We start from the raw sequence: 132,804 nt of genomic DNA, 5'->3' as shown, positions 1-132,804 counted from the left end.
AATTACCTTTATATTTTTCTCATCCCTATAAGCTTGGGATCTGTACAATTGAGTGTATATATATGATTGATGTCAAATGAAATAGTTAGTAACATAGTTTTACCATTCTTGGTTCACCCTTCCATATGGTATCAAAGCAGTGATACCAAAAGAAAATTTTCTCTTTCCTTTGAACTTATCATCTCTCACTCTCCTTCACTATCCGCCATGACAATGAGCATAACACCCATAACACAAAATCCTAATGGTGAAGGAGATTCATCAATCATCTTGCCCTACTTCCTGAACCACTTAGATAATTCGGGTGTAGTCTTGGTGTCAGCCCCTTTGGATGCGATAATTATTGAACTTAGAGATGAGCAATGAAGATGGTGCTTAGTGCCAAGAATAAATATAGTTTCGTAGTTAGATCGATACCATGTCAAGGATCATCATCTCCTCAGTTGCATCAATGAAGCATGTGCAATGATATGATTTTGCCATTACTTTTTCAATGCTTTGACAAAAAATATAACAAACAATGTGATCTATGATAAAACAACTAGGGACATCTAGGTGGACTTTGGGGAGAGATTTTCTCAAGGTAATGCAACCCACATTTTCCATTTGAAAAGAGCATATACAAAAACAATTGTCCTTGGCCAATTATTTCATCGATCTCAAGGCTTTATGGGATAAATTGGGATCATATTCTATAATTCCCCAATCCACTTATGGATCATTCATAACAAAAAATAGTATATCAGTTCCTCATGGGACTGAATGAGACATGCACATCTATACGAAGCCAAATCTTGGCCATCGATCCTTTACCATCAATTAGTAAAGTAAATTTGATGGTCGACCAAAAGGAAAAGCAACGATTGCTACAACCTGTCAACAATCTCTCTGAATTTGCATCATTCTACGTGAAGGGAAATTCTAATCTCTCAAATAAATTTAATCCCAATAATAGTAATCTAAAGAAGAATTGAGGCAGACCCTAACATGACCATTGTGGCATTATAAAGCCAAATGTTGTGTAGTTGGTTATCCTTCCAACCATCCATTTAAAGGAGAAAATGTTAAAAGTTCTGCATGATCCAAATGGCGTCCATAGTGGTGACAAAAATTGAATTTGCTTAGAGGTGCGTACTATGTCGCTCTTAAAAGTGACAATTGCCCTTATGTGTAAAAATATGAGTGCAGAAGGGTGAACTGCAACTTTGCTTCTAGGATACAGCTAAGCCCTCACCTCTCATGCTCTTCTTGATCACCTTTCGCACTAAGATAACTGACTACCATGACACGATTACTCTAAGCAGCCCCATAGAAAAAAGAAAATTGCTTTTGATACGAGAGTGAAAATAAGAGGAGAAAGAAGAATGGAGGCTACATAAGCCAAGCGATGTTAGGTCACTATATAGACTAAGGGACCATCCAGGGTATATATAAACTTGGGTTAGACTTTTGGTCAACATGTACTCAGAGGTCTATTAACCACAACATTTAGCATGCCTCATAATGGCTCTTAAAGCCATGCATGTACCTACTAATGACTCTTAAAGTCCTGTATGCACCTACTAAAGTCCAGAATATTGGGTTAAGCAACTTTTGTAATGTGGACTTTTCCTCCAAAATTCATTTCCCAAAAAATTAGGCAAAGAGAGGGTTATTTGGCCAAAGTGCGTACTTCAAAAAACTATTAATTTTGAGTCAAATAATAGCAATCCCCCATATGGGTCAAAATTATAATAGAAAAACATGAAGTTGCTCATGAAAGTCATATGCATAAATGAAGGTACATTTTGGTTTGAACCTTCACTTAGTGTGTACGAGATTTTAGTCGTCTTAGAAATTAAGTAGCTAAACTTTGAACTTGGTCTCCATTATAAACATTCTAAGCCCATTTACACACACATTTCTTTCAAGTAACCATATACGTCATTAATATATATAGATGTTGCATATATTAAGGGTCCTATGCAGTATCTCATTTCATGAATGCTTTAGAGACAACTTAAATCTTATAAAAGGTGACCCACACCTTCGCACTCATATAGCTGAGTCCATCAAAAGTATAGACTTGTTTAAACCACTTTGGCTAAATTGGCATATAGATCTCACTAAGAGTCTTGGGATTTGTCATAGGTTTTTTAAGCACTTACATAGAATATGACATGAAGATACTCTTTAACTTTATATATATTATGGTGCTAATCCAACTACTCTAGTGACTTATTTTTTCTATTTAACCAAGAACTCATGCGACTCAAGTCACATGGTTGGGTTCCCATTACAAGTAATGTTTTTGATAGGTTTTAACTTCATTCTCTTAGATGTATTTTGGATAATCTTTTTGCAAAAGACCTTTCATATATTGATTTGCCTGGTTCTGGCATTATCTCTTACGATAAACAAAATTTACTTTATGCTTGAGTAATTATTCACATAATTGTGTTTTAGACTTTGTAAGTGTAGATTTCTCTGAGCTCATATTCTTCACCCTTATATAGTTACTTGATATTTGAGTTTCTATATAATATGTGGTTTTCATATACTAGCAAAGACTAGTATCATCATTTGTGTTCATAGAATCGAGTGGATTGTCATCATGTATTTCTATGCCCAAAATTCTTGAACATCTAGACATGCAAAAGTAAAATTCATCCACTCATCTTATTCAACAAAATTGGAATTAAAATTGTTATTCTCATCAATGTATTTTTAAGTACATCATGTCCCATAATCTTAAATTCTCAAGATTCTTCAAAGCATAAAATAAATAGTATTTACACTTCTCATTTCTCTGGATTATCAATCCTTTGGCTTACCTTACTTATTATATAATTGGTCTAATTCCAACTCATGGCATAGATAAAAATTACCAATGATATTCAAGGATTAAAATTTCTCTATTATAAAATAACACTAGGATCATACCATATATCAAGGATTAGAATTTCTCTAAAGTTTTCAATATGAATAGAGTGTGATGCACTTGCATGATAAAAAGGTTATAACACTGCTCATTAAAATAATCAATCTCATAATATGAAATTTGGTGAGAAGAAATATTGTAAACCATCCTGTTACTCATAATCAACATATCACCCACATGAAATGTATTAAAATTCAAGAGTAACACAAAAACTTTGTTTTTCAAAATGATATGTGATTGCTTGATAGGAACCATTCTCAAATTCATCACTATATAGATATAGTGAATATCTAATGATTATAATTTTTCAAGAGATAAAAAAATTAATAAATTATCTTCTTTCGATTTTAACAACTCATAATATGATTTTTGAAAGATTTTTCTTTCTAAAGAAAATATGCGCACTAAGATTCAGTTGTCCTCCATAAGAAGGTAAAGCAGAAGCAACTTTTTGATCTCCGTAGCTCGAAACTCACTGCCAAGAAAATCTAGATTTGTATGAGTTATGCAATAAAAACCAATTATGCATGAATATTTATGCAAAAAATAATGATTAAAAAAAAAATAAAAGCACACAAAAATCAAAGAGATCTTGACAAATCAACTTTTTCAGACTTTGGGGTCTGCTAATTCTTTTTTGCTCCCATTGGATCAAGCAACACCTTCACGTAGGTACAATAGTTTAGGGATCGAGTTGAGAGAATGTCATAGTTAAGGTAGGGCTAGGGTAGACGTTCTATCAAGAGCCAACACTTAGAAAGCAGATTTTCATGTGATCATGTTCTAGGGCTCAACTCATACTTATAAGAATTTTGGATGGGATACAGGTTAAAAGTTTTTTGAATTTTAATCCAACCAAAAATAATATGTGCTTATCTCAAAGAGGGGATAAAGCTCATCCATGAAGAGTTTTACTTGAAAAACATGTCTAGGTTAGAAAAGGCCGCTTTTGAAGCTTATCTTTATCCTCAATGGTATAAACAAAAAAGTAGATTGTCATCCCAATATTGGACAACAAACCTGGTTTATCATCTCGACAATAGATGACAAACCTTGTATGACGTCCCAAACTGGATGACATACTTGGTTTGTCGTCTCTCCATTGGACGACAATCTCTCCTAGATGACAAAACCATAAAATTAGAGAATTTATTTTATTTTGAGTATTATTTATATTTTGGTGACATTTTCCTATAATTTTAAGGATAATACCTAACTTTTTGGGTTTTTTTCTAAACTAGGGTAGAAAATGCTAGATTTTGGGACTTTTGCCATGCGAACCTTAGAAAGTGTTTTCCCAAGGATGTTATCATTTGGGCATTGTAAACAATTGAGTATTTGCATATGTCCTTTTTTGTCATTAATTGAATATAATTCGATTTATGATGAAGAAATAGACACCCCAAAATCTTATTGAATGAGGTTGGACTTACTTGAAAACCAACTGAATTGTATCTTGTTGAATGAAGTGGATTTTGAAAAAGAGAACTGAGTTGCCAAAACCATTTGGGTCTCACCAAACAAGGTCGGGCTAGTTTTGAAAGGGAACTGAATTACTGAGACTATATGAGTATTGTCTAACAAGGTCGAGCTAGTTTAAGGACAACTGGATCGCTGAGACCATTGGGGTCTTGTCGAATGAGGTTAGGTCAATTTAAAGACAACTCGGTTGTTGAGACCATTTGAGTTTTGTCAATGAGGTCTAGCAAGTTTAGGGATAACTGAGTTGTCGATACTGTTTGGGTCTCGTTGAACGAGGTCGGTCAGTTAATGAACAACTGGGTTGCCGAGACTGTTTGAGTCTCACTGAACAAGGTCATACCAGTTTAGGGACAACTGGGTTGTCGAGACCGTTTGTGTTTTATCAAATGAGGTTTGGCCAATTTAGGGACAACTGGGTTGCTAAGACTATTTGAGTTTTGTTAAACGAGGCCAGACTAGTATAAGGACGACTGGGTTGTCAAGACCGTTTTATTCTCACCAAATGAGGTCAAGCCAATTTAGAAACAACTAGATTGCTGAGATCGTTTATGCCTCGTTGAACGAGGACAGACCAGTTTATGGACAGTTGGGTTTTGCCGAACAAGGTCAAACCAGTTTAAGAACAATTGAGTTGCCAGAACTGTTTGGGTCTCATTGAACGAGGTCAATTCAGTTTAAAGACAACTAGATGACTAGTGATGAAAGCAACCAGTGGCTAAGATTCTGGACAAAGAGTGAAACCAAGTTTTTAAAATCCGAAGAGGATGGCAAATCCAATTTGATAAATGATAAAACATTTTGTTGTTCAAGACACATGAGACTTTTGCCTTACCATGAGACTGGTACAACAAAGATATTGTTGTTTGAGACAATCAAGATGACAAAGTACATTGTCATCCGGGACATAGGGATAAAGGGACGTCAAATAACTAGTCGGCCAAGACAAGGGGGATCGTGAACTTTTACCATCCGGGACAAGGAGGATAATCGAGATGATGAACGACATTGTCATCCTAGACAAGGAGGACAAACGGGGTGGCCAAGGACATTGCCTTTCAGGACATGGAGGACAAACAAGATGACACATGACACTGCCATTCAGAACAAGGGGACAACCAGGACAACAGACATTGCTGTCAGGGGCAAAGGGGACGACAATCCTACCCGTCAGGGACAAGTGGGGACTGTAGTCTTTGCCATCTGTGACACACTAGACGGTGGAGTTTTTGTCGTCTGAAACAGGGATGATAGAGTATTTGCCATCTGAGACATGTTGGACGACATAGTCTTTGTCGTTCGGATCGGGGACAACAATGTGTTTGCCATCCAAACATGTCAAATGGGATCTGCACAACTGAGTGTATATATAGTATCAATGTCAAATGAAATAGTGACACAGTTTTACCCTTGGTTCACTGTTCCATAGACCTTTTTGGGCCTAATACTGTTGTATCCTGATCCTCGTATCATACTGAACAACCTAGCTCTGGGCTTGTGAAAACTAGAACCAGGCCCAGAGCCACTGGATAGGAACTGTTTGTGGCCCTACAATTATGAGTCAGGATTTCATGTTGCTATAGATAACCAAATCAAGAATTCAAAACATCTGAAGGCATTTTTGCAAAGTGGAAAAAGCTAAAACTTGTCTTTTGGAACCTAAAAGAACCCTTATAGGTTAGGTAGAAACATAAAAAAATAGAAAAACCAATAACAAACAGGAGGATGTAATGGCAATGCTATTGTGGGAGGGCTTTAGTCTCAATTTCATCAGCAACATTGTTTGTGAGGACTGAACAAGGCAAAGCTTCTCTTTTTTATATTTTTTATCTTTTTTTTCTTGATAGGCAATCTTGGGGATAGCCTGAAGAAGCTAAAGTTGGCTGTAAGCAACGTCCTAAAGTTCTTTTTTTTTTATAAGGGGAGTGCCCTAAAGTTGTCTAAAGGAGATTACAAGACGTCCATCTGCTTGAACCATTGAGGGAATCCAATTCCCCAAGCATGCGAGCTAGTAGCAACATAGGATTTTGTGAAATACAAATATGTACATGGCCTTTTGCGTGTGTATGCAGGCATGTGTGTCAGTGTGGACGAGAAAGAGAGAGATTTGTTCTCCAATGCCTGAGGGCATCTCACCAATAGAACCTTATATATTTGTTCTTTATAATTTATTTAGTAAGAAAATATGCTTTACACGCAGACTTTATAATATATAAGCTTGTTTTTTGAAACATGAAAAATCAACAACTTACAATGCATTTAAAACTTTACAATACAAAGTTTTGTGGGTTGTTGTTTTTTAGCGTTTTCAAAAATACATCAAAACATCAAAATTCATAATTCTAAACATGTCGCTTACTAAATGAATGATAAAAATCTAATATGTAAAGTCTCATCGATAAAAACTCAATCGTTAGAGAAAAAAATGTCGTCAATTATCATTGGTTGTAAATTTTGGACCTTTCGGTTGGACGGTCTCCATATATATATATATATATATATATATATATATATATATATATATATATATATATATATATATATATATATATATTGGTATTTTTTTTTTCAAAATTCTGACCTTAAAGTTGTGTTCAACATGATTGATTTACTAAAAATTGACACTTAGATCATGCATTTTGAATGAAAAAAATGGTATTTGAAGCCTTAAAAATTTATGAAAATTGTAAACCATTGATTTTTGAACCTTATAAAAAACCTATTGATACATCGGAATCAAATGATCCAAGTGTCAATTTCTAGTGAATCAATCATGGTGAGTACATATGTAGGGTCAGAATTTCAAAAAAAATATCAAACATTAATGGTCTCAAACAATCAGGTACCATATGGTAGGGATGCAGTTGGATAGCTTCCCACTACCCATATAGAGAGATAAATAAAAACCTACCATATAGACCAACCCTACCCACTAAGATTTTTTTTTGTTTTTTTGAAATTATGACCTTATATTCAGCATGATTGATTTACTAAAACTTGACACTTGATCATACATTTTGAATTGGAAAAACAGTATTTGAAGCCTCAAAAATTTATAAAAATTGTAGACCATTGATTTTTTAACCTTTTAAGAAACTTATTCATGCATCTGAATCAAATGATACAAGGGTCAATTTCTAGTAAATCGATCATGCTGAACACATATGTAAGGTTTGAATTTTGAAAAAACACAAAAAATCAATGGTCCCAAACAATTGGGTACCGTATGGTAGGATGCAGCGAGGTAGCTTCCCACTACTCTCTCTCTCTCTCTCTCTCTCTCTCTATATATATATATATATATATATATATATAAAGAAAATGCTATTAAATGGGGTAGTAAATGCTATCCCTATATTGGGTAGTGTTTGCTACCCTCCTGGGTAGGGCTGGACAATGGGCGAGCCAGGCTGGCTCGACCTGGTTAGTGGATGGGCCTGATCAGGTTTTTGGGCTGGGCTTGGTCAAACCTGACCATTTGACCAACCGGGTTATAGCCGAGTCTAATATAAAGCCCACTGCCCCCTGTTTGACCCATGAGCCTAGTTTGGGCCAGGCCTGGTTGGGTTGCAAGTTATCTTATATTCACATATTCACATTCATTTCTTTTAATGCATAGGTTTTTTTGTAAAAAATTTAAAAATACTTAAAAGTCAAAATAAATCTATTTTTTAAAACACATACTTGAAGGTATAAGAAGCCCACCGGCTAGGCAAGCCCATTAGCCCGCTGGCTGGCCTAGCCTGGCCCAATATCTTGTTGGATTGAGTTTAAGCCAGGTTCAGGTTGTGCCTTCTTTAAAAAACTAAGTCCAAGCCTGACCCATTTGGGCTGGGCAACCCAAAGACCGTCCAGCCCATTCTCCAGCCCTATTCTTGGGTAACACTACAAGAAAAATGCTAATTAGCAACGAAAATTCATGACGGATTTTTTTCGTCGTAAATTCGAATGATTTGTGAAATTAGCGATGATTTTTTTTTTCATGAATCCATCGCTAATTAGCGACGGATTTGCGACGAAAAAATCATGTCTCAAACTCCGTTGCAACTTAGCAACGAAAAGTTTCCCATCGCGAATCCGTCTCTAATTTACGATAGATTAATGATGATATTTTTGTCACTAATTCTCAATACAAGAAAAACGTTAATTAGCGACGAAAATTTGTGGCGAAAAACTTCTATTGCAACTTTGCGACGGATGAGCGATAGAATTTTTTCGGCGCTAATTAGTGATGAAAAAATTTTGTCGCTAATTTCATCGCTAGTTAACGGCGAAAAAATTCTGTCGCTACTTTTTTATTTAAACTGACCCATCTAGAGCACAAAATTTTCCTTCTCTCCCCGTGCAAAATTTAAACCGACCCAAAAGTCGTTCGATTTAAACCAGTTAGTGGAAGGACGACCAAAGAAGAAGAGAGGATGACTTCTTCGTGGGGGGCCTCCTTGACTTCTAGAATGAGGATGACTTCATGACGGAGGAACGTGATGAAGAGGAGTTGGAGTCACCGGCGCTGGAGGACCAGGTCGGCCCGACCTCTCCGATCTGGAATGACTCTTCTTTCGTCGGTTTCGCCGACGTTCTTAACAGCAGTGAGCTTTTCGTCCCGGTAAGTGGTTTTCTTTTTCGAGCGTGGCTTTCCGTTCCTGACCTCTATTTTTTTGGCCTAACGATTCTATTGGGGTTCTAGTTTCAGGTCGACGGACAAGCGAAAGAACCAGATTAGGAGGGCGTCAGAGAGCACGTCGGTTCGGAGATGCAGCCATTGGCTTGTGTAGAAGACCCCGCAGTGGCAGGCTGGGACGGACAAGCGGGGAACCAGGTTGGGAGGGCGCCAGATAGTGCACCGGAAAGTGCATCGGTTCGGAGGTGTAGCCACTGCCTTATGCAGAAGACCCCGCAGTGGCGGGCATGGTCGAACAAGCAAGGAACCAGGTCGGAAGGGCATCGAAGAGCGCTCTGTTTCAGAGGTGCAGCCACTGCCTTATGCAGAAGACCTCGCAATGGCGGGTCGGTCCTCTCGGGTCTAAGACCCTATGCAATGCCTGTGGGGTGCGGTACAAGTCCGGCCTGTTGCTGCCGGGATATCGTCCGGCAGGGAGCATTTTTTTTTTAAATTTAGCGATGAATTAGAGACGAATATTATCCATCGCTAAATTAGTGATGGATATTTAGCGATGGATAATATTCATCGCTAAAATAGAGACGGAATTAGCGACAGATCATGTCCAGTGCAAAACCAAATATGTGCTTATTTAGCGACGAACTCGCGATGGATCATGTCCGTCGCTAATCTGTCGCAAATTAGCGACGGAAGTAGTGACAAATCAGTTATGCCGCTAATTACCAACCAAAAATTTGTGATGGACGCTATCCATCGCTAATCTGTTGCCAATCCATCGCTAAACAATTTAGCGATGGATAGCGTCCATCGCTAATCCACGCTTTTCTTATAGTGTAAGGAACCTCTAGTGAAAAAAATGTAATTTTTTATTTTTTATAATTTTTTTTGCATTAACCCTCCAAATGTAATCTACATTTAGCAAAAACTGACTTTTGGATCATGTTTTTCTGAAGTATATGTCAGATTTTACAATAGTTAAAAAATCAATGGCCTACAATGCACCAAATTTTCAAACATCAAAAAGATATATTTTTATATCAAAAAGTTATGTTCAAAGGGTTGATTTCTACTAGTTTTTTACTATGTTAGATACATCCATGAGGTCAGATTTTGTTAAAACAATTTTTTTTTTCACATTGACCCTCCAAATGTAATCTACATATTAAGTTTAGCAAAAACTGACTTTTGAATCATGTTTTTCTGAAGTATATGTCAGATTTTACAATGGTTAAAAAATCAACGGCCTACAATGCACCAAATTTTCAAAAATTAAAAAAAATATTTTTATATTGAAAAGTTATGTCCTAAGGGTTGATTTCTACTAATTTTTACTATGTTTGAACACATTTTAAAATAACATCTCCCTGTGAATTCCAACTAGAGGGCTTGTTAGCCATGAGGGTAGTAAACATTACCCGTATATGATAGCATTTGTGGGTAAAGAACCACTTAGTGAAAAAAGTAATATATTTTTTTTCAGTTTTTTTTATCCAACCCTCTAAATTTGATATACATATTAGCTTAATAGGAGATGACCTTTGGATCATGTTTCTTTGAAGTTTATGTCAGTCTTTATGAGAATTAAAAAATCAACTACTTAGGTCGTACCAAATTTTCAAACATCAAAAAAGTATTATTTTGACCCGATCCATGAGGTCAGATTTATTTAAGGTATCTTCTCTATGAGTTTCAATTAGGGTATACATATGTAGAGAGAGAAATGAAAACCTATCCACCACAATATTTTTGCAACTTTCGGCAAAGATTATGGCTAATTTTGATGGAATCCAGGCAAGCCAAGTACTTTTTGGCATACATGTCAATATCTTTCCAACGGTGGTCTCGGATTGACGATAGGAGATGCATCGCGATGCATGTGGGTAAGGAATCTCCTAGTGAAAAAAAGTAATATTTTTTTTCCAGTTTTTTATATTTCCAACCCACCAAATGTGATATACATATTAAGCTTAATAGGAACCGACCTTTGAATCATGTTTCTTTGAAGTATGTCAGATTTTACGAGGGTTAAAAAATCAACGACTGTACCAAATTTTCAAACATCAGAAAAACATATTTTTACATCCAAAGGCTATGTTTGATTTGAACACATCCATTAGGTCAGATTTATTCAAAATTGCCTCTCCTTATGAGTTTCAACTAGCGAGTTTGTTAAGCACGTGGTGGCATATATATATATATATATATATATATATATATATATATATATATATATATATATATATATATATATATATATATATATATATAGAGAGAGAGAGAGAGAGAGAGAAGATCAATATTACCACTCATGAAGATCAACAAAATGTTGAATTCATGAACCGAACAATATAGAAAACAAAACTAAAATATAAAGAAATAAAAAGCTAAAAAAAAAGAAACTACAGACAGATAGCAACAGACAACAAAGCCAAGCTCAATCAGGATCCGCTGGATTAGAAGAAACCATCGATGAGTGAATGTTGTTCAGAGGGAAGGAGAGGTCTCTAAGATGCATACGTAGAATCGCATATACATCAACCAGGATTTTATGGACAAGATTATTAAGGATGACCGGAATTTGATGGAAAGTAGCATAATTCCGTGCCATCCAAACAAACCACCAAATAGTAAACAAACATGTCTTCCAGATCAGTCTCCATCGCTTGCATCGCCTAATTCCAATAGGGCACATGAGCAGATCAAGCACAAAAGACTCCTCTTATTAAATAGGGCCACAAAGATTAGGCAGTACTAGAATAAATGAGAAGTAGTTTCTTCAGCAGCTTGACAAAGCACACACCAACTAGGTAACTGAAAGCCCAACTTCTTTAAATAACTGTCAATCTGAACCCTATCATGCAAAATTAACCAAGCCAAGACCCGAGATCTTGGGGAAGGGCCCTTAGCCCATAACACACACTCAGGTAACCAATCAGCCCCCGGGGAGAGCAACGATCTAATCATTTTATGGGTGTGGAACACACCATTTGGCGCAATCTCCCATTGCAACCATTGATCGTAATTTCCTGCATCCCCAATTTGATCTCTAAAGAACGATAAGGCTCTCAGCCACATGCTTCGCAAGTGCGAGATCGCCAACCCCCGGGTTCCATGACGAAAAAGAGATAAATCTGGAGCACCATATTTAGCATGAAGCAAACAAGCACATGAAGAACCTGGTTGATGAGTCATCCAACATTGCTTGGCCACAAGAGCAATACTCCTCTCTCTTGGAGCAAAAACACCTAAGCCAGCCATATGCCTAGGTAACACCATCGTTTGCCAACCAACCAAATGACGCTTACTCTAAAGTTGACACCCAGACCAAAGAAAATTCATCATTAAAGGACAAATATGCTTCTCCACACCCATGAGCATCATGAACATTGACATGAAGAATTCAGGAATAGAAGAAAGAACATGTCTGATTAAAGTCAGACGGCCAGCGATGGAGAGATAAGACGCCTGCCATGAAAAAGCTTGTTTTTCATTTTTTGAATAGTTAGAGCCCAAGCAGCGGAAGAGAGGCACTTCACTTGTAATGACAGACCCAAATACATCATCGACAACTCAGAGATTGCGCAATTAAAAATCCGTTGACTCGCTGCAAGCATAGAAGACTCAACATTGAACATAGTAAGAGAGCATTTGCTATCATTTAGGGAAAGCCCAAAATGAGAAAGAAAGAACTGGAGAATAAGCTTGAATCTAAGCATCTGTTGCACGTTTGCTCGCCCAAAAATAATCATATTATCAACATAAATAAGAATATGGTTCGAGAAATCTGGAACATCTAAAGGATCTATCAGGCACTTCTCCGTATCACGTTTGAGCAACACCACGAGACCCTCAACAATGACATTGAACAACAAAGGTGAGAGAGGGCAACCTTGCCTTAATCCACGCCCCAACTTGATCTGGTCACCTCTAATGTTGTTAATCTTAATCATGGTTTAAGCATTAGAGAGCAATTCCCTCACCCACCTAGAAAAATGATGACCAATGCTAAAATTGGATAACATTTGAAATAAGAAGAGCCAATACACAGAATCAAAGGCTTTATGAAAATCTAATTTAAGAGAAAAATAAAGCTGACCACTAAGATGTAAGGAGTGAATGACTTCAGAGGCCAAGATGAATGAGTGGTGAATCCTCTTATTTGAGGTGTCTGAGAATGGATGAGAAAAATTTAAGGTGTTTTACAGGAGCCTAAACCCACTGCAGAAGAGAAGGGGGAGAGAGATACACAACACTGATGGGGAGCTGCATCGGATTGCAGGAGGAAACCCAGTAGGATTGTTGTATTTTCTTGCTCTTAGGGGAAGACGCTAGAGATGACCCCACAACAGCAGGCTAACACGCTTAAGAGAGAGAGAGAGAGAGAGAGAGAGGACGTGGGACCTACGTTGGATTGCTGTAGAGAGAGAGAGATGAAAACCTACTAAAAAAACCCATGCCAAACCTATCCACAAACATTTTTACAACTTTTGGCAAAGATTTTGGCCAATTCTCACGAAATCTATGCGAGCCAAGTACTTTTTGGCATACTACACATCAAGATCTTTCCAACGGTGGTCTCTGATCAGAGATACTTCGCAATGCGACTCATTTTATCATAGTTACAGATGTGACCTGTTTTATATGTGTGCGGATTCGTACTTCATTGCTATCATTTTACATGTACAAAGGAAAAACCCCTACATCACCAACTTCACATTGGCAGACCTCTGGCTAGTAAAGCCTTTGAAGACTCTCTAACCATAGACTACACCTAGCTTTAACTTTCCACCAAGAGACACCACTCTCGGAGTTTTACTCTGACATGGATAAAGACCAAGTATGGCAGGCTTAGCCAGCACGGCTAAGTCTTGCCTGGAGCGGTTTCTCCGAGTTAAAAAAAAAAAAGACCACCATGGGTTTCTTATAATTGATTGAACCTAGGTTTGATACTAATATGTTGGTATGTTTATTATCTAAGTTCATTTAAGTGGTTTTTCCATGTCTATTAGGCCTTCCCTTATAGACAAAAACCAAGCAAAAGTCCCTTGCCTTCATTTGATTTCTCAAAGCGCCCTTGTTTTACAATGTTAGTCCTGTTGAAGCCACAAGAGTGGTTGGCGTAGTGGGGTGGCGCCTTGGCAGATAGACGGCAGTCAAGGTTCAATTTTCATGGGCGTCACCCCCCTCTGTTCCATCCAATCCTCAGCATATCAGGCAAGCTGGGGTTATAAGGCAGACCCCTACTAGTTATACAACTATACCATTGGGTTTTTGAACACGTGGACTTGCATATTCTACCAAGCTGAAGCCCCATTGGTGGCCATATCAGATCTTGATGACAGTAGAGCCAGCCAAATGACTTGGAGGGGTTCATGGTTCTGGTTAGTAACTTAATATGATTAGTTCTACTAAAAAAACTGACCTGGTTTCAATAAGAAAACTGGATCCAGATCCATGTTGGAATGGGGTCAAGTATAGAAAACTTTTTAGGGGTTTTCATGCCAAATTAGCCCTCCAATTGTTAGTTTTTTCCAACAAATTTTCCCTCAGCCACTTTTAAGTATGGTAGGCTTAGCCAGCGCAACTAGGTCTCTGATTCCGAGGGTGGTTTCATGGAAAAAAAAGTTACATATTTTAGGGCCAATATGACAGAAGGCTCAGGCTTCAAATCTCCTCATATTTATCAGAAAAAATAAAAAGAGATTTACTTATAAACACCCAACTTACGGCAAAATTATGTTTAACCACCTAATGTGTAAAACTTTTCATATAAACTCCTGCCTTTTCATGAAATTACTCATATAACCCGCCTTAAGTGACTTTTTTTCTCACTCCACTCTAAAATGACATTTTAGTCATTTTTTTTCTTTAAATGATTAAATGCTACTTTTTGTTGTCATGTAAAAAAGGCAAATAAATAACTTTAGCAAGAAATTGATTATTTAAGGGTCTGTTTGCCTATCTTCCGCCCTTTTCCTTTTCCTTTTAGCAGAAACAGAATCGGGCCACCCCCCACGAGAACCCTTTCTGCTGAAAGTGTGGGGTCCTGTGTTTTTTGAGCTCCTTTTCCTCCATTTTGTTTGGTTATGGAAGGGCCGCAAAAATACACTTTCCATGACAATCAACCAGGTCCTAAAATGACACTTTAGCCATTTCTTTGTTTTTAAGTGACTGAGGGTTACTTTGTGTAGTTTCCTTTTTTGGATTATCAAGCTGCAAGGATCATATTTGAGACTGAAGGAAACCAATCTGGTGGTTTATCCTTCCAAACACGATAGAACTCCAGGACTCATAAATTAACTTTGTTCCCTGAAACATAATTTGCTCTCTTTTGGAATCCAAAACACGTAATTCCTTACAATCCATCTAATTTTTAAACTTGAGTGGTTGCCAACTGAAAACCCAATCCTCCATTTCTTCTTTATAACACTCAAAGTTACTTTCACCCAACCATGATGAGGGGTCTTCATCTATTAGCATGAAGCCAATTGTCTTTAGCCAGCAGATTCAAAAACTCCTATACGATCAATATGAACTCACAGACTCCCTTTAACCATGAGGAGGGATACTTTGTGTAGTTGTCACACAGTTAAGGCCAAATAAGTAGTTTTAGCTAGAAAAGTGTCTAGCAATTTCTCGAAAACACAAGCGTTTTTGTGAAAAAAATTAATAAGTAGGTGGTTAAAAGTAAAGTCAGGCATTCCCAAAACAAAAACTGTTTGACAAAGTTCTTCCCATTTTGTAGATTTTGGAGAAGGCTCTTGCATTTCTGCAAGTCGCAGCCAAGACTGATCTTTTGGCTGAATAAAAGAAAGTTGTTTTAGGGGGGTGGGGAGTAGGGATGGCAGTGGAGGACCGGGGCGATTTCAACTTCTATCTCCGCCTTCATCCCCACATGGGTTTTGATTTTAACTTTCATCCCCGCCTTCATTCCCGTTTCATGTCCTTCATTCTCCGTCCAAACGGGGCGAGGAGGGGCGGAGCCTTGTTTTCCCTCGGTCTACTGCCATCTCTAAAAAGGAATTGGGGACGGGGCGGAGCAAGGCGGGGATGGATGGGGGAAAGCATAAGTCGCATCCCCGCCTCCATCCCTGTACGGGTTTTGATTTTAACCTCTATCCCCGCTTCAATCCCTGTTTCATATCCTTCATTCCCTGACCAAACGGGACAGGGCGTGTTTCCCTTCCATCCACCATCCCTAGTGGGGAGGGAAAAGGAGAGGAGAGAATTTATGGGAAATTGAGATAAAAGAGGAGTTAATCTGAGAATGGAGTAGATTCAAAGATTGCCTTTTTTATGGGCAATCGATGGTACAGACAATTTTTTCTTGTAGGCTTTTTCACTTTGTTTGTTATGAAAAGAATTATTTCAAAAATGATTCCATCTTGGTCAATATTTAATTGGGCATGAAGAACCCTTTTATTCCAACTTACATGCCCTCCCACCAAAATGAAGTCTTCTTTCACAACCATTTAGAATCTCTTACTTTGAACAAGAAAAAAACTCATACTTTCCACATGTAACGCTAGGAAGGGATCAATATCCCATGAAGGGACTGGCAGCTGCAAAGGTGGAGCAACCCTATTGCTTAGTTAAAACACTAAAGCCACCACTTTGCATGATGACCCCACACTTGGGGCATCCAAACAATGTGTTTTATTGGACCAGATGCTCAACCTTCAAAAAGAGGGAGGTGAGTGGTGGGGGCCCTTGTTGGGATCTTTTTTACTATAAGCCCTTAGGACCATAGTGGGCTATATATAAAAAGCAACACTTTCTTTAGGGGGGGCCTTAAGGTGACAGAAAAAAGCTTCATGAATTGAAGGTGTCATTTTATTCCTTTTAGCAACTATACAAGTCAAAAAATAGTTTCATATAAGAAAAGCAAAATAGCATGAAAAAAATTAACGGTGAGAGAGAGACCCAAATTCTGGAGGTGCATGTTTGCTTATGGGAAACCGTCAATTATAAAGCCCTTTTGGTGCCAAAATGGACAGGTGGTGACAACATTTGCCTGGATGGCTGGAAAAGTTGGTCTAATTCCAAAACTTTCCTCCAGTAATGAGGGAATTTAGGCTCTGTTTGGAATCTTCTGGTTGGTGGTGGTAGCTAAGGATGCAATTACGGAATCCCCAAAATTTGTGGGTTTAGCAAATTCACATGGTCGTTTGGGATAAGTGGAATGGTTCGGCTAAGGATTTACCATTTTCACTTGTGCAGCGGTGTGGAACAGGGTTACCGGAAGCGCCTAGCTAAAAGGGGAAGCGCGAAACGTCGCGCTTCCGAAGCATGGGGGGGAAGCGTCCCCCTTTTTTGGGAAGCGCGCTTCCCTTTAATGGGGGATGCGTTTCCCTTTAATGGGGGACATGCTTCCCTTTAATGGGAAGCGCGCTTCCCATCACGCTTCCCCCACGCTTCCCCTGTTTTTTTCAATTTTTTTGTATTTTTTATTTTTATTTTTTTCGCTTCCCCCTCGCTTCCGAGACACTTCCTAGGTCGCTTCCGAGACGCTTCCTAGGTCGCTTCCGAGACGCTTCCCGAATCGGTCCTAAGTGGTCCCACGCTTCCCCGCTTCCTAAAATTTTGAAAGTGCCTTGCTTCCCGCTCCCGCTTCCCGTATCGCTTCCCGCTCCCGCTTTCTCAACTGGCAACCATGGTTTGGAATGCAGCTAAAAAGTTGAAGTTATGATTGAAAGAGCATTGAGAAGGTCGTCAGAGTAGGCACCGGTGTGGGAACTGGGGTAGCATTTTGACAACTACCACCTCCAGTGGAGTAGCTAGGATTCATGTGAGGGGGGGGGCGGAAACAGGGGTGTAGGAAAAAAAATCGGTGTGATAGTCGGTGGTTCGGGGGCAGCGCCCCCGTTTTTTTTTTTTTGAGATAAAAAAAATGGCTACAATTATTAATAAAAATCTATTTCATATGGACAAATCAAACTATTTGCTGCAGTCAGAGCTGGGCTAGGACTGGGCTAAAAAAATGGATAAAAATCTATTTCATATGGAATCAGGGCTGGGTTAGGACTGGGCTTTAAAAAAAAAAAAATTTAACTGTTTCGGGAGGCATAACTGGGCAATAGCCCAGTCCTGCTCCCCCAGTTCCGCCTCTGACCACCTCATGTAGGAGGAAAGTGAAAATGTGAAACTGGAGGTATCAGATACCATCCCACAACTGCATCCATCCCAAACAATTTTGGCGATGGCCTAGATTCCAAATAGGGCCTTAAATGAATTCCCAATGTGATCCTCATCTGGTGTTTCACATACCATTTGTCATTGTTGGTTGTCAGTGGCACCATGCTCATCGATTTCTTACATTGCCAGTAAAAAATGTGCAACTTTTTGGATTCATTATATTGCAGAAATTATGTATTTTCAAAAACAGAAAATGATCATAGTATCCTTGAAATTTGATATGTTCTTCCAAATACCTACTCATTTGTCAAATTTCTCAGCCTATCCAAAAACATTGATTCTCTCCCACCATCACTGGTCACCATTATCCTTGAAATTTGATATGTTCTTCCAAATACCTACTCATTTGTCAAATTTCTCAGCCTATCCAAAAACATTGATTCTCTCCCATCACTGGTCACCATTATCCTTGAAATTTGACATGTCCTTCCAAATACCTACTAATTTGTCAAAATTCTCAGCCTATCCAAAAACATTGATTCTCTCCCATCACCTTTATTATGGTCACCGTTGCCACCACCACAATTATCATCATCATTGCTATCACTACCACCATCATCACCATTGCCACCAGACCACTGCCGATGCAGTATGTACCCAGTTGAACCAAACTGCATCTTTTCCTGTACTCCTAGCTGTCCTAGCCCACTTCCCTCACAGCACCTTCACCTTCCATATGCTCTTAGTATATAGGACTTTTGGTCCCCCAAAGCTCAGCCTAGCTTGAGCTAAGGTGACTGCCCTAGGTTTTGCCCCAAATTGCCCTGCCAATTAGTTATATCATCAAAACCATGGTTTGGTTGGTATTACTTTTTAGAGAGGAAACATGATGCATTCATATTGAGAAAGGGTGACTAATTTTTTTTTCTTTAATAAACTGAAATTCCTTAGCAAGGTTCAACATTCAACATTAAATCAATGTTCAATGACAAAGAATTAAACTAACAAATGTCTTTCCTGATCCAAATATAATTATAATTATTCAGAGGTGAGTCTACAACTCAGTAAAAAATATTTATAAACAATAAAAAGTTTTGACTTACAACTGCAGTGAGTTTATATCGCCAACAACCATTTTATATATATATATATATATATATATATATATATATATATATATATTGCAATCATTAGTGGCAGCCAACGGCTACCAATTTCCTTTCATCGACCACGCCAACAGCCATGATTGTCAGCCTTCTCAAAAAAATCCAAAAAAAAGACTAATTAAGGGGAGGGTGTTACCTACCGAAGATGATGACTCCCGGTGACACTTTATCTCTCCCATTTTCTCAAACCTTTTCTCCCACTCTTTGTTAACTCATGCTCTCTCTCGCCAGTGGGGTTGAGCAGCCACCATGAAGATTCTTATAGAGTTCTCACGACGGGTGAGGATAACCCTCAACTTTCAGCTGAATGGGAAAAGTGAGACTTATCCTCATCCCTTCTGCAACGAGAGGGGAAAGTAGTTCCTCTTTTTGAGGAATTGTTTCCCTTCTAGTGTTTCTTTTTCTCTTCTTATTTTATTTTTAAACTCGTCTTTCCCACCCAACACAGTCAGGTGGGTTTTACATATTGTCATGGAAATGGTGACAGTAAAGTAATGCAGATGATGTTAATGATAATGATGATGATAGCAATGGTGATGATAATAATGGTGGTGATGGTGACGGTGATAATAGTGATGGTGAAAATGTTGCGGTAAAGGTGGAGGTGGTGGTAGTGGTGTTCTTGCACTAAATTTGTGGTGATGGTGAAGCAAAAGTTGTCCTTCACCGAAGTGGTGATGGTGATGGTGATGGCAGAGATGCACACTGAATTTTCGCAAAAATCCCAACCTCGATAGGCCTCATAAAAATGTGAATCCAATATGCAGTATGGGGTCTTCGCAACATACTATTTGTGAATGTCGAAGATCCACATCTAATACCTGTAAAGGGTAAAATGGTCTATTAAAAAAGAGAATTGTTGTTTTTGGATAAGCTGAGAAATTTGGCAAATTATTAGGTATTTAAAAAAATGGCCAAATTTGGAAGATATTATGATCATTTATTTATTAAGGTGTTTTGACCATTTTAATTAGTTAAATGCAACTAATATTTATATCACTAATTTAATGTTAAATGAACTTGTCTCGGTGAATGTGTAGCTAGGGAATGAGCAGTCATTTTACATAGTTTATAATATCATTTGGACAGTTTATAATATTATTTGGACCATTGGATTTTAGATTCATTCCACAAGTTCCATTAAATTTTACAAGCCAAATTCCATAAATAATCATTATAAATAAGTTACTATGCATGAGGTAATTCACAAATAATATTAGTAACATGACGGATATTTATAAAGCTTTAAATATTAAAATTAAATCTAAATCATTGCATTGAATCTAATAGAAAGGTTCAAGACTGTCATTCTTAATCCAACTTTACAACAATAACAACTACGCCTTCATCCCAGAACAATTGGGGTCGGCGATATGAACCAACAAAGAAAATCATTCTGGGTATTCCACATGAATCCTTCTCCTCCAATCATTTCTATATAATGCCATGTCCTCGGTGAGGTTCAAAGCATTCATATCCTTTCGTATCATCTCCACCCAAGTCTTCCTAGGCCTACCTCAAACTCTTTTAACTAATATATTTTCCCATTTCTCCATCCTTCTAACTGGAGCACCATTAGGCATTCGCCAAATATGTCCAAACCACCGTAAATGATTCTCTCTCATCTTATTTTCAATAGGTGCAACGCCTACCTTCTTACGTATCTCCTCATTCTGAATCTTATATTTGATTGTATTTCTACACATCCATCTAAGCATACGCATCTCAGCTACACTCATTTTTTGAATATGATGTCTCTTGGCAGCCCAACATTCTGTACCATATAGTAAAGCGGGCCTAATAGTCATCCTATAAAACTTTTCCTTCAACCGCAATGGCATTCTACGATCGCACAACACTCCAGTTGCACTTTTCCATTTCATCCACCCAACCTTTATCCTATGATTTACATCTCCATCAATTTCTCCATACTTTTGAATGATAGATCCCAAATATTTGAAACAATCATCCACCGATATTTCTTGCTCACCAAGCTTCACTACACTCTCATCATTACTTCGTTGCTTACTAAATCGACATTCCATATATTTTGTCTTACTCTTACTCAACATGAGCAGTGTTCAACCAATTGAAATGGTCAAAATACCCTCAAAATCAATGGTGTTTTTTAGATAGGTACTTATCTTTAAGTATATACATCAAGTCTTTTATTTTGGAAAAAAGAAAAAAGAAAACAAGCATAAGTTTCAAAAAATAATAAAGGAAACTTGTAATTTAACTTGTGAGAATGTCCTCAAAAGTAACTATATATTTTAAAAAATGTTATGTGTATTTTAGTCATTTCAATTAGTTGAATGCTACAATATGTTAATAAAAAGTGTTTACAATTATATATATATATATATATATATACACCATGACTCAACAGTCGATTCCTAGCAAACGGACCACTTCAAATGCATCTACAGGGTTAAATTTGCAAAAAAACTACGAAAATCCCGATTCATATCAGCAAACATATATTTCAGTTTCCCTATATATATATATATATATATATATATATATATATATATATATATATATATATATATATATATATATATATATATATGAGAGAGAGAGAGAGAGAGAGAGAGATGTGCAACCATTATAATGACACACAAAAATGACAGTAGCTGGGGTCCTAGAAACAGCCATCCATTGTAAAGAGACGGCTAAAGGTTAAAACACAGCCATGATGTGAAGAATATTGATTTGCAAAAGTTGTTAGCATAAACTATTCCTCATTGGGATGAGGTATATATGAACTGCTATATTAACCCCCCTTAAGCTTTCTCCAAATTAAGTTGTGCTTGTAGTGAGTGTGGAAACACAAAAACAAAAGCTGCAGCAGCCTCGAAGCTAGTCTAAACTAGTGGAAGGTCGTCTGTGTACACACCAACCATGGCTCGCGGCAAGGTGCAACTGAGACGCATCGAGAACCAGGTGAACCGCCAAGTCACTTTCTGCAAGCGGCGAGCTGGGCTGCTGAAGAAGGCTAAGGAGCTCTCTGTACTGTGTGATGCTGATGTTGGCCTCATCATCTTCTCCACCCATGGGAAGCTTTATGAGCTTGCCACCAAGGGGTTAGTCAATGTTCATTAGTCTTTAACTAGTAAGATAAAATGTTTAGGTTGTAATTCATCAAGCACTTAGTATAGACCACATGTTTAGGAGTATGAAATATAACCAATTTTACCTTGTATTGTGATTCAAAATTCCTGTTTATACTAACAAGTTCTTGACATCATGAAAGCACTATGCAAGGACTGATTCAGAGGTACCTGAAGTCAACTAATGGGGCACATGGGGAGGAAGGTGAAGCAAATATTGCCCAGGTATGTCATACCAGTCATGCAAGTTGTTTTGATCAAATCCGACCCTATAGATGGATTCAGCATAGTTGAATCGACACACAAAGTTTTGTGTTTTGTCAACCGGTGGTTTTTGAATCGCCAAAATATCCTGCACACAAGTTGGATTTTGGCAAATTTTTTTCCATGAAGGACAGGGAAACCACCTTAGAGGGGTGTAAACCCAGGTGCACCCCTCGACCCCAGGGAGCTACCAGCTTCGGGTTACTACTGCAAGGGGAATAACGCCCATGGGAATCGAATCCCGACTGCCCGCATGACAGCCAAGGCCTGTTCCAACTACACTAACTCCTCGGTCTGGATTTTGGCGATTTAAATGTCAATAATCACTAAATAAATGATGCAATCACATCTGCAGAGTCTAATTGATCAAAAAACAACTTGCATCAATGAAATCCCAAGAAAGGGTATGAAGATAGGGATGACATAAGGGATGAGTGGAGCCTATCTGGTCGCCCACATGGTATTGGCTCATGGATAGGGATAACTTTCCCTACCCAAGTTTTGAGTCCTTGTATGTGCAGCCCCTTCTGCAAGGCAAAGTAGCAGGCTCACTGGGTGCCCATGGAGTCTTGCGCCCATCGAGACCGTGACCATAGGTATAGCAGGCTAAGACCAGTGCAGCCAGGTCTCTGAACCCAAGTGCAGTTTCTCCTTGTAATAAACAAAAGGGAAAAAAAGTACAATCAACATGAACATATAACATGTAAACATAGATACACATCTTTCAGCTTTCATTGTGTGTTGCTTTACATTATCTATTTCATGAGTGATTTTGGGCATTGGAGTCTTCTAAGGAGTGCTGTAGCCCACAGGAAAAATTTGTCGTTACACATGACCCAAGTTGAAAGCTCCTCACAAATTTTATTTGTGGAAGGATGAAAACAGTTGCCAATTATGCCATTGAACACCATTGCCATACTGTGGTTATTTTGGTTAACCAAGCATTTTGACAAGGATCACAATACTAGCTTAGCAATTGTATTTTAGAGCACAATTAAGCAATTGTTAATTAATTAAGATGATGGATATACCAATTAAATGAGAAGTAGGATCATGTCAAGTTCATCAAGCTCACAAAAATGGTGTCCATATAACCTGGTTTTTCCGAAAAGAGAAGTTCAGTTTTATCTTGTAGGTTACAAAATGTTGTCTAGTTAAAGAAAAATGGTGCTTATTATAAACATGTATGTTACCACAGGAGTCCCAGCAGGAGATATCAATGATGAAGCAAGAGATACAGTTATTGCAGAAGGGTCTCAGGTAAATTCCTGCAAAGATTGTCATTTCAAATATCTATATGCAAAATCAGTGCCATCTTCTATTGCAACCAACCCTTAAAAGACTCGTAATCAGGAGGTGTGGATGCCATCATCCTTACAATTGCACTTCTTTTTCTTTTTCCTGTCCTCAGTAAGACTGTATGTGTATTTTAATCACATCTGTGATTGTGATTCTCAGTTGTGATTCTTCAACCCGTGATTCCTGAACACAGTTTAATACTTGTGACCAATTTTCACAGGTTAGAAGGTGTATAGAATCACAGTTTGTGATTCCTCACTCTGAGGTTCAACAACTTTCACATGTTTGTGCTGCTCTGTGAAAGTTGTGCGGTTGTGATATATAATCACAACTTGAGAAAATCCCACTTTCACAGTGAGTGGAAGACGTGGCACGTTTGCAATGCCCCGTGAAAGTTGGATTTTCTGAAGATCCTGCCATTGCAAATCACAATCATAACACTTTCACTTTCTCAAGTTTCCGAAATATGGGAAAATGCAAGTTGTGATTATGTTTCTCACTTGAAAACGTTCCTCCCTGGGAAACTTGAGAAAGTTGGTCACAATACCGACTCTGTGACAAACAATCACAGCTTGGACTTTCTCAAGTATGATAGCTCATCACACTTGTGACCAAAACAGATGTATTCTTGATTAGTTTTTCTTTCGCCTAACAGCTGAATGTACTAGAATTGTTTTGCATTTAGGATAGGAAGTTTTCTTTTTGTGCGTGTAGAGAGAGAGAGGTATGTGGTCTCTTTTTTTTTCGGTTTAGTTACACCGACAAACCCAAAGCCTGGCAGCAAGTAGATCAAAGATCGATCCCCAGGGAGGAAAACTCCCTTGCTAGGACTCACACCCAGGGCAACCCCACCACGCCAACCCCCTTGGGGCTATGTGTTGTCTTTGAAGCTATGTTTATCAACAAATCAACATTTTTTACAGTTACATGTTCGGAGGAACAGGAAACATGACGCTTGACGAACTGCACTTGTTGGAAAGGAATCTCGAGCTATGGATTTGTCACATACGTTCGGCAAAGGTGAATAAGGCCTGCCTGAATGTTTATATAATTTAGCAAAGCATAGTCTGCAAATTTTATGTTCACTATCACTTTGTTTCTATTTCAGAATGACATCATGTTTCAAGAGATACAACTGCTAAAAAACAAGGTTTCCTCTGCTTATTCTTTTCCATCTATTTCTGACTTATAGTTTCTCAGATCCTTCAAAGCATCACCAATTTGCAATTAGTTTCACACTTCAATCGTATTAGAAACTGTCGCAACCACCAAATGATAACCTGCAACGTAGGTAGGTGGATGATGTAGTTTTAACAAAGAACCAATATAAAGAAAACAAGGGAAAGGAAAAAGAAAAAGGAGTCCCAGCATGATAATGAATTTGATAGTTGTGAATATGGCTCAAGTTACACCCGCCCGGGTTGCTGGTCGCGGGCCTCGGGAGAAGGTGCTGGCCCCTTCATCTCAGATTCGACTCACTGTGGGTGCCTTTAACTGGTGGACTGGGTAAAGGCTTGGGTATTGGTGACCCCACCCAGGGTTTACCTTGCAGGGGGCAAGCTCATTGACCTTATTCTCGGCGAGGGTTCCTCCTAAAAAAGAATATGGTCCAAGTTAAGTATATCTATAACACTGCAGAAGGCAGCTTACTAGGAAAAAAGTTCATATAGATAAAAAAAGAGAACCGTATCTGTCACCACCTTGGCTTTTGATCCTGCCTTTTATATTGTAATTTAGTGATAAAAGGAAGCCGAATGTAGGGTCAAAAGTTAAAGATGTACCTACAGCCATGTGATAAGGCTTTACATAACATAAAAGATGCAACCCTTGCACATACCAGATTAGGAAAAATGTAATATACTGTCACATTCTCCCAGGCACATGGTCAAAATTTCATGGAGTCCCAAATGTCTAAAATCTGCAAGTGTAACCTACCTGGAATTGGAATCCACCATGCTCAAGGTAAAGCCATAAACTCAAGAAAAGGAGGCTGTATTCCTCTACAAAAAAGAAGAAGAGGAGATTGTCTTCCCCATCTCAATAAGGGCATCACCCTACTTCCCACACATATGATGTCCTAATTGAGATGGGGAGCTTGACCTCCTATGAAGAGTGACACACACCTCCAGCACAAATACTCGGTCCAACCACTCCTTTAGATGGAAGTCACCAGTAGCTGGTTTCGCATGCCAAAACTAGAGATGTCTTTGAAAAATAAAGAGTTGTCTAAATTTCCTCAAACCTGATTGATTATGTCCCTGCTTTGATCGTTACTCTTGCTTCTGACTAGGCATTTGGCTATGCTGACCTGGATACCCCACCGCCTTTGTCCCAACGGCTTGCCTCTAAGCCCTCTTCTTCTTCTTTTTTAAAGGAGAGCTGGGGTTAGGCAGACTCCTACCAGTTATACAACTATATCATTGGGTTTTGAACCTGCAATGTCCCAACACAAGGTGATGTGCACTAGCTGCTCTTACCAGACAAGCGGAGCCTCCGTTGGTCCTCGGGAATCAACAGCTTAGGCAGACCAAGTGGCACGGGCCTTACCCAAGCATGGTTCCGTATTTGAATTCAATGATGGCCAATTAAAGAGGACTAAGGGGAGAGAGAGAGACCATGCACACGCACACACATACACATGGTGCAATAGTAGTGTACTTATCTTGTTGTTCCTTGTAATTTGTAACAACCAGGAGACGGCAACCAATTCAAATTCAAAGATTGTGAAAGTATTATGAATGTGTGCTAATAGCTTTTTCTTGTGACGGTTGCAATTTTTTACCCAATTTATCGTGTCATTTTATACCAATCTGCTGCATTAATAAGCAATGAAACGTGTCTTGGTTTTGAAGGAGGACATACTCAAGACCGCAAACGAGTTTCTCGAAGGGAAGGTACAATGTGCTCTCTGACTTCAACCTTGAACAGGCAGTGAGGAGTAGTTTTTTTTTAATGAAGATGGGGTTAGGCAGACCCCTACCTGTTCATTAAGTGGGAAAATTTAGTTGTCTTAACACTTTAGTCAGAGAAAAACTGACAAATCAGAATATTCCATCTTGCAGCTGGAGGAGCAAACTGGCTTCTACGATATGGCCCAAATGATGGAAGGCATTCCATATACTGACAATTCCTAACGAAATATTTCCAGTGTAATGATTTTAACTTAGGTTACCTGACTCTATTTTCTGTTTACTATATCCCGTATTAGCATGGTGTGGATTCATCATATTAATAGTTTGGCTATGTAATTTGTCCAGAAACTTGACATGATTCCATATGCATGTAATGCTCTCTCTCTCTCTCTCTCTCTCTCTGGTGCACATGTACAAGCATGTGCAGGTGCACACACAGCAAGTAGGGATATTCAAAACCAACATCCTTTGGTTGAGATGCTACAAACCATCCATATATCCATATTCAGCAAGGAACATCAAAGGAGATCAAGTGTCAGTACTATATACAACAATCTATATGGATTTGGTTTTATTGTCAAGGAAAAAGTCAAGAAAATGAAAAGTTTGGGTTGCCAATCTCCAAAAATGAAACAAACAACCAATGGAAGTAAGACTGGCATAGCCTCCTAAAACAGCCAGTAATCTTTCACACAGAGATGGCCAGCTTATTAGAACTGACTAAACTTGTATTTTGGCATCGGCCTCGGACAATCTTTGTTTCAGTACTCAAAATATTGGCCTTAAACCTTGGCCAAAGACTCAAGCAATTGAATGAATGATGGCCATGAAGATTGAAGACAATGCGTACCGGCTGTTCTTTCAAGAGGGAGGTGTCAGGCTCAAGGTACCCTGAACAGTAATCAGTCCAAGGTGCCACAGGGGTTGTTCACTCTAAACAAAATATGGCACCTGGTAATTTTAGGTGTTAGTGATGGTGGCTCACTTAAAAGTGCATGATAAAAAACTGTCAATTGAGGATGAATGGCATAGAGACACCTTGCGAAGACCGGGATGAATCGAAAAATAAGTCTTCATTTGTTCTGCCTTGTATTTTTTTATGAAGAGAATAGGCACAACCTATAGAGCCTGCAAGTTTTCAACCTTAACCTTTGATCAGATCTAGAGCTTTCAAAATCTACATTACAAGGAACTTATAGGGATCAGCTTCTCACCATGATGCACAACCAAGAACTAAGCTCCACCATTTACAGCGGACAAACACAGTGCTCTTAAGAGAGGGTGTTCATGATGATTTGGTAAAAGAGTTCATGATCAGAAGAGCTGATCAAGTAACCGCATTCTTGAACTTCCAAATCAAAGTAATCCCTTTAAAGATAAAATCCAGTTCCACCACCGATTCAATTCAAGACAGCATGTTTTTGCAATTTAACTGGGAGATAGATTCATCAAATACACTCAACCACGCAAGGTAACAGAGCAACTAGAAGCAGATGCTATTGTCTCCCTTCAGTTCAAAATCTCAGACAAAAAAATCTAGGCCAGAAAGTAATTAAGAAGCCCACCAAATTTCCATGATTCAAAACGAAGCATCATGTTTGTCATGGTCTCCTTTTCTGCTTTGTAAGAGAAATCAAGAAATCATCATAAATCAAAAATGAGATTGCTATATTTGGAATCAATAACTCTGCAAGTATTTTCTGTGAGCATTTTGCAAGGCCATTACAACTGCAAGCTAGCTTTGTGATTTATATGTTTCATAATTGTAGGAAAACCCAGTTACAGAATAGCTCACCAATCAGTATTGCAATGTCAAATTCAGCCTTTCCCTGCAAATATCAGCAAGAGAGGCTAGGTAGAACAGGAAGTTCGTTATCAAACGGTCAAGTCCGAAACATATACATTGAAAATTGGTCATTTCATTCCACAGAAAAGTGGAAAAATCAATAAAAGCTTCCATTCACAATAAGGAAACCCAGTAATTCAGCAGATTTTCTGAAAGAGCAGATGTTTTATTTGAACAAGGGAAACCGGAAACGTTTACCAGTCTCAAATTTTGCACGCTCGAGACTCACCTTCAGCTCTACTGTCCCATGAATCCAAGAATTTGAGTTTTGCAGCCACCTTGTCACATTTGTGGAGTTGCAACCAGTTAGTTGCCATATCCTCTGATCAAAGCCCATCCAAAATTGTTCTCCAACTCAAGAAGGTAACAGAACCTGCAAGAAACAGTCTGATAGTTGTTAAGTGCCTAACCAATACACCAAAAGGTCCTATGGTGAATAAGGTGTGTAAGGTCGGGCCATTAAGCTACCAGGATTCGAACAATCCACCATGATCTGCACCCAACATATTCAGCTGCCTACTCTAGGATGGCTCTTACTTTGGTCTTAACTCCACCTAGCCCTTTCTATATTAAGCGGCTCTCACTTTGGTCCAAACATCTCTTTTACTAGGTCGCCCCTTCTAAGAATCAAACTCAATGGTTACTCTGATTTCAAAAGTTAGGTGCCTAACCGATACATCAAAAGGCCCTAAGATGATTAAGGTAAAGCCCTTAAACCACCATGATTCTAACATAGTTCATGGAACCATTTGATCAGCATATTGGGGAGAAGATTTCTTGTGCATTTAACATATTGAACGCCATTTTTTTTCCACTACATAATCATAGAATCGACAAGATCCACTTGTTCATAACTTCACGGTTCCCTATTTCATTCCTTTTCTCCAAAAGAGGAGAAAAAAAAGAAACTCCGACCAAATCCTTGGTAGAATAGATATTTTTTTCTTTAAAGTGATTCATGTATACATCACACCCTTTATGCTAGATCACCAATCATAATGCACAGAAGCAGTTAATCTTCAATTCATGTTACTAAGCTTGGAAGTTACATGTTTGGAAGACTAGTGAGAGAACCGAATGAATTTGTAGAGACCAAAAAACAATGCCAACGATCTATTTGTTGAGAAAAACAGGCATTTTCTCCCAAGTGAAAATCAATGAAAGCAATATAAATATAACAACAAGAATAAAAGATACACGGCAACCGATAGGTCAACACATTCCACTATCTTCAAACAGAGTTTACAAAGTGGCAACAAGAGGCATAAGCCTTACAAACACACACAGGTGTAGAGAAAAACAAGAAGAGGAAAGACCTCACCAAATATTCTGAAGAACAAACCACACGAAGCAGCCCAAAAGAAGTGAAGAAGCACTCCTTGCTAGCAGAACCACACGTACTGCTCTCCTGCAGAAAAGCACGCACACTGCTGCTATTTACAACTCGCTCTCCTCTCTTCAAAAGAGATGAGAATAGCAATTGATGAGAGGGGGAAAATGAATAGCCATTGAGACCTCCAAGGTTGTACTAGGAAAAACCCTCCAAATAATGACATTTCGATGTACCAATGACCATGCCATAAATTGTCAGTCAACAGAAGCTATAATCAACAAATAGATGGGCCCCACAAAGGAGGGAAACCCAACAATTCTCTCCCTCTTGACTTATGTGGAAGCTTCAACCATTCCTGTCAAGAGTCGACACTTCTCATGCTTATCCTTAGGCAATGCCTTAGTCAACATATCTGAAGTATTATCATCAGTGTGAACTTTCTCAAGATGTAACTGTTTATCATTCAAGACATCACGAATCCAATAGTATCTAACATCGATATGTTTCGGTCTTAAATGAAATGAGGAATTCTTGCTCAAGTGGATTGCACTCTGACTATCACAAAGAAGAATATACCTTTCTTGTTTTAATCCCAACTCTTGTAAGAATTTTTTCATCCATAGTAATTCCTTGCCTGCTTCTGTGATGACAATAAACTCAGCTTCTGTAGTGGAGAGAGCTACACATTTCTGTAATCTTGATTGCCATGCAACTGCTCCTCCTGCAAAAGTAATCAAATATCTAGAAGTAGATTTCCTACTATCGATATCACCAGCCATATCAGAATCTGTGAACCCATCAAGAATAGGCTCACCTTTTCCAAAACACAAACTCATCTTTGAAGTGCCCTGAAGATACCTCAGAACCCATTTCACTGCCGCTCAGTGTTTTTTCCTCAGATTTGACAAAAATCGACTAACAACCCCGACTGCATGAGCAATATCTGGTCGAGTACAAACCATGACATATATCAAAGAATCAACTGTTGAAGCATAGGGAATTTTCTGCATCTCATTTTCTTCTTCATCACTTGTAGGACATTGTCTTGAGCTAAGTTTGAAATAACCTACAAGTGGACAATTAACAAGCTTTGCTTTGTCCATATTGAACCTCTTAAGAACCTTTTTAATATAATTCTCTTATGATAACTAGATCAACCCATGTGATCTGTCACGTACAATTCTCATCCCAAGAATTTATCTTGCTGGACCTAAGTCCTTCATGGCAAATGACTTACTCAGTTCTAACTTCAACTTGTTAATCCTGCTTATGTCTTGGCCCACAATTAGCATATTATCAACGTAAAGCAAAAGAATAATAAAAGTACCATTTGAAAATTTCTTCACAAACACACAATGATCTGTGGTGGTTCTTGAATACCCATGCTCAGTCATGAAAGAATCAAATTTTCTATACCACTGTCTCGGTGCTTGCTTCAATCCATATAAGCTCTTCTTCAGTTTGCAAACCAATTGATCCTTACCCTTCTCAATAAAACCCTCAGGTTGTTCCATATAAATTTCTTCTTCTAAGTCACCATGCAAAAAAGTGATTTTCACATCAAGCTGCTCAACTTCTAAGTTTATACTTGCAGCTATACCAAGTACAATTCGGATGGAGGACATCTTCACAACTGGTGAGAAGATCTCATCAAAATCAATTCTCTTCTTCTGACCAAAACCTTTCATAACAAGTCGTGCCTTGAATCTAGGTTGAGAGTTGTTCTCATCATTCTTTTGTCTGAAGACCCATTTGTTTTTCAAAATCTTCTTCCCTTTAGGTGGCTTCACCAAATCATAGGTGTGATTCTCATACAATGATTTCATTTTCTCTTTCATCGCCTTAAACCACTCAGTTTTTTTTTCATGCTTCAAAACTTCTTGATAAGTCTCTGGCTCTTCTTAATCTGTTATCATCACATACTCATGTGAAGAGTATTTTCTAGACGATTGTTTCTCTCTGGTAGATCTCCTTAACAATGATTGTAGATGTGGCTCTTGGGGTAACTGCTCCCCCTCAATCTCTGGCTCAACATTTCCTTCTTCTACATTATTATGAGATGCTTGCATCTCCTAAATGATATCCTGAACAACAAGTGAATCAAGAGAATCTAAGTCAACAAGATCTCCAGTGCTAGACTCAGTTGTGTCAAGCTTGTCAATGTCTTTAATTGTCTGATCTTCCAAGAAAACAACATCCCGGCTTCTGACAACCTTTTTATCAATTGGGTCATACAATCTGTAGACAAATTCTTCATGCCCATAGCCAAGAAATATACACTACTTTGCTTTTGGATCAAGCTTGGACCTCTCATCCTTTGGAATATGAACAAAAGCTCTACAAGCGAATACTCTCAAGTGATCATAGGAGACTTCCATCCCTGTCCAAACTTTCTCTAGAACATCGTCATTCAACGGAATAAAAGAAGACAAATTGATAAGATCAATTGTTGTCCTTATTGCCTCACCCCAAAAAGATCTTGGCAATTTGGAATGTGACAGCAAACATCTGACTCTCTCAAGAATGGTATGATTCATTCTCTCTGCAACCTCATTTTGTTGAGGTGTCTTTTTTACTGTCTTTTCATGTCTGATGCCATGATTGGTGCAATATCGATCAAATGCCTTAATATATTCACCACCATTATCCGAGCGAACACATTTCAACTGTCTACCAGTTTCTCTTTCAACCATGGCTTGAAAGTGCTTAAATATATCTAGAACTTGATCTTTAGTTTTTAATGTATAAGCCAAAACTTTTCTAGAATGATCATCAATAAAAGTAACAAAATATAGTGCACCACCAAGTGTCTTAACCTTTAAAGGACCACATACATAAGAATGTACCAAATCTAGAACATGAGATTTTTTAGACACAATATTTCTACAGAATGATACTCTATTTTGTTTACCATGAAAGCAATGAACACATATTTTCAAAGATGCACCTTTTATCCCCGCTAGAAGCTCTTTCTTAAACAAAACTTGCAATCCTTTCTCACTCATATGCCCGAGCCTTCTATGCCATAGATCGATGGACGAGTCATTCTCCACAGCATTCACAACACCCTTATAAATCTTTGCTTGCATAGTATAAAGAGAACAAGTCTTCTTTCCTTTTGCTAACGCTAGAGAACCTTTGGATAGCTTCCACCTTCCATCCCTGAAATTGTTGTTGTAGCCTTCATCATCCAACTTTTCAGTAGAGATTAAATTTAGTTGAGTATCTGGTACATGGCAGGGACATCAGGTATATCTGTTATCTGTATTTACTGTTTTAATACAGAATTCATGTACAATATTGTTTAGTTTTTGGGGTTGTTTTGATCCCAACAATTGGTATCGGAGCAGGAAGATTTTTTAGACCTCTGTGGTCTGATTCTCGATCTTTGTATAAGGGATGAACAAAGATGAGAAATCAAGCTCATCTGATCGATTCTGTTCTTGAAACAGAATTGGTTTCTTGATTCAGTCAAGCTGAATCGGGGTTCTGGAATCCAAACCGGTCTGATACCTTTTCCTATCCGTTTCAGGAAACTGTATTTGACTAGACCTGTTTCGGATCCAGTAGTAAATTGAATCGGGTTATGGTTCTAAACCGGTTCGATATTTCATTTCCAATCTGGTTCTGGGATTGTATCAGACCAGATCCGTTTCAGATCTAGTAGTAACTCAAACCGGGTCAAAGTTTACAACCGGTCCGGTTCACGGATTGGATCTAGACATGTATCGAGTATGGGCAAATCTCTATGACTGACATGACTCGTGTCGTATTTGAGCGAGTCCTTGTGACCGACACGACTCGTGTCAGGTCTGGGCGAGTCCCTATGATCAACACGGCTCGTGTCGGTTCTGGACAAGTCCCTATGACCGACACAACCCGTGTCAGGTCATATTTTCTCTTCCGACATTTTTTCCCAGGACCAGATTTTTTCCACCGGCCGCTGGCGAAATCCTTGTTCAAAGGGGTTTTGCCAAAAACGATGTGGGACAGTTTGGGTAAAAACCCAAACCCTCCCGGATAACAAAGACGACATCAGACTCGTCGGTCGTCTTGCCGAAAACCCCTGTATAATAAAAAAAAATATGCTTACAAAGGGGAGGTTTCGCTGATTTTTGCCTCTGTCACCGTGAGGTGATCGGAGCAGGTCGGTTCTGGCCGGATCTTCAATATGCACTGCCTCAGATGACAAAAGGATCAGGGTTAGAGGATCCGGGCTGAGCGATGTCAGCAGACCTCACCGGCTTCACCGCTTTTGTTTCTGGCAGGCGTCGGTGACGCCATGGTCTTCAGTCCTGCCGGACGTCACCGTCGTCTTTCACAAGATCCATCGACAGTTTTGCCAGATGGGATCAGTTTTTGGGGGCTTGGTAGATGTCGGCAGGCTCTGTCGGCTCCGCCGACTCTGTCGCCATCTATCCCGTCATGCGTCACCGTCCTTCTCGGCGGATCCACCGCCTACCTCGCTGGATGCTTCAGAGTAGCCGCTAGAGGCGGTTAGGGTTTTCTTGACGAAAAACATCATAACGATATTTTATATTCGAAAAACCAGATCGGGTCTGGACCTGATCTGGAATATCCGATTTACCAGGATCCGAAAACGATGATCGGATCGGGTATGGACCCAATCCGAAATACTCGTTTCAACCCGAACCTGAAACATAAGTTGATGCTACAGTAACGGCACTGGGTCAGCCTGTTTCGGAATCCATAGATTTGAAGTTCATGTATATCGGGTTTCGTCTCTCCTGAACAAGTTTCTCTAGAACAGACTGAACGTTCCGGACATCAGGAACTTTTGTATTGGACACCCTGTGTGATTGTCCTGGAACATAGTGTTCTAGAATGCATATAACGTCTTGAACAACTGTCCCAGAACAGATCCGTTCATGTCTGAACAGAACGGTCTGTTCTGGAACAGACAGAACGATCCAGAATGAACTGTATCGGTCCATATGGCTTCTGAGACCGATACAAAGCATTCTAGGACCGGTTTTAAGTAAATTTAAACTGGTTCCTAGGGTTTTGGAGTCGGTTCTTTCACTTGTCATAACTGGTTTTTTGTTTTGAGACTGTTCTGAGGGTGTTTCTTTTATGGTTTATCAAGTTTTGAACTGATACACCTATTTTTGGGACTGTTCATCATGTTTTGGACTGGTTCTTGGGTTCTAGGGCTGACATACATGTTTTAGAGCATGCATATCACAATTTATGAGGCATTTTAAAGCATATTAAATTATATTACTGATTCATTATGTTTTGAAGTCGGTTTTAATGCTTATATACATGCTTCTATTGATATTATGTTTGTTTTCATGCATATGTATACACATTTTTTAATGCATAAAGATATGTGTAGTATTGTTTTTAGTATGCATGATTGTTTAAGCATTCACATCAATGTTGATATAGGGATTAACATAGAATTTGCATTTATATGTATTTGTTTTCACCAAAGTGAACTGATGCATACTTTGCAAATGTCTAGCTAAAATTTTTTGTTTAACATTAAAATTGTATTGGCCTCATAGAAATAATATGCCATCCAAAGATGGTATTATTATGTTCAGAGGCTAGTAGGATAAAATGAAGGAAGTGTCTCCCAACACATTAGATGTGTAGTACCCAAAGGTACCATGCTGATTGTCTCTACGTACATGTTCCCTCAGTTTTATCGAATAGTGGGAGGCGGAGTACATTTGCGTATTATGAGTACTCACCAAAGTAGGACCATAATGACCCCTGACACTTGCCTAAGAAAGAGTAAATAAATAAGGGCCTTATTCATGTATTTATATTTCCACTTGTCTCATTATGTGCAATAATATTATTTTTTATCCTTGTAGTGCCTAATACAATTTTTGGCTCATCAAGTATCCATTTTCTCGGTGGTTCTAACTTCTCATAATGGAAAGAAACAATTTTATTTACTTTAAGGTACAAGGATTTAGACCTAGCCCTTAGGAAGAAAGAACCTACTGAACTGACACCTACTAGCACTCTGGAACAAAAATCTGATTTTGAAAAGTGAGAGTGTTCTAATTGCTTTAGCCTGCTTTTGCTGCAGTCTAGGGTGGCTAAGAACATAAGGAATGCCATTCTCACATGTAAGACTGTAAAGGATTTTCTAGCTGCTATAGAAGCTTAGTTTGTGAGTTCCAACAAGGCTAGGGCTAGTACCCTTATGTCTAAGTTAACATCTATGAGATACATGAATGGGAGAAACATTCGACAACACATACTAGTTATGGCATCATTGTCATCTCAGTACGGTCTTTTTAAAATCTCCTATAACACACATAATGACACATGAACTTTTAACGATCTCCTGTCCAAGTGTGTTGAGGAAGAGGAGAGGTTGAAGGGTGAGAAGGTGCATAGTGCATATATGGCTTCTCATAAGGTTCAGCAAAAGAGTGGACCAAAAAGAAAATATTTTAAGAAGAAGCCCAAGAAAAAGTCAGCCTCCCAGCCCAACCAAGCACCTGTTAAGTCTGATGTTCCTTCAGTAAAGTGTTTCTTTTGCAAAAAGAAAGGACATAAAAAGGCAAAGTGCGTAAAGTACCAGCTCTGGTTGAGCAAGAAAGGTAACTTGTCTTTTGTTTCTCATGAATGTAATTTGATTGATGTTCCAATTAATAGTTGGTGGATTGACTCAGGTGCCACTGTGCACATTGCCAATTCTCTACAGACATTTCTGAACCAGAGGGAACCAACAAGTCATGAAAGCAACATCTTCTCTGAAATTAAGATGTGGTCTCATGTGAAGGTTGTTGGGACCTGCATAATAGTATTAGATGGTGATTTTATTTTGGATTTGGTAGATACTTTTTATGTTCCATCATATAGCAGGAACCTTGTTTATGTGTCAAGAGTTGATAAATTTGAATATTGTATGAAGTTTGAATAATCCAAATTATATATCAATGAAGATAATGTCTTGATTGGTTCTGCATTATTGTGTGATGGATTGTATCATTTAGAAACCCGAATCCATATCCAGGAAACTCTTAATACTAATCAAGTAATTGGCATACCTCCTATTTGAGAAATCTGAAGTCTATCAAGTTTTTAAAGACTTCAAGAAAGAGATAGAAAAATAAACAGGGAGAATAATCAAAATCATTAGATCTGATAGAGGTGGAGAATACTACGGGCGATTTACTGATATGGGACAACAAGAAGGACCATTAGCTCAATTTCTGAAAGAAGAGGGCATTGTCCCTCAATACACCATGCTTGGAAGTGCATATCAGAATGGTGTAGCCAAAAGGCGAAATCGAACACTTAAAGAAATGGTCCGAGCAATGTTGAATTATTCAACATTACCTGTAACCTTATGGGGTGAAGCCCTAAGGACAACTGTGCATATCTTGAACAAGGTTGCTACAAAAACCATTCCAAAAACTTCTTATGAATTATGGACAAGTAGAAAGTCTACTCTTTCTTATATGCACATATGGGGTTGTCCTGCATAGGCTAAACTTTATAATCCTCACATAAAGGCTTTTGACCCTAGGACAACCAGTGGTTTCTTCATTGGTTATCCAGAAAGGTCAAAGGGTTATAGGTTTTATTATCTGTCTCATACACCACATATAGTAGAAACGAATAAGGCAAGATTTCTAGAAAATGGTTCTGTTGGGAAAGATGCATTACAAAACCTCAATTTTGAGGAATCTCGGGATAAGGATAATATCCCTAAGATAGATGATAGATTGCCTATCATTTTTCAACCAAGTATTGAACTCACAAGTGATGCACCCACTACAGAAGAACCATTGGTGGATAATACTGGAGAATACATACAGAAGGATCAAGAACCTCTACCTGTATGGAGATCCACTAGAGTTAGAAGATCTGCTATTCATTCGAATTATGTGGTGTATTTATAGGAGCCCGTAAATCTCATAGATGATGATCCCACGACATTTATGGAAGCTGTTGAAAGTAAGAAATCCTCACTTTGGATTGAGGCCATGAAAGAAGAGCTAGACTCTATGGCCAAAAACAAAGTGTGAGACCTTGTTACATTACCTAGGAGAGTCAAACCCGTTGGGTGTAAATGGGTCTTTAAGACTAAAAGGAACTCCATAGGTAATGTTGACAAGTATAAAGCAAGGCTTGTTGCAAAAGGTTTTATCCAAAAGAAAGGCATTGACTATAGTGAGATATATTCGCTTCTCTCAACTAAAGAGTCAATACGGATTGTACTTGCCTTGGTAGCTCATTTAGATTTAGAGCTACACCAAATGGATGTAAAAACAACTTTCCTAAATGGTGAACTTGATGAAGAAGTTTATATGGATCAACCTCAAGGTTTTTCTAAATGTGAGTCTGAACGTTTGGTTTGCAAGTTAAATAAGTCATTATATTAGACTTAAACAGGCCTCCCGCCAATGGCATATTAAGTTTATCGAAGTCGTTCTGACTTTTGGATTTACAGAAAATATCGTTGATTGATGTGTGTTCCTCAAGACAAGTGGGAGTAAGTTCATAATCATGGTATTATATGTAGATGACATATTACTTGCAACAAACGATAAGGTCATGCTCATAGAAACCAAGGATTTTCTTTCCCTTCATTTTGAGATGAAGGACATGGGAGAGGCTGCTTTTGTTCTCGGCATAAAGATCCGTTGAGACATAGCAAAAGGTGTTTTAGGCATTTCTCAAAGAACCTATATAAATAAAATTCTCAAAAAGTATGGGATGGAGAATTGTTCTCCTACTACGGCACCCATACTTAAAGGGGATAAAATGAGCCTCAAGGATTGTCCTCAAACTGAAGAAGACAAGGCACTCATGAACCAAATACCATATGCTTCAGTTGTTGGTAGCTTGCAATATGCGCAGACCTGCACCCGACCTGACATATCATATGCAGTTGGGGTTCTTGGCAGATTTCAGTCGAATCTAGGGCATACCCACTGGACAGCTGCAAAGAAGGTCATGCGGTATTTTCAAGAGACAAAAGATTATATGTTAACCTACAAGAGATCGGAGCACCTTGAAGTGATTGGCTATTCAGATGCTGGTCTTGGAGGATGTCCTGATAGTAGAAAGTTTACAACATGATATATCTTCATTCTTGTTGGTGGTGCCATTTCTTGGAGGATTGCAAAGCAATCTACTACTGTTGCGCACACCATGGAGTTTGAATTCATTGCAATTTTTGAGATGACGTCACAGGCTATCTGGTTGCGAAACTTCATATCTGGACTAAAAGTGGTTGAATCTATTGGGATACCACTTAGGGTATATTGTGACAATAAAGCCGTTGTATCCTTCTCCAATAACAACATGAGTACTACATCATGCAAGCATATAAAATTAAAATACTTTGTTGTTAAGGAAATGACTGAGAATCAACATGTGTGCATTGATAACATTGGTACCAAAGAAATGGTTGCGGATCCTCTTACTAAGGGTTTGGCCCCTGGATTATATGTTGAACATGTAAAGATGATGGGTTTGTCCATTTCGTTGTAGTCAGATACACAATTTTGTACATGTGATCACATGATGTGATAAAGGTTGATTCTTTTATTTATAAAGTTATCTATGTAAATAGAATTTTGTTGAAACAATATAAATTGAACCCGAATAGAATTAAGGCCAATCTATTCAAGTTTGTAATTTCAAACCATTTGGGAATAACACATTTTTGTCCAAGTGGGAGATTGTTAGTTATTTGGATTCGGTTTGGATCTATTTGGGTCCAGTTTGGATCTGGATCCATTTACCATAACTAACATTTATGGACGACAAATGTGCATTGGTTTTGAAATGAAGATAAGTCCCACGATTAGTCGTGGGCTTATCTTTAACTGATAGTCAGTTACGGGAAAACCATATTTATATATACCTGCGTGGTTGAGAGCAGGGTAACAGAGTAGTGGTTTCCCAAAGGTTTCTCTTCCATACGGTAAGGGTCCCTGCTCTATTCTTCCCAATTTTGTGTTGTGACTCACCTAAGGCAGAGAAGAAACTAGAGGAGAAGACTCTCCCGTCTGAACACCGAGTCACCCCATCCAACAATGGCAGGGACATCAGGTACATCTGTTCTCTGTATTTGCTATTTTAATACAGAATTCATGTACAATATTGTTTAGTTTCTGGGGTCGTTTTTACCCCAACATAATCAACTTGACCCTCGATGCCTTGCTCCTTAGAATTCACTTTTTCTGTTGTTTCTCCAAATGCTCTTTACTGACCATTAAGAGACAGACATACAAACTGTTTGTGGATCGCATTCATAAATATCGCCCAGATTTTGAAAATCTCATGATGTTTTCGCAATATACTACTAACATGATTTGCATGATTTCAATGTCTAATTATCATGACTTGCATGAAGTAGAGTCACCAACTTGACCAAATAGGCAAATGGGCACACATCAACTTACCATGGGCCATGGGTTTACTTCCCTCGACAACTCATGCTTCGTTAATTTTAGTAGCTAACTAGAGCAGGTAAACAATGACAATATGGAATATGCATCATCATGAACCACTGACTGTGGCATTGGCCTCTCTTAGCTTTAAGATTCATGTAAGCTCCATTCTGTTAATACAAAAGTGCAAAACAAACCTTGTTTGAATTTGAGATATTATGAGGTTTTGGTATGGAAAGGCAACTAATACTTTAAAGTAAAACATGGATGATACATGAATAAACTCATTAATCTTCAATTCAACCTTACTTTTGCTATTACCAAATCTAAGATTTATTAATATACTGTAATAAGAAGCTGGGTACTAGAAAAGTTAACCCCCTATGTCTGTTTTGGACATTGTATATACCCATGATGCTTTTTATTTGTTATTTTCTGATGAAGGTACCAAGCTTAGCTTAAGCTATATTTTTACTGTTTAGTAAGAGGAGACAACCAGAAAATCTGAAGTCTATGCATATTTATATGAAATATTAAAAATCAGAATTAAAAAAAAGAAACAATTTTCTAGTTCATATTTGGTTGTCTAACCTGCACTCTGGTAAAGTCAATCCTACTTTTGGGACCTGCATGTTAACTTGGTGCATGGTATTTATAAGGAAGTAAAACTTCAGAGATGGGGCATGAGAATGTCTGAGATGGGTCACTTCCATTTCTGAAGTCATTGCCCAAACTAGCACCATGTAGTCTTAAAAGCAAATTCACCATGGTCCCATATATATCTACACGCATAAGCATGCATGTATCCATAAATGCAATGCGACATCTTTCACTACCATGGAATTTTTTGTTAAATTCATAACAAATAGATGACCATAAATATTAAACTTCAATAAAAATAGCACATGGTACGGTGCCAGTTTTTTCCCTATGCTTGAAATAAGGTAAAGGCTTGATGCTTCACTGTGTTTCACACTTTTTTTTTACCATGTTTATATCTCTTTTAACTCTAACTTGCTCCTTCTGCATGTTTTACTGTTTCAATAAAAAAATTCATTTTCCTTCCCAAAAAATTGTAACTTGCTCCAAATAGCAATTATTCTGCTGGTCAACTTTGATAGCTGGACTGTTGGAGTTGCAAAGTCTTCACAAAGGGGTCTCATGTTCAAGAGATACCTCTGATCTCTGCTAGTGAAAGATTGCTAAAATAGTAAAAACCAGGGTGGATTGTCATAAAAGCCTGAGATATCACTCTGTTGGAGTTCTTCTTGGCCCATAGCTGCAAATGGACCTGATACACTTGAATAACTCAAACCAACATGGGTTCCTTCAGGTGATAATGCACTCACCTGACAGTATAGACATCGAATTTCAGGAATTTATTCACATTCAATCAGATGTTGGAACCAACAGTAGACTACAGATGGACTTGGCAGAAATGAATAATCGAAGCACTTTGGGGCAGCTGAATAGGTGAAAATGAACTGGCTTTACCCTCTTTCTATATAATAAAGAAGAAATGAGCACCGTTATTATTAGCCAAAGACAAATTCATCCCTGCCTTGCCCCCATTTCCATAATCATCCTCATCTTTTTAATAACCCTACCAAAAAGATCCAAAGGGTACCGTTAATACAGGTGACGGAAACTTCCATTCTTTAAGTAAATCACCAATTTACCATCAAGGGCTTCCTGTTTGTGATAGATTAGGGCAACTTTGATTGAAGAAAGGTTTTGATATTGGGTTCTTCTGACATTTTTGGATTTAAATGTTACTGGGATCTATGGTTGTCAAGTAATCTTTATAAATTTTCAAGTTCACAATAAAATAAAGAAGAGAGGAGGCAAGCATTAGATAAAAAAAAAGGTCAGTAAAATGAGAGAATGAAAATAGGGGGTTTTCTGACCTCTCTCTCTCTCTCTACATGGCCCCCTCCCTTGTGTATTTCTCATGAGCAGTGCCACCCACATCTTCAGAGAGAGAAAAGTGGGTAGTCTTTATAAGAAGGTAGGGTAATCTGGTCATTTTGATGATCACTAACCATGGTCTCTCAATGACCATGGTTAGTTCAGCGTTAGTTTGACGACAGGATGTAGTTGTTCTAACCTTGAATAAGGTAAGGATGATTCGGAAAATAGGCATGAGGCCCGGATGAATTTGTCTTTGGTTAATTAATTGAGGGGCTAATATGGAAAAACAAATTTCTTTTTTTTAAGAACCTGACCAAAAGGGTTTATATTTGGTACAAACGATTGTACCAACAATCTAGCTTTGATTCTCATGATGTGAGTTGTTTTGACACAATCTAATTTCATAGATGTGTTCAGCATGCTCGATTGAGTAGGAATTGACTCTTAAATCATGTTTTTTTTGGCAAAAAAAATATGCTTATGAGTCGGGAAAAATTGATGTCATCATAGCTGGTAATTTTTGGATCGCCAGAAAAACCTGTATATGACAATTCAAAAGCGGGTCCCCACTAAACAAAACATGCACATCACATCTATAATGTTAGATGTGAGAAAAAAAAAAAAAAAGGGTGTTCCTCCCCCATTTGTTAGGTCGTTCGCACATACAAACGACCGAGGCAAATCTTAACCCTGACTAAAATTGTAGTAGTTGGATTCCCTCCAGCTAATTAAGCAGTCCAATGCATCAACAGTCATGTGAATCAACCCAGTGAATGGTCCACTAGCTGGGATGCGAGCCAAGTTGACTTGCCTATATGCAATGAGCTTGAACTAAAGGCCTCTTTTTTTTTCTTTGTTTTTTTTTTCTTTTTTTAAAGGAAGAGCTTGAACTAGAACTAAACAAGAGAAATGCCATCTCATACAGCTTGGTAACATAGTCTGATACGTCGTACAAATGTCACCATGTTGTATTTCTGAAGGCGGTCAAGTGGTCTCATGTCTTACAGTAAAGATTAGAAAGCAACGAATTTAATGGGTTTTGCAGCTTTTGCTGGGTTGACACAGAGACCAAAGTGGCCTATTTAAAGGCACGCCTTAATTGATTTGCGCTTTTCATTTTTGGATGCCCATTGTCCAATGGTTGGAAAAGAAGAAAATATGGGTGGTAACCCTTTTTCCCTTATTGTATCTATTCTTTTTTGGTTTTATATATGAAGATCATAAATGCATATAATTCCACTCTTTAATGCATTTCATGCGTCTTCCAACTGTACCAGTTAATAAGGCAGGCATACATTCAATTCCCAGCCCTCCCACATCTCTTCCTTTTTTTTTTCTTTTTTTCTTTTTTTTTATTCCTCTCAAATCTCATTTCTTACTGCAAACTGAAAAGCATGCAATAAATGATTCATATAAAGAAGGCAGTTTTTTGCAGAGAGAAAGAGAGTTGCATCTAGGGATTGTTACTCTGGCTTAAGCTTAAGCTTGAAGGATAGTTTTTATGTGCTTATAATTCATCTATTTTACACATTTCTTTAGAAATATTCAAGTCATGGTAAGTTCGCCCAAGTTCTTGAACTCTCAAGTTTCCATTACTTGTAGTGGTGGAAACTTCAGATTTCATGACATTGATCACTTTTTGACTAGCTTGGGATCACCATTTACATTATCAGCTACTGCATGCAATCTTCTTAAAACCTTTTTAACATGCCGTTTTACTGCCTCACCCAAATGTCTTGCTTTTATACTTCACTGCTTTTTCCAGTTATATATATGACTATCTTGGTTCACATTAATTATACTTGGACATGCATGACCAAAGCAGGGCAGCATGACAATGACATTGAAACCCCTTGATTTGGCCGAAGTAGATTTTCATGTATAAATTATTGAGACCTACTGACCTCCTCGTTCTATCATCTACCAAATTATATATTTCATTATTATATAGAATTCCTGGGCCAACTCCAGAGAATAGGGATGGCAGTGGGGCGGGGCGGGGCGGGGGACAAGGTTTCCACCCCCGCCCCGCCTCAAAATTTTATCCTCCACCCCCGCCCCGCCTCCGCGGCGGGGATGGATTTTATCCTCCACCCCCGCCTTCATCCCCGTTTCATGTCCTCCACCCCCGCCCCGTCCCCGTCCCCGTCCCCGCCCCGCCCCCGCCCCGTCCCCGTCCCGACCCCGCCCCCGTCCCCGACCCCGCGGGATGAGCGTGCTCGTCACCGGCGCCGCTGGCTTTGTCGGCACCCACGTCTCGCTCGCCCTCCGGAAGCGCGGTGACGGTGTCGTCGGCCTCGACAACTTCAACGACTACTACGACCCCTCGCTCAAGAAGGCCCGCCGTCGAATCCTCGGCGACCACGGCGTCTTCGTCATCGCCGGCGACATCAACGACGCCCGGCTCCTGGCCAAGCTCTTCGACCTCGTCGCCTTCACCCACGTGATGCACCTCGCCGCCCAGGCCGGAGTCCGGTACGCTATCGAGAACCCGGCGTCCTACGTGCACAGTAACGTCGCCCGGCTCCAGGGTTAGGAAATTAGGGAAGGGAGTTAGGGTTAGTAAACAGTTCATCTGAGTTGGGGGCGGGGATGGGGCGGGGCCGGGACGGGGATGGGCCGGGGGCGGGGCGGGGATGGGCCGGGGCGGGGCCGGGGCGGGGATGGGGCGGGGCGGGGCGGGGCGGGGCGGGGCGGGGGAACGTGCCAGTCCATCCCCGCCTCCACCCCCGGACGGGGATGGATTTTAACCTTCATCCCCGCCTCCATCCCCGTTTCATACCCTTCATCCCCGGTCCAAACGGGGCGAGGCGGGGCGGGGCCCCGCTTTCCCCCGGTCCACTGCCATCCCTACCAGAGAATGAGGATCCTAGGTCTACCAAAATCTGATGTGTAAGGCCTTCCCCATTCCTACCACCAACCAAGCTCTTAAAAGCAGTGTGAAGAAGAGGAATGCTTATGCAGTAATTAAATGCATTCAAGCCAGATATTAGTGCAATCACTTTGTAAAGTATGCTTTCTCTCTCTCTCATCAAAAGTGGACACCTAATAACGTATTTAATCAATCAAAAATAGATTGATCACTTTTTGTGAAACACAAATGAAGACATTTAGGTCATATTTCTAAAACAAGAGCAATGCATCATTACAGACACCATCATCCCATTATAGTTACTAATTGATTTGTTATTTTTCGACAAAGATTCTTATAAGGATGGCAGTGGACCGGGGCGGGGGCAAGGGACAAGGTATCCACCCCCGCCCCATCTCAAAATTCTGCCCTCCATCCCCGCCTCTATCCCCGTTTCATGTCCTCCATCTGGGTCCACACGGGGCCGGCCCCATTTTCCCTCGATCAATTGCCATCCGCAAAGAAGGATTGGGGATGGGACAAGGCAGGGCAGATAAAGTGTAAGTCCATCTTTGCCTCCAATCTCCGCACTGGTTTTGATTTTAATCACCATCCCTGCCTCCATTCCCGTTTCATGTCCTCCATCCCAAGTCCAAATGGGGTGAGGCGGGGCGGGGCACCGTTTCCCCCGGTCCACTGCCATCCCTAGATTCTTATGGGAAAACTGCACCAAAGAAGACACATCCCCGATATTAAAGGTTAACCCTCGTAACCGAGTGCTTATATTGCAAAGATTTAATTTAAAGGCTCGGGTCAAAATCTTAGAATTTGCTTAAACAACATAAACTCAGACAGCCATGTGTGTCAAAAGAAGAGATGACAAGTTATCTCAACAGCATATGCAGATTAACTATAGGTTGAGACAACCGACTATATCTTTAGATTCCATTGCGAGCAGTGTGGGCAAGTCTAACATGTAACACAGTACTAAGGCTCAGATACGATTGGTTAAGACTGTCTGTACTCTCTACTAATGAGCAAGCTTGGCTTTTGACTGAGCCCTGTGCTACAGGTGCACGGTTGGAAGACTGGAGTACTGTTCAAATATATAATCTCATTAAAATATTATATCAAATCCACCAGCGTTTCATGGCTATAAATATCACCTGCATGCAGAGTACAGATAGCAGCTTCCTTCTTCCATTTGCTTGTTTTCCTTCCAAGCTTTCACTTTTCTGTTGCTTTGCTTCTAGACATGCTAATGGCTCGCCCATTCTGCACCTTCTTCCTTGAGATATTCTTCTTCGTATTCTTTGTCTCATTGGCATGTGTAGTGGTTGAGGGTCAGGCAGAAGGACCAGCACAAGAAGCAAGGAAGGAGATGGTGCCTGCCTTGTTCATCTTTGGTGATTCTCTCATTGACAATGGGAACAACAACAACCTGCCAACTCTGGCCAGGGCCAACTACTACCCATATGGGATTGATTTTAGGGATGGTCCTACTGGAAGGTTCTGTAATGGCTACACCATGGTAGATGAGATTGGTGGGCACCATACTCAATATATAGGGAAAACCCTTTTTTGCTTCTTCATCTTCTCTCTCTATGGTAGGATAGGTTAAGCCATTTGAAGCGTTTTGTAAAGCATTTTATGCGGGTTTCTTGTGTTTTCTCCCACTTTCTCGTGCCGTATTGTGATAAACATTTAATTTCCCTTCTGGTGTTTCATCAATTGACCTCTATAATATCATGTGACGCTTCCTCTACCCTCAATTTGGCTCGTCCCACCATCTATTAATCCGTGTTCCTCCCTCCCACTACGTGTGTAGACTGTCCTCGTGATGTCACATTTTTACTCGCCACCTCTATTGTCCTGTTGCTTTAAGATGAGCAGATCCAGTGATCGAGCCCGAGTGTTTTGTTTTACATAGAAAATTGCTGTGCATTCTCTGTTTTGTGTTTCACACAGAAAATCGCTACACACGTAGTGGTTGTTTTACACAGAAAATCACTTCATGCATTAGCTATTTTATGTGTTTTGTGTGGCCTGAGTACTTTGTAAAGTAGTCGGCCGGATCACCTAACCAAGGGCTTTAAGGGTATGCTTTGATAGTTGTAGTAGTAACACATCCATTTTTTCACTATTAAGGTGCCTGCAATTTAGACCCGAGGGTTTGCCTAGTTGAACGGGCCTAGTCTGTCATATGGGCAGTCAGGGTTCGATTCCCACAGGCATTATACTTCTTGCATAAGCTGAAGCTGGTGGCTCCCTCACGTCGAGGGGTGGGCCCAAGTTTACACCCCTATGGGGTGGGTTCACTGTCTGCATGAAAAAAATGAACTTGCAATTTATGGTGTTGAAACTCCCAAAGACCACCACACTTTGCAAATATGAGTTTGGGAACACCATTTGGATTATATATACACTGCAGATATTAAGCATTTGTAGACTTGGAATGCCAAGTTGAACAACCTTTGCTTGTAAGACCACCATACACACATGCACATATATACTAAAGCAGTGTTAATGAAGTGCTAGCCTCACTAGTTATGAGTACTCTATTCACATGATTGCTTGTTTGATTGCTTACATAATTGTATTTGCTATGCATAGCTGAACTCTTGGGCCTTCCCCTGATTCCACCATTCTCGCAAGTTTCCGGCAACGACGCCCTTCATGGTGTCAACTATGCTTCTGCGGCTGCCGGAATCCTTGACATCACCGGAAGAAACTTTGTGAGCATCATGAACTCCTTAATTTCCTATGCACATTCTTTTCTTTATTTTTGATATTTACACGAAGAAATTAACCCCAGGATCAGAGACTTAGTCGCGCTGTCCCTTCCTGCCGTACTCACGGTTGCTGTCCTGGCTAGGTTTCTAGAAGGTATTAAAAAAAAATGTTTTGATAGATTGCATTAAGCTGAAATCGGGTCTGGACCTGGGTCTCTAAGGTCCTTTATCTGTGTGGAATAAACCCGGTCAGACCTGTGCATATGTTTTTGGATCTGCTTGGTTGCATGTGACCAACCTGATGATGTAAAACCCAGACATGCAAGTTGGTCATATCCAGGTGCAGTTTCACACCCTTTTACCAAATTGGACCCACTGTTGGTCCTGGAAGTGTTCTCATCTGGATCCAAATCAGTGACTATGAGAGCTGGATATAGCATAGGGGTCCATTCTGATCTAAAAAATGAGGACTCAAGAAAGCATCCCATACTTCACCTGTCTAGCAGGTTTGTTTCAATCCAACTCTTGCCTGACATGGGTCTGGATCAAAACTGGCCTACAAAGGCCCATAGCAGTGATCCATCTGGTTCAGTACAAAAAGCTTTGGCTCACCAATAGGGTAGATCCAACCCAACTTTAACCCTGTGTTAGAAAATGCCAATTGGGTATTCATCATTTTCTTTATCTATATCTAACAATTTTTTTTTCGGTTTCAGATTGGTCGAATCCCATTCAATCAACAAATCCAGAACTTCCAGAGCACTCTAGTGTCTCTCACTAGTCAACTGGGTGGTAGTGATCAGCTCCCTCAGTCGATCGCACGGTCCATATTCTTTGTGGGGATGGGCAGCAATGACTATCTCAACAACTATTTGATGCCTAACTATGTCACCAGGAACGAATACAGTGCCGAACAATTTGCCATTCTTCTAGTCAATGAGTACACTCGTCAGCTCACTGTGAGTAAATATTTGCATATATCAAGAAATTCTCGCTCTCTCTCTCTCTCTCATATGCCTAGCATGGAGTAAAAAATTAGGGATGTAAATGGGTCGGATTCAGGTTGGATCTAGGCATTACAAAGTGCGACTCAATCAGGTTTAACTTAAGCAGATTCAGATTCAGGTGAAAAAAGATAAAACCAAACCTGAATCTAACTAGCTTAAAACCACATATTTACACTTAGTCTATCAGGTTTTTAGTCGGGTTTCAGTCGAATTAGGGTTAGGGTTTAAATTCAAAACTTAATACCAAACCCGAATCTGATTATTAATCAGATCCAGATTTGGCTACCGAACCCAGCTAATGGATTCAAATTCAGGTTGGCATAAGCTTGCACCCAACCTGTTGACATCCCTATGTAAAATACTAGTCTAGCATTTAATTTAGATATATAGTTGACTGATATCCATCAATCTCGAGATGGATGGATCTGCTGGAGATGCAGCATAATTCTTTTTTTTTTATGACAAGGAACCCCCGAGAACCTGGTCACTTAATGGACACGCCTCCCTGCGAGGTAAACCCTAGGTGAGGTTACCTACACCCAAGCCGGTAAGGAGCCCACCAGTTAAATGCACCCACATGATCGAACCCGGGATGAAGGGGTCATCACCTTATCCCCAGGCCCGCTGCCGATCCAGGTGGGTGTGAGATGCAGCATAATTCAATGGTACTGAATCAATTGCCTTGTTCAATATTGGTGATGTTTGAATCACAGAGTTTGTACAAGCTGGGAGCAAGGAAGTTCATACTGGGTGGGGTTGGGATAATGGGCTGTATTCCCAGCATACTTGCTCAGAGCACCAGTAGCAGGTGCTCGGATGATGTGAACAGGCTGGTCTTTCCCTTCAACAGCAACGTGAGGGCCATGGTTGATAATCTCAATGCCAACCTTCCCGGTTCCAAGTTCATCTTCATAGACATCTACAGGATGTTCAGTGATGTCATCGTCAACCCTGCATCTTATGGTATATATATATGCTTCCTCCCCTATGACCATCATCATTTTTTTATCATTTTTTTTTATTTATGACAAGGAACCATCGCCGAGAACCGGATCGCTTAATGGTTTTGCTTGCCTACATCCCGGTGGGGTCACTGACACCCAAGCCCTTATGGAGCCCACTAGTTAAAGGCACTCGCACACTCAGTGAATGTCGAACCTGGGACAAAGGGATCATCACCTTCTTCTCAGGCCCACTCAGCTTAGGTGACTCGTGTGGGCCTTATGACCACCACCATCATTACTTGCTATTTACCGTCAACGGCCTGGGTCAAGGTTGACCTAAACCCACCCATATAACTAATAACCGGGTTTGGGTTTGGGTTTGGGTTTGAGCTTTGCCGGGTCATGAAAATAGAATCCCAAACCTAGACCTGCATAATTTTAAAATTTTATTTTTATTAATATATATAATACTCGAGTTGATAGGAGCCCACCAGTTAAAGGGACCCCTCACACTCAGTAAATGTAGAACCTGGGACAAAGGGATCAGCACCTTCTTCTCAGGCCCACTCCCGCTTGGGTGACTCAGGCAGGCATTATGACATCCACCATCATCACTTGCTATCTACCGTCAACGGGTCGGGTCATGGTTGACCTAGACACACCCATATAACTAATAACCAGGTTCGAGTTTTGCCGGGTCATGAAAATAGAATCCCAAACTTAGATATGCATAATTTTAGAATTTTATTTTTATTAATATATATAATACTCAAGTCGATCGTATCAAGTACCCAGCAAAAATCATGACCCTAACCCAGCCCATGTATTGCTCGGGTCGGGTTCCGGTCAACCCAAATATTATTCAGGTTGGCACTTTCTATGCCCATACCTGGGAAGTTGGATTCCAGTCGGATCGGGTACCCGATACAGACCGGATCTGTTAACAGCTCTAATTTATATACATGACCATGCATCGTTATGATGACAAACATACCATGACTACATGACCATACATGATAATGAATGTGCAGGGTTCAGTGTGGTGGACCGTGGGTGCTGTGGGATAGGACGGAACGCGGGGCAGATAACGTGCCTGCCCTTTCAAACGCCTTGCATGGACAGGAACTCGTACATCTTCTGGGACGCGTTTCACCCCACGGAACGTGTCAATGTCATACTCGGAAGGAAGGCCTTCACTGGTCCTCCTTCCATCGCCTACCCCATCAACATACAGCAGCTAGCACGCCTGTGATTAATCCAGCGTTTTACTTTCAGAAGTACTGCCAATCCCACAAAACAATGTCACCAACTTGATCAATGTGTCATCTCTCTCTCTCTCTCTCTCTCTCTCTCTCTCTCTCTCTCTAAAGAAGTACTTGTGTCGAGACATGCTTGATAGTAATATGGATCAGTAACAAGCATCTGTTGGCTGGGCCGAATATCTATGGATCATGTTTGTAGTCAGTAGTCTCAAAAGTATATGTTAAGAACTGGATTACTGTAGTCTACAAGAGAAGATAATCAGGACAAGTGCAGAATATAAAGAGACTTGAATTAGACAAATGGACTTAAAGATTTATACCATCTTAACCAAAGAAACCCAGTGTTCAAAATTCAAACAGAACAGATCAGATAGCATTAGGGCTGTCAATGGGTCAGATTTGTATCGGATAATCTACCCAAACGAATCCTGAATTTTTGGGTATCGGCATAAAAGGTGTCAACCTGAATAATATTCGGGTCAACTGGCTAGAGCAATATGCAGGCCAGGCTTAGATTATGTCTTTTGCCAAGCACGGATCCGACCTGCTTTTTTGCCAGGTACCGATCCAATCCGAGTGTTTTATATGTATTTTCAGTAAAAGTAAACTTTTAAAATTATGCAGATCCGGGTTTGGGATTTCATTTTTGTTAACCATCAAAGCCCAAACTCCAACCCGAACACAACAATTTGTTATTTGGGCGGGTTCGGTTACACCCTGATGCAAGGTTATTAAAATTTGTTCACTAAGTGAATCGGTTTCATAAAAAACTTAAAACTATTAAAAAATATGAATTGAAATGACATGTGAATCGGCCCGATTCAGTCTGAATTGGCCAATTCAGACCCATTTTAACGACATTGCCCTGATGGGTAGGGTACCTGACCCGTTCACAGCCTAGGTCGTATTAGTATATAGTCGATTCGTTCTGTTATATTAAATCTCCACCATTGATGGAGATGTGCATGAGCCCCACTCTCACTGTTCCCAAGTAAGATGCATTGGTTTGAGATGTGCGGTGGGGATTGAGTGTAGCTAACGATCGGTTACATACGATGACCAAGCTTGGCTAGAAAAGGGAACCATGTCACTAATGGGTCATTGCACCTATAGGGCTGAAAACCAGTTGGATGTGGATCGATATCCTTCTGGACCATATCCATTTTTAGGGATCCGGGTAGTCATACACTCATACAAAGTCCATATAAAAAAAGTGGGTCGTATGTGGATGTGTTCTGCTGTACCCAATTGAATATGGATGCAAATATTATCCAGGGAAATACCAGTCAAAATTTCCAAAAACACATTATTAGTAAAACGCTTGATTTCAAATTTTAACTGATATATTCAAAGCAAATTGTTGGGTTAAAGCTGGAGTTTCAATTGTTTAATGCAGTGAACGCAAACACCTTGACGTTTCTTACTCAATAGTAGGGGTGTCAACAGGTGGGGTTTGGTTATCAGACTTGGCTCTTATTTTCAGGTATGATACTGGGTCCGGACCCAACTCTAATCGAGTCCACTATAAGAGAAACCATACCCAGACCCGATAAGAACTACATGAACCATACCTGGTACAATAATATTATTTATCATTTTTACATTGAAAAATTGCAGGTCTTAATCGGAACTCAGGTTGGGCCCGGGTCTGGAATAAATTTTCACAAACTATACTCGGATTCATGTATTTATCGGACCTTCAGGTCCGGACCTAGGTCTTAATCAGGTCTTCTTATTTATCACCATACCTGGAGCCTATAGGGTTTGGTCCGGGTTGGATCAGGGTAAACCCGACCCATTGACACCCCTACTCAATGGACATTATATATAGCCTCTTATGAGGTGCATATGTTGGTATGCAAAAGAGAGTCTCAAACCAACAAAGGCAAACATGAAGAGCACTAAGGTGTTGGTCCTGGCCTTGTTATTATTGAGCCCACTGGCCATGAAGCAGGCATGTGCTCAAGAGAAGCCCCAAGGGTTAATTGGCATCCCAGTTATTACTATTCCTCCCCCATTCTGGGAGATCATCCAGTGCATCAGCTCATTAACTGCATACATAGCAGAGTTGTTTGCTTACATAGAGCGCAGCATCATTCCTAGTGACTTGGCCTGCGAGGCCATCAGGAGCCTACCCTTGCCGTGCCGGGATGGGCTGCATCACTTGCTCAACATACCATTTGATTTGGCCAGGGCACTGGAGGGTGCTTGTGGAGTCGCCGCCTGGCCGCCTGCATAACCCTGCTTCTTTCATAGGGAGATTGAGTTTTAAGCAATATTAGATTGTTAATTGCTTAGCTGATCCATTGTTTTAAGATGGTGTGTCGCAAATCGTGATTTTACGCGATTGCTCTAATAAGGTAGTGATGTAGGTCTAGATCTTTGTGTTTTATGGTTGGAGGGAACATCAACCCTCTCCTTGTTGTTCATGATGTTGATGCTTCTATAGAGTGATTTGCCTGCTTGAAAGGTTTTTTATTGTGCATTACACTAGCACACGCACACACAAAAGAAACATCTTGCAAATCTGATTTGCAGTAAAATGTAAAGGTAGCTCATATATATAATAGGACCAAATGTCCAAATATCTGCCCTTTTGGGTGTATTTTGCTGGGTTTTTAGCAGTTGATTCTTAATATTGATACTCATGATGGTTGATAAGCGTAAAAGCTTCGCGCTAGTGAGCCAGGGATGTAAACTGGACAGATATTATTTTAGGCATCTGGCATATATATATATATATATATAAGAAAATGGGTCCCTGCTAAACAAATTTGGTGCTAAACCGCATGCTAAATGGGTTTTCCCGGCTTCTCTGGTGCTTTTTATGCGGTTTCAGCCTCATAAAATGTTTTGGGCATGTTAGATTTACTAAGAATCCACACCTGGATCATGTGTTTTCGATGAAAAAAATGATGTTGCCTCGAAAAATTACAAAGATCTTATACCGTTGATTTTTCAAACTTTATAAAAACCCACCATTGTGTTAGAATCAAACGCTTCAAGAGCTGATCCCTTTAAAATCAAGTACATACTGTATGGTCAGAATTTAAAAATGAAATGAAAAAAGCCGGAAAAACCCATTTAGCACCAAAGGTTTTAGCATTGACCCATTACTCTCTCTCTCTCTCTCTCTCTCTCTCTATATATATATATATATATATATATATATATATATATATATATATATATATATATATATATATAATGGAATTTATCCTATGGTCCACATGATTACCTGGATGCAGGCTGATTCTATCTGCCCGGATGCATTTTTTGGAAAGTTAGCACATAGGATCCTCTAAGTCATATATCAGGATAGGTTTCTTGTCCTAGCCTAATCAGCCCTAAATGAATTAAGTACACATTAAACTGACCACAAATCGCCCCAAAGGGGTTTGGTTAGGGGTGGCAAAACCTGACCCGACCCGCCAACCCGCCTCTTAGGCGGGTTCGGGTTGGGCTTAAGCCAACCCGTTTAATAAACGGGTCGACCCGCCTAACCCGTTTATTAAACGGGTCGGGTTCGGGTTGGGGTATGCCAACGCTCCAACCCGGCTGACCCGTTTAATAAACGGGTCGGGTTCGGGTTGAGGTATGCTGACCCGCCAACCCGTCGGGTCGACCCGCCAACCTGACACGATTGCCACCCCTAGGTTTGGTGCAGTGGGATGGGACCTAGGCTACCAGGCAGGTGGTCTAAGTTCAAATCTTATGAGTGTCATCCCGTTTTACGCTGCCAGGGCAGCGATCTAAGTATAACAGGCAAAGCCAGCGCAGTTAGGTCTTTTTATCTTGGGGGTGGTTTCTCCGTGTACAACAACAACAAAAACAACAACAACAATTAAACCAGATGTGATGAGGGGGTGGATAAGTTGCAATCACATTGCACACTTTTAACCTCTGTTTGGGAGCCTTGGTCAAGAGCGGTGATGGGGGATTCATGAAATCCCCCATCATGTCTCACCGTTCCATGGGCGAGGCGTAGGTCTGATTTTCGCAGTGTCCGGTGCTTCCGTGTTATCACACCCTTATCGAGCGCATTTGAGGGCTTCGTATATCTGACTAGAAATTTTTTTAATCCCTGCCTGTCATTTCTCTACAAACATGATATATATATATATATATATATATATATATATATATATATATATATATATATATAGAGAGAGAGAGAGAGAGAGAGAGAGAGAGATTTACTTCCACTATGTATCATTGTTGCCCAACATAGCAGCTTATTCTCTTGTTAAAGTACCAGCAAAAACATAAATAAATGGTTCATATATAAAACAGAAACCATAAGATGATGACTTTTAATTAGATTGCTAAAAAGTGATCATATGGTATGGCACAGAAGAGATATCAAGCCCGTGCAAGTTGCTGTATGTTCATGGGGTAGGCTTCACTGAGAGAAGTTGAGCTGAAGGACTTGGTAGCAAGGATCACATTGGCAGCCTCTGTGGGATGGAATGCATCCCAGAACATGTATCCGTCACGATCATCACAGGGCTCTTGTAAGGGAAGGCAGGTGAGCTGCCCATTGTTCCTTCCAACCCCACAGCACCCTCTATCTACCACCGAGAATCCTGCACATATTTTTCCAAAACATATTAATGCTGAGTAATAGCTAGTGTTTTCAAAGAAAATGAAAAATGATATATTTTTTTGAATTTATAACCCAAAAAAACCACACCCAGCACCAAGACCTGATTGTGCTCAGCCTGCCATACCTAAGATCGTCGTGCCGGCAGCATAAAACTCCGAGGCTAGAACCCCTTCCTCCGGGGCCTATGCTACTCATTGGCTTGCGCAGAGGGGTGATGCCCATGAGAATCGAACATTGATTGTCTATCCAGCAGCCCCACCCCCACTATGCCAACCCCCTTGGGGCGAAAATGATGATATTGGTTTCAAAGTTTCACTGCTTTGTGCAGGACATTTCTGTCATGTACAAAAATGACTTTTTTTTTTTTTTGGGGGGGGGGGGACAATGATTTGGAGGATGGACATAGTAAATTAGTAATTAACAAACAGAAATGTGTTTGTTTTGGAGGTCCGTTCCACTCATCATAAAAAAAAAATTTATTTGTTAACCATCGATTTTTGAATTGCCAAAAAAATCCTACATACAAGTCAGATTTCGGCGATTTAACTGTAGATATTCACTGTATGAATGATATATAGATCAATATATCAAGTCGGGTTTGATTAGAACAACTTGCATCAATAAAATCCTAAGGAGGGGTATGAAGAAAGGGATGACATAGGGGATGAGTGGAACCGATTTGGTTTGTTGTGTGCACGCTTGTACGAGTGAATAACAATCTAATATATATATATGGAGAGAGAGAGAGAGCATGTGGCAGGTATTTGTCTTGGCAATTTCTTAGGATTTCGTAGGGCTTCGTTATAAATCTGGAAAAAATTTGTATGTGAAGCCTTGACAATTTGGAAAACAAAAGACAACAGATGGGAATTAAAGAAAAAGATTTTGTTAACCTACTTTCTTATAGAAGCATAAGAAGAGGTAAGAAAAGGTTTTGCAACGCAGAAAAAAAAAATAATACGGCCTTTTAAAACGATGGGAAAACTAAGTTAAATATTATGTTATTATCACTATACGATATTTTCTCATACATTGGCTATATTTTGAGAGAGAGAGAGAGAGAGAAAAAGAGAGAGAGAGAGAGAGAGACCATAGTAGCCGGCGTTGTCCAGCAGATCTTGGAAGGCGACGTAGGAGTTGAAGAAGACGAACTTGGCGTTGGGAAAGAAGCGGTTGAAGCGGTCGACGAGAGACCTGAGTCCCGAGTTGAACATCTGGACCGCCCTGTTGATGTTGCCAACGCACTCGCTACCGTTCCTGCTCAGCCTCGACAGCTCGTAAGGGATGCACCCTATCTGCCCAATACCCGTCATCACCATCTTCCTTGCCCCCAAATTGTACAACGACTGCACCAAATCCATTGATCAGTGAACTATTATTATTCTTGACCTCTAGTAGAGGAAGATGGCGGTGGTGGTGGTTACAAAATATAAGCCATTATCTGAAGATCTCGTAATTTTACCACGAGATTTTCAAAACCGATGTAAAGCCGAAAAAACATGATATATAAAAAAATATCACTTATTTTTTAAAAGATTGTACTTTTATCATGATATTATCACATTATTAACATGATATTTTTACTTTTATATTTTTAATGTTTTCCTTATATGGTTATATAAAAAAAAAAACTTGTTTATTTTAAAATTTAAACGCACCGATATTTGGTCAAGAAAAAAAAAATAATTTATCTCGAGATTTTCCTTTGCCCAGGAAATCCTAGTAACATGATTTGTGACTATGGTAGCAATGACTGGAACAAACAAACAAGAGCCTGCCTATCTTGGTGAATTTAAAAGAGGATTTGCTGTTCCTTCTTTATGGTTATAAAAATAAAAGACAAGGATGTCATGTTCATTTTAAAAAATAATACTTAATATACTAGCAATTCTATCACCCATGTAGCTTCATGAACTCTGATTGCTGGCTAGGACAAAATCCACAGAAATTATTATGTCTACCGAGTCTCAACATGTCTAGTGACTAGGAGTTAATTAATTATATATGATGATCAACTATAGCTCCAACTAATTATGGCTCAATCTTTAACTTATGACTTTGTGAAACTCAATGCTTTTATACGTAGTCCCCGATAGGCCACGTTTAGAAGCAAGAAAAAATCTCATAAAACCAGAAAATTTGCCTATGAGATGTTTTCATATAATACTTTTTCCAAATAAAAAAATCTTTTCTTGTTTGTGTAACATGAAAAAAACAGAGTGAAAAAATGTGAGAAAAATGAGACAGAGAGGGAGAGAGAGGTGGGTCAACCACACCCAAGAGATAGAGTGGGGTGGACCATACCTGAGAGAGATAGGTGTGTCAACCAAACCCGAGAGAGCGAGGTCGACCACACCCGAGAGAGCGAGGTCGACCACACCCAAGAGAGAGACCTCAAAATTGTGGTGGGTGAGAGAAAGATGAAGATGGAGAAAGCACTTGTTATGGCAGCCCAAAAAGAACTTTTGATAAAAAAAAAAAATTCTCTGCTCTCTCCGTCCCCAAGGTAGAGGAACTTTTCCTATCAAAAATCATGTTTTAAAAAAAAAGTTTGCTTTCAAAAAAAAAAAATGTTTGGAACACTTGGAAAAGTTATAATTTTTTATTTCCTACTTTCACTTTTTCCTACTAAATTTTCACTTCCATACATGCCCTTAAGCAATGTTGTCATAATCAAATCCAATCACTTCACCGATTTTTCTTGAAAAAATCAGCTGAATCGGTTTTGATTTTCTTTTTTTTATGATAATTACAATATTTATTGTCTATTTGATTGTTTAGGCATTAAATGCATATTTTTAGAATTTGATGGAACCCTATAAATCACCATTTACTTTATATTTGTACTTTCATAATTTTCTGAATTTTTGTAGAAGAAATCTAATATTCTTATCCACCCCCTGTGAGTTGTGCTTTTTCACTCACGTATGTGGTACAATACAACAACAGAATCGTGCTATCATGTGCACGAGTGTATGCCTTCATCCATGCATTATTGTGTCATATTGTGTGCATGACTATGCATGCATAACTAGGGGTGGCCATCTGGCCAGGTGCCTGACCGGCTTTTGGGTATATATCCAGCCCGATTTAGGTCGCGCTTAGGCTGCCAAATGCAACTGAAGCCCGATTAAATATGAACCAGTCTGGGCCGGCCCAGTTCAGGTCGGGCCCATGTGCAAAATGTTCAGGGCCCAGGCCATTAATTGGAGGCCTAATCAAAGGGCCTGACCCGACCCCGATTATAACTGGGTTGGGCTGGGATATATGTTGGGCCCGGCCCGATGGCCACCCCTATGAGAGAGAGAGAGAGAGAGAGAGAGAGAGAGAGAGAGAGAGCTAACAGTGAGATGATTGGAGTAATCTCGAAGGAGGGCGCTGGCGTAGCTTCTTGGGGAGTATTGGCTGCTGGTTTGATAGATGCCGGGCATGAAGTAGTTGTTCAAGTAATCGTTGCTTCCCAACCCCACATGAAATATGCACCTGCTCAGATGCTCTGACACATAGGTTGCGTTCCCTCCAAACACCCTCCTCAACTGCCTCACCGTCCTAGCAAAGTTTCCCACCTGCCGGCTCATTGATAAATGGTCTCCCTGCCATAATCAAAGTAGAACAAAAAAATCAAGTACCAACAAACAAATGTGAAACCAAACATGGGATTGGATCTAGGAATTCCCCAAATTAAGATCACTGTGCATTAATCTACTAGATCCAATAAACATATATATATATATATATATATATAGAGAGAGAGAGAGAGAGAGAGAGAGAGAAAGAGAGAGAGAGATTTGACAACCGAATAAGTTATATTTGATTTACCAAATTCATGCCAGTTTCATCCCTTATTCCACCTGCACCAGATGCATAATTGGCCCCTCCAATCAACTCTCGATTTCTAGCAGTTGCATATGCTGGTATGAATCGTTGAAATCCAAGAAACTGAGCTGCAAAATTTTCTCATGTTCATCTCTTTTTTCTTGTGAGATTGAAAATCCAACTTGTGTGTGTGTGCGCGCGTGTGCATGTGCATGCACGTATGTCAAGATATATTTTTGACATCAAATAATACATTATCAATGTTATTAGCACCAGCCTGCATGTGTCTGGCATCTCATGATAGTGACCAAGTTCATGAACTCCACTAAAGTTCATAAACTTGGTCACTTTTCTGGTGCTCGAAACTTGAGTTCTTACACGCATCCACTGGATAGGTGGTTTCAAGGGAAGGTATACAGACCCAAGAAGTCGACAGTGGTCCGGCCGTTCGTGAACCTGCCTGTGACACCTTCCTGGAAGTCGATCCCATAGGGCATGTAGTTGGCTCTAGACAGGGTCAGAAGAGCATTGTTGTTGCCATTGTCAACCAGGGAGTCCCCAAATATGAAGAAACAAGGGACCTGCGGAACTGCAGGCCTAGCCTCAACCACTAGAGCCAGACCAAGGGCCATAAGGACCATAATGGTAAGACCCATTTTATCAAGTTCCCCAAGTATGTCAAAGTATGAAACAATAGGCCTTGATAGAGATATTGGTACTGAGTTCCTCATAAAGAGAATTTATAGAGCCCAAAAAAGAGCAAAGTGGCTTGATAGTTAATTGGGGTCTAAAATGCAGAAAAGTTAGATGTAGAGCTCGTGAGATGTAGAGGTGATTCATGCTTTTCATCGATGGGCTCATTAATAAAATGACTAGAAAAAGATGAGGTGGGCGGTGAAACAAGGGATGCTGCCATATGAGGGTCACCTTTACTCTTACAAAAAGATATTATCTAGAAAAGTAAGCCCTTGACTTAGCCAACCCTGTCTACTTAGTCCCTTTGACCAAGCCTTGCAAGACAGGTGAAAAAACACAGCTGTTTATATATATATATATATATATATATATATATATATATATATATATATATATATATATATATATATATATATATATATATATATATATATATATATTGAAAGACAAGCTGGGGTTAGGCAGGACCCCTACCAGTTATACAACTATACCATTGGGTTTTGAACCTGCAAAGTCCCAACACAAGGTGACGTGCACTAGCTGCTCCTACCAGACAAACAGAGCCCTCATTGGTAACTGAGTCTTATATATGCAGCTTTGGACCTCAGCTGTTAGAACCAGGTTGAGGTTGAGATCATAGACCTGGATGGCCCCATTATGAGTCAGAGTCCTTTTGAGCTGGCCTTGAAAGTAAGGCCACAAATGGATCAAGTTTGGCTGGACCTCTGATCTAAATATGACATGTTATTCTTGATTTGGATCATATTCAGATTTAAATTAATTCTTCCTCTTTTTTTAGGGAAAGGAAAATTTTATTAATAATTAATAATACAGTCTTAGGTTGATGATACCAATTCAAATCCTCGGGTCCTCATCGGATCTTAACCAGGGGGAAGATGTCTACTAAAGAGGGTATGCCTAAAAGACTTGGGAGCGGTGAAAACTTCACTGAAAGTGTATCTGCTTCTCTCTTTCCAAGTGTACTGTCATGCAAGTATAAGCCAGCAGCACCAAACAAAGTACCAACGACGATTCCGGCAAACTGTCACAGGTCCAAAAATCAAATTCCTAGCAAAAGCCTCCTCCCTCACAATCCAAGTGATTCCTGTCCAAGAAGAGGACAATAAATGTTGAAAGTGAACACACCCAAAACAAGTGATAAATCTGAAAAACACTTGTTTTGTCCAATTTCCCTGACTCAACACGACTCATGATCAGTCATTTTGGGCCCTTCAAGGGTGCAGGTTTTGATACAGGGCAACTATTAATTTCAGTCTCAATTCATGGTCCAAACTTACCATGGTTATCACTTATCAGTCAGGTCCTTCTGCCCAACCAGTCTATGATGAACCAACGTGCTGGCCTGGTTGAACTGGACCGGCTCATTGCCAATAATGTGACTGGGTCCACTATAAGCCTTTGCACCAATCTTTTCGGGGTGAACCCATGGCCCTATCAAACTGGGATGGCTAATGCTAGAATCCTTTAGCCGCTTTATAGGAAGGTTCAGGTCTATACTCAGTTTGGCTTGCCAATTTAGGGATGTAAACGGTTCAGCTTCTGGTTGGATGTAGGCAACACCATATCCAACTAGATGTTGGCTAAAAGGATTCAAATTCAGATTCAGATCCGGATAGTGAAAAGCTCATTCCACATCCAGTTTGTTACATGTAAACGGATTGGGATATATCTGTCAATTTGAGATATTTGTGTGATTTGGCAACAAAAAAATAAAACCATATCCGCTTCCGATTATAATCTGATATTGTTTTGGCTTACCAAAACCAACTAAAAGGAGACAGATTCATCCAGATGTTGGATAAAATCTGATCCATTGACGTTCCTACTTGACATGCCCACCAGGCATAATCATACGGCCCACAAAGATGAATCGAGGAAGATGGGCCAAGTTAAACTACAGTTTGAGATTAATAAGTCTATAATCTGTGGCTGCAAATAGATTGGATTCAGTCGCACCTGCGAGTCGCTAATATTATTTTTTGGATGATAAAGTAGAATCTAATTATGTTTTTGGATAAGTGGTAGGACCTATTTCGAATTTGGACCTGGATACCATCAATATTTTTTGTTTAATCTGTACTTTAATCTCAATAATATATTATCCATTTTCTATGTTTTGCATGTAAAATACATGTTTTGGACCAATTTGTGGGGGTGTCAACATGTCGGGTTTGGTTTAGACTCAACTGGAACCAAACCCAGACCTGATTTTTAGATTATGGTACTGGGTCCAGACCGGGTCTAATAGGACCCGCCATAAGAGAAACCATACCCGGTAAACTAATATTTTTTTATCTTTTTCACACTGAAAATTTGTGGATCTTAGTTGGAACTCAGGTCAGGCCCCGGTCTGGTATGAAATTTCACAAATCATACCCGGCTCCGTATATTCAAACCCTTCAGGTCAAACCCAGATTCTATTCTGACCTTATTTATCACCAAACCCTGACCCTATAGGGTATGATACAGTTGCTTCAGGGTCAAACCTGACCCATTGACACCCCCTACCTATTTGTACCGATAGTATCATATAAAATTCACATACATACTTAATATCTATCCCGGATTCCTGTTGGATTCAGACTAAAATCTTAAAGTCAAGATTCAAATTCAGATAAACCATGATAAGATCAGTTTGAACCCCTACTGGAATTTATGAATGATAAAAAACTTAACCAGCTTCCTTGGCTCTGCACTGTCATTAGTAAACTCCACTTTCTGGACATGGAGTTATGGAGTGAACGACGGTGGCAGCTGTTGCCTGTTGGAGGAGTACTTTGCTCTGAGCCATCTCATAATTGAACGTTGCCATCTGTGAAATAAATGCGGCTAGGGGGCTATGCCTTAGACAGAAGGTCTCTCTCTCTCTCTCTCTCTCTCTCTCTCTCTCTCTCTCTCTCTCTCTCTCTCTGGTGCAATCACATTTCACACTAATGTGCCGCTGCACCTGATCTGCCCTCCATCTTCTATTGGGCCCCATAGCTGACAGGCTCTATTACAGAGATGGAGGACAGTCATGTGCAGTCTCACACTCGATGTGTGCAATGTGATTGCACCTGATCCCTCCTCGCCCTCTCTCTCTCTATTGATGTGGTCTTGGGAGGATCTTGATCACAATTCATGGCCAGCAGATGTTCTGTCACACGTCAGAGAAGTGCTATTTCAAAACCAAGCCTGCCCCATCTTAATGTCTTCACTCTACATTCACCATCAAATCCAATACTTGCATGACACCCTAATAATGACCAAATCGGCCCAGCTTGTGAGCCATGACTCAGATTTGCCCTGCTTTTCATTCTGAACTTCTTTTTTGTGTTATTCCCCTCGTCCTCATTTTCATTTCACTGAGCCAAAATGTACTGAATGCAATGTTATCAGAATCGGCCTGAATCAACGATTCAACTAGGATTTTTTAATATTTTTAAGAGGGTTAAAAGTTTTCTAATTTTTTTAATGACGTGGAAGTACCGAATGACGAACGATTGGATTGGATTCGATTCAAAGGGTTTTTTGAAAAAAACAATTCACCTACTAAACCGATTTTAACAACATTGACTTGATTGTGATAAGTCATTGAACTGGGTGGTTTTTTTTTCATCATGCCCAAGTTATGAGTGCATAAACTCGAGCAACTATTGACTCAATGACCAGCATCAAAGCTTAAAGTAGAAAGACGAAATAAAGTTATCAGACGTTAGGAAAACCTAAGGTCCAGTTTCGTGGTATAACAATTCTGAAAAATGCAAGTTTGATGCGAATCGTAGCTTGGTGTCCACGCAATACTTCATACTCATGGTCAAATGAACCTGGACCCTGACCCCAGAGCTTGATCAAGTTTCCAAATATGGGTAAAAGCATTAACCAGGGCATACGTTTCTTTCCTTCCTTTTTTTCACTAAATCAAGAGAAACCCCCCAATACTAACCACACATTGGCAGGCCTCAGGTTGGTAAAACCCTTGAGGCCCCCCCTGCCCACTAGAAAGTACACGCAGCTTCTACCTTGCATCAAAGGACAGCCCGTCATGAGTTTCGAACCATGGCCATTAGGGATGCACAACAAACCAAGTCAGCTCGGGCTGTAAATGATTCAAGCTTGTACATGGCTCTAAAGCTCGAATGAGCAAAACGAGCCAAGCCCAGTTTGATCAGCCTACCAAACTCGATAAGGCTTGGTTGGCTCAATAAGACTGTTAAATATATATTAAATTAAAATATAATATAATATTTTTTTTCTTTGCCCTGCCCCAACCTCTTTACCCCCTCCACGTTTTTTTCCAAGTTCTACGCCCCCCCTCACCCGATCACCACTTCCTCGCTACAGAGTTGCCCACCAACCATGGAGGAGATGGGTGCAGATTGATCAGAGGTCCAACAGATCGAAGGAGAACTTTTTGTGTTTCCGTCTGAGATCGGGATTTTTTCCCGAATCTGTTCCCCAACTACTTGGTGGGAAATTTTTCGCCACCCATGTGCAGTAGAATTTTGATCTCTTGGCCACCACTCTCCACAGAGCATGCAGACTGGCAGGAGGCAGTGGCATCCCCCAGTTGGTGGACTTTCTGTCGGTCAGGCCAAAGGCGGCAACAGGGAGGCATGGATCGCCTCCTTCTTGAGGCCCTTGTTGGCCGCAGGGTCTTCATTGCCAGAAAGGTGGAAGAAGCTAGACCGCCAGGCATACTGCACCATGAACCCCAGCTCAAGCTTAACGAACTGCGCCGAGCTCAAACTGAGCCTGTACATCGATTTTTTGGGCGAGCCAAGCTTGTACATGCCAAGCTCGACTCAAGCCCAGTACGTGTGAATCCCTAATGGCCATCCCATGTCAGGTGACAAACCACAGTTTGAATTGCTCATTCTCAAAAGAATGATGAAGAAAAGCCGAGATTCCAACTAAACCGGGTTTAGCAGAATCCGAAGCCTATGGCCCGACTTGAGATCATTAGGCTTGAATTCCAAAAGCGATCTGACCAATGGCAACATGGCCTCCAGAGTCGCACCGCTTAGTTCCAGCTTTAAGACTTTGAATTCCCAAAAAACTGTGCATAAATCAAATGCAAGTTTTTCCAGCATTTGCACAAAGGAAATTCAGTTTTTTCAAAACACAGAAGCCAGTAAAAGGCAGTATTAGTATCCTTGAGTTCCATGTTATATACCAAGGACGTGGCCCACAAAGAGATTTACAGTACATAGGATTAGTGATTAACTGCAACAACTGCTCTGCTGTTGTTGAATTGGCTGCCCTTTGATCTGAACTGAACTTGGAGCGTTCTTGTTTGAACTGGTCTGGTTTCCCGTCCTGCATAGCGCATATACACAAACACCAAAACATAGATTAACATCAGATCTGCACAGATGCAACTTTGTCCAAGCTAGATAGAGAAAAACTGCTGGCCGAGTGAGGGGGGGGGGGGGTTATGTGGGAAGCAAAAACCTAAAAGATAATTCTCTCCATCCTTTCTTTTGGATGGATAATAAAAGAAAGAACACCAATTTCTCATTTATCTGATATAGCCTGATAAATATGCATCTAGGTTAGATTTAGAGATCAAAATAAAGAACCTAAAAGAAGAAGAATTTTTCTGTCCTGCATGGATAATAATAAGGATGACAACCAATTTTTCATTTGTGATATTGCCTGATAAACAAACTCGGTTCTTTTCTAACATTAACAGTAGAAAAGAAAACCGATCTGGCATGAGATCTTAAAATGTGTGTGTGTGTGTGTGTGTTCATTCAATTATGGACTGGCAACAACGCTATTATCAATTTACACTTGGAAATAGTTCCAATCATATACATGTATTAGTAATAGTATGTACATGCATACATACATATATGCATATGTTATCTATTCATAGAAAATATTTGCATATACTCCAGTGTATCACAGCCATGAAACACACAAGGGTACGGTTCCCAGACAATACAAAACCAGAATGATGCCGGTCAAAAGGATGGGTCTTTTTGGTCAAACATGATATAAAATTGACCTGTTAGCAGCTATAAAGGGCATCCACGTAAAAAAGCATTATATGGCTATTTTCTGGTCAGTGCCAGCTACAGAGCTACTAGTACAGGAAAGCCCACCCCTCAAGATGGTGCCAAATCCCATTGGTTTCCAGCATGACCATTGCCATAAACCATTAAAAGTGTATATCATCACATATATGCTCGAGAGTACCAAACCAGGCTGATATATATTAGTAATGATAGGGTGCTCCAGGAGCACCTACTCCCACATAATAGAAGCATTAAATTTTCATAATTCTTGAGTTTTTTTTTGTTGATCAGACCCTGTAGATATGACCTACATGCATTTTTCAGTTGAAAACAAATTTTTGATCATGTGATTATGGCATACATGTAGGTTTTTCATGATCTTCAAAAATCAACAGCTCACAATGTGCCAAATTTTCATGACTTAAAAAAACCAATTTTATGTCCAAAGAACATGATCAAGCCTTATGCCCATCAAACAAACTATTATAAATGCATCTATAAGGTCTGATTGAGAAGATGCGGCCTACACCTATGATTTCTAGTAGGCGGGTGTAGGTGCTCATGGAGCACCATAGCATCTCTCTCTCTCTCTCTCTCTCTCTCTCTCTCTCTCTCTCTCTCTCTCTCTCTCTATATATATATATATATATATATATATATATATATATATATATATATATATATATATATATATACTATCTAAAACATGTTTTTGACTAACAAAATATGTAGATCATATCCACAGGGCTTGTTGCACAGAAAAATGAAGAAAATGTGAATAAAGGGGTCCCTTCGACTAGAGTATGATATGACCCAGCATAGGCCACACACACACACACCACAGTGCTCTTGACAAAAAGTGAAGGCCTAACTTTTCAAACAAAAGAGTAAAAGGTGAGGGCTGCACATCTATATATTCATGCACGTACATGCAAGACAGCAAAGCATAAACTAAAAACTTTGTTATATCACCAAATCTTATAAGAAAGCAATAAAATAGAAACTTTATTAGATGTGCAAACAAAAGAACCACAGACTTTACCTCTTCTTAATTTCTCCAGCCATTGTCAGGAAAGCCTGCTCAACGTTGATGGAGTCTTTGGCACTTGTTTCAAGAAAAGGGATTCCAAGCTCATCTGCAAATGCCTGCAATATTAAAAGTAAATTTGCAAAAGTCTCAGAAAAAAATCTCCATAAACGTAAAAGGCTATGTTACTTGGGTACGGGTATGGGTATGGGTACGGGTACGGGTACCACATGGCAATTCCAAAAAATGTGGATACAGGGACATGGCTAAATATATACCAAAAATATATATATTATATATCTAAAATATACATTATATATTGAAAATATATAATATAATATAATATAATATAATATAGGACATGGCAAATGCCGTGTCCAGGTACCAATACCCATGTTGACACGGATGCAGCACTCTAAGTGCCGTGTCGCGGTAACATAGGTAAAAGCCTAAAAGGTATTCATAGTAATATCTCAGGGAGCCTGGGCCAGTATATTTGGCCCTGGCTTGGCCCGAACCAGGCCTCTGACCCAGCCTAGATTATATACATTATATATATAACATAATATATAATACACTATATATATAACATAATATATAATACATTATATATAAATAATATATATTATATTTTATATATAATATAATATATATTATACCGTGGCCCGGGGTTTTCCTAACGGACCCCTATGTGTGTGTGTGTCAGAAACCTACGTTTTAATGAAATAAAGTTGCAAAATAATTTAAAAGAGACATGAAAATCACCTTTGCAGTTTCAGTAGCTATAACTTTGTTCTCAACCAAATCGCATTTGTTTCCAACAAGAAGCTTGCATACAGTATCACTTGCATATCTATCAATCTCATTAAGCCACTGTTTGACATTATTAAAGCTATCTTGCTCCGTAACATCATAAACAATCTGCAGTAAACCTAGAATCATTAAGGATGTAATAGCAAGAGAGGACACAAGAAAGCTACATGAGAAGATGCACATAGAATATAGGATTCCTGGGATGCAAAAGGAATGGTTAGGAATGTCTTGATTGAAACATTGAATGAAATGTCAAGCAGTGGTCCTTATAAACAAAATGAAGCTAATTCATTGTTTCCCTGACCTTCTGAAGAATTGAATGCAAACAGTAGGATCAGGATACTGAGATTGGTAGAAGTGGCAAGAGATCAGTTCCGGATCAGATTGCTTAGATCTGAATTCCAATCTGATCAATGTGTCATGATCAGACTTAGAACTGGATTTGAATATAGATCTAATCACTTGCCATTCAAAACCAGAACCCACTAGAAAATTCATGATCCACCAACGTCCATTACAATCTCCTGACACACTGACACACCCAACTAGGATGAACTCAGGAAAAAATAGATATAGAAAAGACAAAAATGACAACCAGAAATGAAACACCATGTGACAATGTTTCTAAATTCCTATTAAAACAGCAGAATTTAGAATAGTGCTTGGTTGCAACCCACCCATTGTATTTAATGTACTAAGGTAACTCAGGGTTTAGTCAGCAACCACCAAACGATAGCCATGATAAGCATTTCTCTCTACTCCGAATAGAACACTCATATGTTGTCTCAATTGCTACATAATTTACTTTACGGTCACAAATTTTGGCATTTGCAAGCAAGTTATCATGAGAGTTTTTGTTCATCTTTTACCACAAAATTATTAGGAAATCTTCCATTTTGTGAAAAGAGATGCAGAAACAAAGAGCAGTAAAGGGGAAGAGGTTATTAATGCTTTTGCAATATTATTAAGTAAAAAACATCAAAAAAGTGAAAAGGAAAAAAGAAGAATTAAGATAATTCATTTTGTGATAAAAGATATTCAATGCCATGTTATATTAATATCACTACCTTTTCAGAAATTGGAGATGCTCATCACTATGATTCACTTTTGTTAGTAGCAGCAAATCATTCCAAAAAAATAAACTGCAGATCAATGGTCAAGTACAGATGAAGCTAGATCAGAGAAGACTTACAATGATTCCGTGAGCCCCTCTATAGTAACTGCTGGTTATGGTTCTAAATCGTTCCTGCCCTGCAGTATCCCACTAATGAAGGAAAAACATGAGTTTCAAATTAAATGTAAGACTACAGATAGTGTAATGAACCTTTACAATAAAATAAGAGAAGGAAAAATTAGTCCTTACAACAAAAAGATCTAGATTACAGGTTTCCCTTCTTAATATAGTTTAAGTGAATAGAAAAGGAACAAGAACATTGATTGGGTATTCCTCCTGTTTCACTAATTCCAAATTTCCATGATAGCTATGCTATACTAGTTTTTTCAAATACAAAGTAGCAACCTGCTTGTGTAAAAGTTATGAAGTTAGAATTCAAAGAAAACTACAAATCATAAATAGGGGAACAACGTCATTTGCAAAAAAGGAACGACTTTATAAGAGATAATCTCCTCTTGTTGTCTGAGAATTACAGTTTCAAGTTTATGCAAATGGCTTTTTTCTGTAATCAATAACACAGCTTTAAATGACATCAAACCAGAAAAAAAAAATACTTTCAATCTCTTTCCTTTTGTTTCCCGTTTTTCTCCTGTCCTTACAGGTGCTACAAGAAACAAGATTGACAGGTAATTAAGAAATGATGTTTGTTAAGACTTCTCTAAGTTTACAAACATTTTAGGATTTCAATATTATGAAGAGATATTTCCCATCTGTTTCCTTTTTCCTTTAATAGAATTTATATCAAAGAATTAGTTGAATATTTATAGTTGAACCAAGAATTGAAAGCCTTCTCTTTCAATTCACAGATTCAATCATGTTTTTTCTTGGAGGGTGGTTGGACAAGAATAACACCAATATCAGCTAATTTATCTCTCTTCCCTTTTATCATTTTTTTGTTCTCTCTTTGTTTCCAAGATATTTTTTCCATCTCTACAACAAAACACAAAGAGAAGAAAAAATCAATCTATCCATTTCCAAGTTCCAACACCTTGCCAAGAAATCAGTCTCATTTGTGGCCTGATGTATAAATGCATTAGGGCCAACTGTTGCACTGTCAATATTTGAAGAGTCATGGATTAAGATTTGAGCTGCTGAGATTGAAAGAGAAGAAGAGGGCTCATGTCATGTGTACATCTTCCATGGATTTGAGAAAACCCAATTGTCTATGTATCAACAAAGTTGTACCAGTCGTTCATCGCCTGATGTATAAATGTATTAGGGCCAACTATTGCACTGTGAATATTTGAAGAGTCATGATTAAGATTTGAACTGCTGACATTGAAAGAGCAGAACAGGGCTCATGTGTACATCTTCCATGGATTTGAGAAAACCTAATTGTCTATGTATCAACAAAGTTGAAGTTACATTGAGGGTCACAGTTAATATGTGATGGATTTATGAAGGAATGAGGTCAAAACCAGAACCAAGAATTTGAATCGTCATTCTCATCACCTCTTTATAACACTTAATACATGTCCACCCCATATAATGAATCAGTCACGAAGCCACTAAAATAAATGAAAAACTGAAAATTATAGAAATACCATCCACTTCTACGGATTACTTTTATCAAATTGCACCAACAACCACGTAACAAACAAGCAATCTGCATGTAAAACCAACATCAACCACAAGTGTTGTACATCTAATGCAAACGGTCTAATGAATTAAACTTCAATTCTCGGAGTATCAACCATAATCCTCGTTCCATGCTAACAATTTAAAACCGATTCTGTTGATAAAATTGTCCTTAACTCACATGGAGATCCCCAAAAGAAAATGGAAAATTCAACACACACAATAAATCGCATTACCTTGATTTTGAAAACAAACAAAACAAATAAACAAATGAACGAAGAGAATGCTAAAATAAATATATCGATTCCTTCCGAGATACTCACAATCTGAAGCTTGATCGTTTTCCCATCCAATTCAATGGTTCTGATTTTCTGGAAAATCCAAAAAGAAAAATAACACAACAAACACGATCTCAATACACGTCAAGAAAATCAGGACAACGAGCAAATTCCTACAAAAACAAAAACAAACAAAAAAATAAAAAGGAATGCTTTCTACTTACGAAATCGACGCCGATCGTGCTGATATAGCTATCCACATAGGAATCATCCTGGAAAACAAATTAATAATCACAAAAACCAAAAAAAATAACATCTGGGATGAAAAAACGCATTTCCCATCAAACGAAATGGAAAAAAAACACAGTAAAATCAAACTCACAGCGAATCTGAGAAGAAGGCAAGATTTCCCGACGGAAGAATCTCCGATCAGCAAGAGCTTGAAGAGGTAATCGCTACGAGAACAATCGGGCGAAAATAACGCGTTAAAACGGGAAAAACTAAAACAGAGAACGCAGTACAAATCACGAGAAAAACAAGAACTTACTATTCGTTGCTCATTTTCTCCTCTTCCTAAAAGAGAAGCAGGCGAAAATAAAGAGAGGAAAAAGAGGGAGAAATTTGGGTTTGGTAGGAATTTCTTGGGGATTGAGGAAACGTTGCCCCCCAAATGCTCTAACCTCCTCCCGTCCTCCGTATTTATAAGAGCGGTTGAGACCCTGAGTAACTCATTTTCCCAATCCTACCCCTACATTTCTTAGTCAATGACAGGTGTGATCCTCAGTTCCTTGGTGGATCTGGGTCTGAGGTCCGGCTAGGCCTGTCAACGGGGTTTGTATCGGGTACTTGCCTCAATCCGAGCAATATGCGCTCTGAGTTTGGGTGCATGTTTTTTTTTCAGGTACCCAACCCATCTCGGGTTTTTTGCTTACCCGACCCGATTCGAATATTTTATATGTATTTTCAGTAAAACTAAATTTTTAAAATTATGTGGATCCGGGTTCAAACTCGGCTTGGCTTACCACATAAATGAGCTGAACTTGAACACCTCAAGTTTGGTTAGTTCATCTCATTTACCAGCTCTATTTATTGCTGAATCCATGTTTCCATCTCAAAAACGGATCTTATTTGGATGTAGATCGTACTCTACCTTGTTTATGTATTTAAGCCTTTGGAAACTATGCCTTTTACTCTGCTTTTTAGTCTTTCTTAGGTAACTAAGCTAACGACGCCTTTCTTTTCAACCCGTTTATTGACTTAACCAATTAGGTTTCGGTTTGGGTATATTTTCAAACTCAACCTAATTGGGTTTGATATAGTAGGGGTCTTTTTCTTGTTTTAATGACAAAGGAAAACCCTAACCGAGAACCGGGTCACCCAAGATGTGACCATCCAAACTTACCTGACCCAACCGTGATAAAATAACCACAGCCCCCTGCCAGCGGGATTCGATCCTGGGGCTTCAAATATAGTAGGGATGTCAATGGATCAAATGTTCCACCCATTAGTCCAAGTTTAAGTTTTTAATTATGTAGTTTAATGAACTTGGCTAGCGACGTGGTTTTTTCTTAATTATTTAAAATGTTGAAGAATTTCTATTTATCTAGGTCATTTCCGAAATAGTGCCATTATATTTTTTAGTCAAAAAATTTTGATACATTTTTGGCAGTTGAATTTTTTAATATTTTGAAAAACTTGTATGGGTGTCACAATTACATGATCAAAAAACTCATTTTCTATTACACATTACATTTCAATATTATTTTTTGACTTTAATCAATAAAAGATATTAAAATTTTGAGCAAAAGTATTCTGTTGCAACAAAGTAGATTAGGATTGAGTTGGAAAGGGATCACTATCAGCTTTGATCGTTCTGTTTGCAATGTATATATTCTCTCTGTGAGTTATTATCTTCCAAAAATAATAAAAAACTTTTTCATTCAATCTTGTTTCAATGTTTTCTTCTCGACAGCATCATCGGCATCCTGTTTACATTCATCATCGACGTCCTGTTAACAACTTGTGAATATCACCAAGTTGACAGGATGTCAAAAGTTCAAAACCCAGAGGTGGCATTCTTTGCCACAAGGTCAAAGTTGGTGCACTCTTTGGTGGGCCCAGGGAGACCTCAAAGATTTTACCAACCAGAGGTCAGCCAATGTCCCGTCAGTGATGAGGGTTTTTTCTTAGATTATCCAAAAAAAAAAAAAAACTACTATCCATAATAGGAGGTTCAAGTGTCACCATCTAGGGACCAACCGGTGCTCCGCTTGTCTGGTGGGAGCAGCTAGTGCATGTCACCTTGTGTTGGGACGTTGCAAGTTCAAATCTCAATGGTATTGTTGTATAACTGGTAAGGGGCTGCCTAACCCCAGCCTGCTTTTCAAAAAAAAAAAAATGTGTCACCATCTAAGGTTTGGTGGCTGAGGCTTAAAAGCTAAGGGAACTATCTGTATTGTTTCAATAAGTAAAATAAAATCTATGAGCAAACATGGATAATTGAATGCCAGGATTGAGTGTAGGTGTCAGTGACCAATTAAAGTGATCCAACAAACACAGGACAAATCCAGACCGTCCAATTCTCATGGTAATGCATTTACATAAGAAGTCTAAGCAATAAATGATATCAAATTCTCATGCTGGCATTCATAGAGATAAATATGTTAAAAGGATCACTTTGGGTGTTGGTGGAAGTTTAGAATCTCTTGAATTCCCAAATTCCCTAGTAACAATGGAAAGCACATGCTTGTTTCTTAAGGAAAATGACAAAACTAATGAGTTGGAGTTGCACCCTTTTGTCCTTTTTTTCCTTTAAACAAACATAGGATTCCTAAAGTGGGGGTTTATAAGAAAACTTTAAGCAAACCGGTGTCATCCATCATTCCTCTTTTCTTGGATTCCTGTGAACTGGAATCACATGAAAAAGGTATATCCAACTATTTCATCACTGTTATCTATCAGAAATTGCAATAAGGAATAATAATAGCATCTATTTGTCTTCCCACAAAGTTTACTATAAAATGCCATCTTTTTCTGATATTTACACTAAGAAACCACCCCAGGATCCAAGACCTAGTTGCATTGGCTTTGCCTGCCATACTTACAGTCGCTGTCCTGGCTGTGCAAAATTCGGTTGACTCACTCCTTGACTCTAGGGAGTCGCCACGCTTCGACTTGTGCATGGGGATGTCCATGGGGTTTGATCCTAGACCACCTGCCTAGTAGCCTAAATCTCACCCCACTATGCCAAACCCTTGTTTTTTAATTTTAATTTGCAATAATTATAAATTATTAAAAAAATGCAAGCTAAATTTGAAAATCCAATGATTGGGTTATAGCATAAGGCGTTAGTAGTATGTGTCATCAATACTTATGTCAAACTGGGACACAAGGCAGATAAAAACCACCACGATGGTTACCCATGTGGTCAGTGAGGTCCTCTGTCAAGCTTAAGGCTTAGGATCGAATCCTGCTGGTCCATGGGGGGCTGCTATTGATGTATCACGGTTGGGGCATGTAAAACTGGGTGGTCATGTCCTCAACCTGAAGTCTTACCTAGCAGGGAGGCGGCCCATTAAGTGACCTGGTTCACAGTGAGGGTTCCTTTACATTAAATAGAAAATAACGGCAACAAAGTTCTCTTGAGAATTTGAAAATTTTTCATGGCATAATATTTTTTATCGGAAAGGTATCAGAAAAAGAACAACTCAAAAGTTAGAAACATAGACATGTGATGATGAACGAAAAATATACAAAAAATAAAATAACCCATTATTTCTTCATAAAATACACTGCCGATCCCAAGCCCGGATAAAGGAGGAGGGTTGCGGTAGGCCTGTGACAGCCAGCATACAAACTTAGTCATACCCTATGAATATGAACCAATATGAGAATTTCGTTGGGGCGTTCCCTACTGAGCGACGCGCTGTACTTTATAGGCCCGAAGGCAGTGATAAATGGGCAAGGGTTGCTAGGTCGTCGCCCGGAAGCGACGCGTCACACCAGCGCCCAGGTGTGATGTCAAATAGGCAAGGGTTCTCTCACTTTGTTGGACGGGTGGGGGTAAAGAAGTTAGTCCAAGACCATAACATTAGGTTAGCCACTTGGAACATAAGGTCTTTAACTGGTAAGTTGGTAGAGTTAGTAGATGTTATGTGTAGGAGAAAGATTGATATTTTATGTCTACAAAAGACCAAATGGGTAGGTGAGAAAGCAAAAGTGATAGAACCTTGGGGATATAAGAATTGGTATACAGGAATAAATAGGAATAGGAATGGAGTAGGGATTGTTATGAGTCGTGAGTTTATAGATAATGTAGTTGAGGTCCGTAGGAAGGGTGATAGGATTTTACTTATTAAATTAGTATTATGTACGGATATTATTAATATTATTAGTGTTTATGCACCTCAAGTAGGTTTAGATGATTTCATTAAGCGTCAATTTTGGGAAGATTTAGATGGAGTAGTACAAGGGATATCTTATAGAGAAAGGCTTTTCATCGGCGGTGACCTTAATAGGCATGTAGGCATTAGTAGGGATGGATTTGAGAGTATCCATGGAGGTTATGGTATAGGAGAAAGAAACGAAAGTGGAGAAAGGATTTTAGATTTTGGTTTGTCCTATGATATGATCTTAGCAAACACTTGGTTTAGGAAGAAGGAGTCTCACCTAGTAACATTTAAAAGTGGGGTTAATACGAGTCAGATAGATTTTTTCCTACTTAGAAAGAGAGATAGGGGTTGTTGCATCGATTGTAAGGTTATACCAGGAGAAAGTGTAGCTACACAACATAGAGTCTTAATTTTAGATCTTAGAATTAGACAATGCCACAAAAGGGATAAACATATGATAGATCCTAGAATTAAGTGGTGGGCACTGAAAGGAGCTAAACATATAATGTTTGTAAAGCAGGTAGTTAAGGAAGTTGATTGGTGTCTCGAGGAGGATTTAGAATCAATGTGGAATAAGATAGCGGGTGGCATAAGAAAGGTGGCTAAGGAGGTATTAAGTGAGTCAAAAGGCAGTGCACCGCTAGGTAAGGATACATCGTGGTGGAACGAGGATGTCAAATTAGCTATTAAGGTTAAAAGAGAGTGTTATAGAAATCTAAGTAAGAGTCGTGATAATAAGAATTTGGATAAGTATATAATAGCAAAGAAAGAAGCTAAAAAAGTAGTTTGGAACGCGAGGTATAAGATATATAAGGAGGTTTATGATAAGCTGGATACCAAAGAGGGCGAGAAGGATATTTATAGGATTGCAAAGATGAGAGATAGGAAATCGAGGGATCTGGTTATGGTTAGATGTATCAAAGATGAAACGCAAAGGGTTTTAGTCAAAGATGAGGAGATTAAGGAGAGATGAAAAGATTATTTTGATAAGTTATTTAATGAAAGGCATGCTCAGGATCTTGGAGACTTGTCCATTCCTTTTCATGAAATGAATCGTGACTTCATGCGCAAGATTCAAAAGAAAGAAATTGCAAAGGTTTTGAAAAAAATGAAATCAAGAAGGGCAGTTGGCCCAGATGGTATACCTATCGAGGCTTGGAAATGCTTGGGAGAGAAAGGTTTAGAATGGTTGACAAATCTTTTTAACAAGATTTGGTGGACAAATAAGATGCCTTATGAGTGGAGAAAGAGTACTTTGGTGCCTCTATATAAGAATAAAGGTGATATACAAGATAACACAAAATATCGTGGTATAAAATTCATGAGTCATACTATGAAACTTTGAGAGAGGGTGATTGAGTCTAGGTTGAGGAAGGTTGTCACGATATCGGAGAATCAATTTGGTTTTATGCCTGGAAGATCAACTATGGAAGCTATACATCTTCTTAGACAACTTATTGAGAGAAATAGAGAGAGGAACAAAGATTTGCATATAGTTTTTATTGATTTGGAGAAAGCATACGATAGAGTACCTAGGGACGTTCTCTGGTGGACAATGATGAAGAAAGGTGTTTCTCTCAAGTACATTAGTATAATTAAAGATATGTATGAAGGAGTAGTAACCAATGTCCGCACTTGTGGAGGGGTAACAACCAATTTTCCTATAACGGTTGGGTTACATCAAGGATCTGCTTTAAGACCTTTCCTATTTGCTATAGTGATGGATGAGCTTACGAGATCAATTCAAGAAAATGTGTCGTGGTGTATGTTGTTTGCTGATGATATTGTTTTGATTGATGAGTCTAGAGCTGGGGTTAATGCTAAGTTAGAATTATGGAGACAGACATTAGAAGCAAGAGGTTTTAAGTTGAGTAAGAGTAAGACAGAATACATGGAATGTCGGTTTAGTAAGCAACGAAGTAGTGATGGGAGTGTAGTGAAGCTTGGTGAGCAAGAAATACCGGTGGATGATTGTTTCAAATATTTGGGATCTATCATTCAAAAGTATGAAGAAATTGATGGAGATGTAAATCATAGGATAAAGGTTGGGTGGATGAAATGGAAAAGTGCAACTGGAGTGTTGTGCGATCGTAGAATGCCATTGCGGTTGAAGAGAAAGTTTTATAGGACGACTATTAGGCCCGCTCTACTATATGGTACGAAATATTGGGCTGCCAAGAGACATCATATTCAAAAAATGAGTGTAGCTGAGATGCGTATGCTGAGATCACTACAAGAAAATTGTTAATTAGCGACGGAAATTAGCGACGGAAAAAATCCGTCGCTAATTAGCGACAGATTAGCTACAGATAGAATCTGTCGCTAATTCGCGACGGATTAGCGAGGAAACAAATTTTATCGCTAATCTGTCGCTACTTAACAACGGATTAGCGACTAAATTTTTTGTCGCTACTTTTTATTACAAGAACACCATTTTAGCGATGGATTTAGAGAGGAAACTCTGTCGTCGCTAATCCGTTGCTAATTAGCGACGGATTAGCGACAAAATATATTCCGTCGCGGTTTTTGTATTTTGATTTAGCGACGGCTTAGCGACAGAATGTTTCCGTCGCTAAATATCGCGTAAATCCCTAATCCCATCCCTCTTTCTCTTTTTCCTGTTTCACTGTATTGCTCCCGCCCGCCGCTCTCTCCCTCCCGCCGCCCGTCGGCTCTCGCCACCGTCCGGTCGCCGCCGCCTCGTCGACGATCCTCGCTGCCGACCTCCCTGCTTGGCTAGCGGCTGCGCCAGGGACCCCGAGCACCGGCGACCCGCCACCGACCTCTTCCTCCTCCCTGCTGTTCCTCCCTGTGGCTGCTGCCGGGAGGTGTTGTCTCCCCTTCGCCGGCGACTCGCAACCGGCGTCCTCAGCCGCCGACGACAAACGATCCTCCCTGCAGCCACCTCTTCGCCTCCGCTCTGAGTTCCGGCGACCCAGTGGCCCCCGAGCTTCGCTCCAGGTCCCCCCCTCTCTGCTGTCGACTGCGCCGGCCACCGGCAACCTCGCCAGCCGGCGCTCCCCGTGCTTTCCGGCAGGGGGGTCGACCCCCCCTGCCGGAAACTCAAGGGGGTTAAACCCCCTGCCGGAAAGGCAGGGGGTTTAACCCCTGCTGTAATGGCACGGCAGGGGGTCAACCCCCCATGCCGGAACTGCCTTTCCGGCAGGGGGTTTAACCCCCTTCCCTGCCGGAAAGGCAGGGGGTTTAACTGGCTAGGTTGAGATTTAAAATTCAAAAAAAAAATTTAATTATAAAAAAAAAATTCAAATCGAAATCAACTGGCTAGGTTGAGATTTAATCAACTGTGGTTAGTTAGAGTATTTCATAAATTTTTATCAATTTGTTAGTTTGTTCTAGTTAGAGTAGTTCATAAATTTTTATCAATTTGTTAGTTTGTTAATGTCTACTGGTAGTTAGTTTTACTTCAATTTGTTTTCTTGAAATCTGGTTAGTTAGAGTATTTCAATCTATTAGTCTTTTATAATTATATTTTTCTTAGATATATTGGTATTTAATGTTCTCACAATCAGTTAGTTAGATTAGGGCTATTTGAATTCTTTATGATAGTGGTGGTTAAACGGAGTTCACATCTTTTCTAGTAAACTAATTGATTGATTTACTATTCCTTTGCTAAGTAGTTCAGATTAGAAATTGTCTATGACTTTATGTTAGTCGACTGGTTCAACATGTTATAACTGGTTTGTTAAATTAGCATCTTCTAGTTAGATTTGGCTTAACATATATACTATTTTTCTTTTCTCTTCTTTCAATTAGTTAGAGTTTTTTAATTTGTTTTAATTTTTTTAGTTAGTGTTTCATCTTGTTTCATGATTAGTTAGTTTGTTACTTAATTTGTTTTGTTTTTGTGCAGATTTTTCAACGGAACCAACTCGTGCTCGGCCACCTGTGGTAAGTAAATGACAAAAACAATGCAAATCGGGTAAATACCCGTGGTGAGTGAGTGATGCAAACGTATCACATGTTATTTAATTTATTGAATGCAACACTTTATTGTTCACACACTCACTTAGTTGTTGATATCTAGGACTGCTTTGTTGGAGTTCGAAGATCATGCTGAGCATGATTTTAATGTAGAAATATGGAAGTGTTCTTATTTTTGGAGTACGGAGTCCATGCTAAGCATGGTAGTAGTTAGTGAGATATTGAAGTGTGTTTGCTGCAGGTACATGTTTGCCATTTATTTGATATGAATGATTATGATGTATTGCAATGTTTGATGTAATTGTATCCATGCTTGCATGTAGTTACTTTAAATTTAATTTTGACTTCCATGTGAAATTTTATAATAAAAGCATGCTTCAAATGATTGTATCGTGTCATTAATAGTTTGCACATGAAAATATTAAGTTATCAATGCATGCATCAAAATTCTTGTTATTGTTTGACATAGTATATTGCATGATAAATTTGATATTTTCTTCATCGTAGCATTCTGATTGTTTTTTTCTTAATTCGTTAGGATACTATTCGTAACATCATACGACAGAATGACTGCAAACCGTGAATGGATGTACCGTAGGATAGTGGACAATGAGTTATCGCATGAATATATGGATGGTGTCGATAGTTTTATTGAATTTGCAACGGCGAGTGTCAGTACGGTAGATCCCACAGGTCGGATTAGGTGTCCCTGCAAGATTTGTAAGAATAATCGATTTGTAGAACCTCATGGCGTTAGACATCACCTATACAGGAAGGGTTTTGTGAGTGATTATCAGAACTGGACGTTTCATGGAGAAGAATTTAGAAACGATTTTGATGCACGGGTGAATGTGGTGCACGATAATCCATATACGAATTTGATATTTGATGCTGCAGGAACAGAACTGGGTTCTGCTATGAGTTCTAGTGATGTAAGAACTGCCGTAGATGAAGAATCACCAAACGATGCAGCTAGTAGATTTTATGATTTACTTAAAGATGCTGATGAGCCACTTTGGAACGGTTGTGAGTCACACTATCTTGTCTGCAGTTCTTCAACTAATGAATTTGAAGTCCGAGTATAATTTGAGTCAATCATGTTTTGACCGTTTGTGCATGATTGTGAAGAGTATGTTGCCTAAAGATGAGAAATTGCCACAAAATTTCTATCGTGCGAAAGTTACGGTCAACGCTCTAGGTATGGGTTACAAAAAGATTGATGCTTGTCCAAATCACTGCATGTTGTATTTCAAGGAGCAGGAAAACGACATATCATGCCCGTCATGTGGGCATCCTCGGTTCAAGCCAAAGAAAAGAGGCAATAGTAGCACGAGATCAAAGGAAGTTTCATACAAGTCGCTCCGCTACTTTCCTATCACTCCTAGATTGCAGCGATTGTATATGTCTTCAAAGACAGCTAAACACATGAGATGACATGCAAATAAAGTTTGACACGATGAAAACAAGATCACGCATCTTGTTGACGCTGAAGCTTGGAAGCACTTTGATCGTACTCATCAGAACTTCGCAATGGAAGTGCGAAATGTTAGACTCGGTCTATGTACAGATGGATTTAATCCATTTGGGGGTAGATCAACTCCATACTCATGCTGGCCAGTATTTGTAACTCCATACAACCTTCCACCAAGCTTGTGTATGAAACGTCCGAATCTTTTCTTGTCTCTGTTGATCCCTGGTCCGACCTCACCTGGCCAAAATCTTGATGTATATCTAAGGCCATTGATTGATGAATTAAAAGTATTGTGGGATGACGGTGTTACCACGTATGATGCCCACAAAAAACAAAATTTCAACATGAAGGCCGCTGTTCTATGGACAATCAGTGACTTCCCTGCATATGGTATTTTATCTGGTTGGAGCACACATGGGAGGTTGGCTTGTCCGTACTGCATGGAGGATTCCAAAGCTTTTAGATTGAGGCATGGAAGGAAGCCTTGCTGGTTTGATTGCCATCGTCGATTTCTACCCAGCGATCATCCGTTCCAACGTCAAAAGAATGCATTTACAGCAGACACAACTGAAACGGAAGGTCCATCCTCAAGATTGTCTGGCATAGAGATTTTAAGAAGATTGTGATACTTTCCAAATGTATTAACAGATGCCCGCAGTCCTACACCCTTCCGTGGATTTGGGAAGGAACACAATTGGACGAAAAAATCTATTTTTTGGGAACTACCGTATTGGCCGACCCTATTGATACGACATAATTTGGATGTGATGCATGTAGAGAAAAATGTGTTTGATAATGTGTTCAATACAGTAATGAATATTAAAGGAAAAACGAAGGATAATCCGAAGGCCCGTATGGATTTAAAATTAATATGTAAAAGACCAGAATTGGAACTCAAAGAGTATAATGGCAAAGTACTGAAACCAAAGGCGAAGTACGTGCTCGGACCTGATCAAATAAAACATGTATGTCAATGGTTGAGACAACTGAGATTTCCAGATGGATATGTCTCTAACATTGCTCGGGCTGTGAAGATTGACGATGGACAATTATATGGGTTGAAGAGCTATGATTGTCATATCTTTATGCAACGATTGATACCCCTAGCATTCCATGATATGTTAGACAAACCTATATGGGGGGTATTGTCTGAGTTGAGCGGATTTTTCAGAACATTGTGCGCATCGGAGGTCATTGTATCAGATGTAAAGAATCTCGAGGACTCTGTCATCACCACTGTTTGTCTGTTAGAAAAGATATTTCCGCCAGCATTTTTCGATGTTATGGAACATTTGATCATACATCTGCCATATGAACTAAGGGTGGTGGCCCTGTGCAATATCGATGGATGTACCCATTTGAAAGGTATATGTTTTTTTATATTTGTCTCTTTAATGACAGATATTTAAAATTTGAAATGTATATTCTTGTCAGATGCATGCTCGACCTAAAAAAAAAGGTTCGTAATAAAGCAAGAGTAGAAGGCTCTATTTGTGAGGCGTACACTTTAGAAGAGATTTCAAATTTCTCATCTATGTACTTCGAATCTCATATTTCAACACGTTACACATGCCCGCCCCGTAACGATGATGGAGAACAAGTAACTGTAGCTGACAAGCTGTCGATATTTCAACCACTTGGGCATGCATTTGGTAGTTGCCGATCAAGGCTATTGACAGATCGAGAGCAAGATGCAGCACACATCTATATTCTTTTTAATTGCTCAGCGATCGACCCATACATCGAGTAAGTATATGTATATGCAACTCAATTATAAATCCTTTTATGTTCTATATGTTGATACATGACTCGGTAATATAAGTATTTGTGGTTTGCAGACGATTTGATCTAGAATTGCGAAATGAAGTTTCACATCTCACTGATGCAGAAGTACAAAAAGAACGTGAAACTAAGTTTGTGGAGTGGTTGAAACAGTTGGTAAAGAAGCTAACATAAATTTTGTACTTATAAACAACACTAAGTTACTTAATTGATCGTGATCACAATCATTGTTTATGTTTGTGCGTAGGTTCGCAATGGTGATGTTAAAGATCAAGGAATATGTGATTTAGAAAATGGTCCGACCAAAATTGTGCAATGCTACAACGGGTATATCGTAAATGGTTATCGATTCCATACAAAAGACTACGGTATAAACAAATCAACGATAAATAGTGGCGTGTGTGTCAAGGGTGACAGCTATGGTGAAAATGAACATGATTACTACGGTGTTATAGAGGAAATAATGGAGTTGACTTACTTAGGCATGAATAACAGGGTTACGGTATTCAAGTGTCATTGGTTTGATCCAACTGCAACAAGACTCGACAAAGCTTCAGGCATTGTGGAGGTGAATCATAAATCCAGGTTTGGAACATATGAACCATTCATATTAGCCTCGCAAGCTCAACAAGTTTATTATACTTCATATCCGAGTATAAAAAAGTCAGATAGAAATGAATGGTGGGCAGTTTGCAAGGTGAAATCCAAACTATACCCCGAGTATGATCAGTTACAGGAAGATGAGTTAGCTGAAGACAGTGATTACTATCAATCAGATGATGTCTGTGACTTCGCTTATGGTCACGATGTTGCGCATGATATGCATGTCATATCTCCATTGGCTGATGAAACATTCATAGAGGAATGTGATCCAAATGATGTACCAAGTGGATGGGCAAACAATGAAGAAGAAGAAGAAAGTCAAACTAGTGACGAGGAATAATTCTCAAGCTAGTGAGCAAAATCTTATACTACAAAACTCTATTTAAATGCATTGTAATACTTGATGTGAGTTGTATTGCAATACTTGGTGTGAATGATTAAAAATTTTATTTGAATGTATTGTAATACTTGATACGAATGATTCGAATGCATTGTAATACTTGATGTGAATGATTTCAATTATCTGAATGTATTATAATTTATGCAATTAACGAATGATTTGAATTAGTGCAATACTTGATGTCAATGATTTGAATTATTTGAATGCATTGCAATGCTTGATGTGAATGACTTGAATGCATTGTAATACTTGATGTGAATTATTTGAATGTATTGTATGACATATGTTATTTGTTAGAATATGGTTCGTGGAGGTTATAGTGGTCGCTCATCCAGTAGTAGCCAGGCTCAACCTTCATCTTCACGGGCTCCTGTGATAGGTATATCATATAACTAATTAGATGCTTGATTAGTTCAAATGCACATTCTGAGAATTTCTAATGTATTTTTTTTACAGATGATGTTGTGCCTGTACACGACCCACCTACACCAGTTGATCGCACAAGTCAACAGCCAACACAGGAAACAAGGTCTTCTCAGGCTGGCACAAGAAGACTCATTCGAATAGTGTATATCGATAATCGGCCGTAAGTATTTTGTTTTCAATTATTGCATATCTTTTAAATATTTTATATTGATATTTACTGTGTAACAATTCATGTGCAGCACGAGGTTTGAGCCACAAGAAGTAGTACGGGAGATTAGGAATTCACTTCTTCAACATCTACTAGGACCAGTTGCTCAATGGAAAGAGTACCCAAAGGAGGTGTTAGACAGATTGTGGTCCTCATTCATGGTATACAGTTGTTCCTCATAGTTAATGTGTTTCATATTTAATTTATTTAAGCAATGTCTACTAACTTTCTGAAAATATTTGTAGGCTTCGAATCGCTTTGCAACTACGGTGGAAGAAAATGATGTAAGGAAGGTGTGGCAGAAGGTGGCTGCCAATCGATTTGCAGACATGCTGCACACTATGAAGACTGCAGCAAAAAAAGCATCTGGCGTAGTAGATGATCCATTACTATGGAAGGGCCATGATCCTATTACTATCAGGAGAGATTACTGGGATGAAATGTGTGATAAGTGGGCGGAGATGCATTTAAAAATCGCTCTGCGAAGGCTTCACAAAATCGATCGAAGATGCCCGAAGCCCATCTACACACAGGTGGATCTAAGACATTTGGGAGCCACCTAAAGAAAATGGTAACTCATCAATATATAATATTAATTTTATAAGTATTGTTGCAAACTTGTGTACTAAATCTTTTGTCATTTAACTTCGCAGGAAGCAGAAAAAGGAGGCAGTGTACCATATAAGGATGTGTTTGTAGAAACACATAAACGGAAGACCACGGAAGTCTTCGTATCAGAGAAGGCGAGAACGACAACGGTATGTATTAATTCTATTAATAATCATTGCAATATATATGCAAGTTATCATAATGTTATCATTAATTATTAATGAATACTTTAAACATTATTTTGTAGGAGGCATATGAGCAACAGATGGTAGAGCGATATGGCGAAGACGCTACTCAGCATCCATCATTTGATCCTACAGCATGGGTGACTGCAGCAGGTAAACCCAAAAAAGGTCGCGTGTTCGGGTTTGGGAGTAATATGAACACTTCACCAGTTATTGGTTCTTCCAGTTACGGCTCACCGACTTCTTGCGCCGACATAAGCTCCAAGCAGCCGACTATTCTTTCCGGTGATGATGTACGCGAGATCATTAATGAATCACTGAATAACTATTTCCAATACACCGTCGCCCCCTTTCTTCGAAATGAGATCAAGGCCGCTGTTCAGGATAGGGGATCTTCGATTCCAGGTCCCTCTTAGGTATAATCACATATATAGTTTTTTTGACTGTCTTAAAGCACATCTGAGCATGGTAGAATCACATATAGAGTTTTTCTAGATGCCTTAGAACACATATGAACATGCTATAATCACATATTTAAGTTTTTTACTGCCTTAGCACACATATGAGCATGATAGAATCACATATAAAGTTGTTTTGCCTGCCTTAGAGCACATATGAGCATGCTATATTCACATATTCAATTTTTTTACTGCCTTAGAACACATACGAGCATGATCGAATCACATATATAGTTTTTTGCCTGCCTTAAAGCACATCTGAGCATGGTAGAATCACATATAGAGTTTTTTTATATGCCTTAGAACACATATGAACATGCTATAATCACATATTCAATTTTTTGACTGCCTTAGCACACATATGAGCATGATAGAATCATATATATATATATATATATATATATATATATATATATATATATTTAACTTTTTGTCTGTCTTAGAGCACATATGAGCATGATAGAATCACATATAAAGTTTTTTTTATTGCATTAGAACACATATGAGCATGCTATAATCACATATTCAGTTTTTTGACTGCCTAAGAACACATATGAGCATATTATAATCACATATTCTATTTTTTGACTGCCTTAGCACACATATGAGCATGCTATAATAACATATAGAGTTTTTTAACTGCCTTAGAACACATATGAACATGTTATATATCATTTATGATAGAATCACATATAAAATTTTTGGCTTTGCGTGCCTTATAGCACATATGAGCATGCTATATTCACATATTCAATTTTTTTACTGCCTTAGCACACATACGAGAATGATCGAATCACATATATAGTTTTTTGCCTGCCTTAAAGCACATCTGAGCATGGTAGAATCACATATAGAGTTTTTTTATATGCCTTAGAACACATATGAACATGCTATAATCACATATTCAATTTTTTGACTGCCTTAGCACACATATGAGCATGATAGAATCACATATAGAGTTTTTTTATTGCCTTAGATCACACATGAGCACATGATAGAATCACATATAGTGTGTAATTTATTTTATTATATTTTGTTTATCAATATTGACTGTTCTTTTCTTGTGTAGGCTGCTAGCGATAATCAGGGTAGTGGAGCTGAAGGGACAGATAAAGATAATGAACAAGAAGACGCACAAAATCTTGGCGATGATTAGAGGACTGTGTTGAAGAAGTTCTATTTTTTTTATTTTTCCTAATTGTAATTGTTGAATTGTAAATAATTAAACTTCTTAATTTTAAGGTGGAACGATTAATTATTATAGATACTTGTTATATGAATTTTTTTGTGTGGTTTGTTTTTTATTTACAGGAAATATAAATTGTACAGGAAATAGAAATTGTACAGTTCTCGGTAATTAATTTTTAAATAATTTTTTTTTTATTTTTTTTCGTTTTTGCGACGGATTAGCGACGGATAATTTCGTCGCTATTCATATTAATCTAGCGACGTCTTAGCGACGGAACCATCCGTCGCTATTCATATTAATCTAGCGACGGCATAGCGACGGAATTAAATCCGTCGCCAAGCCGTGGTCGTCGTTTAGTACCGACGGATTGGCGACGGAATATAGCGCTCGTTATTCCGTCGCAATTAGCGACGGACCTGGCGACGGAATAATTCCGTCGCCAGTTAGCGTCGAAATATTCGCGACGTAAGCATACTGTCGCCGCGTTGTCGCTAATCCGTCGCTAACATGGTTAGCGACGGATTAGCGACGGAATGTGGTCGTCGTTAATCTACTGCTTTGTTGTAGTGGATGGATGTGTAGAAATACAATAAAAGATAAGATTCGGAACGAGGAGATACGTAAGAAGGTAGGCGTTGCACCCATTGAAAATAAGATGAGAGAGAATCGTTTACGGTGGTTTGGACATATTCGACGAAGGCCTAATGATGCTCCAGTTAGAAGGATGGAGAAATGGAAAAATATATTAGTTAAAAGAGGTCGGGGTAGGCCTAGGAAGACATGGATGGAGGTGATAGGAAAGGATATGAATGCTTTGAACCTCACCGAGGACATGACATTGGTTAGAAATGATTGGAGGAGAAGGATTCATGTGGAAGACCCAAAATGATTTTCTTTTTTGGTTCATATCGCCGACCCCAATTGTTTTGGGATGAAGGCGTAGCTGTTGTTGTTGTATTTCTTCAGAAAAGCCAGTAAAATAAAAACAACCCATTTTTTGTGATATTTTAAATAATATCGCCGATGTTTGTCAGTATGGATGAAAGTAGTCTGGTGATATAGCAATGTGACAAAAAAAATAAGACAGATAACCCCAGCCAATAAAGAAATAAATATTGGCAAATATTTTTTTAATTTTCTATTTTAAATTAATTTTATTGGCGATCTTTGGCTGATAAGAAAGTGAAAAAAAAAAAACAAATTCTGACAAAAATAGTTTGCCTTTATTTTGCCGTTTTAAACTTCTATGATGATGAGTTCAACCTGAATTAGACAGATATTGGTTGGATCAGACAATATGGGCAGGATCCGGTTCAGACATGGGTTGGATCTCTGGTCAATTTTGCAAATGAAATAAGACGTGGATGCTGCAAAGCATAAATGGTTCAGATATGGATAGATCCAGGAGATAACAAATCGGATCTGGGTTGACCGATAAACTGAATATAACAGGGCTGCTCCTGGACCCCAACTGAATATGGGATCACCTATACCTCTGGACGTGCCTTCCAATTCATTGACATGAGTCCCACTTTTGCCTAACGCTCTCAGGTTGCACTTACAACTAGGGCTGTCAATGGTATGGATCTGAGCTGGACCTATGCAATACCAGACCCAGACCCGATTCCAATGTGCTCAAGTATGCACTACATTCTGGTGAACCAAGTGAAGGATGGCTAATCAATTGTCCCTAAGCTCTCTTCTATTAGAATTAGCAATAACAGCATCCATAAGTGTGTTAGATTAACAAAAGAGCAAGGATATGCCCATTGTGGCCGAAAATATCGGTATATAATAAATCCACATTACCCCGGAAACATGTATGGACTTACATTTTCAGGATTGACAACCAAGCATTCTCAAAAAATGGGCTAACCAGCATATGTTCTAAACAAGTAGGATAGTATTTCCTGAAAGCTACCCAGTTGGATACCATTGTTAGGATCAATGAAGTAAGGAACCTGCAACAAATTCAATCATGTCAATTTTACTCTGCTGTATAGTTAGACGCTATAATGTACTTCAGTTTTAGATGCAGACAGTGAAGGAGTGGCACACATGCAGCTTATAACTGCTTCATAACTTCAAGAACTGCTGTGATTAGCAATGCAGTACTGATACAATCAAGGGCTTACCTCTTTTGAGCCTGAGATTTGGTACAAGTAATCAACTCTGGAAGATCCTTCTCCGACATTTTGTAGGATATAAGGAAGCTCCAACTCACAAAGTGCTTCGCGAACAATCCTCGCATACTGTGAAGACAACAATGAAGTGCAATCAGCTTCCAAATTCTCCATGTTAGGTTGTCAAACATGGATCCCAATACAGCAATTAAGGAATGTGAATATCGTGTATATTGAAAACATTGAAGATTACATTGACATTTCAGACACACCCCACCACGGTGGTTGCCCATGTGGTCAGCGGGGTCCTCTGTCAAGCTTAAGGCCCAGGATCGAACCCTGCTGGTGCATGGGGCTGCTGTTGATTTATCACGGTTGGGGCACATAAGGCTGGGTGGTCGTGTCCTCAACCCAGAGTTTTACCCACAGGGAGGTGGGCCCATTAAGTGTCCCAGTTCTCGGTGGGGTTCCACACACACACACACACACACACACACACAGAGAGAGAGAGAGAGAGAGCACGGGAATGCAAAGTGGATGTTCAGACTAAACAAGCTTACAGCATTATTTTCGTATGAAAAGAGTTCCAACTTCTGAGGAGGTGATACTGTCTTGGCTTTTGCCCATAGCTTCAAGCCTCTGCCTGCTCGGAGAATTGTTGGTACCCATCCCGTGAACAATGTGCTGCATGAATAAGCAAATGTGTTATTTCAATTTGTCAAGGTATATAAAAGAAGAAATTATGTAAATAATACTTCACAGCTCTAACTTCAAAGTACTTGTGTCAACTCAAGCATGCAAGTCTATTTTAAAGTTAATTGTCATGTGAGTCATCCAAATTCTCAAATGCCTGCATTTAAAGTTGCTTCTTCTCGAATGTCAACCAAAGTCTGCCTATCTTGAAACAATTACCAGAAAATGCGGGTACAAATTTCTGGCATTAACATGTACTTTTACTGAAATACAGTGAAAAGTAATGAAAAAGAAACAGAAAACTAATGTAAGAAAAAATGGCTGGTATTATCTGGCATCACAAAACTAAAGTTCCTACCACATTTATGCACATAAGTTTTTACAAATACCAATTATACCATTCTTCCTATATCAAACTTTACAACATTCCACAGGAAAACACGACTGAAAGGATTTGGTACCTTTCTAAGAGCCCAACAGACGGATTTCTTCCCTGGCCATATTGCTGGTATAGGTACTTGACAATTTCACCTAAATATATGGGCAAAGGAGAAGAAATATTAAAAAAACAATTTTTTTGTTTAACAGAAAAAAGTTAAGATCAACAAAGATAGTCTCCAGGTGCAAAACATACAGAGAACTGGTAGAAAATGCAAAATGATAAACAATTATACAAGCTTCAAAGGCAGTCTTTTCAACATACAAAACATTGAATGACACATAAAAAAGACAACTGATTATTTAAGAAGGAATACTACTACACATCAACAAACGAGACAAAATGCCATCATAAAATTTAGCAATGCTTGATGAAATAAGCATGCAAATTGCAGTTAGGTAAGATAAAGCAACTATAGATGAACATTAGAATGCAACAGGAAAAGGGATACACATAACAATGGAACACTAGACAAATTATGAGCAAATCATGAAACAACATGACCGTCTGCTTTAATAAACCAAAATCAAAGTGCATAGCGTTTAAAAAACTCACTGCTCTCATACATAGAGATTCCGGTGTTCGGATCAACAAGAAATGGGAACCTGCATGAGAACTTATAAGAATAAGAAGCTATCCATTAAAATAAGAAACAAGAATAATGAGTAAACAAAATAAAGCAATGGTGGAAGACAGGTTGATATTTTCTGACTTCTTGTGTTGATTGCTAACCCACAAAGTACTCACTGTTCTTTGCCTCCAAGTTTCTTAACCATTTCACGGTGCCTCAGGGAGCCTTTCGGGCAGGGGTAAATCTGCATGAATTTCCAAAGCACTTGTTAAAATAAAGACATATCATACTTGGTGTTGAGAATAACATAAAAAGATTATGACCTTAACATGGAGCAGAACTTGCACTTAAAGCATAGTTGACAATTAACATAAAAGGATTAAACAAAACCTGTGACCATGTCATCCGATTGATTGTGGGTTATGCGCTTTAATGAGGAGCCTTGTTACCATAATACAATAAATAGCTCTCTGAAGATGAGGTTTTTCTTTCTCCCTTTAAAGAGCAATTACAGCTAACTGAGGAGATTTTTAAAAAAACAATGAACAAAAGGGGGAGAGGTATGTGGATCAATATCCAAAGAATGACACCTTCATATACAACAGGAAGAGAGCTCGTATACTAGAAAGGGTATGACTACCCTTCTACTGCATGGTATGACGTATCCACATCCCAAACTGCAAACCTATCTGTTACCATTGTATGGTCCTCATTCAAATCTGTTACTAAAGTAAGCTGAATATAACCATGGGCGCAGAAACCCATCGCTCTGACAACAATGATGTACCAAACCTTATAATCAGTTCCATAATGGAGAATTGGACATCCATGTAACAAACAAGCAGCCTAACTTGTTAGTTCATCAAGAGAGTTGGAACTTAAGCTTGCTACTTGGTGATGGGCTATAAAATGTCAATCCCATTTACCATTCATCATGATGATGAATATTAGTGCATGACAGACAAAAATAGATATGGCCCCATTATCACGCAAACAGTACAGTGAAAAAATTTGCCTAACAAGGTGAAAATAATCAATGCTTGAACCTATGATTTCTCAAGGATTAAGACATACAAAAGATGGATCAACTCCACCCTTATTAGCTGAATTGGAATGCTTAGGTGAAAATTGTGAACCGTTAACAAAATCTAGCTTCTTGTTCCACTAATCTGGCAGGGTCAACTTGTGAATGTCACCAAGTTGACAAGGCGTCACAAATTTGAAACCCACAGGTGGCATCCCTTGCCTCAAGGTCGAAGTTGGGTGTACTCCCTGGTGGCCAAGGGGGACCTCAAGGGTTTACCAACTAGAGGCTAGCCAATGTGCAGTCAGTGGAGAGGGGGGGTGGGGGGTTTCCCTTAGACTATCCAAAAAAAAAATCTAGTTTCCTGAAGGCTTATAGAAACTTTGGGTCATTTTGCATGTGAGGCTTTGAAAGAACTCATGAGACATTTGATATGCAGTAACAAATCTCTCTCTTTTATCAATCAACATCTGAATGACCTAAAAGGCCCCACATATAAATAACAATGCATATGAAAAAAAAAGTAGTTTGGTCAAGAGGGAACAAAATAAAAGCAGGATATACAATCAAAGAATGAAAAAAATTTAGTAATATCCAAATAACTATGGAAAATCATGTCAAACAATTAGAATTGAGCGAAAACTAAGTTACTGTGCACAATGATGATCAAGCAAACAGATATAAATCCAGTTTTGTTGTTTAATGACCATATATCAAAAAAAATTGAATCTAATGGTAAATTATAAGATGCAATCCACTTTTCTAGTGAAATTTGAGACTGGACTCTTTAGTACACAAATAGGGTGCAGTGCACAAAAAGGAACCTAATATGTAATTGATCTTCACCTCTAAAGAAAGATCGAGCTCAGTTGATGCTTCTCGAACTCTTCTGCAAAAAGGGCATGCCTCTGTTCACAAATAATTTCAACATCCCACTTGTAAATCACTGCAATCCCGCATCAAACAGATCAAGGATCCAAAGATTTAAAAGCCTCTATAAACTATTCTAGTAACATTGATCAACAACAGATTCAGATGATCGGTGGAAATTTGATGCAAGTAAAAAAAAAAAGAATAAATAAAAGACAACCAATAGACAAATTTAAACCTGTACCACACATGTATAATAGTACCAAAGATAGACTGTTAACCAAAATATGTACCAATAGTACCATCACACACAATTCATTCCTTACGTTAACTGGTATTTTAATGCATGATTTCTAACAGTCTTGTTAGCAAAAGCTAAACTACATTGCAATCTCATGACATAAATGCTCACAGTCACCATTTCTATCACTATGTGTATGTAGATCTATGTCACAGGGACACATGCTTTTTTTTGCACACATCCTAGTTGACATGATGTAACTCAGGAATAAATGAACAATGTATGCTCTTATTCATCAAAGATGTAGTTAACCATACGTCAAAAGACTAAATGTGTGTTTTAGTCATTTTCATTTTTTTAATTGTTAAAAGGGTTTAAAGAAAATAAAACAATAATAGCTAAAATGGCTCAGAAGTCATTAATACTCCTGGCATGGGTCAGTTAATCAGTAATCCTCACACACATGAGCCCTAACAATTAACAAATTGCTTTATATAAAGATAGCTAACATTGTCATCTATATTGATATACCTTAAACTATTCTAAGCTGTGGACAAAAATGAGTATAATTAAACCCAAATTATGCCACAGAAAATGTTGATTATGCTTAACTTAGGGTTTTTATATAATATTTAACTATATGTGCATGGGTGTTTCCTCATGTCCTAATTTTCAAAAAAACAGATGAATTCATGTCCCAAGGTCATATTGTATCCATGTCTGTGTCAATATCATATGGCATAGAACAAGATTGAATGTGACAAGAATGCCACAGTTTAGAAACTATACATTAATTATCCATGCACAATTGTTCATGCACATAATATAATAGTGACATGCTAATTTTCCAAAGACTAAAACCTGGAACACACTGCTTAAATACTGATATAGGTCTACAGAAGATTCATACCAAATTCAAAGAGCTGCAAATTTTTAAGAGGTTTTCCGTTGCTTATTCTAGCCTCCTGTTGGTTCAAGTTGCTTGACATTAATGATTTTGATCCCCATGGAAGCCTTGCAACAGAAGCCAAGGAAGATGTGGCCACCTATGGAGCACCAATACTAATCAGCAACCATAATCAAATGATCACATTTGTGGTCCTTTGGATTTGCAAGGCTTTTTTTAATATGTGAAACACATGAATCAAGATACCAATTGTCAGAATCAGAAAACTGAAGATGCCAAGTATCATCATTTAAAACTTCAATATTTGATGAGAACAAAAGGAAAATAATAAGATTTACAACTGGGATATACATATGAGGAATAACACATTTGTCACCGTCAGCTCCCAACTATTGAGAATATCATGCTAGCATGAATTTGCATAATTGTGGTTACAGGATTTTGAAAAAGTATTTCCATCCAGTCTCCTTTTCTGCATATGCAATGCAATTATGTTGTTGAATTGCACTCCTCATTTACACCTATATCATTGAAGTGCTAACTCAATACCAAGAAGAAAAGAATATTTCCAAACAAAAGTAGGCCAAATCAAGGATTGCATATCTGAAAAAGTCAGCACTGAGTTGATAGACATGATGAAACTCAGATACAAATTGCAATTGCTATCTCAACCTGGAAGTGCTGACAATCCAGCACTTTCAGTCTTAGTTATTAACATAACGTACAAGTATAAACAATACGAAACTGTTTGTGCAATTCAATACTAAAGAATAGGTTACCAATGGGGACAGAAGAGGCAGAATGGAGTCAAAATGGACTCGGTTCTAATACTTTCAATTATATGCCAAGATTTTTCCATTGGAAACTGAAATAAGTATTTGTTGTAAACAAGATAACATACAACAGTGAAAAGAAGAAAGATAAAAATAAGTAAACCTGTAATTAACCAGTCAATCGCATCAACAAAAATTCAGTCAAGCTCGGTAAAGACATGCAAATCAGTTGTTCCAGCTTGAACTGTAACTTAATACAGATTGAGGTAATGGCAGGAGAAGACTAACATAATTTGGAAGCGAGTATCAAGATACTCGAAGGTGACATGGTGGCTGTTGATCTTGCAAAGAAAAGAAAATGTTCTAACAAATTACATAGTGCATAACCTTGAAGAGTCTTGGTAAAGAAAGAATAAATTTCTTATGTATGATGGGTATATGATTAATCGGCCGTAACACCTACTGCTCCATACATAACGTAAGTATCCCCCTCATATTGAGGTACGGAAAATGAGTTTACCCTCAAGATAACATTACATAACAGGTACTCATGTTAACAAATTTTTTGCCACCCAACTTTTGGATATAGTGACTTTATTCAGTACAGATAAATCTTGAGACTAGTAAAGCTTCATGCAAATAATCTGACAAACAATATACACAAGTATCTGCTTCAGAAAGGAACAATCTTTGCATGATGGATTCACCAGTTAAATACCTCCAAATACTCATTTCGGGGTCGAATGGGATCGCCTCCCTGTCATTTATAAGTCAAACACAAAAGAAACATAACAGGATTAGTAAAAGCATGTACTCTACAAGATAAAAGCCTAAACTTGCATTCATCATGAAAGTTTCACTTAATTTGGAGACTAACAGCAGAAATTCTACGAATCGCATCAAAAAATGGTTCAAAAAGGGTCAAAAGTTAAAGAGGTAAAGTAATTCCACATTCCAAATCCATTTCGAAAAATCCAAAAGTGCAATTAAATACCAAAAATTGGCAAAGGGACTAAAACCAACTAAAATTGTTTTTTCTTTCCAGCACCGAAAAAAGAGATGTGCAGACTGCCAAGTCTATACCCATAACGCGCATAAAAGGTGAATTTAGAACAACAACAGTATGGCATTAAACCAAAAATATAAATAATAAATAATAAAATAATAAACAGAAGAAGGTAAGTCCCACAATTTGGCTAGCATTACCAATTTGCCAAAAATGAAAATTTTTCACCAATACACTGTGCATATACAAGTACTGAAGTACATGAGCACATACATGTAGGAGCATAGAAATACACAAACGGCAAAAGATGAAAGAACAACAAATTAGCATGTTGGTGTCACCGCAATCAACTTTAGCAAGCACATATAAAATGGACCAAAAGAAAGGATTGCATCAAGGACACATGTGACTTACACCCAAGAGATTGAGCAGAGGACAAAGAACAGACAAGAAACTGCTTGATGGGCTTTTATCGTTGTCATTAGAAGCTTGCGTGTCAACACCAGTTGAACCAGTAACTTGGGCAGAATCAGCACAATCTGCCTCTTTATTAACAGATTTTGCACTTACGCTGCTCCTCTTAACAATTGGTTTCCCATGTGCAGGGAATCTGAAGTACCCAACTGAGGAATTGAGATTGGAGGAAGGATTTTGCAATTTGGGAGGGGATAGTTTAAGTGGGTGATTGGATTGATGAGCTCTGGTTATGTGATTGGAGTGGTTAGCACAAAAAGGGTGGACGAGTTTGAAGGACGACATGATTGGCGGTTGAACGTTGCAAACAAGACCGACTCTTAGCGAAAGATGGGCAGGATCACGATTTGTGGTACCAGTAATTTACAAGAAACCGGCGAACTTAAGAGGTATTTCAAAAATCCGGTAAAATTTCAGTTATTTTCGTTTAGCCACCTACTTTTTTTCATTTCAAAGATACGCTGCCTAGGGAAGAGTGGAGAGTAGATCAAGTAGTGATTTGGCATCCTCACAGTCCACAATCCACAATGTACACACGACCACGACCATGAGGTCCTTGTGGGATGAAGCAATGGACGGTGAAGATGTCAAATCACTTTCTTAAAGTGATTTGACAGATCACCCCGATATTAACGGTATGGATTCAGGTCCGATGTAGATAGTGTTGGATATGATTAATAAGATATTGGCTAAATAAAGTCAGATTAGGACGGGAGAAGGTTTACATTGAATCCAATTTTTAAGTGGATTTCGGATACCAATCAAACTCACATACCTATCAGATTTGATAGCAAAAATCAAAACCCTATCAGAAACCGATTATAATCTGATATGTTTTTGAATTACCAAATTCAACTAAACAGAATTAAATTTGGTTACAACAACAAACAACAACAACTAGGCCTTCATCCCAAAACAATTGGGGTCAGCGATATGAACCAAAAAAGAAATTCATTTTGGGTCTTCCACATGAATCTTTTTCCTCCAATCATTTATATCCAATGCCATGTCCTCGGTGAGGTTCAAAGCATTCATATCCTGTCCTACCATCTCCATCCAAGTCTTCCTAGGCCTACCCCGACCTCTTTTAACTAATATATTTTCCCATTTCTCCAACCTTCTAACAAGAGCATCATTAGGCCTTCGCCGAATATGTCCAAACTACCGTAAGCGATTCTCTCGCATCTTATTTTCAATGGGTGCAACACTTACCTTCTTACGTATCTCCTCGTTCTGAATCTTATCTTTTATTGTATTTCCACACATCCATCTAAGCATCCGCATCTCAGCTGCACTCATTTTTTGAATATGATGTCTCTTGGCAGCCCAACATTCCGTACCATATAGTAAAGCGGGTCTAATAGTCGTCCTATAAAACTTTCCCTTCAACCGCAATGGCATTCTACGATCGCACAACACTCCAGTTGCACTTTTCCATTTCATCCACCCAACCTTTATCCTATGATTTACATCTCCATCAATTTCTCCGTACTTTTGAATGATGGATCCCAAATATTTGAAATAATCATTCACCGGTATTTCTTGCTCACCAAGCTTCACTACACTCCCATCACTACTTCGTTGCTTACTAAACCGACATTCCATATATTCAGTGATATGTTTTTGAATTACCAAATTCAACTAAACAGAATTAAATTTGGTTGTAGGATAAAATTCACTCCATTGGCTTCTCTACTTATGTTGGCTTGGATTGGATCCAGATCTGTTAAATACATAGAAAAGTAAAGTAGCATCTGAATTGGGACGAAACATCTAAAAATCATAAAAGTGGCATACTGAATCCGGTTAGTTTGCTTTTCTAGTCTAGGATCATGAGGTTCACCTTTGTTTTGGTGAAACCCAATGGTTAGAATGCCCTCATTATTGATTACTTGTTAGAAAAAAGACAAAAATATCATTTTACATTTCAGGTGGGAAACTTGTTTCTAAAAAGCCTGCTTTTCTAGCTCATGATGTTAGGATCCCTTTGCAAATTACTTGTTGACACGTACAATATAACAGAAGCTTTTCTTAACTTTGTTAATATCAAAAACCCATTGGATCTTACAAAAGCTCTGTGTCAAAACACCTAGAGGCTTTTCTTCACTTTGTTGATGAAAATGATTTAACTTGGATGGTTTTCAAAAACAAGCACGTGAGTGGATCAGTGCAATCACATTTTACACTTTCAGTGTGCTGCTGAACTTACCGTCGTCCATCTATGTGACACAACCAGAAGCAAATCTAGTGTTATGGGCAGAACAAGGGGGGTCCAAGTGGTGGCTACCCTCCTTATAAAAAGGGGGAGCCCCTGTTAAAGGGGCTGAACACTTTATAAGTGCTTGACCAGAACACAGGACCACGCTTAGATACAACCTGCCAGCCGTGAGACCCAACAGAAGATGGACGGATCAGGAGCAGCAACACACTCAAGTGTGCAATGTGATGTGCACTTAATCTCCGGGGTACGCTCAAAGTGTTTAATGTGATTGCACCTGATCCTTGCACTAGTCTACGGCTTCTTTTTTATTAAATTCCAACGATATTTTCTCCTTTATACAACTGTTACCAGCAATTCATGATGGAGCTAAAGTTGACCTCTGACAGTTATCTGGATCACCATGTAGCTATTTCTTCTTCTTCTTCTTCTTCTTCTTCTTCTTCTTCTTCTTCTTCTTCTTCTTCTTCTTTTAATGGCTTTTCTCTGTGAAAAGATTAGACTCTAACCGATTCGTGAGTCTGAAAGTAAGTTCTGCCAGCTCTCTCTTACCACCTCCAAAGTTATCAAAGTTCCACTGCAAAATGAACTTCAGGCTCTACCACTTAACTATCGTATTCTGCTATATTTTACAACTGGCAGCATAACGCAGTTGGAACTTGATTTTGGATTCATTGTGTATCATAAGATATGAGCATATAAACTCTAACACGATCCAAGGGATGATTTACACTATTTTGACCCGAACACTTTCATGGGGTCAGATTTGATTTACTCAAATATGACCTGCATTTACAAGTTTTTACTAGGATATTATAAAAGAAATTATCATATATAACATGTTTAAATATAACAATAAGAAAGAAAAGACCTTGCCTTGGAATGGGAGGTGCCATATGAGCACAATGTATCACTTATCCCAAAATTGTAAGCGGCAAACAAAAACTGCACACCAGGACTGGCTGAAATTGTTGAAAAAACAGCATTAATTACTATGCATTTTGTTATCATTGGAAGATCAGCAATCAACATTGTTACATGAATATTGGTACATGATCAAGGTAAATGAATGAGCCACCAAGCACCACCATCCGCCAACTGAATGAGTGCATGGATGAAGGAATAAACCAATGAAGCACACACACCACACAACAAGGAGATGCATGAAGCAGCATCAACCCAATTTATCTACATCTAAACATACATCATCCCCAACCTCCAACCAACCACATCCATCATTTCCTCATGGTGGAAGCTATCACTGGTAAGATTATGATGATGATGACCACAGCCCCAAGGGCAATGGCTATGCATGTCCATTTCCTAGAGCTCTTCTGGTACTGCTTGGCCGTCTGCAGCTCCTCTGCTCCCCTGCCTATGAAGGAGCTTGCATGGGAAACATGCTTCTCTATGTCATTGAGGTGCTGCCCCTGTGCCTCCACCAATGCAGCCATGTCAAGGAACACATGGTGCAAATCCAACAGGCTCCTCTCTATCTCCTTCACTGAATCATGTCTCTCCTGTATCTCTGATATTGTGTCCAGTATCTGACCCCGGCCCTGTTCCTGTATGGCCTTCCTCAAGAAGTCCTCGCCCTCGCCGGTCTCGATCAGCCTCTCGATGGTTTTTTCATCCGGCAACTTGCCGGTGATCGTGAAGAAGCGTCGCTCAACCGTCTCACGGTACTCGGAGGTCATTCTTGTCCGGAGGCCCTGGAAATCGTCCATGATGTCCTTGAGCTTCTGGCCAAGCCCGATGACGACCGACGTCCGGGTGCGGTCGGCGGAGCTGCCTGGACCGCATCCAGGGATGTTCCGGTGGACGGCATTGGACTTTTCGAGCGCGGCTATCTTGGACTTGATGAGCTGAGCCAGCTTGAGCACATGCTCGATGTCGGAGTCCATCTTCCGGCGAAGTTCCTTGATGGTGATGGCTCTGTGAGCGGTCTTCGCCTCCTCGTTGGCATCGTGGAGCTGCCGGTAGAGCTTCTCCGTGGCCTTCATGTCCTCCTTGACGTTCTCGATCACCTCGAAGAAGTGGTCGAGGTCGGCTTCGTCCCTGCCGGAGCCGGCCATCTCTGCATCTGCACCACCTGCCGGACCGGCCATTCCGCTCTCCATGTCATGGTCTGCCTGCCTTTTTAGGTCTGTGTAAGTACGCTTGAAGGATCCGGAGATCAGGTCGTTCATCCTGAAGGCCTCTCTCTCTCTCTCTCTCGTGTAGATATGTTTTTGTTAGATTTGGAAGAGAAAGGAAGAAGAAGAATGGATACGCCAGGAATGACCAATAGCATGGTTCTGTGTTTGATGATATTTGCTTTTAAAAAATATTAATTTGATTGGTGGCATTCCTACGTGGTTAAAGTAAAATTAATGATGAGATAGATCATGGGAAAAGGATCGTGCCAACCATGCTGTTGGATAGGATCACCCTGCATGTTGTGCTATATTATTATGATGATCTCCCTCTCCAGCACGTACACCCAGAGAGAGAGAGAGAGAGAGAGAGAGAGAGAGAGAGAGAGAGAGAGAGAGTCTGTGTGTGTTTGCACAAAGCAGATTGAATAGAGAAGATGGAAAGTCTTGAGTCTGAAGGGTGTAAGAAGTCTTGTATAGCATAATAGTTACAGCTTAACTGTTTTAGCATGAAAAATTATTAAGCTAAGAAATCTGTCAAACAAAATGCTAGTGTCAACAAAAGCCCTGGGCCACAGCGAATGTGAGATAACTCCTTTAACCCATCTGCCAGTAGGATTGCAGGCTGAAACTCGCCTGCATGAAGCGGGAATTGCTAGTAAGAGTCGATCATCCATAAGGCGGTGAATTCACTATGGAATATGGATTATGATCATGTGAGTAAATTTAAGAATGTAATTGGAGAACCATTCCCGTAGACAAGATGCCCACAAAACATTAAGTTGACCTCAATCCTCATCCTTAACAACTAAGCCCACTATCTCTTTAATATATTCATTGAGCTGTTTGTGACCTGTGAGGTCATGAACACACGAGCGTCCGATTGACTTTTAGAGAGTTGGACCATTGGACCAGGCTGTTCTTCTTGGCCCTAGCATGCCAGGCCCTCGTAGCCATAACAGATTTGATCTTGAGGATGACAAGAAACTATAGCTCTAATGCCATCGTAGGGATGTCAATAAATTTGGCTTGGCATGGGCTTGAATGCAGGCAACTGTAGGTGGGAACCAAGTCTGTGGAACCCCACCTGGAACTAGGCCTGTGCCACACAACCAATGACCGGAATATTGGACTGGTATCAGGTTCCAATTGCATATGGTCCAAATCCCATGTTAAGACCAATATCTATTTCATACCGAATTCAAATTTTCTTATGATGCGACTTTTAAGACTCACAGAGAGAGAGAGAGAGAGAGAGAGAGAGAGAGAGAGAGAGAGAGATCAATTTACTTGACCCCTGCTATCAAAATGTAGATCTCATTAAGATCTAGAAAGAGGCAGTAGAGAACCCTATCATAGATCCCGGCCTTTCCTGTACTGATTATAACAAAAAAGAAAATCCTTTTTCATGTGGTCTTAACCGGTGACCACTATGAGATCCGAGTCATATCTGAATTTTTCATCTTGGATAAATTCCATGACTTAGACCCAAGCGGTCTGGCTTAGTGGGATGGGGCCTAGGCCTTTTGACAGGCAGTAGGTTCAAATCCCATGGGCGTTACCTCCTGGGTAAACCAAAGCTTGGCGACTCCCTGGGGTCGAGGGGTAAGCCCTCAGAGTTTTACACCAACAGAACCGTAAGTACAGCAGGCTGAGCAAGAGCGGCTAGGTCTCTATGCCTGGGGCAGTTTCTACAAGTAAAAATAAAAATAAATTCCGTCTTGTCAAGTAGAAAATATAGAACAGGTCTGATTAGACCCAATCTTGTTCTTAACAAATCCAACCCCAATCCAACAAGATATATACTGCCAACATCTGATAGACTGATCATATGAGCCGGACCCAATTTAGACACTGGTTTGTATTTCCGACCCGTAATATCATGAACGATCAATGGAGATGGAAGAGTGCCAGTTCTCGGAGTACACCATAGATTCGAATGTTAAAATGGGAATCAAATGATTGATACATAGGGTTGAAATTCTGTGCGATGGACATGAAATACTGGGTTTTAAGAATACTGTAATGTAATACATGAATCCATACTCCACAAAAAATATTTGTGTTATCCGGTACGAATATACTGATAGAAGTTTAAAACGGAAAATAATGGTCTCGTTTATAGTGAAAAATTCTTTTTTTTTTCTTGTTGAATCTTTATCAGCAAAAAAGTTGTTTGAGAAATATAAAAACAAATATTTACAAACAAAAATGTATTTAATAACGTTGCTTTTCCTGCAAGTTACATTTAATAATAACATTAAAAATTTATACTTATAATACTACTCTTAATTAATATATAAAATGTTCTTAATATGCATCCAACTCGCTAAAAGGTTAAAATAAGATACATAGTTCACTTATTAATGGTAAAACATAAACAATGGACTAATCGTAATATATATTTTAGTTCAGCACGTAAAGAGCTCGTAAAGCCAAACTAGTTCTTCATGAGTTAGAGATATCGCAGTTCCCGATTCCATGGAAAAGATACATCCAACAGTGACAGTAAAAGCCTTCTCAAGAATGGAGGGAATTTAATCATTATGGTTTTCTTTTTTGGGATGAAAAAAAAAAGATTTAGCAATTATAAAAGGTCAACTCATTGCTTGAAGACAGCTTGAATGGGCGTGTTTACAAACATTTCCAACACCTGAAACTAGTCCAATTTTATTATGCTAACCAGTTTCGAACATGTGACTAATTTCCGATGGAAATCTTTTACCCAAAATCAAAACAGCCAGAAACCTAAGAATATTTTCCACACCCCCTCTTGCGGAAACAACTCTCAGCTATTATTCCCACGGTGAAAGACGGAAACAGACTGACGAAGAGAACAAGTTTTAGCTTAAAATTAAAAGGTGCAATATCCAAACTTGATTAGGTTAATTCGGTTCCCTTTTAATAAACTATAAATGCTAAGAAACAAACAACCAATATTCAACAAAACCAGTCATTTTTTGACAACGAGAAAAAAAACAGGTCTCAAAATTAAACAAGAGATGACTTGCTAATTATAACACCTACGCGGCATAATTCAACACAAATTCATGTACGGAAACTCCTTGCACACCTAAATCCCCTAGATCTCTCCATTCATCAGAAGCCCGAGTCTCCAAGTTCATCAGGATTACGAAAACTTTTAGTCAGGAATCAAACAGATTGAATTCACTTCTTTTTCTTAGGTGCCCTGAAAGGAAAAGAAGATGAAATAAGAGACGTAAGATTACAGAGGAAGTCCAAAGTCATATAGAACCACCAGAACAAAATGGAGAAGGAAATGAACAAAACAGTATAGTGTATTACTCTGCTGCTGATTGTGATGCAGGCGGTGCTCCTGGACCCTGTTCCAGAAAAAGTAGAATGATAGATTATACTCTCACATGTATCAAAGCAATAACATATAGTGCGTGTGCGTGTGTGCCTGGTCCTTCAAAACATGTTTAAAAGATCACAGTGCATTTATCTCAGCCTCACACAAGTTATCATCTCTTTGACAGGCTTTTCACGCAACTTATGATTAAAGAATGCATTTTAGAGATTGAAACAGAAAGGGAACAAAAAGATACCGACGACCCACCTGAGCAAGACGTTCTTCCCTTCGCGCTATCTTCCTTTCCCTGCTTGCCTTGCTCTTAGCTCTCTTGGCCTCAAACTGATCAGACAGGGTCTTCTCTCTTGCCTTCTCTGCCTTTGATTTGTGAATGCTCTCCATAAGCACACGCTTGTTCTTGAAAACATTACCCTTGACCTTCATGTACATGTCATGGTACATGTGTTTGTCTATCTTCTTTGCTTCCCTGTACTTGCGCAGTAAGCGACGCAGCACTCTCATCCTCCTCATCCAAAGAATCTTGGTTGGCAGCCTGGCCTCCCTAGTACCCCTACGCTTGCCATATCCTGAATGCCTGCCCTTCCGCTTTGCCTCCAAAGCCCGACGAGCCCGTGATCTTGAATGGATTTTTGTTGGCTTTTTTATCACAAAGCCATCCTTGACCAGCTTTCTTATGTTTTGCCCTGCATATAATAAAATTTTCAATTTGTTCATTAGATATACATCGCTTACATTCATCTCATAAGGTACTTCATAAATGACATTAACAAAAGTGTAGAAGATCATTGCTTGATCGCAATTTTCAAAGGTGAGAAATTGAGAATGTGATTCAGTTACTCATATGAGAACGTGAGTAAAATTCAAGCAGTAACCCACGTGAATCTCACCAGATATGAGCAAATCAACAACATTTGATTCACTTACACACGACTCTGTTTTCACACCTTTGCTTCACTCGATGAACATTTGTGCCCAAACTGTAAGCAACCAGTATGACAATTTTACCATTTACATGTTTGATTGCTGGACTTGCAGTTGGAAATCGCAAAACCAAAAAGTGTTTTAACATAAAGGCACTGCCTTGTTAAAGATGGCCCCCTGTAACATATTTGTATTTGTTCGTGTAACTGGTATTTTGAGGTTCTGTTTATTGTAGAAGGGTATATTCATAATTCACATTAGGCCTTTAATATATGTGTGTGTGTTAAGTCTCTAGGAGTATAAGTAGTAGTTTCCAAACAAGTTTATCAGACTTCTATCTTCTTCCCCTCCACTTCTCCCTCGTAGCCTTTGGTTGTGAGCCTTGGGACACATATTACAAGTTACAACGCAAATTTAGCAGAACTGCCAAACACATTGTAATTAATCAAGCCCCTAAGAGGACAATGGAATTCATCATATCCTGTAGCAAACCCACTGCATACAATTGGTTTTATGTATTAATTTTTCCATATCATGCTGGCTTGCAAAAAATCAGGCTCCAACATTTGTGTTAACGATCTCAGGGATGCTATTCAAAGCATAATTACAAACCGAGATCTCTGCTCATACTTCAAATGGTTTATAGTGATGGAACAAAGCATCCAAATTGTTTCAAGAATGAGGTGAAGAATAAACACATAAACAAAACGATTTGTAGAAGACAGGTACAACACATTGACACCTAAAAATTGCCAACAAAACCGTTCTTGAGGCACAATCAGAAAAAAATGATTTTGTTTTAGAATAAGTAAAAAGGAAACATTGGATTTTCAACGTCACCACCAGTTTGGGCTCTAATAATTCTGATTGGTCTAACCAATAAGTTGCAGCCCTAACCCAGCAAGCTGATCCTATCTTAGAAATCACAAAGTATAGAAAATAGGAACAAAGTTAAACACAAATATATTTTATGTATAAGAACCATGTTTGACCAACAGCATTAAGCAAAAGATAAGACTAATGTACAGAAAATCCACACGGCAAACACAATATTGGAACAAAACACATTTGCATATCTCATAATATGAATAGCTCAAAACACTGATCTAACGGTAGCATTGAACATGCATAACAAAAAAACTGATCTGCAGTAGTAGCATGCAGAGTGCAAATATAACATTTAGGGAGATAAAATTAATAAAGTCATGTTCTATACATTTATAAACAGTACCAGTCTTTTTGGATATAATTAGATTTTCGAGAATGCAATCAAATAATAGTACCATCATGATTAAATTTAAGGAATGCACAATTTCTTGTGGTGAAAGAATATATTGAAAACGGGTGACATTTTATAAAAGAAATTGAAATACCAACTAGTATATGAGAAAACTTAGCCAGCCAAATAAAGCAAAATATTAAAATCCCCAATACTTCGAATTAAAAAACCAAGATGTGAGATGGATTCAGTAGACAAACAGCAGTATGAGCCATTCATCTGTGGATCCATAACTACGGTTGTCTGGCCGCTACCATTCTATCCATTTAAGATGGAATGGCCATTAATGTAGGCATTAAGGACAGCTCACTAAAACAAATTGTAGAAGCCATTCATAACCAGATAATGCCAATTTCTATACAACTCCAATAACTGAATTAAAAAAAAAGAATCATAATGAAAAACTACATCTCCAATCAACGAAGATTTAACAAAGTAAAATTCTTAATTCACAGACTGAAAATTTCCAAATTCGTACAAACTATATTTTTTCCCACATTAATTGATACCAAAGACTGTGGGAGCATGGTCCCTTCGAAGATCATGATTCAAACCATGGTTGTCAGTCGAGGAAGCGGGAGCGGGAAGCGATACGGGAAGCAGAAGCGGGAAGCAAGGCACTTTCAAAATTTTAAGAAGCGGGAAGCGTGGAACGACTTAAAAGCGAATCAAGAATCGTCTCGGAAGAGACCTAGGAAGCGAACCGGAAGCGAAAAAAGAGAAAAAAGAGAAAAAAATAAAAAAAAATACAAATACAAAAAAAATGAAAAAAAGGGGGGAAGCGCACTTCCCCAAAAAATGGTGCTTCCCAGCGTGCTTCCCCACTAGGCTAGGCACTTCCGGTAACTCTGATTCAAACCTTCCTGAAATAACTGGACAATTTATTGCATTGATTATAATGTGGAATAATCTCCCATTTGTTATAAACACATAAATTCATAAATTTGATAATAAAAGAAATGCAAATTATGTATTAAGATTGAGATGAAATGTCACAGCTACTATCACAATTTGTTTCCTATGTAATAAATGAAATAGTTAAATTGGAATTTATGACATTAAATTAGATGCAAATATATTCATTGATAATTATATGGTGGTACAAACTCAATGTGAAAACAATTGTAGAAGACAAAGAATCACCAAAAATAACAAAAAAATCTGGATTTAGGCTTAGGTTGAATTCTTGGTTTGTGTGTCAAACTCCCAATGAAGAAAGTGATAAAACTCACTAGAATTGGCCATGGAGATCTCGCTGGTTTCATTGGGATCAAGCCATACTTTTCCCTTGCCACACTTGAGAACACTGGCAGCTAAGCGTTTCTGCAGCTTAAGGGACACCATGGCTATGACTGCACCAGAGGATGAGAACATAGTCAGAAATGAGGCACTGGAACAAACAAAGAAGATAAAGCATGCTCTGCACAGAAGTTACACATACACATGTATATTGTGAAAATTCAAAGTTCCAGGTGCAGGCTTAGCAACAAGAATGGAAGAATATATCAAAAACATTAACTAAAATCTCGAGACCAAGTCAAAGACAAATAAGCCCATAGATAGAAACAAGAAAATGCATGTAGAAATTGTCAAAAAAGTGCATCTTGTGAGAAGAAACACTGGCAGAACAATGCACGCAGACACACCATTCTACATTTTTTAATTGAAATCAATGAAATAGGAAAGGAAAAAACTTTTCAAAATGGAAAAATGAACTTCTGACGTCAACAGACATCTTAAAGAGCTCAAACAGTCAGGATCCACTAACACCTATCTCATTCAAACGACATAGCTTCCATCTAGCAGCACTTCAATTGAGTAAAAAATTCCATCCAATTCAGAGACAAGATACATTTTAAATATTTGTGGCAAATTCCACTAAAGACAATCTTGCCAACAGACAGCATGCACACATGACAAAATTTCAGCAGCTCAACAAAGTCTTCGCCTATCTGGTTTAACAATCTCAATGAAAACAGAATATCTCCCGCCTCCTTCTCCCTCGCACACAGAGGCCATAGAGATGTACTACACAATGTAACTTAGAAATCAGAAACAAGTTGAGAACTCTCAAAACTGCACATGTATACGAGGCCCGATCCACAACGAAACTAAACTGACAGAGTATTTGGTCTTCTTTTTTCCACTTATCGTGAAAAATAAACAACAAAATTGGAATGATATGGTAGTACAAAAAACAGACATTGAAAAATCTAAAAATCCGGATACCCAAAAACCAAAATCACCTAGAGGTTAAACTGTTGAATAAAAACACTCTAGAATTAAAGAATAGATCCTTCCAAAAGAAAGGCTCAATAATCACGAAACGAGAAAGCAAAATAGAATTAAAAAAAAGAAACAGCAGTGCCAGAAGCAGATACCTTCCTAATTCAAAGTATAAAAAAATGAAAGTAAGAAATGCCCTATAACCACGAATGAAAAATGAAAGCAACACCAAATGCTAATTGCACAAATCTGAAGAATTGCATCGGAAAGAACTTTAACACGCCGAGCCCATCAGTAAGAACCACAAAACCCTAATCATCCCGAAGGAAAAATAATAGAGACTACATAAAATAAAGCAAAGGCCGAACACTAAACCCCAGACACCTAACTCATTCAGAACAAAAATTAGCATATTAAAAGAAAAGGAAAGAAATACAGATTCAGATTCGACGCAGTAAAACCTAAATTATAAAACCCGAGTAATCCCAAAACGAAAGGAAAACATAAAGGAGAGATCCTCCGATTCCCGATCAACCGGCAAGAAAAGAAACCCCTAAAACCCCAGCTCCGCCATCACTGTATGCGCGGTACAACGCAAGAGATTGAAGCACAAAATCATAGGCAAATATGATGTCAAAACCAAAACGCAAGAGATTCGGCTATCAATTCATAGGGAATAGGGCAAGAAGAATACCTCTCTCTCTCTCTCTCTGGTGGAAGCGGCCGACGGAGACTTGATTTCTAGGGTTTACTGAATGATATGGTTTTCCCCTTATCGGATTAATGACAATAATGCCCTCTCTCATTACTGGGGATGTAAACGGTTCGGATTCGGGTCGGATTGAGGCATTATCAAGTCCGACTTAATCGGATTCAGGTGAAAAAAAAACGATGAAGCCTAACCCTGATCCGATTAGCTTAAAACCCGGTATTTACACTTAATCCAGTCGGGTTTTTTTCTGGATTCGGGTTTGGTTTGAATGTAAAACTTAATACCAAATTTGAATCTTATTATTAATGAACTCAGATTCAGGTCGAGTATCAGGTTGCACCCGAACCATTTAATCTGTACTCATCCTTACAATGACACGTGCCTTGGCCTGCTTAGGGTGCCAACGGGTCGGAGCTTTACCTGACCTTGTTGAGTCTGGACTCAAATCCGACTCTGAGATGTTAGTACCAGGTCTGAGTCTGATCAGACTAGACCTGTCATACGCGAAACCTACATATGGATCGCATCTGATAACATAAATAAACCAGACTTAGTAGTAAATAATAATTATTCGATGTTTTTTGCTATGCCACATGGACACTCTTAACTTTTTTGATAGGCAAGCTGGGGTTAGTCAGACTCCTATGTGTCAGAGGGATTCGAGCCTGGGCCTTCAACTTAGCACAGGGCCTCGCTTACCACATGGGTACCACATCGGTGGTAGGACACTCCAACTTACCCTTACCCTTTTGCCATGTCACTAAGTTGACAGAACGTCACAAGTTTGAAACCTGCAAGTGACGTTCCTTGCGTCAAGGTCGAAGCTGGGTGTACTCGAATAGGGATGGCAGTGGGGCGGGGCGGGGGACAAGGTCTCCACCCCTGCCCCGCCTCTTTGGCGGGGATGGATTTTATCCTCCACCCCCGTCTTCATTCCCGTTTCATGTCCTCCATCCCTGGTTCAAACGGGGATGAGGCGGGGCAGGGAAAAGTGGTCGTGGCGGGGTTGGGGCGGGGATGAGGCGGGGCGGGGAAAAGTGCACGTCCATCCCTGCCTCCACCCCCCGGACGGGGATGGATTTTAACCTTCGTCCCCGCTTCCATCCCCATTTCACACCCTTCATCCCCAGTCCAAACGGGGTGAGGCGGGGCGGGGCCCCGCTTTCCCCCGGTCCACTGCCATCCCTACTCCCGAATGGGCAGGGGGGATCTCAAGTATTATTGGCCATCCCTAGCAGCCAGTGATGGGTGGATTATTTTTCTTGGATTATCCAAAAAATTAAAAAGAAAACACTGTTTTATGTTTTTTAAATTTGCGAAACTTGGACAAATTTGGCTTTGGTATGAAATTTCAAAAACCATAAAATGCTCCATAGGTTAATGGAACGTTAGATTCCAAATATGAATATTTTTGGATCCAATACTATCATACCCAACCCATTAACACCTTTATCTGACTATTAGTTTTGGAACAAAGCCAGTCACTAGGTCAGGTTTGTATTGAGTATATAATCAAACCCTAACCCAAATGTGGAACTTGGCCAGAGGCATACGTGGGTTGGGCTTGAACTATAACTTATTTGGATCTTCTTGTTGATCCGCTCAAGGAGAGTGTTTAAGTAATGTTTTGGATGCTCTTTAAATCATATGACAGGTTTGGGCTTCCATTTTTTCAACATGGCAAAATCTTTTTGATTTATTACATGGAGAAATCACCCCATAAAAATAGAGACCTAGTCATGCTGGCTTAGCTTGTTGTACTTACCATAGTGAAAAACTATGTAGGCTTACCCTTCAACCCCAAGAAATCACTTTGCTTGGGCTTACGGAAGAAGGTGACACCTATGAGATTTGAACCCCGCCCAGCGGCCTATGCCTCATCCATAGGGCTTCATCCTTACATAACTTGAACCTAGCAGCTTAAGGTTGTCAAAGGACATTAACTATTGGGGTTGGCTTTAGATGCAGGAAAGCATACTTACATAATTAAGTTGAAAATGGGTCCAAGTCTGTGCCAAATCTTTTAAGAGAGAAGATCAAATCCAACAAAACTTAGATAGAAATTCACATAAGGTACCTTAGATGTCATTCATGGTTAAGATGAACACCACTCAAATCCCATCAAGAAGACTGATCTCCACCTAGATTGGGCCCACAATAATTTGTGATGCCGTTCAATTCCTAGATGAGCATTATCAATGGCTGAAAAATAGAGGACTCACATTCATTCAAAACTTAAAGCATATTAGTAGGTTTTGGGTGTTATTCTTATTGATGATGTATGCCATCTAAAGGTGTCAACTGGTCGGTTTTGGTTCGGACTCAGGTAGAACCAGAGCTGTTTCTGATTTTTGGGTATGGTATCGGGTCAGGACCCTAGTCTAATCAGACCCATCATAAGAAAAAAAAAAACATACACAAACTTGATAAGAAAGAACTACATGAACCAGACCTGGGCCATACCCGTTAAAACAATAATTTTTATCATTTTTACATTAAAAATTTGTGGGTCTTAATCAGAATCCGAGTCAGGCCTGTGCAAACTATACCGGGTTCATATATTAATCAGACCTCCGGGTCTGAACTCGATCGATTATAATTGAACCTCATCTCCTGTTGCAAGATAAGAGAGGGGAGAGAAACTTTTGTAGTAGATGTGAAAAGATCAGGTGCACGAGCACCCTCCATCTTGGACACAGGGCCTGTCAGTTGTGGGGCCCAAGGCCTTATGGAGGACAATCAGGTGCTTAATGCAGAAATTTTATGCCAGGCTATCAACTAGCCGAACCCCTTTATATATTATACATATGTGTTTTGAGTGTGATTGTGCATGATACCTTAACATGGTATTAGAGCCAACAATACAATACAATACACCATGCTGCCACGTTTAAAGGACTGACCAATGTTGGCAATATCTGTATGGACCAGAGTTACCAAAAACTTTTTAGATAGGTGGGAAGATCGTTTTTTTAAAACTTGCACAATACTCCTCACTTCAGAAACTTGATGAAAATTTTGATTTTCTTATGCTTTTTCTATGTTTTTCACATGCTTGATCTATTCTTTTTATATGTTTTCTCACTCTACTTTTCATATTTTTTGTGTTTTCTATTTTAGTTTTTATTTGTGTTTTATTTCTTTTTTCATTCAATTCTTATATTGTTTTTTTTATTCTTCACTTCTCACTTCTTATACATTTCAAAATGTATCGCTTTTCCCCTTTGCTTCCTGTATCATTTCTCTCTTCCACTTCCGCAACCAATACTCAAGTGAATCGTTTCAAATTGGCCAAAAAATAATTAAAAACATTATGTATAGATCAACATGACACATGTTAAAGCTATTAAAATAATATAAACAAATAATGTTAAGTTTTTTTAATATTTATTAAAAAATAACCAACTCAGGGGTGAAGAGTATTGCAGATTGCACCGATACTGACAACATTGGGACTGACACAAATTTTTCCAACTCTCCCAACTAGAAGTGTCAACTGACATGGTTTACCCGGTCCTGACCAGAACCAAACCCTATAGGGTTGGGGTATGGTGATAAATAAGAAAACCCAATTAAGACTCGGGTTCGGACCCGAAGGTCCAAATTAATACATGGACTCGGGTATAGTTTGTGAAATTGTATACCAGACCTGCACCCGGCCTGAGTTCCGATTAAGACCCATCATTTTTTAATATAAAAATGATAAAAAAATATGGTTTTACCCAGTATGGTCCGGGTTTGGTTCATGTAGTTCTTATCAGGTCTGGGTATGATTTTTCTTATAGTGGACCTGATTAAAATTGGGTCCGAACCCGATACCATACCTGAAAATCTGATCCGATTCTGGTTTCACCTGTGTTCGAACCAAACCAAACCCGATGACAACCCTACTCCCAACTTACTTTTACCAATTATCTCGGAATATCACCCCCCTTGCCGCACATGGTAGTACAGGACTTGACTTTTATAATCAATGTGGTGACTTTAGATTTAAATATCCGTCCTCTTGGCTTGATGCAGAATCAGCCAAGGGACACCATGGGCCACTAGATTGTGATATTTCATGCACTCATCTTGTTCTTGCTCTTGTATTATTATCTTCATTGATGATGATAACTACTTCAGTGGCCACCAAGGAAAACAACCCCAAAGGTGCCAAACCGGGTCCCACAACCGGATTTGGATAGCTAGTATATCCCACCAATTCAACTCTTAAGGCTTTGTATTCGCCATCTTCTAGCCAATATTTTGGTGATAGGGCGTAGATAAGAATTGCAAGTGAGTCGGGTCAGATTGGGTCTCATCAGATCCAATTCTAAACTGAAGATGAAAATGAGACTTGAATCCGAAACCATACGGATCGGGTAGGGCTTCCCTCGGGTATATTTGTTTTGACCATGTAGTACAAAACATTCGTGGAGCTGCATAAACCATTTTTATTATCTTTAAAATCATATTCTGTATTGTTTTTTTTTTTTCTTATTTATCGATGAACTGGTGGGGTCTGCAGACTCTGCCGAACCTCAACTTGACTATCCAAAAAAAAACTGTCGAGGAAGACCAGTAGATCTGATCTAGGTTGAAAACCGACCTAAGCTAACCCACTGTTGTCATTTTTCCTTTTTGATAGGCAAACTAGGGAATAAGCTGATGGGATTTGAACCCAAGACCCATTGGTTATGATTAGGACTGAAAAACATGTTGAGCCAAACGTGGCTCAGCTCATGTTCGGCTTGTAAAGAGCCCGTTCAAAGTCGTAAAATAGGTACGTGCTGAATATAAATGATAGGTACTTAGTTCAACTTGAGTCGTATAAACTAGTTAGGTAGTAAGAAATATATTTCAGATATATATTACATATACTTTTTTTTATGATTAAAGAAACCCTTACCGAGAACTGGGTCACTTAGTTAGCCTGCCCCTCATTGCAAGGTAAAATTGCGGGTTGAGGACACGACCACCCAATTTATGTGCCCCAACATTGATAAAGTAATGGCAGCTGCATGCACCAGGAGGATTAGATCCTGGGCCTTCATCCAGGCACATGATCCTGCTGACCACATGGGAAACCACTGTGGTGGTACATGTACTTTTTGTAATCGAGAAGTGATTGTATTATACGATAAAAATAATACATTTTTTTAAAAGCCTTATTTTTTTTAAATTCTTCAATTTTTCAAATTTTCAAATATTGTTATTTTTATGAACTTTTTAACCTCCACACCTATCGTTTTCGATACAAATTTTCTCCATATGTGAATTTCTTCCGTCTATACCAGAAACTCCAACATCGCAAATATCTGAGTTATCACACATTAAAATTTTACCAAATTTGCATAAAATAAATATCAGTGAACTTTCTTTTAAACTGGAACCGACAAACATTACATATATGTGAGTTACTTCAAATAAAAAATCTATAAAAAAAAAATTTAAACTCGAACCGACAAACATCATAAATACTTGAGTTACCTCGCATAAAAAATACAATAACATCACATAAAAAATATGCATATTTTTTTAACTTGAATTGACAAACATCGCAAATAATTGACATACCTTGCATAAAAAATGTAACAACATCAAATAAAAATCTACAAAAAAGAATAACTCGAACGGTCAAACCTCGTATAAAAAATATAATAACATCACATAAAAAATCTGTGATTTTTTTTTAACTCTAACCGATAAACATCACAAATAATTGAGTTACCTCACATAAAAAAATGTAACAACATCGCATAAAAAAATCTGTGATTTTTTTTAACGTGAACCATCAAACATCGCAAATACTTGAGTTACCTCACATAAAATATATGTGAGCGAACTTTCTTTCAGACTCGAACCTCGAAATTTCGTAAATATTTGAGTTACTTCACATAAAAAATTCTTAAATTCGCATAAAAATCTAAAAAAATAAATAAACTCAAATTGAGAAATTGTGCAAATACCTGATTTACTTCGCATAAAAAAAGGAAATAATGTCGCATAAAAATCTGTGAATATCTTTTAAAATACACGCCTTTTTGTTGTATTTGAAATGCTGGTACCAGGTCTGGATCAGGGTTATTTTTTCTTAGGGTTATTTTTAACCTAGTAATATCATCTCAAAAATTTCACTTTTTTTTAAGAACAAAATCTAGGGTTCTTCGTGGTTTTCAATATGTGCTCCCCAAAATCCCCTTCACATAATTTTTGAGTTTTTCTTATTTCGATGACTTTTCTGGTGATTCGGATGAAGTTACGACATTCTTCTCATTGACTTTTCTTGCTAGATCGAAATTGTGAGTTCTTTGTGGTCCCCAACCTGTAAACCCCAAAATCTTCATATGTAGATATAGTTTAGGTTTTTTTTTCGAAAGAATATAATATGCTTACTTTGAAGATCTGTGTTTGCTTTAAAGATGTTTTATCGCATAAAAACTTAATATTTTTGCTTCTTTGAAGATGTTTGTCCATTATTATATAAATTTTTATTTTTTTGTATATGTGTAATGGGGCTTTGGTTGATCATGCACAAGTTGTTAATATGGGTAGCTGGTTTTGCATATTGGTTGTTGTGTGTATTCTATTTTCAATAGATGTATATTACATTTGGTTAGCATAGGTAGTTAAGATGACTTCAGTATATGCTAAAGTGCATTATCGTGTCACTGATTATCGTAGTTAGAGATCTTTAATGGTCCTAAAAAATATTAGCTTTAATAAATTAGTGGCTAGGTTGTCTCGGAAAACATGATTGGGTGAAGAGTTAATCAGCCTCTGATATACATATTCGTTGTCCATAGGTGATGAACTAGGTTGGGTAGTTGTTTTTTACGATGATGATGTTAGAAGGGATGTTATTTAGTGACGACGTTTACTTAGTGCCCCACAAAGTGCAACAAGAAGCAGTTGAAAGAGATGTAGAATCGAAGTCAATATGTTGTCAAACATTAAACTGTCTCAAGCTGTTGACGAACAATCTATATGGTACATTCCTAAAAAAAAAATACATAGATATATTATTGTCAGCCATAGTATTGATCATTGCAGTCAGATATTTCTAGATGCCTTTATAGTTATGGATAGAGAGTCAAAGGATTCATGGGCGTGATTTTTGTCACACGTAAAGCGATGATTTTTGTCACACGTAAAATTACGGGTCTTACACTATCACCCTGTGACACTTTAATCCAATGATTCATATCGCATCCTCTAATGTGATGGTCATCTCTATATCTTCAAATCAAAATATGTTGATTTTTAGATCCCAGAACTTCACTACGACTTCCAAGAGGGGGTGGCTGATCTTTCATGGTGAGATTTCAAAAAAACTTTAGAAATGCATACCATCAAGCATTTCCTTTATGTCCTCCAGGAGAACTTCGAACCAATAGAAGTGGTGCATGCGGCTATCGGCTTGTGGCTTCTGTCTAGGAGCATTAGACCTTCTTTCTCTCTTTGAAGAAATCCTCAGAGCTTGCACTTTCTTCTCAACATCTGCTTCTTGCTGTGATGTCGCTGGCCCTTGTTGAGCTGCCTTCTATCCTTGTTGAGAAGCGTCATCATGTTATACAACTGCCTCCAACCTTGGCTGAGAAGCATCCGACTGTTGTGTAACTCGATTATCCCCTTATTGAGTTGCCTTCTCCCCTTGTTGAGAAGTGTTCTCCCATTGCACAATTGTCTCCAACCCTAGCTGAGAAACATCAGACCATTATGCAACTCAATTGTCCCCTTGATGAGGCTCATCATCTACTCTTCTATTATCCATATTCATAACAAGGGGTGAAGGCAACTCATGTACATCTCCAACAACCTCCGAGTAAGAACATGACTCAAACAAATGCTCCATCGCTGAGTCCCCCTCCACCTCCCCATCCTTAGATGCTTCAAAAATAGAAGACATCATTGTGCCAATTACCTCTTCATCCATTTTTTCGGCCAATGGTTGTGACAGCTCCTTACAGAGTGACAGAAATTCAACCTTCATTTTTTGTGGTAAACGTTTAAAAACCTTTGTTTTGGCCACTGTTGAGGCAAAGACGGTGAGGGCGTTCCCCCCTCTCTTCAACTTTCAAGATGTACAATGGTTGAAGGATGACGCAATTCACTGATACAGGGTTCTTAGTCGCCATAAAATAAAAAAAAAAGGTCATCAAAACTTTAAAAATAGTTGTCAGATTATTTTGGTGGGGACTACAAAGGAAACCCTAGATTATACAAGAATAATGCTAGAATGCAAGCCCTAGAATATATGATATCTTTGTCGCTACTATTTATATAAGACGAGGGAGCCCAAGAGTCTGCTTGAGTTTAAAAGACAATTCATGTACTTTTTATGCAAATTGCATATATTTTTTTTATGCAAAGTAAGTGAGATATTTGTAATGTTTAGAGGTTTGAGTTTAAAAGAAAGTTTTCTTGCACATATTTTATGTGAATTTAGTAAAACAAAATTGTAAGATAACTCAACTATTTATGAGGTTTGGAGATTCGAGTTAGATTTTTTTTTTGCAGTTTTTTTTGCATATTTCTAATTTTTTTATGCAAAATAACTCAGGTATTTATGCATTTTGAAAGTTCAAGTTTAAAGGACATTTCACAAATTTTTTATGTGATGTTGCATTTTTTATGCAAAGTAAGTTAGGTATTTGTGAAGTTTATCAGTTTAAGTTTAAAAGAAAGTTTGCAGATTTATTATGCAAATTTAATAAAAAAATTATGCAAAGTAACTTTGGTATTTGCAATGTTTCGAGGTTAGAGTTTAAAAGTTCACTATTTTTATGCAAGTTCACACATTTTTATGCAAATTTCATAAATTTATTCGTGAAGTAAATCACGTATTTACGCAGTTTATGCGAACTTCGTTGGTTTGCAATTTTTACCTTTTAATAGTTTATGCAAATAAAAAAATGACAGTGAATCCCATTTACAAATGAATCAAATTAACACTGAATCAAATTTATAATGAATAAAAAAATTCACAGTGAATCAAATTTATAATGAATCAAATTGATTCCATTAATTAACAAATAAACATGCTAAAACAATCATTCATTCTATTGACTTAGTGAGATGATGTTGCCTCTTTTGAACTTGCATCGACAGGTTTAGGAGAAGTTGAGCTTGCATTGTCCTGCGACTCTTCTCACACAAAGTCTGATTTACACAATGCGTTAACATCAGATACTCCTCCATTTTTCAAAGTGAGTTACTTTGAACATTATAGATGGTCTGAGGCAAAAGAAAAAAGCCAACAAAAAAGCACCAACACATTTCAGGCAAAGGCCTGGTTTGAGAATAGCTGTAATGAATCCGACTGCTCAAACTAGGCCTTTGCCTGTAATGTGTTGGTATTTTTTTTGTTGACTTTCTTCTTATTTTTTTTACTACAAACCCTTTACGCAGTTCAAACTAACTTGCTCTAAAAATTAGAGAAGTATCTACTCTATTACACTATGAAAATCAGACTGTGTATGAAAAGAATCACATGACAACACATGCTTAACTTTTCTTAAACTTATCGATGCAAATTCAAAAGTGGCAGCAACAACTCACAACGGCATCACTCCCAATATTTGACTATCGCCCTTCGCTCAAACACACGATAGTCTTCCCTTCATTGTCCTAACAAACTTGCATATAGGTGACATCCAACTAAAGAATGAACGGCGAACATTCCAATCATTTCAATTTTTTGTCTTGTGCTAACAATAAGAGCCCCCCTTTTATAAGTCAAAGGAGGCACCATAAAAGCTTCACAAATCACAATATATTTCGTAAATGAAATCGCAAAGTCATAAGAGGCTCAACCCTAATTTTGGTTAAGGCATTGAAGAGGGGAGGTCGACTGATCAACCTTATCGCCTTGTGTACGTCCACCTAGGGCATTGAAGATTCCAGTGAAAATACTTAATTTAAATCTAGTTGATGAACTTTAAAACTTTAAAACTTGAACATCCAAATATTATAAATACCTGAGTTACTTCACATAAAAAATCTATGAAATTTCTTTTAAAGTCAAACCAATAAATAACTCAAATACCTAAGTTACTTCGCATAAAAAATTTAATAACATTCATAAAAAAACTATAATTTTTTTTTTTAAACTCGAACTTTAAAACCTCGCAAATACTTGAGTTACTTCATATTTAAAATTTTCAGAAAAACACATAAAAAACATTCATTTCTTTTTTCAAACTCGAATCGACAAACTGCGCAAATACCTAAGTTACTTCATATAAAAAATGTAATAACTTCACATAAAAAACTACAAAATTTCTTTTAAACTCGAACCTCAATATTTACAATTTTGGACAATAGACGAATTTGAAACTTTTTAAGGCTTTTCAAAAAATATATAATTTTAGTCTTACATTACAAGCATTTTTTGTTTTCAACTATAAAATAATGTATTTTTTCTATAAATAAGCCAGCTCTAACTAAGCTGGTTTAAGATGCGTTGGTTATGAGCTCGAACTCGGCTTCACCCACCACAAAAATGAGCCAAGTGTCTTGTAAGGCTCGTTTACCAGCCCCTACACATTATATAGCGATGTAATCATCCAACTGTCCCATTGGACCATGTTAGTTTTCACTCCGGTCGGAATTCGGAAGTCGGAACACTACCATGAGATCCAAGTCACATCTGCTATTGAATAGGATCCATCGTTCAAGATTCGGGTCTAGCATCTGGCCAAGTATCACCATACACATATACGAACTGTTTCCATCCCTGTAGGCTCTTTTTTTCATTTCGAGTAGTGAAGGGAAAGGAAAATAAGAAACCCACCGTTCAAAACTTGAGCACAACACCGGGTCAAGTATGACCCGAACCATATCTGAACCGTGACTAGTAGGTATATCCCATTCCCATGTCCGGTGTCGCAATCCAGACCCAAATGCTGACAGAGAAACCAAGACACAGGACACGACGAGAGCATATTCGTCCCTCCATGTTGCGGGCCCCACAAATCCCTAGGGAAAATAATATCCGCTCCGTTGGATCCCCATTCTCACCCCCTCTTTCCGCCACACAGAGTCGCACAAGAAACTCCCATTTTCCCGAGATATTTTAATTCCGAAAATACCCTCGAACCAGAGAGGCTCGTCTTCTTCCCCAACCTCTTTCTCTCTCTCTCTATAGAATGGAGCTATGGTCTCTCCACCCAAATGGCGTAAGCGGGGGACTCCTTGCAAAGAGGGCGAACGTCCCCTGCGTCGGGAGGAAGGGAGGAGGGTTAGGGATCGACGCGAGAGGAGGCCTTCGGGAGCTCGTCAGGGTTTTTCCGTCGAAGCGATCGGGTTTCCCCTCCTTGGCCGTGGTCGATCGTCCGAGGAAGGCAGATCGGGTCTGTTCCTCCTCCCCAGGCAAGGAATCAAGGGTTTTCTTTTCTCTCTTCTTTTTCCCCCTTTTTTGGGGTCTTCTTTCTCTTTTCAATTTGGTTTTGAAGCTTATCTTGCCAAATGAACCATAAAAAGTGGTATTTTTTTTCATTTATTCGTTTGCAATTGTGAAATTTATTGCTCCCCCGCCCCCCTTTCTATAGCGTTGGATCGCTGGTCGAAAGATTGCGAAATTTAGCTTTTTTTTTCTCTTATTTTATGAATTTTCTCCCACCAAAGCCCCTCATAAGAAGTTCCCCTCTGCTCCGCTCTTCTGAGAAGCGGGGAATTGTTGGATGAATCTTGAAATTATTACATTTTTTGTTGTTTTCTGGTTTTTTTATTTTTAAAAATTCAATTCTTTTTAGTTTTTATAGCTTATTGAAGCCTTAGTTTTTATTTTATGTTTTTTTTTTTTAAATTTACATGCATACCAAATTCCCCGAGGCAAACATTCTGCTTCTATTTGATGACAGTTATTCTTTTTTAGCATAATTTGTGGGAATTTAGTGATACAGAGTGGTAGTGCTGTAGGTTGATTAATTTCTAACTGCTTCTTTGGTTTGTTTGGGTGCTAATTTCCCTAGTTTCCCGTAAAGAATGGCTTGAGAATCATGCATTCGTTGGCCATTGTATTTTTTATGGTTTCTTTGCCAATTATCTGTTAACTCACATAAATACCCTGACCAATGTGCAGCTGATACCATGATCTATACATAAATCTGAGATCTTTCCGTGGAAAAAATTACCAGAACTCAAAATTGAACTATGCCGTACATCGGAATTTGCATACAGAGCAGATGATGCACCAATCTAGATGCTAACTTTGGGAAAATATACTGTTAATTCCAAATAAGAATCATTACAGAATGTTTAACACTAGTGGACACTAGAGTTGAGTTTTTGATATGGTTCTTGACGGTGAAGGTTAAAATGTTAAATGCTTCGCTGAATGACTTTCTGATGCATTACAGGTTCAAAAAACAAACTTTCTGATGCATTACAATTTACATGTTTGGTTAGTGGTCGCGGATTTAACAGACTTACAGGTTAACCTTAACTTGCGTGGGTGATATGATTCTTGGATCTTTGTAAAGAGTGTCAGCATGGCTACTGAGAACTGCCAACTAACGGGAACTGGTGAAAGTCTCTTTCCTTGTCAAGGGTTTCAGTTGCTAGCAGGTTGTTGCATCTTTATTGTTTTGTTGCCTAATTATTGGGGATGGTTGGTTGACTGGTTGAACTTTTTTTTTGAGTCCATTCCTTGGCTTTATGTTTCATCGACACATTTCCTTCTCAATGCTGGCTTATCTCTGTTTGCTAGTGATACAGGTATGTGTTTGTGCATGTTTGCTCTAGTGGTGATGGTTTTTGTGTTTGCAGAACTAGTAAAATTTGCCTGGATTTGTGCACAATGTGCAGATTAATGCTTGCGAGCATCTGTTCTTCCAAAATTTCTGCCAAATGTGTTAACTTGTTTATTTCTCAAAAAGGCTTGAAATGTACCAACAAATAAGATATAAAGGTTTTTGTGTGTGTCATGTAAAGCATGGTTGAGAACTTGAGTCAAAAGAGAGCGTATATAGTTTTGCTCTGTTTCTTTCCTGGGACCTGCTTTGTTCAATTATGTTATTGGTCAATCATGGTTGCTGGTAACTAGCAGTTGTCAGCTTGCTGTCATCACTAAATTTTATTAATCACCAAATAATCTCCTTGATCTGGATAGTTTATACTGATGCTTCCTACAATTGATTCCTGGAAATCTATTTTTATTGTAGGGAGCAGTAGTCAGCCTATTCCTGAAGAAGAGGATGGTCCAGAAGGAAGCAGCAACGATTCTGATAACGTTCAGTCAAGGGAGAGATCAAATAACAGACAATCCAACAAAGGATCCAGCATGTTTCATCATACAACCACTGACTGGAGAACCTTCAGAGCTAACCTTGTTGCTCGAGAGCAGGTGCTATACATTCTACTTATTCGATATCTGCATTTTATTGGATAATCAAAAGCTATGTCACATGAGTACGGGTAAGACACCGCAATTTCAAAAAATGCGGGTACGGGACACGGCTATATATATATACATCACATAAATACAAAATAAATTCAAAATGAACTGAATATAAGTTAAATATATATGCTATATCTAAAATATATTTTATATACTGAGAATATAAAGTTATAGAGGGAAAAATGGCATGTCCAGGTGTTGACACAGGTGCGGAGGGCAAAATGGAGTGTCCGTGTCACATAGATCAAAAGTTGAGTTCTTGAAAGGGTTAGGAGAATGCTTCCCATATTTGGTAAAAACCTGTCACGTCTTAAGGAATGAGCCTTGATCTTGGTCCATATTTACAAAATTCCCTCTTTCAAAACAAATTGCATAAAGAAATGGCGGTTGCGGTAGCCTTCCTTGGCATGTGAGGCATCTCATGCGGTTGGGGTTTCTCCTTCTGGATGGACCTCTTTTGTTCATCATAAGCTGCTATTATCCTTATGTGATCTCCAGTTATTGTCTCCATGAACTACATATTTCTGACAAAACTAAAAAATGAAAAAAAAAACAGTAAAAAAAATTGAAAAATGATAAATTGGCAGCAAAATCTTATTGGCTATATGCAAAATTCTGTCCAGGTTCAACAGCTGGATGTGGATGCTCATCTTCAGGAACCACATTCTCCCAAACTGCTTGGCCCAAAGTGGGCGCATCCAATACTCTTGCCTGAAGCTGGTTGTGTCCTAGTTGCGACAGAGAAGCTTGATGATACGCGCAGTTTTGAGAGGACTGTCATTCTTCTTCTCAGAGTAGGAACCAAGGATCCAAAAGAAGGCCCATTTGGTGTTATCATCAATCGCCCTCTTCTGAAAACAATCAGAGACATGAAACCATCTAATCCCAAGCTCGCAACCACATTTGCAGACTGCTCACTGCATTTTGGCGGTCCCCTTCACACAAGCATGTTCCTGCTGACCTCTGGCAATAAGTCACTCCCAGGCTTTGAACCGGTCATCCCAGGTTTGTGTTTCGGCGCACGTAATAACCTGGACCAGGCTGCGGAGCTGGTAAAGAAGGGGATGCTTAAACCCCATGATTTTAGGTTCTTTATAGGTTACTCAGGGTGGCAGCTGGATCAGTTAATGGAGGAAATCAAATTGAATTATTGGTATGTCGCTGCGTGCAGTGCAAATCTGATCACTGGCCCGCCTGATTCTTTATCAGGCCTGTGGGAAGAGATATTGCAGCTCATGGGTGGCCAGTATTCTGAGCTGAGCAGAAAGCCAAGGCAGGATGACACATGATACATGAGCCTCTCAAACAGTGTGAACTGTGCCATGATGCTTTCGTGTACATATCTTCCACGCCCCAATGTTTATCAGCGCCTGTTACAAATGCTTTTTTATTTTTCTAATAAAATAGCATTGGAAGAGAGCAAAAACATGTATGGAGACTGGTGGGCTTGTTTATTATTCGAGGGATATAATCAACATTTAATGTGGCGATATCAAATCTGTATTTCACAGGCAAAATCCATCATAAAGCTATTCCAAACCCAAAACCACCAAAATTTCAATTTTGATGAGCCTTCTGAGTTACAGATCTTGGGTTGTGTTAATGGCAAATGGGTGGATCATTTTCTCATGGGGAAGCTATTCAGGTTCATGCTGCCTGTTCCACGTCCATTGAGCTTAAAGTGCTGTTTCTCATTTAAATGAGAATCAGAATCAAGTGAGGCTTCATGTGATTCTGATTCATATGATTCCAAATTAAATTGGAATTGGAATCACGTAGCCCAGCAAATTAAGCTTACCCCCTTAATAAATTATGCCTGGCCCCAATTAAACTCACTTGACCATTGTTTTGTGGGACGATTAAATATAACCAATTAAACTTTTGGTTGTTGCCTTATCTTAGATCCAAATAGGGATGGCAGTGGACTGGGGCGGATGTCGGGGACAAGGTCTACACCTCCACCTCATCTCAAAATTTTGCTCTCCATCCCCGCACGGGTTTTGATTTTAACCTTCATCCCCGTCTCATGTCCTCCCCGTTTATCTTATCTTAAATGCCCTGTTTGCATAAACCATATTTGATACAAAGTATGAGATCAGAGAAGGGCAGGTACCTGGCACGCATTAACAAAAAGCAGGCAGTTCAATATATTAATTGAAAAGCTGGTGGGCTTTTTGTAAAAGGATCTTCACATGTTTCATTCAAGCTTGTGAAGCAGACAGCTTAACCACAAAATATGAGATATATCTCCATACGCCTCTCACAATAAAGCACTATACGCCCTATTTTTCTTTACAGTCCAACCATCCCTCAACATTGAGCAGAAAGTTCCAACCCAAAATCCAGTACAAGCTTTACACGTGATTATCGTTGAGTTATACAAATTAAGAGGAATGAAATCAATATACATATGAAGAGTTGGTGCGGACAGCACAGATACCTGATTTTCAGGGTGGAGACAATCATAGCATTGTTCTTTCATCTGCGTGAAGCTCCGGTGTAGGTTGTCCAGCCGGATTGTTAAACTGTAAAGAGAACAAGACGGCAACGGCAGTGGTCGTTTGGGACTACGTTAATTTTCTTTTTCTTCTGTTCCTGGGACCACCATGCCACCTCTGATTCCCCTCCGAGATTCTTCTCTTGTTCATGCCCTCAATGTTTCTCAAATATCTGAAGTCCCGTTCATACCAGGCACAAGAAGTGCTTCAAATTGGGTTCTCTCCAGTTCCTGGTGTTTCTTGGTCTTGACCTTGTCCAGCCTAGCTTTCCGTACAGCCTGTTGGATTTGCCTCTCATGCTCTTTAAGCATTTCCTCGAGGTTTCCAGTTGGAGGCAGCAATGGTCCAGAGTAATGAATTCTGTTCTTCTTACGTCCATAGCCCTGTAACAAGAATTCAATTTATCAGTTAAGCATTGCAAAGTTTTGATATTCATGTCCTTGGTTGTGCACCCCCCCCCCCCCCCCCCCACACACACACACACACATGATGTATGCAACTACAATTCTTTTGAGAGTAACATTGACAACTTACTGTTGCTGAATCCTTAATCCTCTCATCCTTCTTATGAGTGGCTGCAGGTCTATCCAACAAATGATAGGTATACTGTTGCTTCTCTGATGATTCAGCATTCTCTACTGGACTGTATTTGTCCGAAATCTGCCCTGGCCAGTGCTGTTGAGTGCCTCTCTCTCTACTATGATTGGACTTACCGTTGCTTCTCATGGACAAATCTGATGAGTATGATAGTTCAGAAGCCACATGAGGCATGCAAGATCTTTGTGACTTCAATTCTGCAGTGGTTGAAGCCTTTGCACCCCTGCCACTGCCACCAAAAGCTCTACCAGGAACTTCCTGATTATCATCCTCCTTTGGCTTCTTATTACGTGCTGGCCCAAAAGCACTGGGATGAATTAGAGGGCCAGAATGAGAGAAGCTATTCTGTGCAGTTCCCTGAGGCACCATATTGGAAGGTTCAATAGGAAACCCAGAACCAGCATCCTCAGGATTATACTTCTCACTGTTGCTTTTAGGGTTTGAATGACCTCGTCTCTGCTGAAAAAGGGCAAAAAAACGATTTGGGAAATCATCAAGGAAAGAAATCATGTAAAAGGAAAAAGAAAAAAGAAAACAAGCAAAGATGTTCTATTGATTAATTAGATAAATTAATTATCTTGGGCTTAACATATTCATCTTGTTTATTCTACACATTTCACTTTCTTTTTGTTCTTTTTTATAGGCATATATAAATGCCACAATTTATTTATGTCTCTCCTTTCATGTGAAAAATAAATTTTTTTGCTGGGCATGATTGAGGTATGGCGTAGAACATTTGCTCACCAAGGGTTTTGAGGAAGCCTTTTCCAATCTATTAAGAATGAGATACATGTAACGATTTTGGCTAGGCTGCATATATATGGGGTGGTTTCTCATCATACAGTGGTATTTCTTTAGATTATCTGCCTTATTACATTTGTTTTCATTATATTAACAGAATGTACTTTTTTCTGAAAAAGAAAAAAAAGCAAGCTTAGGGTGACTAATAGGCTGGTAAACGAGTTCAACAAACCAAACAGGGCATGTTATTTATACATGGAATATATATATATATATAATACTTAATAGTTCATATTTTATGTATATATTTTCTATGTATCCTCTTTGTATATATATTTTTCCATTCTTCTTTTTATATATTACACTTAAAATATATATAAATAAATTTTTTTATTTATACGAGCTCTCTCAAGCATAGCCGAATGCCTTGTATTCGGGCTCGACTTGTTTAAGCTAAGCTTGTCTCGCCAGCTATACAAACCGATTAAGAATGTGTTTGTGCGAGCCAAACAGAGCCGAGTCACGAGCTGCTCGGTTGGTTTGCCCTGGCCTAAAAAGAAGAAAAGGCACTGAACGAGCAAGCAAAGCGAGCGAAGGAATGAGGCCTAGTGACAAATGAAGAATGAAATGTTCTCTAGAGTCTAGACACAAGGTCATTGACACAATGATCATAGTAAAAGTGAATGGACAAAAGAAAATCAAATAGAAGTACCTGCAATGAGTTCCCATCTGGTGCTGGCTGTACTCTACTGGTATCAGGTTCATGCATATTTCCTCCTCCTGCTTTCCGTCTGAAAGTAACAAAGGGAAGTGGAGAAGCATAGGTCATATATAGGTTGATAATCAATTAATAAGGAGACACTAAAAAAGATGCAATTGCAAAGCGTGCCCAATTCTGCAAGTTACTGAAATACCAAACACTAGCATTCCCCCTCCCCCCCCCCCCTCTCTCTCTCTCTCTCTCTCTCTCTCCGTACATGTTTTTTGCCAGGCTGAACTCGGCAATAATCAATTATTCTTGTTTTTTCTTTTATGAACAGTTGGTACCTGCTTGTATGCAACTCAAGCTAGTAGAATTTTGCTACTCCTAGGAAGAAATCTCAGTGCTTTTATAGCAAAGATATCTGATTTAGGTCCAAGGACGAAAGAACATTATAAAGTTTCTATTGATCAAGAAGTTGGAGTGCTATAAAAGGTGACAGTTTAGTAAAACTTTCCAGAGATATCAAGCATTACTAGTTTCTTAAGATGTTACTGATCTCATTAAAAGCCTGTCAACACTTCTATATAAAAATTGAAAGTGCCTACCTTCTAGCTTCATCACGAAGTCTAACATCAAACTCTTTGCTTGGTGGATATTTTGGCAAGCTTGATGGATCACAAGGGAGTGGCTTTGTTGTGAAGAACTGCAAGGAATCATAGAAAGTCAAAAAATTTCAAAACTGTATTTACAGACCATAAGCAAAGTGCATGATGATGGTGTACGATGCATGAAAACAATAAGACACAAAAATGCAGAAACATAATCCATTGTGATACCCAAAAAAATAAAAATTGGGGATGAGCAGTTAGAAATTAGCTTAAAAAGGTAAATGTTTCCAAATTGCTGGTGAATCCAGAAAAAGGTACACCATCCTTTTGATTTGTGCAGATTCACAAACAATGGTTAACCCAACTCATCATTATCTGCTTCACATGATAGAGGTGATCAATGTTATTAATTGTTAACAAGCCACTTTTAAAAAGCAATTTCAGAATTTACAATCGTTGAACCAAATTCTTAGGACCGTGGTTAAGAAGATACAAGCTACAATTTTATTTCAATTTGCAAACCTAAATACATGAACTCCTAAAAATAATAGTATCCCACAAAGAGACATTAAATCATTAAAAAAATAAAAAAAATAAAAAAATAAAAAAATAAAAAATCACATGCAATGAAGATAAAAGGACCACATTACCCCTGATACGTACAATGAAAGATAATACTATGTAAAATATACCCTAAAACCTAAGATGGACAACCTAAGAAGTGGAAGATATTTGGAAATTTAAAATCATCTGAAACCAAACAGCACATACTAAGTGCATAATTGAATCAATGACCTTATCCACGGGTTGCCTTCAACTAGTGGTCCAGTGTAAGTTTGAACAGAGGCATGCATAAGAAGATAGAAGTAAAACTCACTTCGCTCTTAAGTGCAGCAGCAGCAGTACCACGAGCTGCAGGTTCTATAGCAAGAAGAGAATCCAACAGAGACAAAGCTGAAGTTGGGAAATCCTTGAACATCTCTGCAACACAACGCTTGTACGGATGCTGAGGCTTAAAGATTGTTGCATGTGGAAGCTTTGATTTTCTCCAGTAATCCTCTGATGGTGAACCACAGAGCTTAAAGATCTTATGCAGCTGCTCAACCTAGAAAACATAAGAAAGAAACCGCCTTAATAAACACACAACAACAAAACCATGACCAGGATTGAAACACAAATAATGCACTAATTACAACAGACAATGGAAACAACAACCTCATGAAAACAATTAAGAGGTGAAAAAGGCTTCATAAGAAAAGGAGTTATCATGCATTAATTGGTCATTCACAACTTGACATAAAAGCCACTGGAAAGGTACCTCCGTTCGTCCTGGCATGATGGGCTTTCCTGCAAACAATTCAGCAAGGATGCAACCAGTGCTCCATAAATCAACCGCAACACCGTAATCTGTTGTACCAAGTAAAAGCTCTGGAGGTCGATACCATAGTGTAACCACACGGCTTGTCAGTGGATGCTTTTGATCAGGATGGAAAAATGTTGCCAGGCCAAAGTCTGCTATCCTAAGAATACCATTGTTATCAATCAGAAGATTTGATCCCTTAATATCTCGATGTAGAACTCCCCGACTGTGGCAGTGCTCAAGCCCACAGAGCAGTTGCTGCATATAACATTTAATCTGCCAAATCCAAATTTAAGGTGCAATCGTAAAGCTCATCTAAGTGTGAGAAAATATGAAAGCATTTTCTTTCCTAAGTAGTAGAAAGAACAAGCATGTACCAGTCAAGTGCAAACGGAAAAGAAAAATATGTTCAGAATCATCTAGCTGAGAAAGTACCTGTGGCTCTGTGAACTTGACGGCTGGACTACCTGCAAGACCAGCAAGATCATGCTCCATATACTCAAAAACAAGGTACAAGCTGCAAGACATTCGTGATGTTACAATCCCTTCAAGCTTCATAACATTTGGATGGTCAAGCATGCGAAGTATGTGAATTTCTCGTGCCATGAAACGAACACTTTCAGGATCCTGATTTACAAAACGAACTTTCTTCAGTGCTACAATTTTTCCCGTTTCAAGATCCCGGGCTTTAAATACATTACTGTACGTTCCTTGGCCAATCTGTAAATATGGGTTATCAGGTAGAGAATTAGTCCATGACAAAAAAGCTGATTATACAAGTCAAACTGTTAATAAGGAGAAACAGACAATCTTAAAATAGCACTACAAATTAAATAATCCTTTCCTTGAAAATACTAGCAGCAAGAAATTAGATTTATAACATAAGTATAACACTTTTGTAGCATAAGATGAAAAAAAAAGAAAAAGAAAAAAGCTAGCAAGTCCCAAAAGTGAAAAAAAACTAGCACAAATCTTGACGAATTGCCAAATATAGATGGAAATTTGTCAAAAAAATAGTGAATCCAGAACAAATGAATGAAAATGCTTAAAGATTTCAAACGCGCTGCAACAGAGATGATTTGAAGCTCTTGAAAAAACATCCTTCACTTATCTCAACTTTGTTGTCACTTTCCCTGAAAATTTTCCCTTTGTTCCCTGTTTCCTCTACGTCATTTGAATTGGCATTGTAGATGCTACGTACATGACTTCTATTTAACAAGATAACACACTTTTGGGAGACTTGGCCTGGAAACAACTGGTACAGCGTGGAAAGCACAATAGGGATGTTGATGTATCCAGCAGAAGGGACCTCATCTCGCCAAATCTCCAGCTAGTCTAATGAGTTGTTTTCTCGTTTTCTAAAAGCAAAACATAGACAAATTTGAAAATTTCAATGTCGTGCCTAAAGCAAAGTTACAAAAGAAGCAACATTAACCTATCCTATGGTCCAAGATCCTTTTCAAAATTTTAAACACTCGAGTGATAAGGCTTCAACAAATAACTGAAAAGGTTTCCCCTGCATATCATTTGAGCCACATAGTGATCTAGCACACGAGATGTTCGATGAGCAATAACTCAATAGATACAAGAACAATTTGAAAAATTAGCAATCAAGCAAAGCCAGAAGAGTTCCTAACATCTATTGTGTCGAAAAGCTTTTGATTCTATAGACAAAGAGAAGTAAGATCTATGAAGCAGATGAGTGTGTTTTCTGCAGAATCTAAATCGAAAAACCAACGACGTCAAGATTTCAATACTTAAAAACAAGAGGAATAGAAAGGTCAACATACACGAAGTGAAGAAATTGGTTAACCTTGTCTAATTTCTCGAACGAATCAGCCCGACGGGGAACCCAATCTTTGATAGCTTCCCCCGCCACCGCCGTGAGCCAAGAAGGCCATCCCGCCACAACCTGCTCCCCCTCGACCCCGTTAGGCATATTGCCAACCCACGAGCCGTGATCCTCATTCGCGGTGAGATCGACAGTGGAGCGCCTCTGGTGCTTTCTCTGCGGCCTCTCAACCTTCCTCTCGACGTGCTTCTCGACTTGCCTCTCGTCCTTCCTCTCGTCTGTGTACGACACCGGATTCTCCGTGGGCTTCACGATCAGCCTCTCCCTCGCATCCCTATCCAGCGCGCCTTCCGGCTCCAGTACCACCTCCTCCCTCCGCGAGGAAATGCCCATACGCCGCGAAGCGGAGGCTTTGATAGAGACCTTCCCCCGGCGTGCGCTCCCCACTAACTCATCCGTTCGGATAGATTTCGAGCAAATGCAGCCCATAATCTCACACAGGTCCCTGTTTCCTCACAGGTAACTGCCCAAGCGAAACGATTCTCTGAAACTATCGATGATCCACGATGCATTAAACCGAGATTTCAACCAGCATTCACCCGAATTTCCCCCCAAATACTCGGAACTCCGAAACCCCCAAAACTCAAAGAACTCCCATCAGAAACCACCACCGCCAAAAACCCATTTCCTCAAATCCCTGGACAACCAATGCCAACAAACCTATATCTCAATAAAACCCCAATTCACCACCACCAGAAAGTCCCAAAATATCGACCAACCAATAGAATCTCGATCGATCGCCGATTCTCTCAACGACCCACCTCACAAAATCCACGGATTATCAATACCATCCAAACAAACCCGAGGAAACAACAACCAAAATCACCACCCAAGATTCCCAAAATCTGCAAGACGGCGCATAGGTATTTCCTTCAATCAATCTTAGATGGTGGTATCCTTTCTTTCCCTCTCCGTGTGTGAAAGTAACGAATGATTGATTAATTAAGGAAAGAGGCCGGATAATGAGGAAGAGGAATGATGAACGGAAGGGATGGCGGGGTGTGAAACCCCCCCAAGAGTCGATCGACCCAAACGCATCTCTTCTTTGTGGGAAGATGGGGGGTTGTTTTTTTTTGTTGTTGTGAGAGTGGAACAGTCACGCAACTGTTGGCGGGTGGGATGGGGAGGGTTTCTCGGATCTTAAACCCCAAGAAACCCTCCATACGTCACTTTGCGCGTCCCTTCACGGTTTCACCATCCCCACCTCCCCCCTCTCTCTAGAATTGCGAGAAGGGGGAGCGCGTTTTCTCCGTGTTTCCATATTTTCTCACTCTCCGTTTGCTCTTTTAAGAATTTGGTCACCGAAAAACAACTAGAATCCGGCTTGATTTCACGATTTTATATCACGTTTGTAGATCAGTTGATTTCAAGATTTTATATGGCGTTCTGGTTGACTAAACATTATATATATATATATATATATATATATATATATATATATATATATATAGAGAGAGAGAGAGAGAGAGAGAGGGGTCAACTGAATGGACCTTGATCCGAGCTTAACCTGGACCCACCTAATTGTGGGTGAACACGGGTTTAAGTGTATTAGGATCATGGGGGATTAGGATCCAGGGGATAATTAGGGCTGTCAACAGGTCGGGTACCTGACCCATCAGGGTATCCCCGAACCCGCTCATATAATAAATTGTCAGGTTAGGGTTCCGGGTTTTCCTGATCAAGAGAATGAAATTTCAAACCCGGACCCATATAATATCAGAAATTTATTTTTACTGAAAATACATATATAATACTCGAGTCGGGTCAGATCGTGTACAAAATAATAAACCAAACCTGGCCCTCATAATTTATATTGCTCGAGTCAGATTTGGGTCAGTCCAATATTATTGGGGTTGACACTTTTCATACCCATACCTGAGATCTGTTACCCGGTACAAACTGGAACCATTGACAGCCCAGCCCTAGCCCTAGGTCTTAACAACAGCACAATCGCACTAATCAACTACCCATGGGATTGGAACCCGAGATCTTTTGGTTAAGATAGTGTGACTCTAGCCATGGACTCCTCGTGGATTTGAGCTCAAGATCTGTTAGTTAAGATAGTGTAACCAACTGGTCCAGATGCCATATTCAAGCTGATCTGAGAAAATGGCTGAAACAAAGACTAACGAAGTGGTATCCCATGTAGTAAGCGGGGTCATGTACCAAGCTGAAGGCCCAGGTTCGAAACCCTCTGCCGCATGGAGCTTAAGAGATATCTGGTAGGGGTCTGCCTAACCCCAGCTTG

The 132,804-nt window shown here is 38.9% G+C and overlaps 8 protein-coding genes, 1 non-coding gene and 1 pseudogene across 13 annotated transcripts; 3 read left to right on the top strand and 7 right to left on the bottom strand.

Annotated features, from left to right (window-relative positions):
* The first annotated feature begins 22,153 nt into the window (after positions 1-22,153).
* Positions 22,154-27,256, top strand: LOC149847510 (agamous-like MADS-box protein AGL12). 2 transcript variants are annotated; one of them, XM_089998449.1, is made up of 7 exons: positions 22,154-22,407; positions 22,578-22,659; positions 23,897-23,958; positions 24,921-25,017; positions 25,106-25,147; positions 26,850-26,891; positions 27,060-27,256. In XM_089998449.1, the coding sequence occupies exons 1-7, from the start codon at positions 22,226-22,228 to the stop codon at positions 27,129-27,131; spliced, it is 579 nt and encodes a 192-aa protein (XP_089854575.1). In that variant the 5' UTR covers positions 22,154-22,225; the 3' UTR covers positions 27,132-27,256. The 2 variants fall into 2 exon arrangements, with proteins under 2 accessions (XP_089854575.1, XP_089854576.1); XM_089998450.1 differs by lacking the exon at positions 25,106-25,147.
* Positions 27,257-38,800: 11,544 nt separating this feature from the next.
* LOC149847509 (GDSL esterase/lipase At1g71691-like) lies at positions 38,801-51,182 on the top strand. Its single transcript, XM_089994157.1, has 6 exons — positions 38,801-39,137; positions 46,582-46,791; positions 47,861-47,982; positions 48,696-48,938; positions 49,700-49,949; positions 50,962-51,182. Exons 1-6 carry the CDS (start codon positions 38,801-38,803, stop codon positions 51,180-51,182), a joined length of 1,383 nt encoding a protein of 460 aa, XP_089850283.1.
* A 4,225-nt stretch (positions 51,183-55,407) lies between these two features.
* Positions 55,408-60,270, bottom strand: LOC149847508 (GDSL esterase/lipase At1g33811-like). Its single transcript, XM_089994156.1, has 5 exons — positions 60,036-60,270; positions 59,618-59,709; positions 59,143-59,391; positions 56,889-57,144; positions 55,408-55,778 (listed from the first exon to the last, which is right to left on the bottom strand). The coding sequence occupies exons 1-5, from the start codon at positions 60,268-60,270 to the stop codon at positions 55,555-55,557; spliced, it is 1,056 nt and encodes a 351-aa protein (XP_089850282.1). The 3' UTR covers positions 55,408-55,554.
* Positions 60,271-65,402: 5,132 nt separating this feature from the next.
* On the bottom strand, positions 65,403-71,887 carry LOC149847507 (ras-related protein RABD1-like). Its single transcript, XM_089997055.1, has 8 exons — positions 71,751-71,887; positions 71,586-71,658; positions 71,428-71,475; positions 71,249-71,296; positions 69,366-69,437; positions 68,126-68,281; positions 67,376-67,479; positions 65,403-65,629 (listed from the first exon to the last, which is right to left on the bottom strand). Exons 1-8 carry the CDS (start codon positions 71,762-71,764, stop codon positions 65,533-65,535), a joined length of 612 nt encoding a protein of 203 aa, XP_089853181.1. The 5' UTR covers positions 71,765-71,887; the 3' UTR covers positions 65,403-65,532.
* Positions 71,888-88,596: 16,709 nt separating this feature from the next.
* LOC149847506 (Thioredoxin family protein) lies at positions 88,597-96,305 on the bottom strand. Its single transcript, XM_089998447.1, has 10 exons — positions 95,929-96,305; positions 95,227-95,265; positions 93,739-93,874; positions 92,564-92,625; positions 90,870-90,937; positions 90,678-90,727; positions 90,145-90,214; positions 89,551-89,674; positions 89,003-89,119; positions 88,597-88,828 (listed from the first exon to the last, which is right to left on the bottom strand). The coding sequence occupies exons 1-10, from the start codon at positions 96,271-96,273 to the stop codon at positions 88,739-88,741; spliced, it is 1,101 nt and encodes a 366-aa protein (XP_089854573.1). The 5' UTR covers positions 96,274-96,305; the 3' UTR covers positions 88,597-88,738.
* Positions 96,306-99,441: 3,136 nt separating this feature from the next.
* Positions 99,442-100,395, bottom strand: LOC149847505 (syntaxin-124 pseudogene; annotated as a pseudogene).
* A 2,826-nt stretch (positions 100,396-103,221) lies between these two features.
* On the bottom strand, positions 103,222-108,825 carry LOC149847503 (large ribosomal subunit protein eL19y-like). Of its 2 annotated transcripts, none has more exons than XM_089997066.1 (5): positions 108,802-108,825; positions 107,108-107,229; positions 103,922-104,358; positions 103,648-103,685; positions 103,222-103,531 (listed from the first exon to the last, which is right to left on the bottom strand). In XM_089997066.1, exons 2-5 carry the CDS (start codon positions 107,217-107,219, stop codon positions 103,510-103,512), a joined length of 609 nt encoding a protein of 202 aa, XP_089853192.1. In that variant the 5' UTR covers positions 107,220-107,229; positions 108,802-108,825; the 3' UTR covers positions 103,222-103,509. The 2 variants fall into 2 exon arrangements, with proteins under 2 accessions (XP_089853192.1, XP_089853191.1); XM_089997065.1 differs by having other exon boundaries at positions 107,108-107,227; positions 108,796-108,822.
* LOC149847504 (small nucleolar RNA snoR143) lies at positions 106,048-106,166 on the bottom strand. Its single transcript, XR_016430675.1, has one exon. It is a non-coding gene; the product is annotated as a small nucleolar RNA snoR143 (small nucleolar RNA).
* Positions 108,826-119,715: 10,890 nt separating the features above from the next.
* Positions 119,716-123,623, top strand: LOC149847502 (uncharacterized). Of its 2 annotated transcripts, none has more exons than XM_089997053.1 (3): positions 119,716-120,168; positions 121,962-122,143; positions 122,821-123,623. In XM_089997053.1, exons 1-3 carry the CDS (start codon positions 119,946-119,948, stop codon positions 123,484-123,486), a joined length of 1,071 nt encoding a protein of 356 aa, XP_089853179.1. In that variant the 5' UTR covers positions 119,716-119,945; the 3' UTR covers positions 123,487-123,623. The 2 variants fall into 2 exon arrangements, with proteins under 2 accessions (XP_089853179.1, XP_089853180.1); XM_089997054.1 differs by lacking the exon at positions 119,716-120,168 and adding an exon at positions 120,185-121,365.
* A 797-nt stretch (positions 123,624-124,420) lies between these two features.
* On the bottom strand, positions 124,421-131,817 carry LOC149847501 (putative serine/threonine-protein kinase At1g54610). 2 transcript variants are annotated; one of them, XM_089997063.1, is made up of 8 exons: positions 130,518-131,817; positions 129,140-129,424; positions 128,663-128,980; positions 128,222-128,449; positions 127,342-127,439; positions 126,746-126,824; positions 125,230-125,751; positions 124,421-125,078 (listed from the first exon to the last, which is right to left on the bottom strand). In XM_089997063.1, exons 1-8 carry the CDS (start codon positions 130,983-130,985, stop codon positions 124,860-124,862), a joined length of 2,217 nt encoding a protein of 738 aa, XP_089853189.1. In that variant the 5' UTR covers positions 130,986-131,817; the 3' UTR covers positions 124,421-124,859. The 2 variants fall into 2 exon arrangements, with proteins under 2 accessions (XP_089853189.1, XP_089853190.1); XM_089997064.1 differs by having other exon boundaries at positions 124,461-125,078; positions 125,230-125,748; positions 130,518-131,775.
* Positions 131,818-132,804: the final 987 nt, after the last annotated feature.

Source organism: Nuphar pumila, chromosome 2 (genome assembly GCF_984573655.1).
Source record: "Nuphar pumila chromosome 2, dmNupPumi1.hap1.1, whole genome shotgun sequence".
Classification (NCBI taxonomy): Eukaryota; Viridiplantae; Streptophyta; class Magnoliopsida; order Nymphaeales; family Nymphaeaceae; genus Nuphar; species Nuphar pumila.
Note: the sequence above shows the minus strand (reverse complement) of the source record. Positions and strands in the feature narration are given on the sequence as shown.

Coding starts and splice junctions, on each gene's coding strand:
- LOC149847510 (XM_089998449.1), top strand. CDS start 22,226: ATGGCTCGCGGCAAGGTGCAACTGAGACGCATCGAGAACCAGGTGAAC. Junction 22,660..23,896: donor GTGAAGCAAATATTGCCCAG/GTATGTCATACC, acceptor ATGTTACCACAG/GAGTCCCAGCAGGAGATATC. Junction 23,959..24,920: donor TTATTGCAGAAGGGTCTCAG/GTAAATTCCTGC, acceptor CATTTTTTACAG/TTACATGTTCGGAGGAACAG.
- LOC149847503 (XM_089997066.1), bottom strand. CDS start 107,219: ATGGTGTCCCTTAAGCTGCAGAAACGCTTAGCTGCCAGTGTTCTCAAG. Junction 103,686..103,921: donor GGGAAGAACGTCTTGCTCAG/GTGGGTCGTCGG, acceptor TTTCTGGAACAG/GGTCCAGGAGCACCGCCTGC. Junction 103,532..103,647: donor GCATCACAATCAGCAGCAGA/GTAATACACTAT, acceptor TTTTCCTTTCAG/GGCACCTAAGAAAAAGAAGT.
- LOC149847509 (XM_089994157.1), top strand. CDS start 38,801: ATGGAGAATTGTTCTCCTACTACGGCACCCATACTTAAAGGGGATAAA. Junction 46,792..47,860: donor CACCATGGTAGATGAGATTG/GTGGGCACCATA, acceptor TGCTATGCATAG/CTGAACTCTTGGGCCTTCCC. Junction 49,950..50,961: donor CGTCAACCCTGCATCTTATG/GTATATATATAT, acceptor ATGAATGTGCAG/GGTTCAGTGTGGTGGACCGT.
- LOC149847507 (XM_089997055.1), bottom strand. Junction 69,438..71,248: donor AAACGATCAAGCTTCAGATT/GTGAGTATCTCG, acceptor TTCCTTCATTAG/TGGGATACTGCAGGGCAGGA. Junction 68,282..69,365: donor GAGGGGCTCACGGAATCATT/GTAAGTCTTCTC, acceptor GGTTTACTGCAG/ATTGTTTATGATGTTACGGA.
- LOC149847508 (XM_089994156.1), bottom strand. CDS start 60,270: ATGGGTCTTACCATTATGGTCCTTATGGCCCTTGGTCTGGCTCTAGTG. Junction 59,710..60,035: donor GACCACTGTCGACTTCTTGG/GTCTGTATACCT, acceptor GATTCATACCAG/CATATGCAACTGCTAGAAAT. Junction 57,145..59,142: donor ATTACTCCAATCATCTCACT/GTTAGCTCTCTC, acceptor GATTTGGTGCAG/TCGTTGTACAATTTGGGGGC.
- LOC149847506 (XM_089998447.1), bottom strand. CDS start 96,273: ATGTCGTCCTTCAAACTCGTCCACCCTTTTTGTGCTAACCACTCCAAT. Junction 95,266..95,928: donor CTCTGCTCAATCTCTTGGGT/GTAAGTCACATG, acceptor TATAAATGACAG/GGAGGCGATCCCATTCGACC. Junction 89,675..90,144: donor TCTGTTGGGCTCTTAGAAAG/GTACCAAATCCT, acceptor TTATTCATGCAG/CACATTGTTCACGGGATGGG.
- LOC149847502 (XM_089997053.1), top strand. CDS start 119,946: ATGGAGCTATGGTCTCTCCACCCAAATGGCGTAAGCGGGGGACTCCTT. Junction 120,169..121,961: donor GGTCTGTTCCTCCTCCCCAG/GCAAGGAATCAA, acceptor TTTTTATTGTAG/GGAGCAGTAGTCAGCCTATT. Junction 122,144..122,820: donor ACCTTGTTGCTCGAGAGCAG/GTGCTATACATT, acceptor AATTCTGTCCAG/GTTCAACAGCTGGATGTGGA.
- LOC149847501 (XM_089997063.1), bottom strand. CDS start 130,985: ATGGGCTGCATTTGCTCGAAATCTATCCGAACGGATGAGTTAGTGGGG. Junction 128,450..128,662: donor TCATGCCAGGACGAACGGAG/GTACCTTTCCAG, acceptor TATGTTTTCTAG/GTTGAGCAGCTGCATAAGAT. Junction 127,440..128,221: donor CTGCTGCACTTAAGAGCGAA/GTGAGTTTTACT, acceptor GATTCCTTGCAG/TTCTTCACAACAAAGCCACT.